The sequence below is a fragment of the Girardinichthys multiradiatus genome, chromosome 7, assembly GCF_021462225.1.
Source record: "Girardinichthys multiradiatus isolate DD_20200921_A chromosome 7, DD_fGirMul_XY1, whole genome shotgun sequence".
In the NCBI taxonomy this organism is placed as follows: Eukaryota; Metazoa; Chordata; class Actinopteri; order Cyprinodontiformes; family Goodeidae; genus Girardinichthys; species Girardinichthys multiradiatus.
Window position 1 is genome coordinate 24171954 of NC_061800.1, and position 144179 is coordinate 24316132.

Here is a 144179-nt window from a genome sequence, read left to right on the forward strand (position 1 = left end):
CCCGAGCCACCTCAACTGGCTCCTCTCGATGTGGAGGAGTAGCGGCTCTACTCTGAGCCCCTCCCGGATGGCCGAGCTCCTCAACCTATCTCTAAGGGAGTGTCCAGCCACCCTACGGAGGAAGCTAATTTCAGCCGCTTGTATCCGGGATCTCGTTCTTTCGGTCATGACCCAAAGTTCATGGCCATAGGTGAGGGTAGGAACGTAGACCGACCGGTAAATCGAGAGCTTCACTTTTCGGCTCAGCTCTCTCTTCACCACAACGGAACGGCACAGCGCCCCCATTACTCTGGCAGCCACAGTGATCCATCTGTCGATCTCCCGCTCCATTTCCCCCTCAGTTTAAGTATCTCGGGGTCTTGTTCACGAGTAAGATTATGAGGATTACATCTAATTCAGGCCATTCATGTTGTCTGCCGTATGTCCAAAGTTCTTGATATTTAGTTGCATCAGATTGAAATGTTTTTCCCTATCAACTTTAAATCTGCACCTCTGTCAGTCACACCTTGGTAAACGTAGTTCCTAATTCTTTTATATATTTTATAACAAATTTTCTCTACTTTAAAATTGTAGATACACTCATTTTAAGATTATTTCAACTAGTCAGACAGAAAAGGATAATACCTTAAATAGATTTTAAAAGGAGGAAAATAATCTCTGTTCTGTGTAGAATTGGCATAGGCCAATTTTTTTTAAAATATTTTCTTAAAATAAGTAATATGGTACCATGGTATTTACATAGAAAATATAAAGGTGAGAATGCACAAGGCTGCCGACTATTATTTGTATATTTTTATTTCCTTTAGCACTTGATGTTAATCCAGTTGTGGTATTATCACTGTTCTTTTATGTTTGTCCCTTTTCCACTAGTCCATACTTAGAGCGGTTCGCTTTGGGTTGATTTGTTTTTTCGGCTTTTCCATTAGTAATGGTTACCTGGAACAGTACCTGTTGGCTTGTGGTTTCAACGGTTCTGAGTCACACGGAGACCGGGTCGTCAGAAGACTGTCAGTCACTCGTCGGGTATGGGGCAGCATCACTAGTCACTGCATACTTTAATAACTAGTATCTTCAACTGGTAAATCCTTTGTAAATCCACAAATGCTAGCACTACAGCTAGCTAGCATTAGGTAGCGTTAGCTTACCCTTACACGTCCTCTAGTCCACATCCTTCCGTTTGATAATACTCCATGGCTTCGCTCTCTCTCCTGTACTTATCCATAGTGCTTTGGGTCTTCCTGCCCAGAACCCTCTCTGTCTGGCAAAAGCCATAAACAGAACAGCAGTCTGGGCTGTTGTCGTGTTTTTGCGTCTCTAAATCACATCATGTCGGACCGTGGGGCTGCCTCGCTATTAACAATCCCGCCCTATTGAGATTGTACTCGGTTGTAATGGAAAATGAATTAAACAGCGTTAAACTGAACTGACCCAGAGTGACCCGAATAGATTAGGTACTAATGGAAAAGGGGCATAAGTAAGCCAACTCAACACTGGCAGCACTACAAGGCGACAACTCAAACTACATCCTTTCTTACTTCAAAAGACAAGAGTTCACCAGATGAAATTGCATGCTAATATGCTAACAGCAGCTAGAGGTTTTTGGTATTTTAATGTAAGATCTCGCTACACATTAGCTGTATATACCCAGTGTTTATGGAAATCTTTTTTTTAGACGAGGACCTTTGCAAGTCTATAGTTTGTGAAAAGTAATAATCTCCCTGACTCTGACTTGACTTATCACTTTAGTGGAGCTAAAGCTGTTGCACTGTTTCAAAGGGTTAACACAGTTGGGTCTGTTTCCTGGCAGGGCCCATTGTTTGGTCAAGGGAGACTTGAATACTGTGGCAGTTGTGTAATGGGTGGTGGCATCATGCATTCATCTGATAGAGGGATTATTGCTGCTGTTCTAAACTGATGGGATCTAAGTCCCTTCAGGCTGCCGGTTAATTACATTTCCAGCTGTATGTTATGTGGCTGCAGCCGTTCTGGGAGTAGCCGCGGCTTAACTTTGATGTGGTCAGCCCTTGCCTAGTCCCATGTGTAAGCTAAGTAACTAAAAAGAAGCTCTCACTGTGATCAGAACAATGACTGACACCCTTTTTTTTTTCATTTTAAGTGTTGGGAAGTGACTAACGTAGCTGTTTCAGTTTTTTAAGCTTTTATTTACTACTGTTGTCTTTCACATGCTTTTCATGGCACAGTCAAGGTTAACTCCATTTGAAAGAACATACCAAGATGAAAGAGTGAATAATTCATTATGTGCAACATGTTCAGACCCTCTGGCTAAATGCCCACTGGTAATTAGGACAACACCGTTCCACGTCTATTTAGCTCGTTCTCTCCTGTTGCTACGCTACCAGAGGAAACCTTGAGTGGGCCTGTATAATGTTTGGAATGACGGCCACAGAGGTTGTGTCAGGTTTCCATACATGACACAACCTCTTTGTATCTCCACACTTCTTATCTGCTCAACAATATTACCTTTTGTTCCAAATGCAACAGGGAAACAGTTTTACACCTGCATGTCTCAGTTCATTCTCCCATCTCCCTTTGTGCTTTTTATTTATGTTTTTTGTAAACCGTTCTCAGCTGTATGTACTGGACATTTGGGTGTTATTTGTGTTTGCAGTTCTCCGTCTGTTGGGAAAAGCCTTGCATTTTATTATCCCGCTTGTGTTATAAGAGCCCCCCCCACTCTGTTTAACTAGGTCAATTTGAAGCAACTTTGAATTTACAGAGATGGCTAAATTAAAGCAGAAAATCTGCTTCAAGACGAGAGCTGAAGGGATCATGAGCTAAAAAAGGCTTGTTGTGTGACTGAGCACGGGTCAGGACAGGCTGATTTGTTCAGAATGTGCATATGTTTTTAATACATTTTCATATTTTATTTGTTAAATGCCAAATAAGACAATATTTAAACACTTCTCTAACTACTATTTGCCCAACCACATATTGAGATATTTAACAGTTTTTTTTTGCTTTATTAAAGGAGTGAGCTCAGCCTTCCAACAACCCCCCCCCCCTCCCCTCTCGCTGGGCTAAGATGAGTATTACCAGTGACGAAGTGAATTTCTTGGTCTACAGATACCTCCAAGAGTCAGGTTCGTCTCACAATCATCTGGCTAACACAGTGGAACTGTTGAAGCTGAAAACTCATTAATGTTTAGTATAATAATAAATTGTCGAGGTAGATAAATGCAATTAAATTGTGCAGTTATTGACACAAAGCGCATAATTTAATTCTGTTTTCTGATGTGCACGCTTAAACAGAGCATACTTACTCTGAGATATTAAATAAGTGATTAAAATCCTTGCTGATGTGTTTTATTAGTGGTTACAGTGACTGAGGATAAGTGCTTGTGTGTAAACACTATCAGATGGGAAAAGAAGCAGGATTTCAACAGACGTTTTCAGGCCTTATTACTTTCCAAAGTTACATAACATGTAAATGCACATTTTTGTTCACTTAAAGTGTTTGTCCCTGAGTCTTTCTCGATCTTGTGCTTGTTTTTTTTGTTGTTGTTTGTTTTTGTAGGTTTTACCCACTCAGCATTCACCTTTGGCATTGAGAGCCACATCAGTCAGTCGAACATCAATGGAACACTAGTGCCCCCTGCAGCCCTCATCTCCATCCTGCAGAAAGGGCTTCAGTATGTTGAGGCAGAAATCAGCATTAATGAGGTGAGAGCAGGGACTTGGGATGTAGTAGTTTGGAATATTTTTTATTTATGATTATGGGGTGCAATTCCAGTACAGGTGTCAATATTATCATGGCTATGTAAAAATGTATGTTAAAAATATAAATAAAAATATTAAATGAGCAAATATGTACCAGCCTAACATCTGCCTGCTGAGAATTACCTATGATGCATCCAGCACTAGGAACATTTCTAGTGTTTTTACAGGTAGTGAATAACAGGTAAACAGAGAAATTACAGCCTACAGCTCGAACACACTGCACCAAATTTGTATACCCAGATGGTATATTATAAGCTGCTGTATTTTGTTTTAAATATGTCAGTCAAATTTTAAGTACATTTTAAGTAAGTATATATGTTCAAGGCTCTTAATGAGAATGATTAGAGGGAAAATTTGTCTCCAAATCTGTTGTATTGAAAATGGACGCATGTTTGGCTTGTTCAGGCTAAAATCAATTGTATTATTACTTCGGCTATCTTTATGAGTACGCAACTAAACATTGTCTTAGTTTAAAATTGGCTGCCAGGCAGATAGTAGCTGCTGGAGACTAAGAACTTCAAATAATGTTTTTCTTCTGCATTTAGAGAAGAAAAATACTTTTAAAAAGCCTTGCTTGCACTGTTATAATTTCCAATAAACACCTACGTTCAGGACTTTTTTTGGTGGTTAAGATATTCTGGCTGTTCTTTGATTGGCTTAGACCCAGAGTTTTTAATAGTGCTGTAAGAGAATGTGGTTTGAATCGTAGTTTCATTTTAAAACCGGAATACTTACCATCGCAAACCTTTATTCTGGTAATTATTAAAACCAGTGGCCACAGATCTCCTCAAATGGATGTTGACACAAAGACAAACATTGATCCCTTACAGTGCTGTTTATTAGAAGATGAAACAAAATACCTCTACTCCTCCAGAGTAAATGAATCTTATTTTGAATGTCCCTTTCTTCCTCACAGGATGGCACAGTCTTCGACGGTCGGCCGATCGAGTCACTGTCGCTTATCGATGCTGTGATGCCCGACGTGGTGCAGACGCGGCAACAGGCCTTCCGTGACAAGCTAGCCCAGCAACACGCCACCTGCGCCGTCTCTGCTTCAACCTCAGGAAACCAGTCTAATGCACCAAAGAATGGAGAAGCCACGGTCAACGGAGAGGAGAACGGCACTCACAACATGAGTAAGTCGAATCATCCCAGTTAGCTCACTGATTAGTGGTGGATGGTTCGGGACAAATGTGTCTTCTGAAAGACAATAAATACATGCAGCTACTAAAAGTGGTTAAAAATTGTATCCTAATTTTATTTATTCATCTGTTGTTTGAGGTACATCTCCAAAATGTTGCACCTTGACTATTTAGGTGTTGTAGAGTTTAAAATGGTGACTGAATAATGCTCTGATCAGTTGTAGCATTTGGCATAAATTGATAAAGCCATTCAGTAACCTGTTGAATGAAAATCTGCCCTCTCTGAGAATATTTCTCGATGTAATAAAAAACGACAAACTTTTAGCTTTTCATAGATCATCACAATGACAGATGGTTGGTGTTTAGTCCTTCTGTGGGTGAAACCAGATAGCTGGAGATTAGGTGGACAAGTGGGATGAGGAGAGAATGTTTGGATCCCCTTGGAGATTCATTCGCAGGTGTTGATGGAAACACAAGTAAGCTGTGATTAAAGTTAGACATGTGGTCAGAAATGAACCGTCATTATAGGCTTCAATGTCATTCAGGGGTTTTACTTAGTTGTTTAAAGGGTGGAATAATTGTACAGCATGCAGTTTGAGATTTTAAAAACAAGAATTGTGTGCACATGGTTTACAAACAGGCTGAAGTATTCTCGTACATCGCACAATTAACATCTGTATGAATGTTCCTCAAACATTTGCAGAGAAACCATGTGGTTTTCTTTATAGCCATCAATAAGCATTTGGCATAATTCTGACTGGATATTACATTACTGTTCTTATTAGATTTAGCTGAGTTTAATATAAATTATTTTCTAGTTTAGTTAGGTCGTTGTTGTGCTCTTGGGTTTAAAGCATAGACTTCAAAATTTCCAGTGGACTTGAGGTTGGAGCTTCAGGAAGGCTGTTCCCGAAGCCTAATTCTGGCTTTCTTAATCCATTTCGAAAAACAGTTTAGTTGTGTGTTTGGAAAACTCAGCTATCCAAACCGTCCGTCATAAGTTGTTTATGATGTTCAAGAGCAACCCATGAACCTCCAAAGCTTAAGCCTGCTGTAAACTTGAAGAAGCTGGAACATCAGCGTCACTGTTCACAGTGAAACCAGTTGTACCTCACCATGGACTGAGAGGCTGCCGCCTGCTCCAAACTGCTCCAAAATCAATACATTTAAGCTCCACTGAATGTGTCAGCTGCTCACATGGATAAGTGCCATCTGGAGAAAGATCTAATGGTCAGATGAGACAAAGATTGAGCTTTTTGCCTACAATGAGAAGAATGTTTGGATGTGTTATGGTGAAGAGTTCGAACCTAGGAAGACTGAATCAGCTTTCAAGCATGGTGGCGGCAGCAGCATACAGTGGGGTTGTTTAAAAACGCCAGAGGCTTGTTGTTCATAGACTAGAACAATATCAAATATTCTCATTAAGGCTGTATTAGTTATTCTGACAGGGTGTCAGAATAACTAATGAGGTTTATAAGTGTGTGCATGCCAGAGTTTGATAAATAATAATCCCTGGTTTGCTGATTAACGGTCTGAATGCAAACGTGGATTTGCTTTGTTTCAGTCAGTGTATGTTTAAGAAGCCATTTAGCTTAGAACATAATTGCACTATATATACTGATAACATAATATATGCTTAAAGTCCCTTGGTGTAGGTATTTTGGTAACTTAGTAACGGGACTTATGGAAACAGCTCTTTTAGCTCAAATTGATCCTTAGTGCCACCTCTTTTTTTAAAACATTTAGTAAAATAGAGACTTTTTCAGGGAGTTTTATTGGTGATTTTATGCAAATTGACTTCTATAGTAATGTCTATTATGTGTGTATCTGACCACCTTTGGTGCTCACCCATTCTTGTCAGATAACCACAGTGAGGCCATGGAGGTGGATGGGGATGTTGAGATACCAGCCAGTAAATCCACGGTGCTCCGAGGTCACGAGTCCGAAGTGTTCATCTGTGCCTGGAACCCTGTCAGCGACCTGCTAGCCTCAGGGTGAGTAAGTCCGTGCTAAGATGGATCCTGAGTGGACCTGGGATGTGTCGGTCCATATTGTATTTGTGAGATGTATGGCTTAGGACAGCGCGCGTTCCACAAACGTTTGAACTGTCTTGGGTGTGTCGGTCTCCTGTTCAGCTCGGGCGACTCCACGGCTCGGATCTGGAACCTGAACGAGAACAACAGCTCCAGCTCCACCCAGCTGGTTCTCCGCCACTGTATCCGAGAAGGTGGCCAGGATGTCCCCAGCAATAAAGACGTCACTTCACTGGACTGGAATGTAGGTTTCAGATCGGTTATCTTCATCGCCTGTCTTGTTTCCCTGCCATATGCTAAACAGGCGAGTAACGGTTGTTTTCTTTCCGTCCAACAGAGCGACGGGACACTCTTGGCGACCGGCTCGTATGATGGATTTGCCAGGATTTGGACAAAGGACGGTACGTCCTCCATCACTGTCACACATTGTGTTTTTCTGAAGCTGCATTGTTTACACAAGTGATATATTAAACCTAAAATCCAGAAATCTTAAAGATACTTTTATTCCACAGGAAATCTGGCCAGTACCTTGGGGCAGCACAAAGGGCCCATATTTGCACTCAAATGGAACAAGAAGGGGAACTGTATTCTCAGTGCTGGCGTAGATAAGGTACTTTTAAAGATCCCAAAGAACTGCTTTGAGCATTTTGGTAACAAGATCCTTCCTAAATCTGCTTTAGAGATAGTCATACAAAGTCAAGTTGCAGACAAGTAAATCTGACACATTTTAGGACTAGACATGTTTTTAGGTTTATAAACAGAAACTGTTAATAATTTAGTTCTACAATCTCCCACAGAATGAAGTTGGGTGATAGGTCACATTTTCTCTCTAATTTTAAAGAATTTGTTGGGGGTAGAAAACAAGTCTGTTTTGCCCACTTTCTAACTTGCATCTTTAATTTTCCAGACGACAATCATTTGGGATGCAAATACAGGAGAAGCCAAGCAGCAGTTTCCTTTTCACTCAGGTCAGTGTGCTCACCGTGAACATTTGTCTGTCTGACTTCAAGTAATTTAATTTTAAAAAGTGAAACCTGTGATTTAGCTTCATCACACTCAGATTGATACATATATATATATATATATATATATAAAGCATTTGTTTTGTTGATTTTGATAATTATGGCTTACAGTTAATGAAAAGTCTGAGTGTTTTATCCAGACACATTACTGGACATTTACCGTATTTTCCGCACTATAGGGCGCACCGGATTATAAGGCGCATAGAATAGAAGCTACTGCAGTCAAACGTTTGACTGGGGTTGCGTTATGCATCCACTAGATGGAGCTGTGCTAAAGAGAATGTCAACAAAACAGTCAGATAAGAAAGTCAGTCAAACTTTATTAATACACTACAAACCAGCGTTCTGATAACTCCATTCACTCTCATGGTAAGGTCTCCTCTACATAGAAATCTATTGAATAGAGCCAACAGCACGTTAGGAATGCATTGGAGTCTATGAAGTTGAAGTTGAAATCAAACGTTAGTTAAAAGGTGAAAGGGAACTTTTCCCTGATTCAGTAAACACGTAAAAGAAACAGTTTGATGCACTAAATCAAACGTTAGTGCTGTTAACCTTTCCTGTTTCTGTCCCCTGACCGTAGTCTGATAACACAGGGGAGACGCTTTCTCCAGGGCCGAAGTTACTAGTTTCCTCGGGGTTAACTCCCTCACTCATACGTTGCTGAGTTGAGCATGAAGAAACAGCATCAAAACACTGAGTTGTTGACGAGATTCGGGGTTCTTTTTAATGACTTTGCAGCACGTAAAAACACAGGGCTTACAGACTCATACACCGCTGCTCCGGTCGCCGTCTCTACCCACCCCACACACACAATAATACCGACGTCACTCCTTCACTCTTGATTCTCAGCTACGGCAGCACACAGCGCCACCTCTGTCCGGAGGAGTAATGTCAACATCTTCCATACACACACACCAAACATACACCCCACACACTGAGCTTCTAATCACATATAGTTCAGGCAATTCCTGCAACACTACATTCAAACGTTATACACACACAAGTGGTGTTGGACTAGGAGTAAGCACAGTACAGGTGTTTACCGCTATTACTTCGGCGACGCCCCTGACTACGGTAGCCGTAATGCTGCAAGTGGTGCGGCTTTGTAGTTTACCAGTCGTACTGAAACATTTTTACAGAGCGCCGTGTACAACCAGTATGGATCAACCAATTAACCAATTGATCCATATATAAGGCGCTCCGGATTACAAGGCGCACTGTCATTTTTTGAAAACATTAAAGGTTTTTAAGTGCTCCTTATAGTGCGGAAGGAAAGTGTGGCTAAAAAAAGAGACAGAAGCAACAACAATAACCACAGGCTTGAGGGGATTGTGAAGTAAGGTTTACTCAAATGTTTGAGGGACATTGGAGTCATTGCTAGTCTTCTTTTCAGATAACAGTACACTTTGTATTAATTAAGAGAAATAAACAAAAGATTAAGAGAAATAAACACTTAAATATAAGACATTCACTTTCTGAATTTAATTATTAAAATGAATCAACTTTTCAATGATTCTCGGGTTTACTGAGATGTGCCTGTGTGCATGATGCAAACTGTTTCATGTCCTGTCATAATGTGAGATCACCAACATGCCAACCTCTAATCATTGTGCTTGCAAATGCTTCACAGCCCCTGCGCTGGACGTCGACTGGCAGAACAACACCACGTTTGCCTCCTGCAGCACAGACATGTGCATCCACGTGTGTCGCCTCGGCAGCGACCGGCCTCTCAAGACCTTCCAGGGTCACTCGGTGAGCAGCTTTACCCGTGTTGCTTTTCTGACCTTATTTACACCTTCGTAATGAGCGTTGTGTTTTCCAGAATGAGGTCAATGCCATTAAGTGGGATCCATCAGGTATGCTGCTTGCCTCCTGCTCGGATGACATGACCTTAAAGGTAAATCCAGTTTTTATTTTTTACATTTAAAGCTGCAGACAACAAGCATGAGACATCATTTGTATTCATATTTTATTGTTGCTGTCGCACACAGATCTGGAGTATGAAACAGGAGTCCTGCGTCCACGACCTTCAAGCTCACAGTAAAGAAATCTATACAATCAAGTGGAGCCCGACCGGGCCAGGCACAAATAACCCTAACTCCAACATCATGCTGGCAAGGTAAGAATTTGTTTTGGGTCTACAGTGTCCTGCCAAAGTATTCACACCCCATTGGACCATTCCACTTCTTGTCAGCTTAAAACGACAAACCTCAATGTATTTTACTGGGATTTTATGTGACAGCGCAACATAAAGTATTGCACAAGTGTAATGTTACATGATCTTAAAATGTTTTCACAAATAAAAATCTGGAAATTGGGAACCCCCTCTCCTCGCCCCACACTCAGTACTGTTTGGAATCACCTTTTACTGCAAACCACTGAAGCTCCTCCAGAGTTACCGTGAGCCTCTCTGCTGTTTCCCTGATTAATGCTCTCCTTGGATTGTCTGTTGAAGGCAATTGGTTGCACTGGGTTTTGTTAAAGGGTATCAGGGTAAATTGGGGTGGAGGTAAATTCATCACCAAATCCCAAAGAGATACATAAATGTTTGTGGTTGTAAGAAGACAAAATGCAAAAGGTTAAAGGGGTAATAATACTTTGGCTAGGCACAGTTGCTCTGCCAAGGGCCTGCTCTGAGCAAACCTCATGTTGATTTATATGTACCTGTAAAGAAGACACAAACATTAAAACGAGAACGTGCTCCATCCATGTTTTCATTGTTGATTGAAACCACTGGCCCACATCCTGACCCAGATGTGCATGCATGTGTAAATGTTTCACTGCTGTGGGAATTCAGTCCAACCTGGCAACCCAGAACAACCTCCTTGTATAAAAGAAAACGGCCCAGAATAAAACTGCTCTTATTGTTGGTGTTTTTTTTCCCTACATTGTGCTTTTTACATTTCCAAACACCCATTTCCAAAGTATATTTCTGCATCCACAGGTTTTTCGTACTACATATGTATATATTCGGGACGAGGAAACTTGATAACTGATTTTTGTTATCCCCAGTTTGTAAAACGCTTGTTGAATCTAACACATTAGCATTGTGAAACTGTTTTAATCAAGATCTGCAGCTTCTGCAACTGCTTTAATAAATTGTGAGGAAAAATAAATTTGAAAGGCCAAAAATCGAGGTGTTGTCACAACAAAAATAAGAGTCTTTGATGCAATTCTTGTACTTTCATGGTTGGTTTTTTTTCCGCATGCAGTGCATCTTTTGACTCAACGGTGCGACTGTGGGACGTTGAGCAAGGGGCTTGTATACACACCCTGACCAAGCACCAGGAGCCTGTCTACAGCGTGGCCTTCAGCCCTGATGGCAAACACCTCGCCAGCGGCTCCTTCGATAAGTGCGTCCACATTTGGAACACCATGGTAAGAGTCAAAATGTGGTTAAACTGCCGCCGAAACATGGTTTATTCAGGTTATAAAATATTATTTTTGACGCCTTTGTTTCAGACTGGAGCCCTGGTTCACAGCTACAGGGGTACTGGTGGCATTTTTGAGGTGTGCTGGAACAGCACGGGAGACAAAGTTGGAGCCAGTGCATCAGACGGCTCGGTAAGCCACGGTTATTGTAGTTTCTGTTTAATTCAAAGGTACAGCCCAACAAATTTCAGTATCATTAAAAAGTGAATTGGTCAGTAATTCAATTCAAAAAGTAAATTGTATTAAAGATTCATTACACACAGAATGTAGTATTACAGAATGTATTTCTTAGTGTCTCAGAAAATCAGAATATTTCATGAAAGCAAGAAAGAACCATTAATAGAGAAATGTTCTGTTACGGTCATGTTATGAACCACACAATCACGTTCAACCTCAACAAGGTAAGGTGACAAAAGGTAAGCGTTAAGGATGCAGGCTGTGTCCCAAGTATAATTAATGGGAAATTAAGTGGAAGGAAAAACTGTGGCAGAAAAAGGGGCTCAAGCGCAAAACAATGTTGCTTGACTTAAAAGTATGTCCACACTTAATACTTGGTCAGAGCTCTCTTTGCATTCAATTAAATTACGGCATCAATGTAGCATTGTAAGATTATTATAAATCCTCACTAACTGTGGAACTACATTCAACCTCAGGCCACTTGTATTGTTTGCCTCTTAGTCTTGTTATAGCCTCTACGAACATTTATTTTCCAAATGAGCACAAATTTTAGCTCTGTTCCTTTTGCACCTTTTCCTACCACACTTTTTTCCTCCAGTCAAGAGTCGTTCCCATGATTGTGTAGACCAAAGCATGGCCTTAACAATATATTTATAATGTACTTTTTTTTTTATGCACCCTTTCAAATATTTTCTGAGCACTTGAAGGGCATTTTGATTTTATTGTACCCAATTCTTTCCCTTCTAGGTTTGTGTTCTCGATCTCCGAAAATAGCCCTCCTGATAGGATGATGAATCCTGACAAATGCAGAGATCAGCCTTCTTCGGACATCAGCAAACGCACTCTCCTCGCTCAAGAAGAGCCGTAAAAGTGGACTGAAATGAAGCCCTTTACAGGACCTTAACCAGATGACAGCAGCAACTCGAACACCAACTAAATTCATTGCACCTTAAAGTTTGTTGATGTGTGTTTTTATGATGAGCCTGAGAGAGGATGGAAACTGGCGTATAAAGCACTCAAAGTGGATCGTACTCCCTCCCGGGTGCATCCATGTATTAAAAGGTTTCTAATGAGGGCGCGCTGGGGTCCCCGCGGGCTGCAGGTCCTGCTGTTATTGAGTTATAGGGGTGGAAACATAAAGATGAGTCAAGTTTTCAGCAGAAAGAAGGGAAAATAAGAGACAGGTGTTTGGGCTTCGAGAAAGCAACAAATTGCAAAGTAAAGGCGTTGGGCTTATATTTCCTCTTAGGAAATGTAGCTTTATGTCCAAATGATCGGACATACAAGAGGATGAAAGTTACCAATTTTCACAGCAACTCTGCCACTGTCAGCTGACGGGGTGCCTAACCTCTCCCCCTGGAGGAGAACGTTTCCACAATACTTGTTGTTTGTTTAATGTTATCCACAGATGGGCTTTTGAGAGTCAGATTGAATGTGCCGCCACGAGGTAGATCCTAGTTCATTTTTAATAGCAGGGCAACAAGAGGAAAACTTGCCAAGTAATCCTCCGAACTGTTGTCTTGAAATGAACAAATTTTCATTTTGTAAAAACAAAAAAGAAAGAAGAAAAGATGTGAAAATTGTGGTTTACAAAGAGAATCTTTCTCCCTTTTTGGATGTAAATTTCAAGAATGTAAAGATGTGTAAATCAGATGAAAACACAGACTTATATACTGTGTATATATGTTTATATACAGTACACTTTATCGCCATCTACAGGGGCTCTTTATTGGCGAGAGCCGCCGCATCTTCGCTCTTAGTTTGTGACAACAAAGTGCATGTCTTATCGGCTTTCTCTTTTATTACAGTCTTTCTAAACACGGTCAGCTACATACAACGTCTTTCCTTTTTTAATGAGGTGAAAAATGATATGGTGAGATGTATTATTACCCAAATCTGTCTTCGGTTGATTGCTGGTTGCCATAAGAGGGTTAACTTGTCCAAAATAAGGGAGGGAATAGTCGTCAGCCTCCTTCTTGGTTTGCTGATTCAGCGTGTTTGACACCTTTATTGCTATTTAATCCAACCTGTGAGAGAATCAACCTGACCTAAATGGGTTATGAGGGTTTGATTAGCATCCCTACGGTTCCTCTGTGGCACTTTAAGTGAAATCTAGCTGCAGAAAATTTGAGATCATGAAAAATTCCTGCTGGAAACAAAAAGAGCCTTTTTTAAATTGGTATTTTACCCCTGGTTAAGTTTGGTCATTTGAAATTTCTGTGACGTGGATGCCGATTCAGTACTGCAGAGTTATTAAACCCATTTAGGCCATCTCGTTATTGATTTCTTTCACATTGTTGGCATTTTTTGCTACAGCGACATGAAGTGCACTTTTTGTGATGGTGGATTCAGCGAGCGTTCGGCTTTGGTTGAAAGTGCTCCAGTGTTTGTTTTTTCTTTCTTTGATTTTAATGTCTTTAATGATTGGATTGTAAAAGGTGTTGCAAAGCTTTCTTAGTTTCTTTTTTATTTTCTGAGAGCCATTATTGTCTGTGTCAGACTGAGAATTGGGCTGTCTCTGGGGGGGAAGTGACCATTATTGGCATGCCAAGAGCCCAAAAAAAAAAAATGAGGTGACAGCTATTTTCTCTCTCTTGTACCTTGATCAAGGGTGCTGTCACCTGTTTCCAAGACAAAACTTTGAAGTCATTCATTGTTTCGAATAAATTACTATATTTTGATATTTGAAAACATACCCGAGTCTGGAGTTTTTCTTCTAACCCATTAATGCTACAGTGCACCAACACCTCAATTTTGACCTTTCACCTACAAGGACTGCTTTTTTTTTTTTTTTTTAGCTACTTTCAAATTTTCATCAGACCTTATGTGTAGTTGGTGTTTCTAGTCTCAAATAGGTTTAAATGTATTTATACATATATATTATACAATTTTCTGAAGACCATATATCCGTCATTCTTGTATTAATAATCTTTTCTCATTAATTCAGAAAGTTTTAATATCCATCTTTAAATCTTATTTGTCTGACAGATTCCAGTTTGTTCATGTAAATGATAAATCATCTTTAAACTCCAGGGTTAATTGTGGAGTACCACAGGGTTCAGTACTTGGGCTAATTCTCTTTACTATATATGCTACCAATAGGTCAAATTATCAGGCAGCATAGGATACATTTGCATTATTTGCTGTTATTTCAGCTTTTAACCTTGTTCTCTCTTTTTTCTCTTCTTAGAAGCTACACCTGGCCTGGCTCTGTGTCTACCTGTGACACCTTTCTGGAGAGTGGCATCGTCCGAGCTTCTGCTGGCAACAACTTAATGCTCACCCTCTACCGATGATCCACATAGCCCTGTCTTTTAGTGTTTAACCCTTTCTCTCTTCTAGACATGGCGATTGACTGAGCTTTTACTGTAACTAATTATATGAGCTCTCTTTCAGACTCTAACCTTGAAAACTGGCTCAGAGTTTATCTGTTCTTTCTTTCTAGGTGAAACAACTAAAGGAGCTACATCCATTAACATTTACTTTTCCTTCACATAGAAAGTACTCCTGGATCAGTGCTTCTGTGTTCTTTTTGTATCTCTGCTCTGTTCTCTCTAACCCCCAGTCGGTCGTGGCAGATGGCCGCTCACACTGAGCCTGGTTCTGCTGGAGGTTTCTTCCTGTTAAAAGGGAGTTTTTCCTCTCCACTGTCGCTACATGCATGCTCAGTATGAGGGATTGCTGCAAAGTCAACGCCAGTGACTGTCCACTGTCTCTACATGCTCATCCAGGAGGAGGGAATGCTGCAAGTCACTGACTGGATGCAATCTGCTGGGTTTCCTTAGATAGAAAAACTTTTTATCCAATTTGAATAAATAACTAACTCCGACTGCACTGTTCAATGGTTAGGACTAATTGGAATGTATGTACCTGACTGTTGTGAAGTGCCTTGAGACAACATGTGTTGTGAATTGGCGCTATATAAATAAAACTGAATTGAATTGAATTAAATGCAAATATTGATTGTTGGTGTCAAACCTTGAATTTGTTTTTATTCAACGGAATGATTAGATCTTTATTTTAATGTGAAAACAGCCTAGCCATGAGATAGTAAAGCAACTAGAGTCATAGATTAGCAGTTTTGGTCTTATGAGTCTAAAAGCCAATACTTCATTCCTTCTGGCCTGGAAATTTCATCCCTCACAAGAACACAAGTGCAGAACTCTTGCAAAGTTCCCATTTTCTAGGCACCAGGGAGTACCCAGCCCTCTGGGCGAGAGGCTGGGTACTCCTGAGGCATCTATCACAGGGTTCTAGGGGGGTTTTGAAAAAATTGTGTGGAAACCTTTCTATTTATGTGATAAAGCTCATTCAATGGAAAGATCTAGAATTCATCCTTCAGATTGATTTTGAAAGACTGGTTTATGAACATAAATATAATTGAATGTTCAAGTCTGCTACAATGCAACCACTCGGCAGCGACAAATCTGCAAGATATTTAATATGACATAATATAGACCTGTGCAAAAATACAGACTGATAGTTTCAAATACAATAACCTTGGTAAAAAAAGAGCACAAAATGATAAGCTTAATGAATTTGTAGTGTCTTGTTAGCTTATGAATGGAATCCATTTCACAAGAATGGTGCGCTAAATTAATAGAATTTGACCGTAGAAACATCTCTTCAAGCACTAAATGGTCAGTCTATGAATAGATAATAAAAAATGTCAGTTTGTTTTGCAAGCTTTACAGCTACAAGAAAAAATAATCCTGGAGCTGTTTAGCTGATCAGTTAAAAACTGAACTATACTGCAGATTTAACAGGTTTGGCGGAAAATAAAGGTTTTACAAAAGAGAGAAGGACTCATTGTGTGAGAACACCTATCTTAAGAGCAGCAGCCATCATAAGACATGACTAAGACTATCAAGATCTAACTTCTGAAAACCAATATGATGTAAAAGGAGAGGGAGTTGGAGTGTTGATGAGGCCAGCTAGTGTCTCACAGAGTTCTCCAAGGATTCTCCGTCAGCGTCTACGTCCCCTCGTAGCTCGCTGGAAATGTGGATTTCAACTGTACTAGACTCTGAACCTAGCAAGACAAAATAGGGGCAGATTACTTGTTACTGCACATGACACTTTAATTAAATTAGTTATGTATTACAAACGTGTCATACAATGTAGTTATAATATAGAAAAAGTATATTAGGTTCAAGAATTGTTTTGTCTTACTGCATTCGGTGAAAGAAAACAAGTTCAGTAAATGAATGAAAACCATAAGTCCTTCAGAAGAATAATTTTATTTTTAAATAGTTGTCAGAGGTGCTAGTGACAAGACATGGTGCACAAACAGAACTGTATTGTTGGAATAAAAATGACATTTTTTTGCAGTAAATGCACACTTGCATACACTATAGTTCAAGTTTGCATGGTACGTCTGGCTAAAACTGATACGGTCTAATACAAAAACAAAATATGCCTGAACAGTTTAGGTTAAGTTTCTCAGATCTTTGAGAAGATGGGTAACAGGCATGCTAGTAAACTTTCTAACAGTTTTGGCTTGAATGGCACTCAGATGTTGCCTGTCTTGAAATCTCAGGGCGTAGCTCTTGCTGACAAACAGGCAAAACAACCAACCCATTTGTTTTTTTTGTTTTTATTACCTCAGTTAAAAGCTTAATAGGAGAGCAGAAAGTCAACAATATAAGCTTGACAAATATTTCTCACAGAATTGTTGTATTAGATCGCTTTAGTTACAAATACTGTATGGGAATTTGTATCTTCTTTATGTGCCTATTTACCATCTATCCCCTCTGCTAATCATCTGATTTTCTGTAAATAATGATGCTTAACGACCCTGAAGGGAAAGTCACAAAGACACCGATTAAATTACACAGTGAACAAACATGTGTCTTAGCTGTGTATTCACATACCAAATGCCACAGCTGCATTATTCAGGTGAGATGGAAATAAAATGTAGCATAAAAGGAGTCACCAACAACATTGATTTAAAAAAATATTTTAAAATGAATGAAAGTATTTTGTGCTCATGAGGATCACTAAAGATTACCTGTTTATATTCTTTTAACAAAGATGTATGTGAGGAAAAGGCACGTTGTAAAGGTAAACCCACTCATGGTTGAATTTCTGTTCATGAGCATCACCAGCCCTGATATACTGGTGAGCTGCTTGCACCACTGGCAAGCCAATTACCTTCAGAGAGGACACTGATGGCATCAGAGTGCTGCTGTCCGTTCCCCATCGTGTCCTTCTGCAATTCCTGAATGTGGCTCTGGTAAAGCAGAGTCGTTCCCACTACTGGGTTTTGTCCCATCGTGTTAGGCACTGAGGTAGAGCCCGAGTCCCAGGCCAGCTCTCTGCTCCGCTGTGGGTTGAGGTCCACATCCAAGCCCGTCCAACCATGAAAGGCCAAAGTATTGAGGAAAGCCTGCATTGGGTTCAGAATGCCCTGAAAGAGTAAGATGCGAAATAAAATAATAATAAAAAAGTAATAATAGGATAAAAAAGGATGATCTATCTGCATCTACCAGCATTGTTCAACCAACCATGATAAACCATGTGGTGAGGGCAGCATTCCTGATATTTCTAAGACTGCTGTCATTGATGTCTGGCTGCATCTCCAGGTAGAAGAGGAGGCACTCATTGATGATATTTGGAGTCCAACTAAAGTAAAAAAAAGTTTAAAAGCAAAAGAAGACCTGTCTTACAAAAAGCCATGAAAGACACATTCAATATAAAACAAACAATGTGCAGCATAGATTACAGAACATTTTAAATGAACTTAATAGTTTTGCATGATTTATCACAAAATACCTCTTCTGGTTTTTTTTTTTGTTTGTTTTTTTTTACAGCTGCACAAAAACCACAATTCAGTTTCCAAAAAGAGACCGTCTGAGATTTTGTGGACCTGAAGCAAACATATGACAGCGGAGGACAATGTTTGAAATAGAGTAGCCTGTGCTGCGTTCAAACTCGACTCAGAAGTCGTAACACAGACCTGGGAATGACTTCACACCAAAGTTGGGTGAGTTTTAGTTGCAGCTTGGCTTTGCTAATAGTGGCGGTTAATGACCAGGCTCATAGTGTGTTTCTTCCTCTTGTATACATTGAAACACTAAAGGAACATGTTTACAAAGTAAGACTATACTATGCTATTTGTGCCTTTGGTCTAATATAATGTAAACTGCCAGCAGGACTAATAAACCGTTTATTCCTTGAATTTTGACTACTTTAAGCACACACAGCCAATTAAAACCCAAACTTTGGATTTGGCTTGACTGACTTTCCAACTTAGAATTCCAAGAGGCATTTTATTTGATGTCTCACTGGAAGCTTTTGAGATTGCTAACATTTCCCCAGGCAAAATAATAAAGCTTGGCTATATAGCAACAGAGACCTGAACTAGCTGCTGATGAAAGACGCTTCCAGATGACTACAAAGGTTTGGAGGCTATTTTTGAAAAAGACTCTGTTTGACAACATCATATGTAATCAAAACGGCTTCTGTGTGCATTATTTCACATTTACATACGTCGTATTTTAGCTTTTTAAGAGCAAGCCATGTATGCTGAGCACATTTTTACAAATTTAAGACCATATGATCAACTGATTTTAATTGTACTATAGTAGACTGAACTATATGAATGGACTGGGTTGAAGTGAACTGAATTAATGTAAGGTAAATTTGTACTGTATATAACTGAGTATGCTTCTGAAGTGTTTTGAAATGATATTGTAATTTGATGCTGTTTGAATAAACTGAGCTAAGTGGAAAAAATAATTCTGAAGATAATTAGACAATGTTCCTTGAAACATAAGGAGGTGAGCAGCTGAGCAGAGCTTTAAAGGTCAGTAACTCACCAAACAAAGAACACCAGCATTATCTTAAAGAAGCGTATTTTTATCTCGTTAGCCAGCCTTCTCTCATTTTCTGTGTAGATTCCTTGTCGTCCTTTTAATAAAGATGTAACTGTGGAGAGAAAAGGAGGTCACTTTTTATTTTCTTCTTATATGTGACGTACAATAATTTTTGCGAGCATTGATCGAAATGAACTGACCTGCGGAGACGGTCCGGCTAAAGAACACAGGGTTGGCTGTGAGGACGAGCAGCATAGGGGCGTAAGTGGTGATGTAGTGAGGAATAGCATGCTGGAGGCCTTGTTCACAGCTGCACAAAGAGAAGGACGATCATTAATTCACTCACAGAAATCAAAACCTTAGATTTGAGAAGTTGCATCTAATCGTACATGCTCTCAGATAAATAAATACCACATTTTAATCAAATGAAACTGAAATGCAATAAGCTGTAGAAATATTAAAGATATGGATCTAACTGAAGACTAGTCTATATAAAAGCACCTTCAGCTACTTTTTAGAGTCATAGTGTCTATGCAGCAAATAGACAGAAGAAGTGCATCCAAAGTCTCGGTTCTACTGACTGGAAAGACGGATACCCTCGAGTTGTACAGTGAGCGCGAGGAAGCACCAGCAACCTTTGGCCTGAGAGAAAGAATAAAGTCTAGTAGGTCTGAGATATATTCTGAACCTTGTTCATCTAAGACCCTAAAAGGTAGAATAACATTTAAAAACGAGTCCTAAACTTAACTGGGTTGGATTTAAAGCCAAAACCAGAGTGACGTCAATCTAAAGTTGAGTTGTTGAAACAGGTAAAAAGGCTACAACAGTAATCCAGGTGAGTTGAAATAAAGCATGAATAATCGTCTCCAGTTTATCCACCACTGATCTGACCCCAGAGATATTACCTAAATGAGAGAAATTCCAAATCAATTATCTGAAATGAAGTTACACTGAAGTGACATCTGTCAAAACCATTACCATGTTTGCCAAGACTCAAATCTAAACAGCTGCCTAAACAACTGAGATGTTGTTTACAGGAATTTACAGGAATCCTCTAATTAGGGTCAATAACTGAGGGCATTTAAACATTACTACAGTTAGGCCCAATTTCATTCAAACCCCTGTAAGATCTGGGTTTAAAAGTATTTTCATTTATCTAGTAACTTCATTTCTCACAGGAAGTGAGACAGGCATGTAAATAGATAATCAGTTCTGCAAAAACCCTGAAGGCAACTGAACCTCTTCTCTTGTTTCACGAAGACGTTACACCTTTCATCCAAAAGGCTTCTTCAAATGTCCTGGATGTGAGATTCTACACAAGTGTAGTTTTGAGGAAAAAAAACATTATCTGTTTATATTTAGATTGTACTGCAAAATAGCATGCCAAAAGTTATTTTTACCTTTCATAATAATCAATGAAAAAATATTTACAGACAGACATTCAACCTTTCTTGTAGTTGGTGACCAGCTTTTTGCATTATTCCACTAGAGTTTTGACTATTTATCTTTTGCGATGAGTAAATCTTTAGCTCCATCTCCAGATTCTCCATTAGATTCAAGTTGGGACTCTGGCTGGCCCACTCCAAAAACATTGATATTAACACTAATCAGAAGAAACAATGTTTGTAAAATTGACAGAAAATTTTAACCCTAAATCTGCCACACTGATTCTGGACTTAGCTGTATAGTTCTATCAAGCAGATACTCCCAGAAAAACACTAAAGCTGCATGTCTTCAGCACAGAAATGATAACACACATTCTCATAGTACCTTATAAACGGTTACAGTGGAGGTACATAAATTAAAGAGCAAAAACGACCTAGAACAGAACCTTGAGGAGCACCACATGACAGAGCTGTAATCTCATACATGATGACAATGACACTGAGAGATCTGTCAGAAAGGTATGAGGTTAATCAATTCAAATCACAGTTGTATTTAAATTTGTTGGTTTGGATTCTGTGATCAACTGAATTGAAAGCACAGGAGAGATCCTATAAAACCAGAACTCTTTCCTGGCTGCTTTCATCTTAATGTCATTGGAGACGTTTTATGTAAAAACGTTATTATGGAAAAAGCAGCCTGAAAACATAACAATAATTGTATTGTTCTCCAGTATAGGACGATCATTTGATGAACTATTCTCATAACGTTTAGCTCTAAAACTGAATGACGCTGTTCGGTTTATCTTTGAGAAAACAGAAAAGTGTCTTACTCAGAAATGGATGGGTAGTAGAGCATGGCCACGCCTTCAACACACAGCAGCACAGCCAGACCCCATGTAATCATGTGGTAGAGGACAATGGTGCTGAGGGGGGGTGAAGAAGAAAGTCATGAGACTTGGACTCGCAGCACATGCTGCAGATCTGTTTCTTCTGAATGGTATGTTTTTGCTCTTCTATTACAGAAAACAAACGAACTGCTCTGACAGCAGGGGAAAGCATTCATGAGAGGAAAATGAACAGCTATTATTGTACCATCAAACTGCTACTCACTAACAGCAAGCAGCGAAACAAAGGGACAGAAAAGGATTTTACACATTCAGCTGAATCTAAATGGCTCCTTGTCAGCTTTGGACAAATATGTTTGCTTCATCCTGTCTTCTATAGGAGGAATGTTTGCGATCATAATGAAATGTGAATGAGACGGGGAGCTCAAAGAACCTGATCCCCGCAGAGGTTTTCACCACCAGGAAGACGTCCACGGCATAGCAAAAGGTCCACCAAAATGAAGCGCTGAAAAACAACTGGATCCACATCTGCAACACATTAAAATGGATGATAATCAGCATAGATCGTGATTTTTAAAACTCTTAGATTTAAAATCTACTGAATTTGGTGGAAACAAGGCATGGGGCAGTTATCTGTGCCACAGTTTAAAAAATGGTTTCATAATTATTAAAACTGTCCCTCATAAGGTTCCTGTGGTGTAGCTTCTTGATGAAAACCTTGAGAATGAGCTTTCTCTAGATATTTGAAACATGCAGTAACACAACACTGCCCCTCCCCTACTTGTTGCTAACACATTTTTCTTTCATTCACAAGAGAGACAAATTTGGTTGTTTTGAAACATTTCCAGTCCCAAAAATATAGACATCAGCAGCGTGGAATCTAAGACAGCATATCAGATATTTAGCTAACAATGCTAGCAGCATGTCTGTTAAGCAGCTGAATGCCAGATGGCTACTAGAGCAGATAGCCCAACTAATTAGCCACCTCATATACACTTGCAATAGTAACTAAGTCTGTCTGAGAATACCAATGAATAACTTATTAAAGACATTGTTATGTAGAGAGGCCTGCCTTTCTGTGATCTGAATTTTCACCTACAAGAACTGTTCTTCTCCAGGTCCTTTCAAAATGTCCTCATCGGACTTTAGATCTAGCTAAAACAATTCCTGCAGGTGGTCCTGATATCTCCAAAACCCGTGTTTTTACAGCGTTAACCCATTGATCATCTTATTTGGATCATTTAGAAATGTAGAAAGCTTTAAATTAACCCACATTTAGCCGTAACCTGGAATATTAAGTGTGACATTGCCTTTTATTCATTGTAAAGTAAAGAGATGCTGATAGTTTTCGAGTTCAGAGAGGTGTCTAAGTCTAGAGAATGTGTTTTAGAAAAATAAAATAATAAATTTTTATAATTGACTGTATGTTAATAAGAGATATTACTCATGATTCTCCAGGTCAGCTTCTGATTGGTTCAGTAGACTTGGCTAGACCCAAATCTTGATAATCTATCAATTTCTTTCCCCTCTCAGATTAAATTGGATATTAGAAATCAAAATTAGGTTGTAAAACCCCTTACTTTAGGTTTTCGATAGTACCTCAAAAGCTCCTGGAAATTCTTAAATATTAATCATTTTAATTAATATTTTTGATTCCTTAGTTGAAATTAGTGTAGCATCTTCATTTTTTAGGATTTATTTGCTCTACTGAGAGTTTTCCTTTGGTAAATTAAACCTTAAAAAGTACAATAATAATTTTTATTTTTTTTTACCATTGATTAGTAGTTGTCATGTTTTTTTAAATTATCGTATCCTTGCTTGTTTTTATAAAAATTGTAATCCTGATAAATATATGGAAATCACCTGATAATGTCTTTTAATATGCAATAGAGGACACTCAACAGGAAGAAAAGAATTAATCCTACGGATTGATTTTAACAGATTATGAGACTGACTGATATGCGAACATGAATATAGTTTAATGTAGATTCACACTGCTACTATTACTTCAATAATCAATATGCTATATTTTTTAGCAGCAGTAGAAATAACTGCTGATGTTCTGTATTTTTTTATGTAGATACCTTGAAACTGTATTTTTACTCAAGGTCATCACACCATAAGAATATCTTAGTAGCTGGAAACTGTTACCAATTACAAACTGAGACAAATACTTTACTCTCAGCTACCTACAGAACAAATGACTTTCAATGGCATCTACATTTTCCACAGACATGCATGATTTTAATCTTTCTAGTGTAAACCCAGGACATGATGTGTAGCTGAAGTGTAACTGAACTGTGAAGCCACATGAAGATCTGCTGAGGAGCATCATTACACTTACTGCGCTGCCAACGCAGAAGGCTTCTGGCAACACGTCTGTGTCGTTGGTCACCGAGACGCGTTCGATGAGGCTCGGCACACCCAGCCACACAGAAGACCTGACAATGATACCTGAAACAGAGAGAGTCGCATGATTTTAACACATGAAATGGAAGAGAAGAGGAGTAAACACAAACATGGGCACAGACAGGGCATGTGGAATTTACCTGGCTTTAATGAGTATAGAAACTTTTCTAAGCTGTTATGGTTTAGTGCTTGAATTAATTACTGTCAGTCAGGGAGTCCTTTTAATGGTAGTTTTACATCATGGAAATATGACCCTCCAGCGGGTGTGTTTTATTGGGGTGTTTCCATTTCCTTCACAAAACTGGAAAAAATAAGGAGGTCTTATGGAACAGACTGCACGCTGTTCCATGTTTCGTCTATGTGCTTCGAGCGGTTCTAGTTCCGGAGCAGTGAATGGATCTCACCGGGCCAAGAAACATGACTTCACCTGCTTATCTTCTCGCCAGGAACAGTGATGAGTGAACAGTGAAAGTGTCAGAGCTGCGCTTCCTCTGCATGCTGAGCAACACCTTGGACTGAAAATATGTGGGTAGGCAAGGGCTGGTATAATATTCTCTTGGTGTGGTATCTTGTGTATAAATACCATTGTTAAGGGATTTACACTGAGATTTTAAATTGAAGTGTACAACATGATCTATTAACTTCTATTTAAAACAGAAAAGCAACAATTATTCCTACTGCTACAAAACTATTAAAATATTTGGATTGGTATTGTAACCTTAACCAGTAATATTTCCAAGCAGTCAAATTAAGCCTTAGTTTTAAGCAAGGGAAAAGCATAGCAGCCTTATTTTAGCCAGTTAACCGGCAATTTGCAGTAACAGGTTGGAGAGGGGTAGCGCCGTGTTACTCTGCTCAGAAAAATCTCTGGACTTGACTCGACACTTTCTATGGCCACTCATTCAATTTATTTTAAGCTGTAGGAATGGAATCGCAGAAAACCGTAGTGTTTTTGAATTAGTAATGTTTTAAATCTTCATATACCTTGATACCAGAAAACGACCCACGTCTACATGCAGTGTGATTCCAGAATAAGGCTGTATTACAAAACTGGCAAAAAAGCAAATTAATCCTAAAAATTAATCATTTTATTGCTCACATGACAGAATCCTGACTTTTGGATGAAAGCATCTGATTGAGGCATCTTCTTTTTTCTCTTGAAAGCCTAAAAATTTATTTTTACGCTCAATGAGCATTTTTTATGATGAAAAGAAAAGTAAAAGTATACAGGAACTGGGCTTTTTTTTTGTCTCCAGGATTGACATTAACAAACAGACAAACCATATGAGCAATTTGGACTAAAAATTACTTTTGAGCCGATCCTATTGTCTACACTCACAAGTCCTGCATTGTCATATTATAGCAGTAAAAACGACTTATTTGAGGCTTCAACCATGATTGTCATGTGACGTGTTCAGCTCATTTTGCTGTCATCCTATACAGTTCCCTCTTTATTCACACATTAAATGGAATCGCCAAAACGTTTTGTCAACACTTCCAAAGGGATTTTGAAAAAACATCTTCATATTAACCGGAACTGTTATTATTATTGTTTTTTTTAATCACCGGTTTCTGCTGGGGTTTGCAATCTGCAGCTTCTCAGCAACCCTGCAGGGACTCTCTCTAAATCTTACCTGATGGAAATCTAATAATGTTTATTAGATTTCCATCAATAGGAAAGCCTAGTTTTACTGCTTTTCCAGCTTCATGCAATGTGTGCATGGAGTTTCCACAACAGGTACCAATAATACAAAAGGAACAGCAGGTGGGTTTGGCTGCCTGTAAAAGAAATTATTAACAGGCGTATACAAACTACTACAAATACATGGAGCAAACACCCTCGCAGCATTTCAGGAGCAGCAATACATGGCTGAATATTTCATTTTCATAACTGAGCTTTTTAATTGGCATTCAGAGATACAGGACCAGAATACACATCTGAGTTAAATAAATAAAACTCTATATCCTATTTTAAGTTGGTAATGTTGCTCAAAGGAACCCATAACCTGCTTTTTTTTCTTTGTTTCCATCTTCCTGGCAGGCAGTGAAATCCAGCAGAGAACTAAACAGCAAATCAGTGGCAACTCATTCAGATGACATTAACAACAAGAAATACTAAAGTCAATAAAATGCAAATGTATTACTTAAAAATCACACAATGTGATTTTCTGGATTTTTGTTTTAGATTCCCGTCACTCACAGTTGAAGAGTACCTATGATAAAAAATTAAACACTTCTACATGCTTTGCAAGTGGGAAAACCTGTAAAACCGGTAGTGTATGAAATATGTGTTCTCCTCATTGTGGAAAAGAATTGTAGTTCACGGCACTTTTGACGTATACAGATGAAACAGCGCCCCCTACAGTCATTAACGATGGATGAAAATGTAGGAGCCTGTTTTAGAATATATGTAATTATGCAAATAAAAATGTCGGTTTAAAAAAGATTACATTTTCGTTTCTCTTTCCCACTGGTTTTTCACATTACTTTTGAAATCATACAACAAATCTTAAAATGTATATTTTTTAAAAGAAATCAAACCACATGAAATTAAAATTACTCAGCAAATTTTGACAACAAAGAACAGCTGTTTGAATTTCAGTTTAATATTTCGTTTAATATTCTGCTTTTGTTGGTTCTGTTTATCATTACTGGTTTATGTCGGGGAAATTTCCCAAAATATCTTTAGACTCCACACAAATCGGGTAATGGATAATGCTGACTATACTGTTTTTTTGACTAATTCATCTACAGTTTAATGGAATTATACGGAAGAGACGCTAAAAGTTAAATAAAAAACTATTTTGTGGTGCAATAAAAGGGTTAAAAGAAACTATTCATGTGCGTAATTAAACCCAGAGCCACGCTGTGAAAGCCAGCTCTTTCACCTCCCCTTCTAACCTCCACGTAGACGAAATAAAAAGCTGCTTTTATTGACTGGTGGTTTGTTTACCTGTGCATCCCAGGATGTCACATATACTGATGATGAACAATATTCTGGAGGAGGAGGCGGGCCTCGGCAGAGGGTACTGTCCCAGTCTCCTGTAACCTCTGCGCTTGGGCAGAACCTGGAGAACAGCGAATACGAGGCTCACAGCGGCGCTGCCCAGACTCAGAGCCCCGAACGGGCCTGGCTGGAAGGAGACCGCGAACTCCGTGGCAGCGTCCCGGTTCGGGCAGCAGAACGTCTCCAGCCGCGGGGAGGCCATCACGGACGGAGCGGCGATGCAGGAGAGAAGGAGGAGGAGAAGGTGGTGTTCAGAGGAGGAAGGAGAAAGGGGAAGGGGTTAGAAAAAGGAAATGACTGAGTCCATGAGGCAGCTCTCGCTGAGAAATCACGGGGTCTGAACCATCATGTGCTTCTGTTTAATCCCTGAAGTTGATGATTAACTCACAAAGCAAGACCCCGACAAAAGGGCTGTTGTATGAAAGAGACTGATTGTTGCAGCGAGCACAAGTAGAGCCTCCTTGGTGTACTCTTAACATCTCCTGGATGGGCTCATTCACACTAATGTTGGCCAAAATCTGAAGGCGAAATCATTTGCCTTACCATCAACCTCATGTGTAAAAATAAGATAAAAACGCTGACCAGAGTGGTTAGAGGAAACTGACTTCATCAATGCATGCATTCAAATCGTAGAGAGAGCAAAGCTCAATTTGTGGCAGTGGTAGGCAGAACCAGTTACTGCCACCCAATGAAGAGGCTGAATACACATTAGATACAGAAAAATCAGACAGCTCATAGGATTTTACCTAATTATCCAACCCCCCCCCCCCCCAAAAAAAAAAAAAAATGTAAGAAAAGAAAGCTATACAATGTCAAAGGAGAAAGATTTGAATTGATTCAACAGAAGCCAAAGACACAGAAAAGGTTAAACATTTTTTCAACAGCAGCCACTTGATGGAACCACCTACTGTTTCTTTAGTAACTCATAGGCATTTGTGTGTACATTGTTTCACTAAAGTTTTGACAGTTATTAAATAGCACAGGTACCCAATAATATGGGATTGATAGAGTTTTGATTATGTAAAGCAGATATGATAGTATAAAAATAAACGCTAATTTGCAATACTGTAACAATATTAACAGGTAACAACATACTCAATACCCTCAACAAACTGTCTTTTTTCGCAGGGAAGCAACATATTGACTGACAGCACAGACTGCAGCTGATTGGTGCCAAAAAATAACATTTCAGGGTAGAGTCACACTTCCAAAAATACTTGACATGGACAACACTGAACAAACTGAAACCCTCAAGGCCATAAAGAACCGGGAAGATGAACAGGATGACCGCGCTCCAGCTGAACTTTTAACTTTTGTATTTCAAAAAAAGGAGGACTATGAAAAATTATGCTCAGAAATGATCAATGTACAAAATCTAAACATTTTTGCCAGGTTTGAGGAAGACTAATTAGTCTTTGTGGACACTAAAGAGTATAGACAAAGTAAATGAACCACCTGTGACCCCCTGGCACCTTCTGACATCCTCTGGCATCCACTGGCACCTTCTGACATCCTCTGGCATCCCCTGGCACCTTGTGACATCCTCTGGCATCCCCTGGCACCTTCTGACATCCTCTGGCATCCCCTGGCACCTTCTGGAAGCCTCTGGCATCCTCCGGCACCCCGTGGCACCCTCTGGTATCCCCTGGCACCTTCTGGCAGCCCCTGGCATTCTCTGGCAACCCATGGCCCCCTCTGGTACCCTCTGGGATCCCTTGGCACCTTTTTGCATCCTCTGGCACCTCGTGGCATCCCTGGCAGCCCTTGGCATCCTCTGGCACCCTCGTGGCAGCCTTATTGCCTGGGACTTCCAGGGTGTTTTTAAGCATTTATTTATAATTTTCTGTGAGTGACAATAAACCGACTGTTTGTGCAATAAATCTTCGTCATCCTTTCAACACGTCACACATACACATAGTGCTATTTATTTTCCATGTCAAGTAAATACAATTACCTTATGTTATGGTTCTAAAGCTGTTCATTAAATAATAATCAATAATGAAATCATTATTTAAAGGTAACAGGCTATAACAACAATGACATCCCATTTGCTGATAATCAGCATTAACTTCCACAAAAACAGCGGCAACCGCATTGGCAAGTTTTACGGCCGGTCTGGCACCTTGTGGCATCCTCGCGGAGTCCCCTGCCACCCTGCGGCAGGCTGTGGCAGGCAGAACTGGCACAACCTGCCACCGGAACTGCCAGTTCTGCCTGCCACAGCCACAAATTGAGCTCGACCCTGCTGTAAAATCGTCAATATGTCGACCAGGGAATGGCTTGTATTTTTCTCTAGACCTGGACTTTGACTGGGCCATTCTAATACATGAATAGTCTTTTGATCTAAACCATCCAGTTGTACCTCTGGCTGTGGTTATGTCCTGTAGAAAGATAAACTCATCTCTTTTGCACCTTTCAGCAGGTTTTCTTCCAGTCCTTCCTTCAACTCTGACCAGCTTTTTTAGTCCCTGTTGAAAGAAGACATCTCCGACAGCATAATGCTGCCACCAGCATAATGCTGCCATCAGCATAATGCTGCCACCAGCATAATGCTGCCATCAGCATGTCTCAATTGAAAAAATGTTCAAAGCTTTTATCCTAACCCTGCTTTGAACTTCTCCACAACCTTATCCCTGACCTGTCTGATGTGTACTTTGGTCTTTGTGATGACATTAAATTACACACAGATGGAATATCTTTACGAGGTATCAGAGTAAGAGGAGTTGACTATAAACACATGCCATTTTTTCCAGATTTCAAGTTGAAAAACCATGTATCGTTTAGTGGGTAAGAATACTTTTGCATATAGACACACATTTTAATTCTGGATGCTTCACTCACTTACACTTAGTGAAGGTTTATGTATTTTATGTCAGTTTATAGTGTTTGGATAAAAAGAGTTAAGCATATACTTGGTAGATATTCTGTGTCTGAAAGCTGTGTATTTCAAGTCCAGACAAGCTTCCATCATTCCTGTTAGGAACTGATTGTTCTTTTGTTAACACACTGTAAAAACTGGGTTAAAACACATATGCACCGGTCCAGGTCTAGGTTGATTTAACACCATAGGGTAGGATTATTGGTTTAACACAATTTACTGAGTTGGGTTTTCAACCCAAGCCATGGGTTAAAGGGACAAACCATGTTTCTGGGCTGTGGGAGGAAGTCAAAGTGCCAGTTTCACATTTCAAGCTTTGAACACTTTTTCACATTTCTGACCCCATGTTTGGTTTAAGATAAAATAAGATATTTTGGTTGACATAATTATTCAGATGAATAACAATGAGATTTATGCAGTTTTGCTCAGTAAAGTACAACAACAAATACAGAATATAATAGCTACTGTCAATATAAAGTAATATAAAAAGATTAAAACAACATATAAAAACATTAATTACTGCACTTGGTTTCCAATATTGCCCATACTGTGTCACATGCCAAGATTGTTCAATGCCATTATTATTTTTGGATCAAAACGGGGTGTGCAGGTTTTGACTGTCCACCATCTCCTTCCTGAGGGTAGCTGGAACAGAGTCTGTCCTGGATGTCTTATCTATTTTAATTTTCAGGGTTTTTGTGATGCAACAGGATCCAAATAGTTCTCCCATGGTAGGCAGGGGGCAGCCGGTTAGTTTTCTCTGCAGAGCCTTCCTCTCCGAGGCCAGGCAGCTGCTGAATGATGCACACAAACAGTAAGTCAGTGCGTCTCAATGGAACAGTGGTAGAAGAATAGCGTTCGTCTGAGATGTTTTTTCTTGAGGACCCCTCAGAAAATAAAATCTTTGCTCCACCCTTTTCTGCAACTGCTTGGTATTTGACCCCAGATCCGATCTTCCTCCAGTTTCACTACCAGAAAAACGAAGAGAGGCTCTGTTTATCACTATTGGATGGATGTCAGTTTTTCTCTTCCTGAAGTCAGTTACCAGCTTCCTTGTTTTGCTCGTGTTTCGAATCAAATTGCTGACTGTGCACCACTCAAAAAGCCACTGGTTAAACTACCTAGCAGCATAAACCCAGCATTTCGGTTAAATAAATAACCCAGCAGTTTTTAGAGTGTGGCGGATCATTAATTCGCCGATCCTGTTGGTATCAGCGTATACATGCACATGGATGGGTTCATCATTTGTGCTGTTTGTAAGGTTTACAATATGTGAATTAAAAATAGCACAAAAGATTTGGTGTGACAGACTGAAACTATCTGCTGTCTTAAACTCGTTATGTGCACACGTTACCCACACACGGAAAAGTACTACTTTGTTTTAAAATAGTTTACAATTGGTGTTGTGATGGTTTGAAGCAATTGGAAACTTCATTTAATGCATTTATACAAAATAGGGGAAATATATGTTGTAGATTCATGCTTAAAACTGGACAAAAACTGGGTAAACACATGTTTACAGGTCCTTCTCAAAATATTAGCATATTGTGATAAAATTCATTATTTTCCATAATGTCATGATGAAAATTTAACATTCATATATTTTAGATTCATTGCACACTAACTGAAATATTTCAGGTCTTTTATTGTCTTAATACGGATGATTTTGGCATACAGCTCATGAAAACCCAAAATTCCTATCTCACAAAATTAGCATATCATTAAAAGGGTCTCTAAACGAGCTATGAACCTAATCATCTGAATCAACGAGTTAACTCTAAACACCTGCAAAAGATTCCTGAGGCCTTTAAAACTCCCAGCCTGGTTCATCACTCAAAACCCCAATCATGGGTAAGACTGCCGACCTGACTGCTGTCCAGAAGGCCACTATTGACACCCTCAAGCAAGAGGGTAAGACACAGAAAGACATTTCTGAACGAATAGGCTGTTCCCAGAGTGCTGTATCAAGGCACCTCAGTGGGAAGTCTGTGGGAAGGAAAAAGTGTGGCAGAAAACGCTGCACAACGAGAAGAGGTGACCGGACCCTGAGGAAGATTGTGGAGAAGGGCTGATTCCAGACCTTGGGGGACCTGCGGAAGCAGTGGACTGAGTCTGGAGTAGAAACATCCAGAGCCACCGTGCACAGGCGTGTGCAGGAAATGGGCTACAGGTGCCGCATTCCCCAGGTCAAGCCACTTTTGAACCAGAAACAGCGGCAGAAGCGCCTGACCTGGGCTACAGAGAAGCAGCACTGGACTGTTGCTCAGTGGTCCAAAGTACTTTTTTCAGATGAAAGCAAATTCTGCATGTCATTCAGAAATCAAGGTGCCAGAGTCTGGAGGAAGACTGGGAGAAGGAAATGCCAAAATGCCAGAAGTCCAGTGTCAAGTACCCACAGTCAGTGATGGTCCGGGGTGCCGTGTCAGCTGCTGGTGTTGGTCCACTGTGTTTTATCAAGGGCAGGGTCAATGCAGCTAGCTATCAGGAGATTTTGGAGCACTTCATGCTTCCATCTGCTGAAAAGCTTTTTGGAGATGAAGATTTCATTTTTCAGCACGACCTGGCACCTGCTCACAGTGCCAAAACCACTGGTAAATGGTTTACTGACCATGGTATCACTGTGCTCAATTGGCCTGCCAACTCTCCTGACCTGAACCCCATAGAGAATCTGTGGGATATTGTGAAGAGAACGTTGAGAGACTCAAGACCCAACACTCTGGATGAGTTAAAGGCCGCTATCGAAGCATCCTGGGCCTCCATAAGACCTCAGCATTGCCACAGGCTGATTGCCTCCATGCCACGCCGCATTGAAGCAGTCATTTCTGCAAAAGGATTCCCAACCAAGTATTGAGTGCATAACTGTACATGATTATTTGAAGGTTGACGTTTTTTGTATTAAAAACACTTTTCTTTTATTGGTCGGATGAAATATGCTAATTTTGTGAGATAGGAATTTTGGGTTTTCATGAGCTGTATGCCAAAATCATCCGTATTAAGATAATAAAAGACCTGAAATATTTCAGTTAGTGTGCAATGAATCTAAAATATATGAATGTTAAATTTTCATCATGACATTATGGAAAATAATGAACTTTATCACAATATGCTAATATTTTGAGAAGGACCTGTACATTGTATGGGAGTTGTGGTCATGTGCATATGTCATATGTGTAGAGAACAGTCTGCTAGTATATTGTCATGTGAACAAGAAGGTCCGTAGCCTTTACCGAAATGCAGCCAATACACTAAGCATACATTCCTCATTCTCAAACTGCACTGTAGTCATAATCAATAGTTCTTCAGACTGATTGGAGGTCTTTCAAAGATTTTCTTTTTACTTTGCATGAGGAAAACTGACAAATTGAAAACAAAGAAGTGTTTGACATAAAAAGGTATTTACAGATAAACAGCAAGAAATAAGAAAACAAATCTATGAACGACCTGACCCAGAACCCGAGATATAAATCATCCTTCAGGAAAAGTCTGTGAAGGTCTGGAATAAACTCCAAAAAGAGCTGAAGCAATGTCCAAGCATGAGTCTGTTTAAAAAAAGACTAAAACTGATGTTTTTCAACATGTACTGTGATGAGGAGGTGAGGTGAATGGTATCTCATCTGAACACTGTGTGTGTGTGTGTGTGTGTGTTTCTGCTGTGTGTCTGCATGGGGTGCATGGGGGGTGCTGGGCCCTCTTCTTCTCTGCTTCTGGTCCTCTGTGGCTGCAGCCTGACGCTGCAGTTGTTGAAGCCTGGCTTCTCTCGCTGCTCCTTGCTCTGTCCCTCGGGGTGGTGGGGGGCGGGTCGGGGTTCAGGGGACTCTTGTGGACGGCTTGGTAGTTTCAGGGGGGTCCCGGGGATCTTGTCCGCCTCTTTGCGCTGTGGGGTGTAGGGCTCTGAGTGCCGATATACATGAGTGTGAATGTGGAGTTAGGCCTGATGTGTGTTGTGTTTCTGTGTGTGTAGGTATGCATGTGTGCAGTTACATGTATATATGTGGATGTACATGTTTGTATGTCTGTATGTGTACATATGTATATGTGTATGTGTATATGTATATAATTGTGTATATATATTTAATTATTATTTTTTGTTTGTGAATTGTGGATCAAAAACATAGATGTTAATTAGGAAGGTTACTTAAAGTTAATTTAAGTGCACTTAGAGGGAGAAGGGGTATGAAAAATAAATTTTACTTCTTCATACCCCTTTTCAGATAATTTATATTAATTAATAATCAATGTCCGATCTCAGGTTACATATACTGACAAGTTTACTTATTGGAAAATGTTTATTTTACTAGTTTCTATTTATGTTCAAGTTAATTCAATTTATTTGGAACTGGAAATTTAATTTAATTTAATGTTTACCAAACACTTCTTTGTATGGTATTTGGATAATTGTTTGTTTGTTTGTTTTAAGCATTTCTGAAATTGATATATTTACTGTTATTTGTCATTGTCTGAAATAAATATTTCGATCTAAAAGTCCAAAGACAAACCTCAGAAATTCTGGAAAACTACAGTTCGAGATTACTTAAAATGATTACAAGGTCCTGGTCCAGTCTGGTCTTCACCAGGAACAGAAAAGAAGAGTAGGGATGACTGTAGACTTTTACACAGTGATGTATGTACTTTGTTTTGGTGAGTGGGTGCTTAAAAACATATAACTTGATGTAAAGTTAGAAGTAAAATACAGTGAAAACTGCAATTCATTCAGCAAGCAATACTTACAAAGTGGACAAGATGTAAAGAATCAAAAGTCTGGAATTAAATTAGTTTTCTCCCCATTCTTTGATTAATGATAAAAGGGTGAACATTATCTGTACCCTGCCAGCTAAGGTCAGCCTACCCCTGTGTGTGTGCATCAGACATCCCAACCCCGTCCTAATCCAACAGAAGTCAGCTACTAGATCCGCTTGCTTGGCCGGAGATCTAAAACAAAGCATGAAGGACCTCCAAAGATTCAGTACAACAGAGAGAGCATTCATACAGTTAGTACAGTTGTATTCTAATCCATACCTTCCCTGCCAAGGCACAAAGTTAATTGTGTGGCCAGTTTGCAGCCTGCTGCCAAGGATTAACAAAGCCTATAGGAATACAGTTATACTTAATCTGAACATCTGCTCTCTGTGGCTGCCCTCTGTGGGCCTGTATACACTGTAATCAGACAGTAGCTCTAAAAAAAACAGGGCAGAACACTTGGGAATGACTTGGAGAATACTTTACTTACAGCTAGAACAAATGAATCAGAGTCTGCAATCTGCCGTATCTTAACCCAGAGGGACACAGGCATTCATGCATCAAAAATCATGCATTTAATAAAACTCAAAAGAGGTTAATGCCCACCAGAATTTTTCAACCCTGATATACTGGCTGTGGCATGGAGTGGGTGTTCACCTGAACAATAAACCGGAGTGGAGCAACAACACTGATGCACTTAACAGCAAGGTTCAGAGCAGACTCTACCTGCTGAGGAGAATGAGGTGTTTTGGAGTACAGAGGGTGCTCCTGATTACCTTTTTGTGTCTGTTGTGGCATTAGCCATCTTCTCTGGTGGAGCAGCAGTTAATCAACAGTTAAGAGAGTGGGCAAGCTCATCAGGAAGGCCAGCCCTGTCCTATAGATCCTATAGACTTTCTATTGAATTTTTATTACTATGTCTTAATTTTATACGTACCTGTGTGTTTCAATTTGCTGCTGATACACCTACAGGGGTTGGACAATGAAACTGAAACACCTGTCATTTTAGTGTGGGAGCTTTCATGGCTAAACTGGACCAGCCTGGTAGCCAGTCTTCATTGATTGCACATTGCACCAGTAAGAGCAGAGTGTGAAGGTTCAATTAGCAGGGTAAGAGCACAGTTTTGCTCAAAATATTGAAATGCACACAACATTATGGGTGACATACCAGAGTTCAAAAGAGGACAAATTGTTGGTGCACGTCTTGCTGGCGCATCTGTGACCAAGACAGCAAGTCTTTGTGATGTATCAAGAGCCACGGTATCCAGGGTAATGTCAGCATACCACCAAGAAGGATGAACCACATCCAACAGGATTAACTGTGGACGCAAGAGGAAGCTGTCTGAAAGGGATGTTCGGGTGTTAACCCGGATTGTATCCAAAAAATATAAAACCACGGCTGCCCAAATCACGGCAGAATTAAATGTGCACCTCAACTCTCCTGTTTCCACCAGAACTGTCCGTCGGGAGCTCCACAGGGTCAATATACACGGACGGGCTACTATAGCCAAACCTTTGGTCATTCATGCCAATGCCAAACGTCGGTTTCAATGGTGCAAGGAGCGCAAATCTTGGGCTGTGGACAATGTGAAACATGTATTGTTCTCTGATGAGTCCACCTTTACTGTTTTCCCCACATCCAGGAGAGTTACGGTGTGGAGAAGCCCCAAAGAAGCGTACCATCCAGACTGTTGCATGCCCAGAGTGAAGCATGGGTGTGGATCAGTGATGGTTTGGGCTGCCATATCATGGCATTCCCTTGGCCCAATACTTGTGCTAGATGGGCGCGTCACTGCCAAGGACTACCGAACCATTCTTGAGGACCATGTGCATCCAATGGTTCAAACATTGTATCCTGAAGGCGGTGCCGTGTATCAGGATGACAATGCACCAATACACACAGCAAGACTGGTGAAAGATTGGTTTGATGAACATGAAAGTGAAGTTGAACATCTCCCATGGCCTGCACAGTCACCAGATCTAAATATTATTGAGCCACTTTGGAGTGTTTTGGAGGAGTGAGTCAGGAAACGTTTTCCTCCACCAGTATCACGTAGTGACCTGGCCACTATCCTGCAAGAAGAATGGCTTAAAATCCCTCTGACCACTGTGCAGGACTTGTATATGTTATTCCCAAGACAAATTGACGCTGTATTGGTCGTAAAAGGAGGCCCTACACCATACTAATAAATTATTGTGGTCTAAAACCAGGTGTTTCAGTTTCATTGTCCAAACCCTGTATATTTGGTGGACAAATAAAATAATATTTTATTCTATTCTATTCTTAATCCACATTTACCTCAATCTTCCATTTTTTTCTTTATTACTGGGTTTTCATCTCTGTTGAGCTTTTGTTTTCTTTTTATTTCACTCTTTATAATTTGTTAGGTTTTGTTGTTTTGTAACCATGTATTGTTTTTTTGTTATTTATACAACTAAAAACAAACCATTATTGAAACAGAGGCAATGCAGGATCATACAATGTTGTTTAATTAACCAAAAATAAACATAGCCGTAACAGTGGGTCCTAATCAGTAATTACATATTTGTAACCTAGCTGTTACTGCTAAGTAGAATCCCTGATTCCTCCTACAAATATAATATATTTTGTGATGTGTCATTTTCAGTCAGAGGTCAATGTGGTTTATTACCAAAATATGTTAGTGTCAGGAGGCTATGGGCAGTTACTTTAAGTAAAAAGGGATAAAAGAGAATTTGAATTCCTGCACAGGAGATGATTCTCTAATTAGAACAAACGTAAAAACTACAGTTTAACATTTTACTCATCTAAACCGGTCCAAATTTAAAATCTCATGTCAGAAACAAGAGAGGAAAATGATCATGTCACTTACCAGAGAGGAGGAGTATGGATGTCCAGTGTCAAGTTTCAACTAAATTTTTCCAACTTGTTTAACTGGCTTCCACTCCACTATCTGCACCCTCATTGGTTGGATCTGTGTCATTACAGTCAGACAGGGAGGTAACACCATAATATCACCAAGAACTGCTCTTCAAACAGGACAAAACATTTTTCAGTTTGACAATTAGGCAACCAGGACATTGAAACAGGGGAAGTATGTCTACTGGAAGCAAAGAGACACAGCGAGACACAGCATGTCCAGGGGCAGCAGCAGTTTATTTCTCCAACCCTATGATGAGTGGTGAGTTTAACATTTTCATCATGGTATTTTTGGGCTCATGTTGATCATTTAAAAGTCTGAGCAACGTTTTACTTTTGACATGAAGATTTTGAATCCGACTGGTCTCCGATTCATGATGCTGCCTTTAATGGAAAAGTTCTCAGCCTGCGGAGACTCATTGCTCAGGTAATGTTTAACTTACGTTCTGAGTAAAAAAAATAAAAAAATATAAAGGTTGGTTTGAAGTAATGCTTTGGAGTGTTTTCACTTGTTTCACGTGTTTTTCACTTCTTACAGTGTCTTGTGAATGTATTCATATCCCCCAAATTTCGTTTTCTAGCTATCCTGACACAAACTAGGAAAAGAAAAAAAGTGTTGTGGCTGCTGAAGATATTTTTTTCATCTGACCTCTCTGAGTCAGTACTTGGCAAACCACGTTTTGCTGCAATGACAGCCGCATGTTGGGGCATTTCTCTATCAGCTTTGCATGTGTACAGAATAAAACTTTGGTCCACACTTGTATGTGAAATAGCTCCGGCTCAGTCAGACTGGATGAAGAATGTCTGTAAACATCAATTTCCAAGTCTTCCACAACTGCCCTGCATCTTGCTCCATCCATCTTTCCAATAACGCTGACCAGATTTTGTGTCCCTGCTAATGAAAAACATTCTCACAGCATGATCAGGTTGAAGTGCACCGTGAGTATTACTACACACAGGAGTTTGCAAATATGTGCGCCTTCCTTTACATGTTTGCTTTCAACCTACATTGCTTGTGGCAAACAGCAAAAGATTTCTTCTGGCTTTCATTTAATAATAGCTTTCTTCCTGCCTCTCTTCCATACATTGTATGTCCTGTCATCAGATTTTGCCAACCTGAGATGTGGATCTTTGATCCTCCCCCAGAGTTAGGATGGCCCTCTTTGCCTACCAAGACATGGTGGACAGCCATGTGTTGGTATGTTTTGGAGTTGCGTGATGTTGTTTCCATTTTCAGTTGACAGATTGACCAGTGCTCTGTAGGATGTTCAAAGCTGGAGATGTTGTTTTAAATACTAACAAAAGTTTGAAATCCCTCCACAAATGTACCCCTGAGCTGTCTGCTGTGCTCCTTGGTCTTCATGATGCTTTTTGTTCACAAATGTTCTCTGACAAACATCTGAGGCCTTTCACAACAGCTGGATTTCTAAAATTGAGGCACTCTGCCCATCTTCCAACAAACCAGTGGCTGAATCAGGTGCTGCACAGCTGAAGGACATCCATCTTGCAAAAGCAGAAAGGACTGGAGGTCAACGATCAGTTTTCAGCTTTATTGTGCCAATTTCACCATAGCTTGCACAATAAAGCCGAAGACTGATCAGTAAGCTCCAGTCCTTTTTGCCTTTACCGGCTGCATTTACACTAAGAACATATTACACACAATCAAATCCAATTTGGTTGCACTGGATTTTAACATATTTGTAGATTTGTATTCGTTTTCTTCCCACTTCACAGTTATGCACTACTTTGTGTTATTCTACCACGTAACATGTCAATAAAATCTAGTGACTTTGGTTGTTGAATTGTGTCAAAATGTAAAAAAGTGGTGTGAATACTTTTGCAATGCAGGTTGTGCAGCCGCTGTTTTTGAGTGAATCCATGTGTCCTGGTGCATTTGCAGGGAATATGTGTCAATCTAAGCACCCTGGACCAAGTCTCACCCCTTCATGGAGCAAGTCTGCAAGGCCACACAAACTGTGCCAAGCTTCTGGTGGAAAACGGAGCAAATGTAGGTGATTTCTACCCAATATAAATCAGAAGGAAGTAAACAGAAGACACTGTGAAATCTTCAGTGAAACTCCTAATTCTTGCATGTGACAGCAATATTTAATGATTGCTAGGTTTAACTTGAAGATGAGAGAAATTAGTGAAAAATTAATCAAATACACATACCACCTCACATGCAAACTCTACCTATTAGTAAGCAAAATGCTTAATGGGAAGCAGAGGCCAGATGTGTCGTATACCCATCTGTTAATGCATAATGACATCAAAAGCTGATGCTTTACTGTTTTTCCAACTGCAGGTTAACAGTGCAACTGTGGATGGACGCACTGCATTAACAGATGCCTGTGCCGGGGGCCATGTGACCTGCGTATCCCTACTTCTCCAGCATGGAGCGACCCCCCAGGGCAACAGCCCGTCTCATTCTCCAGTCCACTGGGCTGCGGCCAAGGGTTAGAGGTCACATTCCACAGCATGTGCATGCATAATCTCTGCTGAGCTTAGTCAGTTTTAACAGAAATCCTAAAAGAGAGAGAAAGAGATGTATTGAAGCAGCTTTTTAGTTGGAAAAGTTAATTAGGGGTGTCAAACATATTTCAAAGCTGATCCTTTCAGCTGCTTAAGTTTTCATTTTTAAGACTCTGATTACTCTCCCCAGGTCACCCTGAATGCATTGAAAAGCTTGTTCAGTACAATGCAGATGTGGATCAACATATTGATACATTAGGATCCCCTCTTCATGTTGCTTGCTCCAATCAGCAGCTGGGCTCTGTGAGGCAACTTCTTCAGCTCGGTAAGAAGGGGTCTGGTTTCACCTTTTATCCACACAAAAATTCATTTGGGTTTTAGGCTGATGATGGACTAAAATAACTTGGAGTTCTTCAAGCATATTGTGATGCTGAAAGTATTTTTTCCATTCAAATTAGACGGTTTAAAAATGTCTCTGAGCTGCCTCTTTCAAAATTATGAAGTAACATGCAGTTAATTTCCACCATACATGTTACATTATTAAAGCATACGCTGTCCTAAACAGAAGAGGAGAATTAAATTGAATTAAACTAAAAGTCTAAAAGGTGTGGTGTGTATTCCTCATAGAGCATGTTCAATTTTCATCATCAGAAACCAGTCCAACAAGACATGGCTGTCCGCCTAAACTGATTGCTCGACCAAGAGGATCATTAGTCATAGAAAAAGCTAAGGGCCTCATGGTAACTCTGAAGGAGCTGCAGATGTGGCTTAATCTGTTGACAGAACAACTGTTAGTCATACACCCCTCAATTCTGACCTTTTTGGAAGAGTGGCAAGAAGGAACCTTTTTTTAAGAAAAGCCACAAGAATTTGCATTGGAGTTTATCCCTGGCCATGTAGAGGAAACAGCAAACCTGTGGAAGAAGGTGCTCTAGTTAGATACAATCAAAATGCTACAGTCGAATGTGGAGAAATATTTCAACCTCCTCCCCACTTCAGGTGCTGATGTTAACAGGAGCGTTTCTGGTGACTCTCCCCTGCACATCGCCGTGCGTCTGTCCAGCCCTGAGATGGTTTCCGACCTGCTCGATCACGGAGCAGACCATCTCCTGGTGAACGCAGAGGGCAAGCGGCCTCTGGACCTGACCCCTCCTGACAGCCGAGTGGGACGACTGCTGAGAGAAGCAGGAGGTATTCAGATCAGAGCTACAGAGTAAGCTAAAAGAAATGGGCTGGCATTCAAGACCCTTTATGCCGTGGTGCTGGTGCTGTAAGCAGATAATCAAACTCTCTCTCTGATGACCCTAGGAATGACTCCTCTGAAGCAGCTGTGCCGGCTACGCATCAGGAAAACTGTGGGGAAGCACAGAATGGGTGAGATTCCTGACCTTCACCTCCCCACAAAGCTGATACAGTATCTTCTCTACCAATCCGAGCAGAGCGACGTTCAAAAGCACTGAAATCACTACTACCCTTCAATCCCAGACTCTGAGTCTTCCACATTTAGGCCAGCAGGGGGAGAACTTGCACAACCTGGCAGGATAATTCCCTTCTGAAAAAAAAACACCAGAGCCTTACAATTATTATAAACTAATTTAGGATTATAAAAAAAACTTTAAAGTCTTGTTGGAAGATGCTGTTATAAAATAATCATAGGCAATAACACATTTCAAGCGAAAAATCAAATCAAAACTAAAGCACAACATAGTTAAACTACTGACAGATTATTTTTAATACAAAGAATGAATTCTCATTTATGTTGTATTTCTTTGAATGTTGTAAATAAAAGCTGGATGTTTCACAAATGTCTGAAGAGACATTAGAGACATTGATTTATTAATTTTTTTGGGATAAAAATCAAACCATTAAACCACAACATATGAAATAATTTAAATAAAGGTTTCTCAGGTGGTTTCCTCTGGGTTGAATAGAAATGTATTCATAAGGTTTAAATTACTGGTTGAAATGACTACTTGAAAGCCATTTGTTCTTTAATGTGAGGTGTTTGTTTTAAATACAATGCTTTTCATTTTAAACCATTAATGACATATCATAAAGAACAAAGGTTTTATCTATTGCTGATAAAAAAAAACAAGAGCATCTTTGACACACTGTGCGACATGGGTGATAAAGAGATAGCATGTACAGAGTGAGAGAAAATAAGGATATGATTTTGTAAACCAGTTACAGGATAAAGATTTTATGGTGCACAAGCTATTTTATGGGATTTAATATAAAATGTTGGCCTCCATATTCTCTTAATTTCCCAAAATGTGTGTGATTTAATACACAAGTATATAACAATAATTTGATTTGATATGATAAAGTCTTCTCTAGCGGCCTCTGAGCTTATAACAAGATCCTTCCTCATCCTCAAAAACACTGACCTCTGATCAGAGTCTCTGTCACAATACCAGAGGGACCGAAAGTAGAAAACATGTTTAGATGCGGCTGCAAGAAAACACCAAGGCTAGCAGTGTAGCAGACACTTAAAAAACTGGTTTTTGTAGCACCGCTTGACCTTTTTCAAATTTTATGTTACAGCCACTAACGTCAGTGCATTTTGTTGGGATTTTATATGATAGACCAACACACAAAAAGAGCAATAATAAAAAAGTACTTGGCCTTTTTAGAGTTTTGTTTTTTGTCACACTTATCAAACATGCAGTTTGCAAATAAGGATTTTAAAAAGAGGAAAAACAGATGAGAAACTGACATCCATCAGTCTGGAAACAGTTAAGCTCCGTGTTAATGATTCAACAATAAGCAAGAGATGGGGTAAAAATGGCACCTATGGGAGAGTTCCAAGCCAAAAAGAACTGCTGACCAAACAGAACAAAAAGGTCAAGCTTCACATTTCTAAAGAACATCTGGGCGATTTTTGGGAAAATGGTCTGTAGATTGATGAGACAAAAGTAGAACATAATGGTTAATTTGGATCCTGTTACATCTGCTAACACATCATTTAAGAAAAGAAAATCTTACTGACAGTCAAACACGGTGGTGGTAGTGTGATGGTCTGGGGCTGTTTGGCAGCTTTAGAACCTGGTTGACTTGCTGTAGTTTGATGGAACCCTAAATTCTGCTCTCAACCAGAAAATTCAGGAGATTGTCAGGCCATAAAATGGGGACCTTAGACTCAAGCATATAAATGAAACCATCAATTAATAACAGTTTTTTCATTTAATGTGGTTTGCTCTCTCTGATATGAAAATGTCTTTGATGATCTGAAACATAAATGTGAAAAAAAAAACTAGTTGCAACACTCATTAAGTTTGTATTGATCTCTTTGTCCCACTTTGCCAACCAAACTAAATCATTGTCTGCTTTTAAATGCTGCACAAGTGCCCAGGAGTCAGAAACAAACCAAGGTATGTTTTGATTTAACTGGTTAATGTAAAAATCAATTTCCTTGGAGAAGCTTCTGACTCCTGCAGCTGCAGGGAATCACATATTGTACACACTGTCCACTAGTTAGTTGGATCTTGACAAATTGGTAATAAGAATCTGTCAGGAAATGGTGGTTACGTGGCCATTTAAAGAACGATCCACCTCAAAGTTGCATTTCCGACGCAGTACAGCCTGACGTTTTCCTACATTTAGCCAGGTACGTCGTGGCACTCAGATGCACTTAAAATCAGCCTCTGTATGTGTGATACCAAAGCTTTTACTAGTATTCTCCAGAGGAACACACTCCATTAACCCCCATCCTTTTCCTTCCTTCCTGTTTCTTTATATACAGTGGTACATTCTACCAAAAAAAGTTCCAGATGGTTGTTTTTGTGAGGAGTTATGGTGAAACTTGCACATGAAAGTGCAAGTTTGCATCTAGTGAAAGCATTTTTATCACACAATCCTGTTTCTTCTTCAAGCAGCTGCAGGAGAACAAGATGGAGATAAGGTGGAAACTACAGTGTTTTGCAAATGTATTCACATCCCTTGAACTATTTTGCATTTTGTGAAATGACAACCACAAACTTGAATCTATTTTATTCAAAATTAGTGTTCTGCCCTCCAGCTGTCATTGCAGTTACAGCTTCAAGTCTTTTGTGGTGTGTCACAACCAGCTTCACTGGATTTTTCTGGCCATTCTGCTTTGTAAAATATCTTAACCTCAGTCAGATTGGACGGAGAGCGTCATTTCTTTGGGGACTTCGCTCCACTTAATATGCTTTCATCTAAACCATTTAATTGTAGCTCTGACTATGTGTTGTGGATGTTGTCCCGCTGGAAAGTGAACCTCCGCACCAGTTTTAGAAGCTGCCTTCCTGTCCCTACTACAAAAAACATTTCCACATCATGATGATGCAGCCACCATGTTTCACAGTGGAGGTCATGCATGCAGTGTGAATTTTCAGCTTCACATAGGGTGTTGGTCATTGGCTAAAATACAAATTGTATCTCTTCTTACCATAGGACCTTCTTCTACATGTTTGCCCCTTCCTCTTCATGGCAAAGTGCAAATGGACGTTCTTGTGGCTTTCCTTCAACCAAAGCTGTGCTATTGCCTCTTTTCCAAGTAGGACAAGTTTTTATGAGCTTTGAATCTTTACAGCTCCTCCAGAGTTACTACTGCCCTCTTGGCTGCTTTTGTAATTAATGCTCCCCTTGCCTTCAGTTAAGCCTATTAGGGGTAGTTGAGTAAAAGGGGCTGAATATAAGTGCACACCACACTTTGCACGTCACAATTTTACACAACTGTTCAATTGCATAAAATCCATAAAATTGATGTTTGTAGTTGTAATGTGACAAACTGGGTAAAAATTCAAGGGATCTGAATACTTTTTCAATGTACTGTAACTGAAATCCTCAAGGATAAAACATTTGGTGGTATCCAAACGAACTCAGTTTTTATAATCAAAGCCAGATTAGTTTTCTCATGTTGCATGAATCGCTCTAAGTGGCAACCAGCCGCTGCAAACAAACAGCAGTTGTTGATTTCAAACATCTCTTGGGTGTGCAAACTTCTCACACCCCGGCTTGTGTCCTGATTGCTCCGAGCTGGATCTTGTTACAGATATCAGCACTTCCCACTGAGATACAAATGGGTTGTGCCACGTCCTTGTGCTCTGCCAGTAATTGCTTTGGTATTTTTAGTTGAGTTTAGTGTTGGGGTAATTAAAACAAAATGAGATGGTGGAGACAGAGTTTTTTCGTGGGCTCCTGGGTCTGAGCGTGGAGAAGTTTAGTAAGGTCATTTGCTGTGATGTTTTCAATTACAAAGCTCGGTGTTAATAGGGGGTTTATTAAAGAGAGGGAATATTATTGCGTAACCGGGCAAGTTTCATAACAAAGACGCATCAAAAACTGCAAAAGCAACACAAGGTTGAATAAAAAGGGTTTATTTTATATTGTGTAGGATTAAATGGATTTGTTTGTAAATTTATACATTACAAAAAATCTACATGATGCTCAATATGACTAATCTTTCCAACAAAGTTTAATAAATTTTATTAATTTAAATTATGTTTTCATGATCAGCCATGAAAGAATCTACAATTGTCTCTGTTACATTAACTGAGAAGACAGTGGAACAATCTCTCCTCATATATTAGCTCCACATTGACTGACGTGTCCCGAATTGTCATCTATGCTCCTCTCCGAGACAGCAGCCAGTTGAAACTGGGCCGGTGGAGCACAGGACCAGCGTCCCATCAGGTGGTCAACTGTAGCCCAGCTGAAATCGTCAGCACCTCCTCTAGGGCTGACAGACGCAGGCGGAGGGTGCTGCGGCAGGTCAGCACGGTCGCTGAGCTGTACCCAGCAGGTAGAGACACTGCAAGTTCAGCACTAGGAGGACCAGCACCAACCCAGTGAGAACCTTCTGCACCCACAGACACGAGTTCATTTTCTGCTCCAGACGAGAGTTGCAGACCATCACTCGCATAAGCTGGTAAAGAAAAAGGAAATAGCTGGAGTTAGGGCAGGACAGTCTATCATGAATTTTTTATCAGCAAAAATATATGCAATGTAATGTATTTGTGCCTTGTATGCCAGTGGTGCTGTTGTTTAAAGAAGTAGAGGAAATTAAAATGTTCTGGTGAAGCCATAGCATAGCAATTTGTTTATTATTGAAAAAAAAGTATTATCAGTACAGCATTTATCAAAATTATGGCAAGTTGCAACTCTTCCTGATTTCATGTAGCCCTAGTTGTACTCCATTCATCATGTCAGGCTGCTACAGATTCAAAGAAAAAAATAATATTGTCTTTATTCAGGCTGGAAGAGAGCAAGACTTTCAGCAGATAACAGGAAGGTTAACATCTTGTTCTGTCATACAACAAGATGTATTCAGAAATCTTGGCAGCCTTTTGGAAATATCACAGCTAAGGTATGAATCGATATTATGGGAAAATTACATATATGGGAATAACCTTTTGCCATACCAATACTAGCCATGCTAATAGCTTATATAAGATGGTAATGACATTGTATAATGTCTATCCAGTGTGTCTGAAAAAAAGCCAGGAAGGCTGAAAAAAATGCTCTGAGTCGGACAACTTTTTCTTATCCTCCCTTCCCAAGGAGTGTGTGCCCTACATTTACCAGACGTCTTTTCATAACATTCAGGGATGCTTCTAGGATGCCACAAACAGGAGGCTGACATCATTAATGACTAACAAAGCTGTAATAAAACTATTTAGCATTGATAAGGATGAGTCCTGTCTGAAGTAAGAGTCTGTAGTATTGTCGGTGGCTTTAGCTTCTGCCAAGTGATGCATGGAGCAGCAATGATGGCAAAGTAGTGACAGAAAATCCTGGTATTAAAACTCACCGCTGTGTTCAACTCCTGCTGCCCACTGGTCGACGTTTCCACCAGGCTGTCTCTCCGAGAGTTGGCTGCTGGTTTAACACTATCCTGAACATGACAATGCAATCTGCAAGAAGGTCAGAGTCCAATGAGCAGATGTGGGAAAACCAGATCCACTTGATCAAGATGGTTGACATGAGAAAATGTTATATGGGTTAGATAACAGCTGCTTTATGCACCTGTTTAGGATCTTTAGGAGGAGCCAGAAATAAGACCACTAAATAAATAAATTTGGGCTCAAATTATCCTTCTTATAAATTAACTTACTACAATTCATTACTCCGGACTCTACCGTGCAAATACACATCTTAATAAATTGAAATATTATCAAAAAACTAATTTATAATCGGAATTCACTTTAAGTCATATAGCTTTAAGACAGAGTGATGGACACAGTCAAGTCAGCACTTTTTCCATAACATAACATGTCTGTATTTTTAATAAAAAGTAATTGTTCTTATGTGATTATGTATCATCCAACAATCAAAAAGGACCAAACTAGATTTGTGTCTGCACTGCATTTCTACCTTTTAAGCAATCTTAAGGCCTCCAAAGAGAAAACTGTTCATTTTCTGATGATTTTATAAAAAGACATCCATGTATTAATTGTTTGAATTTTTATGTGCGGTTGAGCGGTTGGTTTTTCCTTCACTCTGTCTACATCGTATTTTATCAACAGGGATAATGAAAGGGAAGTGGTACACACCGGTGTTCCATGACCTTGTTTTTTGGGACTTCTTTCCAGAACTGAGCGAGTTCCTGCGATCCGGCGTTCTCCATTTCTGCGGCCATGATCAAAAATCTGTCTTGTGGAGAGGCCTGGGAACCTGCAAGTACACTTTCGTGAGAATCCAAAGATAGGAATGAATTGTTCTGTAATAAAAAGTGTGAGAATTACCTATAAAGCAGTATGAATTAGAAGCAATCAAATTGTTTGACTGTTTGGTAAAAGAGGCGTGGCGACGTTTAAAGAACTGTCTGACGTCTTTGTAAGACAGAAAAAACTCAAGACCATAGCATAAAAACCAAGGTAGCAGCAACACGAAAGCTGGCTTTGTTCATTCTCCACAGATTTGCTCAGCACATCAAAACCTCAAACTGACAGGTTGGCGTTTGAAGGTCGGTCACACTGTGGTTCAACTCTGTCAAGCTGACGGTTTTGTTTTGGGAGGAGGCGATTCTTTTATCTCACCTGAAATATGCATGTCAGGCAAAGAAAAAGTGACTGCCTGCACTTTTGGAAGGTAACAGAGTGCAGCGTTTGATTATTCTGAGGCTCAGCTGCTGCGGATAGCGTGCAGAGCGTTAAGTGCTATACCTCCATGTAGGGACACCACTATATCCACCGAGGCCCCTGGTTCACAACTGCTGCTGCTGGGTTTCACTCTGTACTTCTCAGGTGCTGTGGTACGAACCTGCGCACAGAGAGGCCCCTTAATTAGATTAAACATTTTAAATCATTGCCAGGCCTGCTAAGGGATGCGCTCTCCTAAGGCCGGACTGAAACGATTTCCCAATTACCTTAAAGGCCACCTGATTTTTGGTGACGTTGCTCAGAATAATGAGGCATTTCCTCTCATTCTCTCCGGAACCAAAGCTCAGCTCCTCGGCAGGACTGAAGGAGAAAAGAGATGGAGAAAAAAGGAGTGAACTACTGGACAAAAACTCAGTTCTTAGAAAATGCTGTTTTTATTTGTTATTCCATAGGCTTTGTTATTTCTCTTGAAAGCATCTTAATACATTTTTGTTCCGGTGTATTTTTCTGTGAGGTCCAATTATCTGGGGATATGAAGCTTTTCCTGCTAAACACCATGCCTTCCCTAAGGGACAGTTTCTGTAGAAATGTGCTGCAACTCAAGGAATGAAAAGGACAATTTTACAGAAGGGATTTCTTTGTTTATATATTTGCTGCAAACTATTTTTCGCTTCGCTGTGAAGAAAAAAAAACCAACTCATTCTGACTATTCATGTGTCAACAATGAAACAAGGATGACGCAAATAAATCCCTGAATCCTAAACTCAGTTGGGTGAAAGTGGTATTTATAGCGCCCTCCATACTTATTGGCCCCCATGGCTAAAGTGTCCAAAAAGCTTTACAATAAATGCTTCTTTTAGCTTAATCCTGCACTAAAAATCATGTAAAACCTTTCATTTCAGTACATTTATTCACAGGGAAAACATCAAGATACAATGCGTTTTTTTGTTATTTCATTTATTTTATACGCCACAAGTTCTTCGGTTATTGGCACCCCTTCAGTTAGCACTTCTTACAGCCCCCATTAGCCAATAGGACAGCATTTGTCCTCTTTTAAGCCATTTAACAAGGTTGGAGCCTACAGAGGGAGGGATCTTTGACCATTTCCCTTTACACTCAAATTTAGGATGTCCAAAGTGCCACCTTTGGACAACTTCGGTTTAAACTACATCCCTAACTTTTTTAGGGCGAGATTTTGAGAAATTGAAATCATCTTAACATGGAAAAATATATTTATTTATTTTTCTGCTCTTATTTAAAATTCATAGTTAGTAGGACCAAAAACATCCAGCGAGTATTACTCAAAAAAGAAAGACTTGGGCGCAACCCTTTAATAAACTTGACAAAATAAGGCAAGTGTTTTTATCAAAGAGTGATTCATATTCGGCTTCTGTTGCTGAAAAAAAAAAAAAACTTTAACGCCAGCAAATAGAAATCATTTTATCCTCCCCAAAACTATTAAACAGTAGGTCGTTCTTTAAATAAGGCAAACATGCCAGACCTTATTATGTTTAGGATCTACAGTGATTTACAGATCCCTTTACTACAAAAATCAGAGTAATTTCAATAAAATACAGCATTTCTTGTTTATTGTTGAAAATGTAAAAATAAAATAAAATAGTGGTCGACAAGTACTTTCAACTTGCTGATTTTTGAGAGCTGCTGGTTCCTCTCTTGTGCTCCTTTTTCTCTAGCTTAACACACAGGATCATTATCCTGTTGAAAAACCTAAAGCCAACGTTTTTTATTTTATTTAAAATGTCCTGCTAACAATCAACAATGCCATGCACTCCATGGAGGAGAAAACAGGCCCACAGTATGACAGATCCTCCGTCATTCCTAACTCAATATAGTGTTTTTCCAAATATTCATCCTTTTTTCATGCCAGAAACACATGCAATGGTGATTTTGCAAAGAACAAAAAAAGAACGTTTTTAAATGTAGGCCTTTTTTCCATAATGATAAATTTCCTCAAATTAAAAGGATAAATATCTTCAATAAGAGAATAACTTTGTTTTAGTGACATAATAAAAAGATGAAGGTCATTTGAAACCCATGGAGACAGCTTGAGCTGTATTTATTTAATTGGTTGTCTAGACATAATTCACTTTTAAGTAACTGGAAAAAAAACAACCTTAACGTGGGCTATTCAAAGGTCTAACAACAACTATACAATGAACTAAATGAATAAATGATAGAGTTCCAGGAAAAAAACAAAACCAAAAGATTTTTTTCCATTTTAATTTCTGATTTTGTCCCAAAGGAGAGTTAATTTACAGATGGACATTTTTGTGTACTGGAGCAGAAAATCACAATTTGGTATTAGTTGAACTGCAGGCAGGATAGAGCAACACATTTTATAGCCAAGAGGAAAAAAAACAACAACAGTGGCTTAAAATTTAGGCGTGACGTACGCTTGCTTTCCTTGTGATGAGGAGCACCTAATTTGTCCTCCAACCACGTTTACAACAGCCCAATTTGGCTGTGCAGAGCATGTGATTAGACCAACTTGGCTTCAGTGCACACTGAACACTGGGGACCTAAGCTTTGCAAACAAGGAAACCAGCATAGAGTTTAATATTTTATTTAAATGCAGTCTAGTTACGTTTCATGCCCCAATACTGCCAAGAATAAAGCCTTTTTCTCTGTCTAATGTCCTTGTTTATTCCTTTCTCCCTTCAGAAAGCTGTAGAGACAGGCTCACGGGGAGCCTAGGAACCTTTGGTAAACACAAGATCAAAGACCACTACTCTCCTCTGAAGCCACCAGCCTTAAATTAAAAGCAGCTCTTAAGTATAAATGTATTTAAGGCTCAATTTAATCGGTTTATCACTATAATTCAGAGATCAGGGCAGTCAGAAATTCTCACTTCAAAGGCAGAGAAAACAGAAATTGACATTCTTGAAAGTGACATCATATAGTGTGAGGTAAGACAGTTGCAACACTTGAACAAACTGATCTGAATGTCAATGTTTTTGGATTGGGTAAAAGTAACAGGAAAACATAGAATGCGGAAAAGTATTCACACTCCGTTGAACCTTCTCAAATTTTAAAATTCAAGCAGAAGTCGACGCGTTTTATTTCAATATGACATGATAAACCAACACAAGTGGTGCATAATTGTGAAGTGGTAGAAGAAAGAGAGCTGTCGTTAGCACACCAAACCTTTGTGGAGCTATGTTTAGCTGCAGTTACCTGTAAAGCACTTTGTGCAGCATGAGGTGTTGGAAAAGTGCTTTTTAAACAAATCTGACCTTGACCTTTCAACTGAAAGTCTCTTGGGGTATATCTCTACCAACTTTGCCCATCAATACAATACATTTTTCTCCTTTTTCTACACAAAACAGGAACTGCGACTTTCAAGTCTTGCCACAAACATCTTAATGGGAGTTAAAACTAGGCCATTCTAACACTTGAATAAGCATGATACTGCCTCCACCTTGTTTTAACAGTGTGGGTGCTGTGGTCAGGCAGAAGTGCAATGTTAGTGCTTTGCATGTAAGTCAGAAAAAGTTTATATTTTGGTCTCATGTGACCATGGCTTACGGGAAACTATAAACAGAGCTTCTAACGGGTTTCCTCCAACATTGGCTTTCTTCCTGCTACTCTTTCATAATGGCCAGATTTGCAGAGTGCAAGCTGTCCAATAGACAAATTCTCCCATCTGAGCAGTGAATCTCTGCAGCTCCTCCAGAGTTACAAAGGGCCTCTTTGTTGCCTCTGGTTAATGCTCTCCTTGCTCAGTCTGTCAGCTTAGAGCACCTTTCATGTAAAAGGTTCTGAAATAAACGTGCAGCCCCAATCCCCCCTAATGCGAATCATTTTGTTCCTTCACATCATTCAACAAGATCTGCCCAGACCACAGGCCATGTGGGCTTACAGATCGTGTAGCAACAATTAGGAAATCTGGAGGGATTTCCCCAGGGATGAGCTCTTTGTCAATATCCTCATGCGTCCCTTTAGAGTTCACAGTGTATCCTGGTTCATTACTACCTCATGAGGTGGGTAATACCTTTTATACCTTTCAGTAAATCAGCAAGTATAACATACACATGTAGATTACAAAATAAAAATGATGATCTGAAAGGGGCTCATGTAGATGACCATTGTCTTGGTAGGTTTGAACCTGTGCCATACTCTGTCCATTTTTAGACGACGGATGGAATGGTGCTCTGTGAGATGTTTAACCTAACTCTGCCTTAAACCTCTCCGCAACTCTCTGCTGTGTTTCTTAGTCTTGGCTCATTAATGTCCTCCAACAAACCTCGGGGGCATACCTACTGAAATCCAGCTATGGAGACACAGGGGCTCCATTTACTAATTAGGCGACTTCTGAAGGCAACTGGTTCAACTGGATTTTTATTTCAGGTATCGGAGTAAAGGGAGCCAAATACAAACGGATGCCACAATTTTCCACAGTTTTATTCTGAATTGTTTTTGAAACCTGGATACTTTTATTCCATTTGACAATCCCAATAAATTAGGCTGAAGTTTGTGGTTGTACTGCAAAGGTCAAAGGGTAAGACTACTTTTGCAAGTCATTGTATGAAGCATCATATGTTGTGAGGGAAAGGAAGATGGAGCTGCTGTTTAGAGGTAATTAATCGCTTGCCAGAGTTTCTCAGTAGAATGGGCTTCAGTGTTTGATTTACAACGCCAACTCATTTTTAATCGATGGAAAATTGACCTTGAAACGTCCTTGATTCCTCCTGTCTCACCAGATCAATTAGGGCAAAAAGGCAGAAAGAAAACATCAACAATGACCAGAAGCTCCAGGTTGACGTGTGAAAAACGAAACTTTCTGCCACTGTGAAAAGAGTAAACAAGGTTTATTGTGCAGTGTTTTAAATTACAGTTATTTTACTTCATAAGCAAATATTTTAAATGGCACCAATTATACCAATTCTGAGATAAATATTTCCTTCACATAGTTTAATCTGAATAATCTTTGCCTACATTTGGTTTTCTCCTGGATATGTTGTGAACAAAGGATCAATTAGAATGTCGCACTACCAAAATAACTAAACCAATCATTAGGTGAGTAAGCTGGTTTCGGGTCTCACAAATACGACTGAGTTCTAAGTCCAGAAGCACATTATAACACAAGCTGGCTCCAGCTGCAGGACAGCTACTCTGATAAGAGCCAGATAGGTGCTCTCATGCCTGTTAGTGTTGTTGGGTAAAAACAAACCGATCCGTTCGGTCTGGTTTGTCCTGCAGTGAAGCTGCGAAGACAAATTCTGCAGGGGCCAGAACAAACACACTAAAACATGATTAAAACTCACAAAAGGAGTACGGTGTAATCGTGGCGTTTCAGCAACTACAGCTTTAGATTAAATAAAATTTAACAACTAAACTTACATTTGTTTTTTTTTTGTCTTAAACATATTTTTAAGACAACCAACCTCTGGGGTAAGTTCAGGGCTTGCACAAATGAATTTACCATGTTAGACTGTTTAGAGAAAACTGAAGTGATATTTTGAAATAACTAAAACATGCGAACACAACATGGTCAGATGTTACAAACAGAATAGCTCATTTTTACAGCTGACTCACATTGTAAACCAGCCTTGTCAAAGCTATGCAGATGGGTGGACTTCCCCATTCGTTCTGTTTTACTCTGCAGGTCTTTCATGCCTCCTGTTACAAGAACTGTTGTATTCATCAACTATGAACGTAGCCATTTTCATATTTGACCTTCATTCGGATATCGACGGCTGTAAATGTTCATGACACACGTGATATAGTTTTGACACTCAAACAGCGACAGGAAAACTGTATTTTGTGAGACTTCCTGCTTTAGTGGGTGTTACAGGAACAATTTAATGAGATGACAGTTATGCAGACCAGTAAAACAAAACTAGCTTTGCTTGTAGCAGCTATTTTATCCATTCTTTTAAGCACTTTGCAACATATCCAGAGGATATAAAAAGTTTAAACACCCTTGTTAAACGGCCAGGTCTTAGAGACACATAAAAGCCTTCATATCTTTAATGGGACATCATTCCAGTAAAATTCAACTGAAAAATCGATCAAATCGTTTAGAAGCAAAAGTGTGAAGAATAAAATAAGTGCAGTAACGTGGTTGCATAAGTGCTCACATCCACTTACTAATAGTTTGTTTAATTATCTTTTCATTCAGTTTCAGCAATCAGTCTGCCTTGCTACACTAACAATGATTACAGTGAATGTAATTAAACTGAAATAATTATCAGCTTCACATTTAGTCATTTGCATCTTTTAACAAGAGACATACAGTGGCTCTTAGAGAGCTTTTATGCATTAGATGTTCCTCATTGTCGAAAGGTAAAATCCCACAGCATTTAGTTTACCAGGAAACAAAGTCATTAGCATGACTAAGACCGTCATTAATAAGCAGAGAAACTATGGGACAGTGTGAACATTACCAAGAACTGGACATCCCTCCAAATTTAATTAAAGAAAAGAAACAGGGCAAGGTGGCTGCCAAGAGGCAGACAGCAACTCTCAGAGAGCTGCAAGATGTTCTGGTTGTGCTCTACAACCAGAACATCTTTTTCTGGATTCTCCATATGTGTCTGGACTAAAGTGTGGGAACGTATGACAGGAGCCTTTTCTTGCAAACATCTAGAATGGACTAAAAATCTCCTAAAACCGTGTGGAAGAATGTGTTATGGTCCAAGCAACCAAAGTTAAAGTTTTCTTAAAGTCACAATTCCAAAACGTACATTTGGCACACCAGAAGACCACCACGCCCACAGGGAAGCATGGTAGTGGCAGCATAATGATGTGGAGTTGGAACTAGAGTTCTTACCGAGGTGGATGAAATGATTAAAAAGATTTAAAGGTAAGTCAGTTTGGACGCAAACATTTTAAGTGCCCGCTGGACAGTTTTAGACCCCAGACCCCCATACATAGATCCACAGCAACACAATAGAGGCTAGAGTCGAACTGCAGAAGCAACCTAAATCTTATTACAAAAAACAACTTGTGGGGTGCATTAGAGAGGCTAATGTGGAAGAAAAGGCCCCACCTATCTGTACAGGATGCATGCCACATTATAGGTGGGAAGAGTTTGCATATGATTTACCGAAGACAGCCTGCCATTTTAACAGGATATTTTATAATATTGATGCATATGTACAGAACATTGGATTAAAATGCTGCACGACTTGCTGGAAAACTAGCAGAAGCATATTTATATTCCCATGTGGGTCCATATCATGATAGACAGCTACACTCTCTAATCCTAATAGTCTGCATAACCTCAAACTTACTCCTAAGGGACTGTTTGTTCAGAGGAAGGGTAAAGAAAGAAAGGACATTTTGTTTAAAGGTAAAGATCATATAAACTGATCTTTAAATAAACATCTTAAACACAACAGTTTGCAGAACTTTAGACCCTCAGAAGTTGATAATAATATCAATAGAGTAACTTAAAAAATGAATACTATTCCCCAAAAATTAAGTTTAATGCATCTTTAAAGATACCAACTTAAAAACGTAATAAAAGACAAAGCACAATTGCAGTTTGTCCCATTTAGTTCTTTATAAACGTCAACGGCACCAACCACGACACCACTGACGTAATGAAGACTAAGAAACCCAGAACCTGAAATGCAAACCTTGTGATTACAGGTGGAATGTGTCCACTAGGCATCAAGATAACATTATATCCAATCATGTCTATAGTGGTTAAAACAAGAAAGAGGGAAAACAGGTGAACCTTGCAAAAGTATTCATGCCTCTGGATCCAAATTTTTTGTTTTTTTCCATGTTACAACAACAAAGTTCAATGTATTTTATAGGCATTTTAGATTAAACATCAAAGTAGTCCATAGGTGAAAGGACAATAGATATACGTCTTTAAATATTTAAAACAAATCAAAATCAAAAAAATAATGTATGCCATAAAAACCTAATAGAAACACCTTTCCTGCAACTACACTTCCATGTTTTGGGGTTCGTCTCTTTCAGCTTTGCGCGCCTAAAATCTAAATGTTTTTCCCAGTTCTTCTCCACTCAAGCTCAGTCAGATTGGATGGAGAGCGTCTGAACAGCGATATTCAAATCTAGCCACAGGTTCTATGACTGGACCATTCAAACACATGAATTTACTTTGATCTATATTATAACTGGACCTCTGGCTGTATGTTTTGGGTTGCTTTCCTGTCGGAAGTTGGACCTCCACCTTCATCCCAAGTGTTGCAGCCGCCAATAGAATTACCCGCTGTTCAGTTTCATTCATTTCATTCATCTCCCCATCAACTCTGACCAGTCATCATGTCCCTCCTGAGGGAAATCATTGCCACAGCATGATGCTGCTACCACCATGCTTCAAGGTGGAGCTTTGATGTGTTCAGGGTGATGTGCTCTGTTAGTTTTCCAACACACATATTGTCACTTCTACCATGTTTGTTTTTTGCACCCCATGCATGGTTTGTGAGAAACAGCGAACAGGACTTCTTAAAGCTTACTTTCACCAACAGCTTTCCGCGTCGGTTTTTATTTAGGGTTCTTACAATAGTTTTCCTTTAAAATTATGCACCGCTTTGTGTTGGTTTAATCACATAAAGTCATAATAAAATACAGTAAAGTATGTGGTTGCTACATTAAATAATGTTACAATGTTTAAAGTGTTAAGTGTTTAACCCACATGCATAAATAATATTAATGACAATTAATAAATAAATACAAGTAGAGATGAAAATAAACAAATGGTGACAAGATAAAATGGGGCCTACCTAACATCTAGCAGAAGACCTTTGAAAGTGGTCTGTGGATTCCTGACTCTTTTCACCCTCATGTTTGTGTCTCTTTCACCATCCTCTGACCTCAAGCTGTCTTCTAGAAAATTGACCTGAAACAGAAAAGGCCGTGTAATTAGAAAAAAAAAAACCTATACACACACACACACACACACACAAAGAGAGAACAAAACAGACACTGTAGTCATCTAAACCTTCTCTAGCTCTGCCTCTTAAATGAAACGATTGACCTTTGGCCTCCATGTAGAGGCCGCTATCCGTTATTAGAAGATATTACAGTCAACTTTAATTAATAAACTGTTAGAGAAAAACAATGGTCAAATGTCGTCAGAATAAAATCTTTATTGAAGAGACTTATTTTGAAATGTTACAAAGAAACTCTCAAGTTGACTTCTGAACTTTGTTCCTTGCAGCATCCAGAGGGAACAGACAAAACAGGCATGAAAATACAGAACTAGTGTAACCCGAAATCTCATGACATCTGACACAAATAAAAAAAACCTTGAATAAGTAGGCCAAGCAGGACAGAAGTCATGAGATTTCTCACACGGGGGAGCAGCGAAAGGCTGACGAGCTTTGACCCAAATGCTTCCCGGACAAACCACACAAATGCTGACTGGGAGACTTGCTTCATGACGGGCTAAGCCTTTAACGATGAAGTAGGCCAGCTGAAGAAGATGGATGCTTGTACCACAAAGATTGTATAGTGGATGGGTGAGCGAGAACGTCAGGAGAGGGTAAACAGGCAAAGGAAGGGGTCGTCATGGGAACACGTGACAGAAACACTGCTGACTCAACAGTGTGTATTCCCTGTTTATAGGCTAGAAAATGTGAAAGCTCGAAGAAATGTGTCTCTTTGTCATGCAACTGCACCAAAAAAAGGACTTCAAGAGATAATCAGCATCCGGTATAATTATTTATTCAATTTGAAGAGAAAGCTTAACACAATTATGTATGAATAAATGTGATGACAGAAGCATAACAACTTCAAATTAGAGTTAAAAGTTTAAAGTAGGTTGCACTTTATTACTGATGTTGGAATTAAAAGTACATTGCAGAGATGAGAACAATCATTGGCCCCATTTCTGCCACACATAACACAATTAAAGAAAAATCCATTATAGATTAATAGGAGACAAAAAATAGAGGGCAACTTACTATGAAGAACAAATTAAGTGACCATTGTTGAATCAAGAAATGAATGACCATTATAAAAAGACACTTAAGACATAATTTCCACACATTGTGTCAGATATAAAACACAAAGCCAAATAAATTATACTTGAAATGCACATGATAAAATATCCTCCTTTGTGCAATACAAATGAAGGCACATACTTGGTTAAAGATAGTGTTAGATTAGAAGGCACAGAATGCTTACATCAAAAAGCAGCTTCAACTGCAGGTTTGATTGAAGATTAAGTGCTGAGGGTTAATAAGTTGCTCTACTGTAATATAACAGTAATTATTTTAGTAGTTATTAATCGGAGGTTAGATGTGACAAATAATGTGAAATATGTATGGACAGTAGGGAGTGTGCTGGCCTTTTCTAAGGGCTAATTAAACTGTGAAATGTGTGTCATGCATTTCCACGACGTGCAAATAAAAAGCTTGCCTATTAAAAAAAGGCACCATCCGGTAATCACAAAGACGGAAATTTGTTGGGGTCGAATTGGAAACGTGAGGGCCGTGATGGAGGGAGGAATGGGAGGAGTGGTGGTGGCAACATCAGTCGACTGTGGAGGGAGCTGTACTCAACCGTTGGGAGTCACATGAGTACGAGCTGCCTTTCCAGTGTGCAGAGATCGTCCCGACACTGGGCTTCTGGTGTGGTTGTGATCCTAAGCTGCCTTACCACAGCCACCCCTTGTTTACGAAAACATAAAGGGAAAAACAAACACAAAAAAAAGAGACAGGAAATTAGCTTCCAGAAGCCATTAAGCTATCAGCTCAGTGTTTCCTCTATCTCGGAGGATTTTGGGAACGGATGGATGGTGGAGGATTGTCGGAAAGAGACTTTTATTTATTTAGATGAGATGGATCAGAAGGAGAAGGCTTAAATGCACTCAGAAAGGCTCAAAGTTCCCACGGCCTGTTGTAAACAACACAGAGTCACACGTCAAATGTTCTCTTCCATTTACATTTCAGCCCAGTTACAAGTTTCAAGGTGTTCCAATGTTTTAAAAAGTTCCAGTTTTAAAACCGCAAACACAAAATTCAACACCGTTTCTATGGTTTTAGGTCCTTTCAGGGAGATGCCAGTAAAAGTACACAGGGCCTCAACCCCTTGTTGCTACACACTGCTGGTCAGCTGGCTGACAGAGGCTTCAACGCTTCCCACTTGCTTTTCCCGACATGTTTGGAAATATTTCCAGCAGCAAAAGAGCACTTTTACTCTTATTTGAGGTAAAGCCGTTTTAAAGCATATTTGCTCTACTAGAGCAGATAACCTGACTAATTAACCAGCTAAGATTAGCTTGCTTTACTTCTATTACGCTATAAAGAGCAGAAGGGCAAAAAGGTCAATCACTCTGCACAATAAGCACTTAAACTATGACTACATTTACACAATACATTTTAATCAAGTTTATTTATATAACGCCAATTCACAACACAATTCTCCAAAAAATGTTTAGTCTATTCTTTGGCTGAGTCTATGGGTCAAACTGTGGACTACGACAAAATACATAAATGACATTGATATAACTGTAATAGCAGCAGTACAAATAGGTGCTGCTTTTAAATCCAAAACAATTAGATCATGTTTTATTTTTCTGTTTAAACTTTCACTAAATACCTGGATATCCTGGTATTTTCTGCTCAAGGTTTTACCGTGAGAATCTCCTGCCAGTCCATGCCTCTAAGGGCTTGATAGGAACTACTGGATAAGACCAGAGCTGTGACTGAGTATGCTTTTGGCCAACAGGTGGGTTCAGGGTGATAATTTTATTAACTGGGTGGCTGTAATTCATTGATAGGTTACTTAAACTACCACAGTCAAAGGTTCGGGTTTTCTGGGAAGCTGCTTAACTGCTTTTCACCCTGAAAATCCATGAAATGTTTATTAAAATCCATCTGAGTGCTAATAGGCTTATTAATAGACTCCCCTTTGACATGCATCCAGTAACGTTTTCTTTGTCTGTGAGGAGTTACCTCAGAGCGATTGTGTAATTATGTTTTGACAACCTTGTATCCATGTAGTTAACTGTTTCATATCGGTCTAAGTAATTTGACGCATTATGAGGTTAAATAGTCATAAAAAGCTTAAAGTCTCACATGATTTCATTACATTTTGTGCAATCTTTTCTAAAGATTTCTATTGTTGGTCTGATCCCTGTTTGGATCAGTCAACCTATCAAGCATGAAAAGCACAAATCGGGAACAAATGGGTGGACATTGATGCATATTCTATATGAAATGTCTGATGGAAGATGCCGTCTTTTTGTACCATTGAAAGTCAAATGTGAAACAAGCAAAAAGCAACGACCAAAATAAAGAATGTAAGAAATCCTTTTTCCCAGTAAGGGCACAAAATAGGCTTAAACTTCAGCCTGTAGATTACATTCAGGCTGACAAATAATTGTGGTGGCTTGCTTTGGAAGTCTAAATCTCTTGTGAATAATCAGCGTGGTGGCTTTTTTAACAATGGGAGGATTGTGTGTTCAGTAGAGCTTAGCAGCTTTGCGGGGGCAGCTCTGGCTAACGTGGTTTGTTACATGTATACAACAGGTAAACCGTCTGGTGTTCCTCATATTATATGCCAGTCAACCTTATGCCTGGTGCTCCATTTGTAATATGAATCCTCCGTGAAGCTGAAAACGACAGCCAAAGAAATTACACAAGCAGAGAAGAAATGTTCAATTATTTTCAATCAGTATTTTCTATATGAGAAGTTCTAACACAGACTCAACACTCCAGAGTTCTCTGTAATTTTAACCAATTCTTTAAGTACAAATAACCACTTTACATTTATGTCAAATATTTCTTTAGTGCCCAGGCTTTAAATATGGAAGGCCAAAAACAAAAGTGCACTGGAAGGAAGGAGAGAAGGGTGGGTGGATGGATGGATGGATGGATGGAGAGGCAGACAGATTGATAGATATACACATGGATAGATGAACTGACCAATAGATAAACTGATGGACAGATGGAAGGATGGGTAGGCAAACAGATTGACAGATGATAGATAATCAGAAGAATGGATGGACAGAGTGACAGACTGATGGATGGAAAAATACGTGAGTGGATCGGCAAACTGATGGATGACAGAGAGACATACAGACTGATGTATGGATACTATTTTTAGGGAAGAAGAAAAAAGTCCGAAACAAAATATTTTTCTCTCTCCAAAATACTTCCACACAAATCCAGACCTGGACAACTCTTATATTAGATTCGATACTTTTACAGCCCGCATAAAAACGCAATTTGTCTGTCCTAACAGTATCTCTCTCATTACTTTATGGTGCGTGATCATAAAGCATTTTTTTTTCCAGCTGGAAAGGAAGCTTAAATCTATCATGATAGGAGTGCTGGGTAACCCTGATGGGGAGTTAGGAGAAGAATCTGTGACATACATGACATGAGCTGCAGGCTGTCTACATCCAGGGTGCAGCACCGAGAAACCATAGGGAAAGGGAGGCTACAGCAGCTTCAAACTTTCCAGAGCGTAAGCCGTCTCAGTGATAGTGCTACATGCTGCGGGGAGGAGGAATCCAGTGACAGCATGGAAGAGCTTAAGTAACAAACCCTCTGTGGACACCATGAAGAACGGAGGAGCAACGAAGTGCCTGTGAGGGCTTAGCTGGATTTAATGCAAGCCAAAAAAGCCCTGAGGAACAAACTCAACAGACACCATGAAAAACTGCTTATTGATAATGGCTCAACTGGCCTGATTACACTCTGTGGTCCAACCTGAACGAAAAAGGACATGGTGAGTTTTAAATGTGTCAACAGAAAGCCAGGTGCTGCCAACTGTTTTAGAGAAGAAAGAAAACACACTGATTTCTTAATTGTATGAAAAAATAAGACTCTTACTCCCCCATATTTAAAGAAGGGGCTTTCATAATTTCAATGAGGTCAAAGGAAGACTTCTAGAAAGCACATGGTGCTACCGAGTCTTACACACTTGTGTAACTAAATCTTGTAGAGAGCTCAATGAAATTCTTCTTATTATGGGTTTTCATAACAACAAAAAAAGAACGTTATTTTGATTTATTCATGAACCAATTTACCTTTTTGGGCTTTGCCATCTCAGAATTGAAGCTGGACTCGAGGGTATCTCTGCTCTCCATTTCACCCTCTTTGCTCTCCATGTCATCCTCGCTGATGATCGGCCCATTCTCACACAGCGGTGTTTGAAAGTCATCGTCTGGAAGCGGTGGGTAGGTATACGTGAAGGGATCCTGGGGGCGAAAGGGCACATCACCTTGTTTTCTACAAGTCTGGCTTATAAAGTGAACTTGATGGGTCTCAATTTATGATTATAGCAGTTTATCTTTTACTAAATGGACATAAAGCTGTTGGCTTCACACATGGATAAACATGCTGACATTGATTCTGCAGAGGAAGACAGTTAAATGGTACAAATTGTGTTTATAATGGACTGATGAAAAAACAAACTAGGTGATCCTTTTGGGGAAGAACATTTAGGAACGTTAGTGAAACAGCATCACGAAGACCAAGAAATACAGCAGACAAGTCAGGGAGAAAGTTAAGAGGAGGTTTAAAGCAGAGTTAGGTTATAAAACAATACCCCGAGCTCTGAACAGCTCACTGAACTCTGTTCAATCCATCATCCAAAAATAGAAAGCATACGGCGCAGCTGCAACCCCAACAAGACAGAAATCCAGCTAAACTGAAAGGCCAGGCAAGGAGAGTATTAACCATGGAAGCAGCCCAGAACCACCCGAAACATACACAAAGAACTGAAACAGAATGGTCTAATCTTCTTTTGTAAAGAAGAATCGGCAAACATAATGTGTATAAAATGTGAAAAAGTTCCAAGGAGTGAGGCTGACTAAATGCACTTTCTATTAAATATAAGAACTATCAGTCAATTCTAACATTTATTTCCTAAATAAAAGGAATTTGGAGAGTTTCGCACATCAAGGAAGAGAAATAAAAGAGCGTACCGTTCCACCCAAGTGAGGCGGGAGGAATTCTGGACCAATAAATGTCTGGACCTCAGCTTTGGATGCAAACTTCAGCTTGGCGATGGCTTCCGGACCCAACCAGGACTTGACAATCTTCCACGCAGCTGCAAAAAAGAGACAGGTTTAATATATATTGTTAGTAAAGTCAGAGTGGAGCCACTATTATCGATCCCAGTCAAGCTGAATCGTTCTCACCGTTCATGATCCAAGGCATGTCCACTATGATCATTTTGGCTGAAATGATAAAACAAATTTCCTCAGTGAGAATATTTGACAGAAGTACAGAGATTGACTTTGAAGCAGCTGCAAGTAATGAGTGACTGACATAGTATCTGTGGTACATAGTTACAGTATATCTTTAAATGTTATGTTACTTACATAAAAACTTTGGATAGTACACTTTGAAGCAATTGATGACATACTTTACAAAGTCCATGTCCTAAAACAAAAAAAAAAAAAGATAAATTAAGAGATTCATTAAGATAGCAACCTCAAAACTTCAAGTATAAAATATGCTTAAGAAAATGATTTTAACAGGACGATGTTTGTTCTTTTTTGATCGCCTCCAGATATGAAGTTACCCACCAAAGATTAAATGAATATTAATTGTAAGCTTGTTTGAACAACTTCCAACTCAAGTCTTGCAGTCTATTCAGGTAAATTAAGTATGGCTTGAAGAAGACTTAATCGACAGCTTGGTAAAGTTTCATCATCGGTTCAAATGTTGTAAATAATTGATGAGGGGTGGTTCTTCTTCTGCTCTTTATGTTAACCCAATTGATCAGACAGGCTGTCCAAATGGCCAGCAGACAGGAGTTTAAGACATTGGCAAGGCTCCATAAATGGATAGAAACCTCACTCTTTCACTCCTAAGTCCTAATGAGATCACACTGACCGGTTATAGTGTAGCTCTCAATGGGCTTCAAAAGAACCCCACTCGACATCTTTCCAAAATGATCTTCTAAACGAATCAATTTAGATTTGGCCTCTATAGTTCTTTCTGCCTTGATTGTGTTGATTGGTTGCAGATTTAACAGTCATTCCTCTAGCAGAGCATCACCGACTGAGAGCTCCCCTCATGAAGGCAACATCTGTGGCGAAGTGAGTGTAAGGATTAGACGGCCAACTCGACCATCAAGATTTAAAGGTTACTTTAATCTTCAAGGTGTTAAAACCACTGAAGAGCTCGACTCCCTGCAATATCCCGTCTCAAACCCCAGGAAATATGAAGATATAATACGGGGTGTTATTTTCCATAACAGAACTGAATATTTCCTTATGAGTTGAAAAACAATAAAAATGTAGCCTTACAATATTGCTAATGCCAGAATCCGTCATGTCGAACACAACAGTGAGAAGCATCCCAGGTTCCTTCTTTGCATACCGCTCCAGCCAGAAGGCGACATACTTCTTCTTGTCCACGACTGACTTTGCATCCTTGATGTGCAGCTTCACCTTAAACCAGACTTAATGCAAAGGACAGGTTTTGTTTTATTTCCCTAAATAGGTCAGAACAGCTCCCTTATTTCTTTTATGATAATATAATGGCTGAGCTACAAGTGTACTAGGCATGGGTTGGCTAGTAGATCAAAACGATAATATTTTCCACCACAGCACTCCTATGATTTAAATTCCTTTTAATGGGATGCAAGGAGAAAGAAGTGCTAGAGAGACCAAAGTCTGCAAAGCAGAGTTGCCCCCTCCCAACCTGTTGCTGGGCATGCTGGCTAAAAGAAGCCTGCAACACTCCTCCCTTACTTACAATGAAGACAAGTTTGGCTGCTTGAAAATGTTTTCGGTCAAAGTAAAATATCGACAGACATGGGGTTAAAACGAAAGCAGCAACACCTATCACTCTTAATATGGTAACACCGTGTTTTAAGCTATAAGGAGCGCTAAAGCAAAGAGCATTTACTTGACTAAACAATAACTAAATGTTAGTAATTACATTGTTGTAACTATAATATTGTTATATTGTTTCAGCTGCAACAGGGAATAATTGCTTTTAGATGGGGCTGCACGGTGGCGCAGTTGGTAGTACTGTTGCCTTGCAGCAAGAAGGTCCTGGGTTCGATTCCCAGCCTGGGGTCTTTCTGTGTGGAGTTTGCATGTTCTCCCCGTGTCTGTGTGGGTTCTCTCCGGGTACTCCGGCTTCCTCCCACAGTCCAAAGACATGCCTGTTAGGTTAATTGGTCACTCTAAATTGCCCTTAGGTGTATGAATGAGTGTGTGCATAGTTGTTTGTGTGTTGCCCTGCAATGGACTGGCAACCTGTCCAGGGTGTACCCCGCCTCTCGCCCATAGACTGCTGGAGATAGGCACCAGCTTCCCCGCGACCCACTATGGAATAAGCGGTAGAAAATGACTGACTGCTTTTAGATTTTAAATAAAATCACATAGATGATGTTATACATTTTTCATTTACGATTTGCATAAATACCGTAGTACTTTTACACAAAATCACACTGGGAAAATTCCTATCAGCTCATCTGTGAGTGTGTGTGGGTGAAGCTGTATCAGCGTGTTTGCATACAGAGTTTGTTTCCTTCTTTGTCGTAGCCATGGAGGTAGACGGCACCGGTCTCAAACATCCACCTGGGAATGGTGCTCTCGCTAACATCTACAATGACCAAGAAACAATTTACATGACAGTATAATTATCAGACAAAGCTTCAGGCAACATGGCAAGCAGACAGTGGAGGCTATCTGCATGGTTTTAAAAGTCTATATATCAAGGCATACAATGATTTACATTTGGGTTTTTTTTTATTCAGCTATGCAAAATGTAAAGGAAATTTAAACAACAAACTGATGTTGATGATCATAGTTTGTCACAAAAAAGCTAAAGAAGACACAAAACAGCATTCTTGTCACCAGCTCTTTTTAAAAGTTGAAGTCAAGAACTAAGAGCATGTAGACCGAGTCCTGCATCCCCCTCGCAGTGGCCCTAATGACTCAAATAAAAATCACATTGCCTAAAACAACTCGGGGGAAAATAGAATTTGCTGGAATAAAAAGGCCAGCAAACAACAGATCATTCAAATTTCTCAGGAGGAACAGACTACATTGTTCTCCATGGTAACTTATGCATGGAGATATGGCCGTTTAACACACAAAGAGACTGTTTTTCCCAGATAAGCTCAAGGACAACCACAGAAAAGTGCTGGGAGCTTGCAACACACATGCCAATGTCAACATTTCTATTTCGACTAAAGTTGCATATTGAACTTTAGTACTTTTAGGCGCTAGCATGAATGCTGTCAACCACAACCTGTCTTTCTTTTTTTTTTCTTGAATTGGCTGTATATACACATATATGCTGTTCCCCCAATCCTTAATTGTACTTCCTCTAAAGTGTATATATTTATACATCTGTATGCTGTGAGTGCTTGAAATCAGAGATAAATTTCTTGTTCTTGTGCACACAATCTTTGCCAATAAAGCTGATTCTAACAAATCTTCTGAGGATTTCTTTGAGGATTATTAATGACTGATCTATAATTTAATATTTGTCGTCTGCAGATTTGGGTCCAGAAAAACATTTATAGTCCTTGAAAATGGGTTATTTAGGACAACCTTCCATTATTTATTGAAATTAAACCCAATCCTATAAAAGTATCAGACACAAACTTTGTTCTACTTGAAAATGTAAAATTAAGAAGTCTGAAGCTCCTGATTTGTGCTCCAATCCAAAAATGTGAGATTATGCAACTAGTTGTGCTATCCCCTCAAAAACAGATTTTTCTGTTGGGTAATGTTGTCCAGTAACTTCTTCTCAAAAAACAGATCTGATAAATGTGCAGATGTTTTCCTATTTTGAGCACAGTCTGGTGGGTCATCCTAATAATGGAAAGGATTTTTGTCCTAATTGTAGAAATTAACAATAATGCTTCCTTTGAAAAAAAAACAAAACAAGCAGAATGTCTCTTTGTTTCATTGCTGAATGTTCTCTGTTGCCATTCAATTATCGTCAAAATATTATTTTCGGCACTCATAACCATGGCCTTTTTATCTGAACTAAGGATAGTTACAAGTCAGTTAACTGGCAATAGGGGGGGTCATTTCATACCTATGTAATTTTGGGCTTTCATAGCTGACGTTTTGCCGGTACAAGTGGTCAGATACAGATCCGGTCAGTTTGTACCGATCAGGGAGACATTATGTACCTTTGACAACTACCAATTTAAAGTAATTTTCTATGTTCTACTTAGTCTCTTGTGGGTAAACCTGGGCAAAATTGCTGCATATGTCTCTTATGATTAGTGGTCTTTTAAGAAGAAAAACAATGGAAAAGTCAAGACTGACCTTAATGAAAAACGATAATCAAAACTGGCTGGAAAAAGCCTGATTGGAAAAAGCTTTATCTCAAGTTATTTTGGTTTGATCAGGGGTCCTGATGTGTCATATTTCATAAGAATGAGCTCAGAGTAAAACTAACTGCCAACAGAGGTTAAAACCAAGGTTTAAAAAAAACCACACAAATAAATCAGATTTTACATGACATGTATGAGTGTTTTTAAAACGATTTGTTGGCATAATTCATGAAATTATAACATACATGTGTAAGAAATGGTTTGTTTATCGGTACAAATAGGGGTTAAAATTGGCAAAGGGGTGAACTGATCCCATGACTATATCACCAATTCTGAAATCAAGCCAGTTTTTGGCACTTTTTCATTTATAGTATCATTTATAGGCCTGGCTTCTTGCAGACCTCAATGTAAATTCAGGGACCTAATTTACTACTAAAATGTTCAGCTTTTACATTAGAGTAAAAATCTTAAATTCTAACTTACAAATATCATCTTAGTATCATTTGAAAGGCATCTTAATGCTCTTTAATTGAACAACTGAGTTATGAAGATCCTAGCATCTTACCATTTATACCAAACTCTTTTCTCCAGAGTAGACTTTCATCTATCATCTTCAAGGCGTCGTCAACAACATACAGTCTCCATGTGAGGTAGGCTTCCACCAGAGCATCGTCCTGCTGAAACTTCTCCACATCCCTGGAGTCATACTTGTCTGTTGAGTCTACAAGCAGAACACAAAAACTGAGTCACATGATGTTCAAGGAGGTCAAGAACCAGGTTTCACTTTCAAGCACACACGGACTTTAACCGTTTTGAAACTTTAACTTTTCATGGCAGTCAGTAATAAACCAGGGGGGAAAAAAAGCCCAACTGGAGGTCAAAATGTTAGGTTTCTCGGCCGGGTTGTTGTTAAATACTAATTGGAGCAGTTAACGTCCTTGTTGAAGCTGAACTGAGCTCTAAGCACTAACTGCCAAAGCAAATAAACCGAATCTGAATATATGCAAACAATACCGACAGTATAACTGGAAAAAAATTAAAATAAAAATCATCGAAAGGTGAGATAATGTCTACGGAGTATCCACAATAACCGGGTTACCTTGGAGTAACTCATTGTTGAATCTCTGTCTGGTCTCCTCGATTTTCTTTTCAAGGTCCTGTCAAAGCAGAGTTGATTCGGGTTAGATTCGCGTTTGATTTTAGCACAATAAACCGTTCTAACGGTCAACTACCTGCTCCCCCTGCTGCGGTTCATGCTCTGCCATATTCTGCTGTCCTCCCGGCTCTGTCGTAGTTCCGCGTTGTTGTTGTTGTTGTTTTTTTTTGTTTTGTTCAGGCAGCTAAGTTAGCAAACTAGCTGTTCTGAAGAATCACTGCTAAAAGTGTGAAACTGGGATCCTGACAGTGCCATTTTGGCTCCGCTCATGGCCACACCTCCCAGGACTGTTTTATTTATCTGTACGGGAAACGACAGCTAGAATGAAGTATTGTCTTCACGCTCACATGACCCAAGTTGCCGTTGTAGGATAAAATATGGCCACATATTTTATTTTACAGGCGCAAATATTCTTTTTTGTTGTTGACTAAATCTCACCCAGAATGCACTTGGAGTGACAGGAAGGGCTTATTTCAATTGAACGCGGCGACGCTGAAGTTCGCTTTCGACTGATAATTAGATAAAGGGCAATTACAAAGTTTTTTGGCAAAAATCTGATTTATTCGTCATGTTTGTGCACACAAACAGGGAAGCTACCACAATACAAGAACTTATGCGATCGTAAATTATAGACTGAAATAAATTGGCCAAATTATAATTATAGATTGATTTAAACAAAGTCCAGCATTTGTGAAACATGATTCCCACAAAGACTTGAAAATCCTGTTAAAGTTTGAAATCTGCTTTTATCATTTTCCATTTCTGGGTGAGTATGGAAGCAGAGCTGGCACAAGGTTGTACCGGGCCTTAAGCAGAAATTGATTTAGATGCCCACTTTCTTTTAAGCCCATCAATCAGGAGCGTCTTCACAAACGTTTGTAGACTAAACGGTGGTTAGATGGAGGCTGCTAATAATCTAGGGTTTGCACACCAAAACCCAAAATTCTAACAGAAGTTCAGGGGATTTATTCTGGTATGTAACTATGATGGAACTTGAAATTTTTAACACAAATCTTGGTCCTTCTTAGGTTTTGTTTCCTTTGTATTTTCAGATGCCCCAAATAAAAATCTGTTGATTTGATATACTGAAATGTGCTTTTTAGTTGCACAAAAATGTTGCATCCATGATTTAAAAATACTGTAACTTTATAAATGTTGCTATGAGTGTATCTTTTAAAATTGAAGCCCGGAGTGAAGAGCAGATGTTCAAAAAGGAGCACAAATGAAGGAGAAAAAAGAAATCATGTTAGTATAAATAAACACGTTGCAAATTCCTAAAGCGTGTTGTCTCTTTTAAATTCATGCAATTAAAAAATGATACACAGGACTGTTACATGAAAGTAATTTTCCTGGAATTTATTTGGTTTATGCAAAATATGCCCTTTGTCCTGGGGTTCAGATAATTCAATTTTAGACTCATCTTTACATAGAATAGTATTGCAGACGTTCTTGCCTGTGTTTACATTCTCTCTGGCAAACAAAGCCTTCATGTTTCTTGGAGGGTTACCTCCTTGCACACCAAGTTTCACATGCACTTTCATATCAGCAGAGCCCGCTCTAGGTCCAGTAATGACATCTTAGGGTTTATGGAAAATTCTTGTAGCATCTTGTGGTCTGCTCTCAGGGTGAACAGACTGGAGCATGTTGGCAGATGTTTAGGACATCCTTCACTTGTAGACTGTTTTCCAGACAATGAAGGGGCTGATTCCAATTTCTTTTGACACCTCTTTCAGTGTCTTACCAGATTCATCAGTTGCTGCGAACATTTTGTGAAGGCCTCCTACTCTAGAAGACTGAACGTTGGAAACACTGAAATTAAAATATCAAACAAACGTGACAAACTAAAAAGCTTTAACAACACGCATTTCTATTTATGTATGATTAACTTTTTCACTTTTTTCTATATTTTGATTTGACCTCTGGGACCCCTCGTCTACAAGTGACAAGTTGCGTAATATCCCTTTAACAACACAAAAAGCTGACTCTACAACTCGCAAGCCAACTTCAGCGTTAGTATGGCGCGCTATTTTGACTGATATAAGGGTTAGGGCCATACTGCCATACGGCCATAAGCCGCCGTGAAAAGTTAAGTGTGCGTCTCTGTTCTGTGTACAGTGATACATTTAGCGTATAGTTCTCGCTTTATACACAGCCATAGTGTCAAGAAAATAACCGTCTCCAGCCTAAAGTGGGCGAAGCTGACAGCAAGCGTCACATAATGGAGAAGTTGTCCTCGGAAGATTCGCATCGAAAAGCCCACAGCCTCTCACACGGCGGAAAAATGGTCCTATTTACCTGCAAACGAGATCCAGCCGTGGATGGAAGCGAAAGAAGCGGGTTAACATTCCGCAGTTTCTACTTTGAACGTGATGGCAACGCGTTCCTGAAGGCAACAGAGGGAGCAGCTTCCATCAGCAGGAAACTGTCAGTCCATGTGGACATTGTAACGTGTAAATGTGCTGTAGATGTTCAGAAACGGGTTAAAACTCCTTCCATTTTGGTGACAAAGAAGAGTGAGAAGGGGGCCAGCTTTCAGTATAGTCTGCTCACACTTAGCAGCTCACACCAACTAGAGCCCTGCATTGAGTTCAAGCTCCCCTATCAAATGAAGGGTAAAGTGTGCATCCTTCAGGGTCCCACAGTGCTGTGGAGCCATCACAACAGTGTGTTGTATACATCCCCCCTGGCAGAGGGAGTCAGAAAGATACCCATTCAAACCCCACGCTGTGTTTTTGGAGAACTTCCCATCCATAAAGGACAGCTTTTTGCTCTTGGACTTTCAGAACCACTCTCAATTAACCAACCCCCAACACTTGGCTATTTTCTTGAGGATGGCCAAGTGTTTGACGGCTCTTTGATTTTACCTCATCCCTATATTTGCATCACGCAGTGCATGCAGGTTCTCACGGCTGAAAGAGTGGATGATGGGCTGAGATGTGCTGTTATTGCAGCAACTTCAAAGCAGCAGCTTGTGCTTTTTGAAAATGGGATGGTGAAAGACACATGTGAACTGCCCTTTGAGCAGGCTGAAGACATTCAAATGGTTGACACCGGAAGAAACGGATGTCTGTTCGTTGTATTCTTTAAACCAGGGCATGTTTGTGCCGTGTGGAAGGAAACACTTCAGGTATGTATGAACTGGAGTGTGCTGTGTTTCCTAAAATGGTTCACACCCCCTCAGGTTTTTACATTTTTGTCTATGTCTAAAAACAAAGGTTATTCTATTTTATGTAATGGACACAAAATGGTGGATAACTGCAACGTGGAAAGAAAAAATACATAGTTGTCACATTTTTTACAAATAAAAAAAGTGTGGCCTACATATTATATCTTTAGTTCATTTTGATCTGTGACCCCTTAAATAAAATCCAGTACAGCCTCTTCAGAAGTCATTTAATTATTAAAGAGTCCAACTATGTGTAACCTAATCTCAGTATAAGTATTATATAATTGGTGTTACACTCTAAAAATGTGAAAGCCAATGTTGAAAGAAAGTCATAAGAAGAGTTAAAGTTCTCCATGAGCCATATAGGGGAGAACTTTAGGTGCTTTGGTCAGGTGGGACAAAAGTTTTGTAGTGCTGTGGGAATGCTTTTCTTCAGCAACAGGGAAGCTGGTCAGAATGAATCCTAGAAGAAAACCCTATTTAAGGCTGCAAAAGAGACTAGGGGAGGTACACCTTCCAGCAGGATGGCAAAATCATTTAGCCAGCAATTAATGTATCAGAATGGCCCAGTCAAAGTACAGACCTAAATCCAGCTGAGAATATGTTGCAAGACTTGAAAATTGCTGGTCAGAGATGCTGTTCGACTGACCAGAGTGAAGTTGAGATATTTTGCATTGAACAAAATATGGGTAAAAATATATTTCTCCAAATGTGCTAAACAGAAACAGAACATACCCCAAAAGATCTGCAAGTAGATGCTGTGGAAGGTGGTCCTATGAAGTGGCAACTGACTCACTGGGGTTAATGCAAATCCACAAAATGCTTTTAAGATTTATGTTTGTAAAAAAAAAAAAGAAAACCAGGTATAATTTTTCTTACTAACCACAGTTATGCGCAACCGTTTTAGTCTATTACATAAATCTCAATAACATTCATTGAAGTTTGTGGATGCAACAGGACATGGAAACGTTTCACACTTTTGCAAGATGCAGTGATAATATTTGCGTGATGTTTAAATCCGTTTTTTACAACAAATCTTTTCCAGATTGCCTCCTGTTGGTCAGATGTCAGCTCCGCCCACGTGGATGATTTCCTTGGATGTGGAACGGAGCAGATGCTGCTGCTTTTTAGGAATCAAGGGTTAGCCAGGGAGCCACTGGAAAAATTCCTTATCACTGACCTCTGTGGTATTTCTTACTCTGTAAGGCTACTGGAGTTACTTTAAGCTATATTTACAAGATCACTGGTACAGATAGTACTATGCCTAATAAAAATACATTTCTTTTAGTGTGGTCAAGGCTTTGAAGCGCCAAAGACAAGCCCTCCTCAAGAAAACTCACTCCTCACTCTTCAAGCTTTGGAATCCAGATTACAGGTGAACCCCTGAAACACGTCATAAGAAGAAGCCCCAAAATACTACAATTTGTGTTTATAGCTTTACAATATATTTGCATTACTCTGATATTGTTTACATATTAGACTCATCTTTTCCCTGGAAATAACTGAATATACAGTGCCTGGCAAAAGTATTCACACCTCTTGAACTACAATCTGTCATGTTACACCCACAAACGTCGCTTTGTGTTGGTTTATCACTAAAAGTCTTAATAGAGTACACTGACATTTGTTGTTGCTATGCGATAAAATGTGAAAAAGTTCAAGGGGTATGACTACTTTTGGAGGACACTGGACATGCATTTATCATGTTTTTTTTTTAATTCATTTAAAGTCCATTCATATGTTTGGTATATTGAAAGTGTGCTACCTACTCATGTTATGCTATGTGATGATAGTATTTTTGTGAGTTTTGAATATCTTGACATTGACCTCTGTTCATTCATTCAACGGTTCATTATGTATCCTGTCTGTAAAGATTTCTGTCGGTCAAATATTATTTGTAATTTAGAGTGGATTGATCGTCCTTCAAGAGCTTGAAAGAGAGGTGAGAGTGAAGGACAGAGTTCTACAGCAATCAATCCAAATCCTGACTGAGATGCTTTCAGGCAGGGAGACCGTTCTCAGCCAGCCTGAACAGGTACTGTTCATGTACTTCCCTCAGAACTGACTGGTTGTGCTACCTGTAACCTTTCTAACTAGCAGTTACCCAATGGACAGCACAGGAATATTCTCTAACTCTGTAAAATGCTTTTAAGTATGATAACTAAAAAGCTAAGACAGTTTATGCACACTGACCAAAATAAGTAATTTCTTAAGATGATGTCTTCATTATCTAAGCTAAACTGACAACGTGTAAAAGAAAATCACCAACATCAGCATTTTTTGGCACCTCTAGAAATTCCTATAAATGTACCTGAAGGAATCCTGCCATTGATACTTGCCTCTGTTGAGTTGATCGGAGTGTCTAGGAACTTTTATCTTAGAATCCAGGACTTTGTTCCTTGAGGTATAAAAACGATGCAAGACTGAGGGCCATATCTCTGAGGTACTCAGTGAAGTATTCAGTGAGGTGCTCAGTGAGGTACTCAGCTTTAAAATGGGAATAACAAGATAACATGCCATTTACGAGAGGCACATAAGTCTTATGCAGTCCTATGCAGACTGGAAAGGTGTTAAATTTGACATCAGTATTTTACAGGACTGGAAAAGTCTGGAATTTTATTTAAGGCTGCACAGTGTCGTTTCGGCCTACGGGCCGGGCAGTAGTGCGGAGTACTGGGCCTTCTTGACATCCCTGTCGGGGGTGCTGGATAGTGCCACTCCCAGGGACTCCAATATTCTGCTGGGGGACTTCAACGCCCACGTGGGAAACGACATTGACACCTGGAGAGGCGTGATCGGGAGGAATGGCCTCCCTGATCTGAATCCAAGTAGTGTTTCGTTACTGGACTTTTGTGCTAGTCACGGATTGTCCATAATGAACACCATGTTCAAGCATAAGGGTGTCCATCAGAGGACTTTGCACCAGGACACCCTAGGCAGGAGGTCGATGATTGACTTTGTTGTCGTATCGTCAGACCTTCGGCCGCATGTTTTGGACACTCGGGTGAAGAGAGGGGCTGAGCTGTCCACTGATCACCACCGGGTGGTGAGTTGAATCCGCTGGAAGAGGAGAAAGCCGGACAGACTTGTCTTGTTCACGAGTGAGGAAAGAATGGAGCGGGAGGTCGACAGACGGATCGGTGCAGCTGCCGCAGTAATGGGGGCACTGTGCCGGTCTGTTGTGGTGAAGAGAGAGCTGAACCGAAAAGCGAAGCTCTCGATTTACCGGTCGGTCTACGTTCCTATCCTCACCTATGGCCATGAACTTTGGGTCATGACCAAAAGAACGAGATCCCGGATACAAGCGGCTGAAATGAGCTTCCTCCGTAGGGTGGCCGGACACTCCCTTAGAGATAGGGTGAGGAGCTCGGCCATCTGGGAGGGGCTCAGAGTAGAGCCGCTGCTCCTCCACATCGAGAGGAGCCAGTTGAGGTGGCTTGGGCATCTATACCGGATGCCTCCTGGATGCCTTCCTCGGGAGGTGTTCCAGGTACGTCCCACCGGGAGGAGGCCCAGGGGATGACCCAGGACACGCTGGAGGGACTATGTCTCTCGGCTGGCCTGGGAACGCCTTGGGCTCCCCCCGGAGGAGCTGGAGGAGGTGTCTGGAGAGAGGGAAGTCTGGGCGTCTCTGCTGAGTCTGCTGCCCCCGGTCCCAGATAAAGCAGAAGACAACGAGTACAAGCTTCACAGTATTAGGAAAACATGGGATATGTGATAATGTTGGTGAATGACGCATATATATGGTACGATATGGACAACAATGTGAACAGTGATATTGTGATAACAATTCTCGTACTTGTACTTGTACTCGTCGTCTTCCGCTTCATCCGGGACTGGGTCGTGGGGGCAGCAGACTCAGTAGAGACACCCAGACGTCACTCTCACCAGACACCTCCTCCAGCTCCTCAGGGGGGAGCCCAAGGCATTCCCAGGCCAGCCGAGAGACATAGTCCCCCCAGCGTGTCCTGGGCCGTCCCCTGGGCCTCCTCCTGGTGGGACGTGCCTGGAACATCTCCATCACCTTTGTCCGCTGCCTGATCCTCTTTGCACCGGTCCCTCATGGTTCCCCCTGTAGGTGGTGGGCCCACTGGGGGATGGCCTCGCTTCTCTCGTTCGGCCTTGGCCCGGCTGGGTCCTGCGAGGAGCAACCCGGCCACTTGCTGCTCTCCGAAGAGTCCCAACCCCAGGCTTGCCTCCAGGGTGTAACCCGGGCTCCGCCGTATCAGGCGACATCATGTGCCTCGATTGTGTGGTCCTCATAAAGGCATCTTGAACCATTTGTCTGACCCATCACCCAGAGCCTGTTTGCCCCAAACAATATAGCCTCTAGGATCATTCGAGCACTCAAATCCCTCCACCATGTTAAGGTGTTGGTTCAAGGAGGGGTGATAACAGTACATTTCTTTCTTTCTTTCTTTCTTTTTTTCTTTCTACTCATCGAATGCCAATTTTAAGATTAAAATCTGTTTCTAATTGAAGGAGGATGCTTTACATTAGGGGTACAGTGTTGTACAGTTATGAGGACAGTAAACGTTTTCCAGGCAGGAGTGGTTAGAAAATAACTCTTTAAATCCAGCACATTGTTTTTTGACAGTTTCCCATCCCTGTGAAACAAGTATTTCTTCATATGGTGCAATGCCTTGATGAGTAGTTCTTGAACAACCAGTCTATCGTCCCAACCCTTGGGTGGATTTAGGTCTATGTTATAAGCTGACGAAGATGTTAGACGGTCTATTTCTTATTTTACCTTTTTTGTCTTTTGAGATATTTTCTGCCGTCAGTGAATAGGATAGATTCATTCTTAAAAGTTCCTACTCATTATTTTTACCAATTTCCTAACCAGTTTACCCTGATAAACGTTTGTTCTTTACTTTGGAAATGGAAAGTTGAAAGGAACTTAGATCTTGTCTCAACAAGTACTTTTTGCTTCTTGTCTATCCTGTTGAATGAATTAAAAAAACGGTCAAACTGAAACAAAGAGATTAATATAAGCATGGCTGACAATCTCTGTATTGGTTCATTCAGCAACAATGTTACAGTACATTTAGCTCAGCCGACCGAGTTAAAGGTTTGTATATTTTGAACCTAGATTCTGTGGAGTTGTACATATGGAGTAGAAACCGGCGCCGGTCCGACTCTCCAGTGAGAACTAGATCATTCAGAGTGGTATCTATTGCAGATCACTCCTACCCCAGAAAGTTTCCTGGTCAAGACCTAGCCAGGGGTAAGAATGTTGTTATCCAACTAATTGATTTAATTTTTACTATTAATTTTTGAAATAAAACAAAATCATTCAACAGAACTTAAGGTATTTATCAGGCTGCATATTTCACCACCCTTTTTTTATTAGAAATTGTGAAGTTTATTTAAATTGGCTCTTTACCTGGTACAGACCCAATTTAAAGGGATAGTTCATAATTATTTAAATAGAGTTTAGATGAGGGCCATTTCAGAAGCTTAACATCATCCTTTTTGCCAATTCCATCATTGTTCTGTTGTTCTGGGTTCATTGTTCTGTTGGAGCATCCAGTTGTGTCCAGGTTTCAGTCTGTCTGCTTTTTATTTGAGGTGAAGTTGACAGATCTAGAGGTAGTCCTGCTTTATTGTTAAATCTACTTTGTAAAATGAGACGGCAACATACAACTCCCCAGCAAAGATGCACCTTGACTCCCTCAAACATATTTCTCGTTATTGTTGCCCCTTTTCTTAATCATTGTCTCGTCGGACCATTTACCGTTTCTCCAGAAACATTCAGCATGTCCGTATGTGCAGTTTCAGATTTTAGTTGATCTTAAAGGTTTTTTTTTTTTCATGGTAAGTACCGTTTTGCTCCCCTTAATGTTAGACTGCCTTCAGTGTAAAGAGTAGCATTGATGTTCCAGCAGCGTCTGGTTCATGGCAGGCTTTAAACCAGGCTGGCAGTTTGGGTCAGATGGTTGAAGCTTGTACACAATTAATAATCAGGTCTGTGCCAGAAGACCATCCACTTCAAATGAACGCTACCATTTCTGATGAGAAGAGTGAGCAGAAGCCCAGTCAGAGGTTTCTCTTTAACTTGCATTAATCCACATATTAGTGGGAGTGTGTGAATGTTTTCAAGCCTGAATGTTTAATTTTGTCCATGTCTGAATTAGAGAAAATCCACAATCAGTTCACACCTTAACTGGATTATCTGCACTTCCTTAAGGAGAAACGGTTTAAATTAATTAATCAAAAGCCCAAAATAAATATGGCATCCATTGCAAACATCTGAACAGAGCTGTACATAACAAGTACCCTTGTTGTTTGTTTATTTTTTTGTTTCATGTGTTTTTGTTTAGACACACAAAGTTCAATCAAGACTAAGATTTGAAACATGTTATATCAGAATTTTTATCATCATTGCTGAAACAGGAGATCAGGGAGAGCCTGTACAAGATGTAGTGGAATTTTCTTATCAAAGTGGGAGAGAAATGTACTCATTAAAAGAGCAAAACCGGACTTTGTCTTTATAAGTTTTATTCAAAGGCATTCAGCGTTTGAAGACCCCGTCACTGAGGTTAGTCAGTTAAGCAGAGCCCCGATCAACATTTACACACAGTATTTAAAGAGTATGTGGGTGTTACCTCAACTTCAAAGAGTCTGTGTTTTATGGCCCTACACCATCCTCGGGTCAGAGGTAACAAAGTTATCTATGAGCAGACCATCTGCTCTTCCTGAGACATCACCCTAAAGTATGGGTTTTAACCATTAAACTTCTGATAATGGTTTTACACACCAACTCATCTAGGGTAACAAAACACAGAGGTCAAGAGGGGAGAGAGGTAAGGGAAGTTCAGAGCATTAAAAAGAATTTCCATCACACTTCCTTTCTTCTGATTACAAGATAATCACAACTAAAGGAAAATTCTTCAAAACCATCACCCCTCTCAGCTAACAGATAATCCAAAGCCATCCTATTTTGCAAAGTCATCGTTCTAAGAGCTTGCTGCTCCTTGGTCAGATCAATGAAACCTTCCTCTCTAATAATGGGCTGATTGAATTATAAGTTGTGACTGTAGGTAGTAAGTGAGCTAGATAACATACTCCAGACCAATTAGCAGGCAGATACAGATATGATCTATTTCCACACATCCAAACCATGTTCTTTGGACATGAGGACCCATCTCTACTAGGAAAAGTAACAAGAACCCCGATTAATTTACCTCCCTGGTCATACAATTGACTTCCATTCGGTAAGGCTGTAAGATTAAGAGTTAACACAAAGGGATCTGGGACCAAAGATCCTGAAATAGTATAAGCAGCAGTTCTGACAGGACAAGACTCAAATTTATGTCTGTTGATTAAAGCACATGAAACAGATATAATAGTTTTGCAACCTTCTGTCTTTCCAAGGAAATAAGGTGTGTTTTCCTCCTGTGTGATACAAATAAAGAATTCCTGTAGGAGCACATATTAAATTAGTCTCACTAGAAAATCTACTAACATTTCTGCTTTGCCTTACAATATAATTCCTCACCCAAGGAAAAATAACCTCCACCAGCTGGTTATGTCGCCTATCTGGAAAGAAAGTAGTATCAATAGGAACAGGTACTAAAAATGGTTGATCATTAATAGCATGTGAAATCAAACGACAAACATAGCAACTGTCATTTCTTATCTTCCTCACGGTTTGATGCATCAGTTGCCACCAGACATTATCAGCATGATCATAGTAGTCAGAAAAGTGATGAATCTCTCTTCGAATCAGCTGATGAGTATTATTGGCGTAATTACTCAGATTAGCCACAAATTGTCTTTGCTGTACCTTTCCCCAAATGAACACAAGAGTAATAAAATACTTGCAATACCAATCATTAGCATCAGAACAGACCATCTTCCATATAACTGTATCGTGACCTTGAGGTGAAATGTCCTTTCTTCTGGTACTGAAAGCAAACAGTTTTTTTTTCAAAGAAAACAAATCATAAACAAAACTCAAAAATTCTGCTGTCTCTCCTGAGTGGCTTCTGTGCTTCAAGCTGCCCTGTTACCAGTCTGGTACAGGTGGGCGGTCGTAGGAAGCTCCTCTAGAAATATGTTTAGAAACAGGAACTCTAACCTGCTGGAAGTTAGGCTTCCATAGTCCAACTAAACAACGGTGGAAATGAACACATTTCAAATTTGTAATAATACCATAATGATAGATATCAAGCAATAAACATGAAAGTTAGATAAAAGCATCCGAGATTTCCTCCTCAGAGTCAGTTTCGCTGTCAAAGTGGGAGAAAAGAATTTGGCTGACCCTCACTGTCCAGGCAAAGGAGCGCCTAGTAGCCACCAAATGTTAAGAAATTAAGGAGAATAAGCATCATGGTCCATGTTTGACTGTCTCTCTGTTGCAGACGTCGCCAGTCCATCATCCAGAGAAAGGTTATGTGCAAATGTGTAGAGGTCTTCCCTGTATGTTTCCTATGTGTGTCTCACTGTGGTGTGTGTGCAGTGAGGCAAATGACCTTATGATTTCTAACTTTCAGGCAATGCGATGGCCTTAAGTAGATTCTGAAATAACGTTGCACTGCCCAAGAAATTATTGTGCCCTTGTAAAAACAGTGTTCTTCAACCACCTCTTCAATCACTCGCCAGTGATCAGCTTACAGTTCTTTGTCTTGTGGTGGTCCGCTGTCCTCACACCTTTCAGCCGTGGATGATCCAGTTGGAAGATGACTTGTCCTGGAAGCCAGTTGAAGCTGGAGGAGCTGGAGCTTTCCTGCAGCTTTCCTGGGTGTCTAGTAGGATCTGATATGGGCCATTCCAGCCCTGGACTTCCTGTGTTTTCTCCTAGATTCTCTGACCAGAATCCAGTCGCCAGGAATAACGGACTGGAGGGTGGAAGTGGCTGTTTCTGGTAATGCAGCCTTCACCGTCTGTGAAACTTGAGAAAACACAGTGGACAGGTTTTGACAGTAAAACAACATCCTACCTTCACACAAAAATGTGGAAGAAAATGATCTTGGCAATATGCCCATGTCCAAATTAGGAGACCTGCCACACAGCACTTCAAAAGGACTGAGATTTGCCTGTGTCCTTTGTCTCAATCTCATATAAGTGAGAACAGGGCCTTCACAACGCTTGGCTAATTTTCAATTCAAAGTCCCATTCTCAAACCTAGGTGCTTAACTACATGAATTTCATCAAAACATCCAACAAAATCAAAAGAATTGATCTTCTGACTTCACCTGGTATACTAGCAGTGACCATCAGTTAAATATTCTGAATATCAAAAATGTGACATGATGTTTGAGGAAGGTCTGATTACAGGTCAATATTTCATAGTTTCAGAAAACCCAAAAAGAATTTCAAAAATGGTCTAATCTGTGGAGATGTACAATTTCACAAAAGAATCAACACCATAATTTCAGACAGGTTTTCAGAATGTGGTGTTAGGGAGCTATGCACCATTTATATAAACAAAGTACAACGTCTCTCTCGCATTGTCACTAAGTCCTCACTGGAGGTATGAGCTACCCTTTTTCCCATGAGTGCTAAAACTTTTGGAACCCCATGTTGCTTTATTCTGACATTCCCCTCTTCTGGCGCAGGGTCCAACCCATGCGACAATTCAGCAAAAAGTTTGTACAAAAATGTTCTAGTAACCAAGATCACATTACATAGAACCAAAGAAATGAATTCTGACATAACTATGTGTCACTATGAAATTACCAAACGCAACATAAATACAATCCAGTTGTTTTTAACTGCAATTCAGTTCCATTAACAACAAAACACAAACTTCAGTTATTCAGTTCATCAATGTCTCATTCAGAAATAAGTCACATATCATCCTGATTTGTCTTGTATGAAGATGAATATTAGATTAATGGACATCTAATGAAATTTTGATGCATAAACTCTACAAATTGAATCTAATAAATAATTCTCACTAAGTTTGAAGTCATGACTCAGATTCTTTATCAAAAATATATTCCTTACTTTTGCATATCTTGAACTGTCAGCTAGTTTAATGGTACCAGGGAAAACTTTCAATCTAATAAATCACCAATGATTCTGTATGCAAAACTAATTCTTTAAACTAGTTTAAACTATTTCATTAACCTTTTAATAGTAAAACACAGAAATCTAAAAGTCATGCTATATCCTTAATTATTATACAAAAAACATGTTTTTAAGACGACAATCATTACAAGCATTTTGATTCTATTGTCTCTTAAACTGTTAAAACTCAGGAAGGGAGGTGCTGAGCGTTACCATGGCAGCAAAGGCATGAACCAACCTGGTAGGTGGGCGGAGTCAGGCAGAACTAACCTCTGATTGGCAGCCTATGGGCGGACCCACAGTTTCTTCATTCCAACCCATCTTAGTGAACCTTAAACTGCAAAACTGTTAACATGCACCTACCTCAGAAACAAGCTGCTTCTTAACTCTCCTGAAAACTCAAAGTTTTAATCAATCTGGGATTTAGAAACATTATTCTAAACATGGATTATTGTTTCATGCAACATATAAACAAACATTCATTCCAACAAAACAAAGACAAAACATCAAAGACAGACAAATGGCCAAATTTGAAGCTTCAAGAATTCAAAGAAATTTTTAACAATCGCTTTTCAAAATGTTTTCTCAGCCATATCTTTTAATGCTATAATTGATCAATGTTGTTATGACAATCTTCAGGATCCTTTTTAAAATGAGTGCACATAATCCAAAGATATCTCAAACTATTTAGAAGCACAGCAACAGTTTTCATTAACATGAATCCAAATTTACTGATGCTGAAACCTTTTGCCAATTCTTTGTTCTGTAACTCTGTAATAATAACTACAATCCTGAGAGTTATTGTTATAATTCTCTTTTTGTTTGGCTCAATTTGATCGCAGCTGCATTCAAGAATTTCTCTGCTCAAGTTAAAAGCAAATAACTATTTTAAGTCAGCGTTGACATTTTAAGGTATACCCAAACAAAACAAAAACTGCAGTGTTTGACTTAATCAGAAATTAAGATAAGAAGCTTGACTCCAAACTGGACTTTTTCCCCCATAGTGTTTCAAAAGGAGAACAGACATAATTTTCTTTAATTTGGGTTATTTAAATTTTGAGAGTTGGGGAGAAAATTATTACTAGAACCCCTCTTTAATAATCCAAATGCTGATAAATGTTCCAATATTTTATCTCTTAGTAATCTGAAATTACATTGTGTACCTTTGTACTCCTATGTATTCTTTTAATCTTTAAACCTTTAGAAATCAAACAAGGAGACTGGAGTTTGAGCCGACCTTCCTCTTTAGTGTTGAGAGCCTTTATTTCTTTTGTCTTTTTTTTCCTAAAATGAAGGATTTTACTTGTCTTTATTCCATTATAAAAAATCCTAACCTTGGTTCCAAAACAAAACTCTTCAACCCCAATCTGTGTTCCCCAGAGTAGAAATTTTGAGTATTATTGCATTTCAAAGCCACCAAATGACTGGAACCCATCATTGGCTTAGATCTGTTTTAATAGGTAATCGGTCTACCTTTAATTAAGTATTATAATTTTATGGACCCAAAATCTATGGCTTACGGGCTTCAGGAGTCCAGGAACCACAGGTTGAATACTACTGCATTGAACAATGATGCTAACTTTCTGCAGAGATTGAAGAGAGGGTTGACTAAATATCCCCAGACCTATTAGTGTATTATTTCTGCTTGGACAATAATCAGATTTAAAAATCACTTGTTCACAGCTCCTAATTTACCTCAGATCATATTTGCTCCCAACCCAGTTCATAAGAAGCTTCAGACAAACATTATGCTAAAAAAACAAAAACAAAACAAAACAAAAAACACAGATCTGTTTTAAAATAAAGAAAAAGCATGCTTAAAAAACTTGGTACTGTGGTGGAAAATAACTCCACAGTTCTAAAGGCCTTTTCTATGCAGTCTTTTAGGAAACATGAGATTAGTTTCATTTTTGTGTGGTATCACTGTCCAATCAGATTCTTTCTTACCTTCCAAAATAACCCAATTTTTTCCATTCTCATTTTAAAGGTTTGTTTTACGAAGGAAAATGTGTTTAACAAAACCAATCACTCTCAAAAGTTTAAAATGTTTTAGCTGGTGATATCTTAGAAAACAAGTGTTTTAATATTTCTGTGCAGAACAGAACTGATTAGGTTTCCTTTCCTTCTTCAAAGTGAGAAAAAAGGACCTGCAGAACCAAGCCTTTCATAGTTTTTGTCAGGACCTGATATAAGGTACAGTGTAAATCAACACGCTGCATGAATCAGAAGAGGGAAGAAAAAACCTAATATAACCTCTTCCCAGCAGCTGCTGTGAAAAACAATGAATTTGTACTTTCCATAACCGTCAGTTAGCACTTGCGGACAAAACTGCACCAAACTGTAAGTACTGTGTCGGAGACTGTATGAAGACCATCTGCAGTAAAACTAAGCCTGTTTTAATGAGGTCTCTAACCCATTAGATTTATGGAATACAAACTCTGACAACAGAAAATAATACCTGAAGGAGAAACCCATCAGGTTTTACGCATGCGCTGGGTTTTAAAAATGCTCCTTCATGAGATCTGTCCTGAGAATAACATAGAAACACTTGGTTACTGCTGAGTTTTGGAGATGTTGTAACTTCCTCTGCTTTTTAATAACTTTTAATAACTATAATAATTGACCCTGAATATTCCACGACAAAAGAGAACTTGTTTCTCTGAAAGAATTAACTGGAAAGTATCAAATGAGCTAAGTTATCACCCTTTTAAAGATACTTTTCTAACCCTAAAATAATATTTTAACCCGCTATATCTGTCAACGTCAAGCCAGCGTCACATGAGCAGTGGTTAATAAGCGTTCCTCATTGCAGAAAATAAGAAAAGATTTATGCAAATGTGTGTGTGTTTGTACGTCAGTTTCTTAATTGCTCCAGAGTCAGACTGTCATGCACACAGTCCTCTATCAGTCCAAAAACAACCCAGGCCCTTCCCAGCTGTGTTGGTGGGACATTCACTCCTTTGTCCACTTTAACTTCTCCAGGAGGGAGAAAGAACTTTGCTCCGTCCTGTAACTCTTCTGCGATGTGCTTTCAATATAAATCCAGTGTATCGCTCTTCTGGCTCTGCACCATCATGGATCGTTGTCCATCTCAGTGGGTTTGGGGCCAGACTTCCTCTGAGTTTCGTTCTGGTGGAAACTCACACTGTGATTTGCAGCAGGCAGACAGGCAGGCAGGCAGGCCCTCTCTCTCTTTCAGGCCATGATGAAGAAGCGTCTCTGGTGGAGTAGCCATGGAGAAGGGCAGGTTTCTAAAGTCCAGACTCAAAAACGCAGATGTTGCACTCAAATCCTATATATATATGTGTGTTTGTGAGAGAGGCAGAAGAAAAGGTTTAGTATAGGTTCAGATTTTGCAAACAGAAATATTATCAGTCAGTCAGTCAGTCGTCCCCCTGCCTGTCACTTCCTTCCACAACATGAACTATACTCCTTTCTAAAGCAACTTTCATTTCCCATCTCTAATGTCCCTTTTCACTTTTACCTTCTTTTCAACTGATCGCAATATTTAAGACAAACAAAACTTCCTTCAGGAAAGTTTTAACTTTTTAACCCCTTAATTGATGCACTCTGTGCTTTTTAATCTTTTTCTTATGTTTTTTATTTTTCCCATCTCCATCCATCAACTGTTTTACTTTAAACTATTTAACTTATTTACACTCAAACTTCCATGCTGTGAAAACCCAAACATTTAACACAATCATCCCCGATTTTTCCTTTCATTCTTTTATAAATCAGAGAATGAAGAAGGAGACACCCCTGATGCCTCAAGGTTCCGGAACCATTTTTTTTTCCTTTTTACCCGTTCAGCCATCTGGCTTTTCTCCTTTATGAGGTGTAGAAAATTGCTAAAAACCACCCGCAAAACCCTGTGTTTTGCTTTATCTTATTGTTACCAATAAGAACCTCCCTGTATTCCTTTGCAGGGTAACCGGGCCCTCAGCTGATGTCCTCCCTCTCGCAACTCCTGAACCTAATTAATTAGTTAGGAGATGATGGTTAATGTGTAATAAAAAATAATATACATTATATCATACAGAGCAACTTCTCACCCAGATATATTTGAAGACAAATAGTTCGGATCCAATCGGCCAGAAGCCGCAGGCGGGCCCCAGAACTCCCCTCCGTAAAATGGAAGTGGACTGAGAACAACTCTCAGGCTGGCCAGGCGTCCGTGTCCCATCCTGCGGTTTCCTCTCGCACGTTAGATCCTGTTCGTGACGCTAAAATTGTAATGGAATTTTCTTATCAAAGTAGGAGAGAAATTTACTTATATAAAGAGCAAAACCGGGCTTTGTCTTTATAAGTTTTATTCAAAGGCATTTCAGCGTTTGAATGACTCTGTCACTGAGGTTAGTCAGTTAAGCAGAGCCCCGATCAATATTTACACACAGTATTTAAAGAGTATGTGGGTGTTACCTCAACTTCAAAGAGTCTGTGTTTTATGGCCCTAGACCCTCCTCGGGTCAGAGGTAACAAAGTTATCTAGGAACAGACCCATCTGCTCTTCCTGAGTCATCACCCTAAAGCATGAGTTTTAACCATTAAACGTCTGATAATGGTTTTACAGACCAACTCCTTTAGGGTAACAAAACACAAAGATCAGAGGGGAGAGAGGTAAGGGAAGTTCAGAGCATTGAAAATAATTTTCCACAACAATGACTTGTTAGACTGATGCTGAAAGTAGCATGATGTTCCTAAAACTTGCTGGTTGGCTGAATGGATTTTCCCAGATTATAGGGTTTCTTCAGTTTAAACAGGATTTGCTAAAGGATTTTAAAATTTGTTTATTAGCTGGTGTAACTGTCTGTAGAATGTGATAATGAACCGTTTAGCATTTCCAATATGTACTCATCAACTTAAAACATTACACCAAAATGAGCTAATAAAAACCATTTTAGCTAAGCTTTGTTTCAGCCAAAAGTTCTGCAGCAGTACACTTTAATTTTGAAATAGAGTTGAGAAAAGTCTACCGTGATTGTGCCTAAAAAGCAAACTGAAATGCTGCTGCTGCCAGTGGCGACACCCATTTGTCATTGCTGATTATGATCTTTGTGCTGTCCGTCTAGGAAGGCCTTGTTGCCCTGTGGGACGGTGATGAGGAGTTCAGTGATGAGACTCTGGATGACAAGATGTATGAAACGCCAACGCTGTCTTCCAAACCTAAAATTGACAAGCTGTGGCATCGCATCACTAAGGACCAGCTGGTTGTTGGACTGATTCTAACTGCTGAAAGTAGCATGTGAATATGAATTCATTTTTTTTTCATGGTGCACATTGTGTATTTGTCTGTAGCCTGAAGGGCAAACTTGCACAAAGCACTACTCTCTGCTTTGTTGTATGATCATTTCTCTACAAGTGCATATCCGTAAAGTAGAATATTACATATGAAATGTTAATAAATAAAAACTTGCCCACATTTTACTGCCAGACCTGTAGATCCAGCACATTACTAGAACTAAAAGATCTCATAAGGCAACACATAATGTCCCGAATCTAAAGAAATATTCAAGAACAAATAAGAAACAAAATCACTGACATCTATCAGCCTGGGAAGAGTTAAAGAGCCATTTCCAATGTTTCAGGACTGCAGGGAATCATAGTGAGAACTAGTATTTGCAAATAGAAAAAAACATGGAACAGTTATGAACCTTCCAAGAGGGACCAGGCTACCAAAATCACTCCGTGGCATATCGACAATTTATCCAGGAGGTCACAGAAGACCCAGAACAACATCTAAAGAACTGTGGGACTCACTTGGCTCAGTTAAGGTCAGGGTTCATGATTCAACAATAAAGAGACTGGGCATAAAATCTGTCCATGGAGGAGGTCCGAGGCAAAAATTACCATCAAGCATCTGAAAGGATGACACTTAATCACTGAGCAACAGTCCAGTCATTTTTCTCCTCAGACTGGATAAGACACTTCTGACGTTTCTGGTTTAGGAATAGATTAGCACAAGAAATGCAGCAGTTGTAGCCCATTTCCTGTTGGGTGTGTGTAGTGGCTCTAGGGAGTTCTGGTTTTATACCTTGTAAATCTCCCCCAAACTCAGGAATAGGGTGTACCTCACAATCCTCTAAAATCTACAGCTATATCTGTTGGCTATGCACCAATTTGTACTACACTTTTCCTTCCACTCAGCTTTCCATTTATATGCTTTTATGCAGCACTCTGGCCAGCCAGCGTCTTTGGCAATGATGTTTTGTGCCTCATCCTTCTTGTGGTGTCAATGACGGTCTGCTTGGCAACTTTTAAGAAAACAGCCGTGCCTGTCATTGTGCAAGCCGGAACATAACAGTTCTTCAATAAAAATACATTTTTTACTGTTTACGTAATATTCAGATTTTCTGTGAAACCTAATTTTGCGTCTTCATCAGCTGTAAGCTATAATCATTCAAATGAACTAAAATAAACACTTAAACTGTACTGAAAGTACAGTTTATTCTGTGTGTTATCTGGGTTGACCCAACATCCTGTCAGATTCAAGTTGACAGGATGATCATCATCTTATGTGGAAACAAAACTCTCTGATTCCTACATCCACATGCTCCTACGTTACTTTGAGGACATGTGAAGGCAAGTTTCCCCTGACGCCATTGCCTCTGGCGCTCGTTTGGTTTTGTTTTTACTGCTAGTCTTTACAACTGATGTAACCTCACCAGCGTGTTGGTGTTTAATCAGTACACCAGTTGCTCTACATTCACAAACACAGACACATTGACACTAGTTTTCTGTTTAATTTCCAGTTTGATCATGCGCTACCTGTGTGATATCTGATTGTTCACGATGGTTTTATTTTTGCTTCAGACCAGTGAGCGGTGTGAGCTTATCCCTCCTGACAGAGCCTGGCCAGAGCTCGATGCCTGTGGTAATCCAGACCCAGAGCCAAGTGTTCTGGCTGCCTGCGTGCAGCCCCTCGACACCAACCCTCTCTTCCTCATCGCCTGCAGCCAAAAGAAGCAAGCAGCACATCGCCAGCAATGATCTCAAAGCGTGCAGACTGGCTGTGACTGCGGCGACCAAGCTGGCACCTCTGCTGACCTCTGGCTGTGTCAAGTGCCATGCCATGCTTCATTACATGGAGAAAGTAGAAACTCCTTTCCCTGGGAGCACCCCAACAACAGCTGCACTGCATTGTGGGGAAGTTTCTGTAGACATCCGGGATCTTTGCCAGAATCCCCTACTCCAAACCCCTCATATCAAAACAGGTAAAATCAGTTAAACTCACAGCTCAATATTTTACTTGTGGAACATTTCTTGCTTATTCTTTTCTTCTTTTTATTTTCAGATGAGGTTAGAGAAGACCTTCTGAGTCTGTTGACAGTCCTGGATCACTGGGTCTTGCATATAGATTCTCCAGATTATAGTTTGGGTGACATAGATGACTGGATCCAGAGGAGACAGGGTTTTAAAAAGATAGAAGTGAGCCCTGAGTATTTACTTTTATTTTCTCCAGGACCTTCTGCTCCAATGTTGATGCGCTGGCAGCAGATAAATGCTTTCCAGGGGAATTTATCCATCCACTCCAGGTAAAACTTTTCCCCTGATTGATACCATCAAGAAAGTTGTGTTGCTACCGTCAGACTTGCTCACAGTGTTCCTGCCCCTTAAACCTTTTCACATTTTCTGTACCCCCAACTAAAAAGTATTTTATTGGGACTTTATGGGATAGACTTACACAAAGCAAATAACTGTGAAGTATATGAAATGTGAATCTGACTTTCAGATCAACCTTTCACAGCAATTACAGCTGAAGGCATTTAGGGTGTATCTGTACCAGCTTTTCACATCTGGAGAGTATTTTTTCAAATACTTTGCATAATAGCTCAAGATCAATCGGATTGGGGGAAGACTTGTTTATTGGATTTATGTCTATGTTACGGCCCAAAAAAAGGGTCACAACATATTTAATGAGGACATGGAGACAGAATACGGATTCAAACATTCTGTTTATTACTTGATTACTTTGTTTCTTCTTTGATTTTCCTGAAATCACACGAAGACTGGAACTTTTAACTGCGGTTTTCTAAAAAAAAAGAGACAAATTTAGAACCCATACCTCCCCATGTCCACAAACAAACCCAAAAGTACAAACAAAAAAATGGACCCGATGAGCCGGCCAAACAGAATCAACAGGTGGGGCAGCGGGCCAACTCTATACAGGGCCGTCGAAGCCACTACCAACACCGAACTAAGAAAAAAAGAAATCCCAAAAGGAAAAAAAGGCGAAAACAGGACAACCGGTCCCATCAAGCCAAAATCAGAACAAAAGGCTAAAGCTACCAACAAAAGCTACCGCATGGCAAGATGCTGCTGCGGCCTGCAGTACTGACAACCAGCTGGGAGCGCGCACACGCGAGGCGTGCCCCAGCAGCGGAAGAGAGAACGCAAACGAGAGAGCAAGAAAGGGACAGACAGAGCGCTTAAAGTCCAGCCTATTTATAGGCTGGCGAAGACAAACGCCATACTTATAAAGCACGCAAAAAATAATTTAACCAACACTAAACAAGAAACACTAAGACTTAAGCCAAAAATACAAAAGAATTAATAATAATAATAATAATAATGATAATACTAATGATATGCCCAGAGCACATAACATTATAACTTTATACTTTAAAATCAAGGCATTTTCATGAAAATGCTTTGATCTATACCATTCCATTGTAGCGTTGTCCTACTGGAAGGTGAACCTTTCCTCAGTCTCAAGCCTTCAGCAGCTTCTAACGTGTTTTTTTCCAGGACTCCCTCGTATTTAGCTCCATCCATCTTAAAATCAACTCTGACCAGCTTCCCAGTTCCTATTGAAGAAAAGCATCTGCAAAACATGATGCTGCCACCATGTTTCATGCTTGTGATATTCACTGTGATGTGCACTGTTTGTGTTGTTTTTGCCACTCATAGCATTTTGTATGTTGGTGGAATAATTACAATTTTGGTCTCTCGTGACCAGAGAACATTGTTTCATGTTTGCTTTGTCCCTGACGTGGCTTTTGGCAAACATCTTATGGGTTTCTTTTATAATAACTTTCCATTTGCCACTCTTCATAGGCCAGGGTTTTGGAGTGCACAATATTTTTATGCTGATTGATCCTTCCCACCTGATCTGTTGATTTCTGCTGCTCCTCCAGAGTTACCACATACCCATTCAGTCTTTGCCGAGGCTGCCAGTTTAGGTGGATGGACATGTCTTCTTAGGTTTGCCGTGGTCCCACACGGTTTCCATTGTCAGATATTCAAAACTTGGGATATTGTTTTATAACATAAACCTCCTTCAGATGTCTCCACAACTCCTTTCTAGACCTGCCTGGTGTGTTCCTTAGTCTTTGATGATAATTCGTCTTTGAAGATGATTAGTCTTTGTTCACTAATGTTCTCTAACAAACCACTGAGGCCTTCACACAATGGCTGAATTTAAACTGCATGCGGGTGGACTATTTTTACTTTTTAAAAGCAACTAGTTGGATTTTATATAAGATTATTGGGGCCTTTACATTTGCATGCCACGCCTATGAAATTTTTATTTGTAACACATAAATTGAAAATCATGCCTTATTTTCGTTTCCCGTCATAATTGTGAGCTACTTTGTGTTGGTCTATCACATAAAATCCTTTGAGGCTTGTAGTTGTACCATGAATAAGTTGAAGGTGAATGAATGCAAGACATTTTATGTTAATTTCTTAGAGTCTTTGCTTCTGCTGATTAATCTACTTATGAATGGAACTGATGCATCTTTTTTTCTCGATAAAGTATAATGAGAACGTAAAATTAAGCAGAAAACTCTGGCCATAAAGAAAAATTGCACTGTGGGAGGATTCGTATGTTCCATCCTGTGTCTCCATACATTTTAATATTGTCTCCCTTTATGTCCTATAAACTGGATCTATTTTTATGTTTCCTGATTTACCGTGTTCAGAATATTCATTGGTTTGCGTGGTCTAAAATACCAAATCCTGCTAATATAATTCAGAGCCATAAAATATCCAGAATAGAGATTCCTTCTTAAGTTGTCAACAGCAGTATTACTACTCTGAGTATTAAATTATGCAGTCGTAGTGAATGCATACAGAAAGGTAGTTCTGCTGGATTTCCATAAACACATTCCACGTTGACAAGCCTTTGAAGTTGGCTGAGGTGTATGTCTGTGTGATATTCTTCGAATATCAAAGAGATTTTGGTGCTCTGGCAAGCGGAGCTCTTAAAATTACAAATCCTGCTAATAAATACTAAAAAGGTAGGTCTCTGCGAATCAGCTGACAAACGACAAAAACGATCAAAAGGCTGTAGGGAATTCTTTTCTTAATCCATTGCTGTGTGTATTTTAACATGCAAAATCTGGTTCTACCCTTGCTTTGCAGCCAATTACAAATGCTCCAGTTCTTGGACTCCATGCTTACATACCTACCCAATTCTTGCTTCGTCCAACCTGTCAAGTGCACAAGAAGCCAGAGCACATCTCAAGAATTCGCTTCTGCTCTGGAAAAAGAGGTGCTGTCACTACGAGAGGGTTTATCCTCACTTCTGTGTGGCAAAGATGAAGAAGAGAGGAATAAGGGGTGCACTGGACAAGGGGAAGTCCCTAAGCCTGGGTGTACAGAGGAGCTGATTAGGTGTACCAGGGAGGTGTGGCAGCAGAACGTGGAGAGGAGCAGGGCGAGGCTGAGTCCTCTTGTGGATGCCGGGAAGTATCGTGAGATTATCCAAAGCATTTCAAAAGTCAAGATGGATGCAGATTTGGCAGCTGTGCGACAGACACAGATGACTTTGATCAGCTGAGATGTCACAAAGATGGTTTCTGTTACCTGTTTATCCACTATAAACAGATTTAACTCATTTAAATAATTTGTACTTCTGCAAAGCTTCCTAGATTTTTCAAATATAGATTTTACTCTGCCCTGTCATTTTTGTAGTTTTTTTTTTCTCCTTGTTTCCTCTCATCCATTTTCCTTTTTGTGTCCTCCAGCTCACTTTCTCGGTGAGTGAACCACACGTGATCTTCTGTTCCTTTAAATGTTTTGTCAATTATGCAATAGGGAGAATATGTCTTTCCCCCTTCCTTTCCGCTTTGAATGTCTTGTTACTGAAAAGCGTTATATAAATAAACTTACCTTACCTTCCATAGAGCAAATCTTTCCCGATGCTGTAAGGCAACAAGACCCACCATACTGTATGCCAAATTTATCAGCACAGCACCTGTAAAAAACCCCACTATGTTGAGAATTGAATTTGCTCAGCCTCTGTAGGTTTTCAGCTGTCCATTGTGCTTTGGCCGAGCGTTCAGCCCACGTCCGCTGGGTCACCTCCTGGGATTCACTGCCCTAATCGGATACTGTCGTGATTCTGCTCCCTGCTTATTCATTTTACATTCCTTTAGACCCCCTGTGTTAAAAAGCCACTTTAATATATTTGGCTGTTGCTTCTTCTGTGTGCTATTCTGCAGGGAATAAAGACTAAAGTTAAGGACAGGAGGTCGCGGCAGGGCAAATCTATATACATTTTCTGACTGGCTGTAGTTGCCCAAAAGCTTTTAGTGGTACTTTTCCCCCATGGTCAGAGTATTTCACTCTTCACTGATTTAATAAAAAAGCTGTTTCTGTTCTGATGTCGTGCAGACTAGCCTCACTGTAATGATATTTAACTCAATGCACAAGTTAGATACATAAGGTCAGAGGCAGCTTGACCAGTTTGGTTTCAAAGGACAATTTCAATTTGTATTATTCTCCAAATCACCATTTGCATTGTTTTTTTTTATTCGTAATTCCTGTAATTTATTTAATTGATGCTAATGCTGCTGTGAGTTAATGTGGTGCTAAACTCTAGTTTGCAGCATTAAGAGGTAACCAAACCTGGGCCACTCTGCATGCTGAACCACACATGGACATTGTCTTCTGCTCCTTTTATCCCACATATACAGGTCCTTCTCAAAATATTAGCATATTGTGATAAAGTTCATTATTTTCCATAATGTAATGATGAAAATTTTACATTCATATATTTTAGATTCATTGCACACTAACTGAAATATTTCAGGTCTTTTATTGTCTTAATACGGATGATTTTGGCATACAGCTCATGAAAACCCAAAATTCCTATCTCACAAAATTAGCATATTTCATCCGACCAATAAAAGAAAAGTGTTTTTAATACAAAAAACGTCAACCTTCAAATAATCATGTACAGTTATGCACTCAATACTTGGTTGGGAATCCTTTTGCAGAAATGACTGCTTCAATGCGGCGTGGCATGGAGGCAATCAGCCTGTGGCACTGCTGAGGTCTTATGGAGGCCCAGGATGCTTCGATAGCGGCCTTTAGCTCATCCAGAGTGTTGGGTCTTGAGTCTCTCAACGTTCTCTTCACAATATCCCACAGATTCTCTATGGGGTTCAGGTCAGGAGAGTTGGCAGGCCAATTGAACACAGTTATACCATGGTCAGTAAACCATTTACCAGTGGTTTTGGCACTGTGAGCAGGTGCCAGGTCGTGCTGAAAAATGAAATCTTCATCTCCATAAAGCTTTTCAGCAGATGGAATCATGAAGTGCTCCAAAATCTCCTGATAGCTAGCTGCATTGACCCTGCCCTTGATAAAACACAGTGGACCAACACCAGCAGCTGACACGGCACCCCAGACCATCACTGACTGTGGGTACTTGATACTGGACTTCTGGCATTTTGGCATTTCCTTCTCCCCAGTCTTCCTCCAGACTCTGGCACCTTGATTTCCGAATGACATGCAGAATTTGCTTTCATCCGAAAAAAGTACTTTGGACCACTGAGCAACAGTCCAGTGCTGCTTCTCTGCAGCCCAGGTCTGGGGAATGCGGCACCTGTAGCCCATTTCCTGCACACGCCTGTGCACGGTGGCTCTGGATGTTTCTACTCCAGACTCAGTCCACTGCTTCCGCAGGTCCCCCAAGGTCTGGAATCGGCCCTTCTCCACAATCTTCCTCAGGGTCCGGTCACCTCTTCTCGTTGTGCAGCGTTTTCTGCCACACTTTTTCCTTCCCACAGACTTCCCACTGAGGTGCCTTGATACAGCACTCTGGGAACAGCCTATTCGTTCAGAAATTTCTTTCTGTGTCTTACCCTCTTGCTTGAGGGTGTCAATAGTGGCCTTCTGGACAGCAGTCAGGTCGGCAGTCTTACCCATGATTGGGGTTTTGAGTGATGAACCAGGCTGGGAGTTTTAAAGGCCTCAGGAATCTTTTGCAGGTGTTTAGAGTTAACTCGTTGATTCAGATGATTAGGTTCATAGCTCATTTAGAGACCCTTTTAATGATATGCTAATTTTGTGAGATAGGAATTTTGGGTTTTCATGAGCTGTATGCCAAAATCATCCGTATTAAGAGAATAAAAGACCTGAAATATTTCAGTTAGTGTGCAATGAATCTAAAATATATGAATGTAAAATTTTCATCATGACATTATGGAAAATAATGAACTTTATCACAATATGCTAATATTTTGAGAAGGACCTGTACATAAAATGCTTCCAGCTCTTTTTCCATGTGATACAGTCACCTCTGTGACTTCAAACAATGAAGGATAGAGTTTAAATTTTTGCAGTAAACAAAGCTAGAAAATAGCCAGGGGGAAAACAGATCTCATGTGGAGAAGAAAATGTATCTGTATTGGTGTTTCCTTAATGTCCCGACTGCCATCCAAATAAAATATTTGGTTTGTTTTCCGATTATTGTCTGTTAACTTGTATTCACTCTGAATGGTGAGAGGATGCTGCAGGGTCTTCACCTGCTGAAATATCCCACCTTTCAGAGATAATAAAAAAAAGATTCCCAGTGTGACTCTGTGGAGTTGTTACAATCAGTTGGGATCTTATCTGTAATAAATACCATTCTGAATGATCTCTGCTTAAAGAAACAAATTAGATCTGACCGAACGTTAAGCTAGTTAGAGTTGGGCATGTTTTCCGCATGATGCAAGTACTCCCATCTCATAAATTACACAGCAGTTTATGCTGATATTTTTAGATATGTCTGCTTCCTACAGCCTAACATTTGCATTAAAAGGTAGAATATAATTTGTTATTTGTATTTAGCTTTATCCCTCTTCCTGTCAACTCGGACCAGTTTCCCTGTCTCTGCTGAAAAAAAGGCATCTCCACAGCATGACGCTTCCACCACCACATTTAGGGTAATGTGCAGAGTTTGTTTCTGCCCACACGTGAAAAGATACAATTTGGTCTTATTTGACCAAAGCTTCTCCCACATGTTTGATGTGTGCTCTACATTGCTTGTGGTTAACTGCAAACGAAACTTTTTGTGGCTTCTTCCAGCAATTACTTACTTCTTGCCACTCCTCCTTAATGACCATATTTGTGGAGAGCATAGTATCGTTCTTCTGCAGAGAGATTGTCCCAGCTGATTTGTGAATCTTTGCACATCACACAGTTGCCATGGGCCTCTTGGGTGCAGCTTGGTCAGAGTTGTAAAGGTTAATGCTATTTTTATACATTTTATATGGACAATTCTTCATTTAATTGTCATTTTTTGTTTTAAATATTGGAATATATCTTCTGTGTTACATGGAAAGTTATTGGTTGCATTGAAAGCTTTAAGAGTGGAGTTGCTAAATCAGTCAAGATTACAGTAATCTGCTTTGGAAATTACCTTATTCTGACTGAGTTGAAATCTCTAAACTGGCTCTTTTGTCCACCTTATGCAGGCACTGACTGCTCATAAGAGCTCCACAGAACCCTGCTTTGAAAAATCCCACCTTTAAAGTATGTTGGACACAGCGGACCAAAAAAAAGAAAGAATAACCAACCTGTCTATTTGATTTATTTAAAACGTCCTGGGAAATTGATTGATTGATTGATTGGAGATCTAACATAGAATCCTTCTGCCAGCATGTTTACGTCATTTTAAAATTTGATAAAAACCAATTTGCCATTCCATTTTCAGAATTTTGACCAAGACATGTTTGCATCTTACCAAGCTCCATTATTATTTGTCATGACAAAGTTTACCTCCATCATCCTATTGTTTTGATACAAATTGGACAAAAAATGATCTATGTAATTCAAGATGATAATTTTCAGGTTGTTTCCCTCATTTTATTAAACCAATATTAAAAATAATCATATTTTATCTGAATTGTCTGATTTAAAAGCAGAACAGTAACCAAGTAAAGGACACTCTTGCTACAAAGAAGTTAGTTTATGGAGCTAAATGAGAATGAGGACAAAAATAAAACTGATGCATCTGTGCAACAGCATAAAACATCAATGGACATATAGTGCCTAAAGACGATATTATCGTCTCTTTCACTTACCCTTATATTTCTGATAGAATATCACACTTGGAGTTCTGTGTTTTCAAGGAAATTTGAAATTTGTTACTTTGTTCATTCTTGCTCTGGAGAGCATTATCCGCTTTTATCTAATACATAGTGTGTATGGTCTATAAAAACGCATTTTGCACCAGAGATCTTTTATGACGTGAATAACTGAACAGAGCCGTTAGGTCACATCAGTTAAAAAGTGATGCTCCAAAACTGTCAGTTCTTCAGACTGTTCTTTGTTCTTCACCTGCCAGCTGGTATCGATCAAGATCACATGGTTTCCACTCTTGCTGACCCTGGGACTCACCGTGTCAGCCAAACAGAAACGGAAGTCATTAATTATACCTAAAACATATTGCTGATGTTCAGCGCTGCTGTGTAGAGGAGTCTGTGAGCAGAGAACTCCCATGGAACAGAAATTTAATCCATGTTAGGAACAAATTAATGCTTCTATATTTGCAGTATTTCATCCAAAAGCCTTTTCTTTATATTTTTATACATTTATGCCAAGGTTTAGGGTAAAATTATAGATGTATGCATTTATTTTTTGTGACTTTTAGATAAAATAAAATTTGGTACCACTACAGACAACAAACAACACGTAGAAGATGAATAATGCCATTTTAACATGCCAGGTTGTAAGAACTTGATAGCTTTCATACTAAAAAGTTATTCACATCAGTACAAAGGACCATTTACCTTAAGATACATTAGTCTTCCACAGCTGCACAGCTACCATGGATGTGCTTGAACCCATGTTACCAGAAGCTGCTACTCTTATACATATATTAAGTCAGGGTGACGAGGCAGAATTAGAATTTCATTTAGTTCAATATTTATGTTCAAGGATCAGAGCTACTACTGCTGAAACCATACACAAAGTGCTCTTAACAGCATTAATTTCCAGCGTTTCTCTCCTACCGGTCCTATCAGCAAATGTGCAGCTGCCATGGCAACCTTCTTTTCTAGCTTCTCCAAAACCTCAAAATGCACTCTAAAAAAACCTTATAAATGAGGAAAAGTAGGATTCACGTTAAACACAGTTACATGGTGGCGGTCCAAGCTATTTTTTTCTTTGTAAGTTGTTTAACTAGACCACCTGCCAAATGAAGCCTGGCATTTTAAAAGGCCTAATTAACTGGCTGCACGTTGGTGTAGATTCTTAGTAAGGCTCCTATAAGAGACACTACTGCTTCAAGTGATAAGTTTACCCCAAGTAATTGGTTTTAAAAGTCTTGTGTCTTGAGTATTAAAGTAGCAGATAGAAAGGGTAACGAAAGGCATCCCTGCAGCATAATGCTGCCAGTACCTTGATTAGCTGTGGGAATGGTGTGTTCAGGGAGTGTTTCTGCTATAGACAACGTTTTGCATGTAAGCACCTGTAAATTCTCCTTGTTTACTTTATTTTACTACAGTCTGTCTCCTTCTGTCATCTTACTACAGTCTGTCTCCTTCTGTCATCTTACTACAGTCTGTCTTCTTCTCAACTTACAATCATGACACTACATTGCTTGTGGAAAATTTAACTTGTTTTGCTTTTTTTAACCGTAGATTCCTATTTGCAACTTTTCCACCAAGCCAAGATTTGTGGAGATCAGGACTAACAATTTTCTTATTAACAGATTCACATCAGCTTGAAATGAATTCATTACATGTTAACAAACCATTAATTTAAATGCAGGTGCTTGGAAAAAACAAAACATCCAAATTATCCCACACAGTGGGCCCTGAGACCAGGATTAGGAAGCAAAGAACCAGTTTTTACTAGTTTTGTGTCAAGAGCGTTACCTTTCTAAATTAGAAAAAGAGATCAAAGGTTCACATTCACTGCATTTCAACTGGATGTTTACTGGATGTGTGGACGCCTACAAATTGTACTCTGTACAGTTTTTTCTCTGAGGCCTTCACAGAAGAGCTGCCTTTATACTGAGATTAACTATCTCACAGGTTGAAAAGGTTCCTTTTGAAAGTAACTGGTTGCACCACCCTTTATTTTTGTATAGTAGAGTAAAGGGGACTAATACCAATGCAAGCTATGTTTTTTAGATTTTAATTGTTTAAACATTTGGAGAACCATGTATCCTTTTCCTTTCATTTTACAATTATGCACTATTACTTCATTTTAGTGTTTATATCTGCACCACAAATGCAAAGGAAAGTCTCTGATGTCCTTCAATGAGCTTCTGAGTCTTAACCATACAGATTCCTTAGAGGTTTTCGGTTTGGATGCAATTATTTTTTGGGAACAGATGATAGGGACGTCAGTCACAGCTACTGGGTTGTGGTGTTCATGGAAAAAATGAACCAGGTGACATGTATTTAGGTCTGTGGAAATGATACCAGAGAACATGACTGTGGTCAACATTGCTCAATGCTCCAGCTGCTTGTGTATCAGTGTAGCATGCAATACAAAAGCAAGAAAGCTGCTCTTTCTCTGATAACACTGAAGGTCAGTCCAAGAAGTGATCAGTATCTTAGAAATAATTGCACATTGACAGCTGTCGAGCAGGAAATTACCACGATTTGCTGTGCATCCACCTCTAATTACAAAGGTGAGCGCACATTCGAGTGTTTAGCTGAGCAGAATCACCATCACCTGTCTACACAGACAAGAAGGACATCGTCAGAGGAGTCATCCTTTAGCCTGCCACAAGAGCACAGGAATGAACTATATATATACACTTATGGTAAAAGTGTTAGAGAATGTTTTCGTCCTTGTACAGTGTCTTGCAAAATCACACCTTTTGAACTTTTCCACATTTAGTCACATTACAACCACCAACATCAACATATTGTGTTGAGATTTCATGTGAGACACACACTGTTTAGTTAATTTGTCTCTCTAAATTGCCATTAGGAATTAGTGTGTGTGTGTGTGTGTGCACACGGCTGTTTGTCCTGTTGTGTTGCCCTGTGATTGGCAACCTGTCCAGGGTGTACATTGCCTCTTTTATGACTGCTGGATATTGGCACAATTGAATGATTTAGATCAAAGCATATCCATGTGATAGAATGGTCCAGTCAAAGCTCTGGCAAAGTTGTTGAAGACATATTCTAAAACACTTGCTGCTGTAACTGCAGCAAAGGTATTGACTTAGGAGGGCTGAAAACAAATGCACACCAAACTTTTTATATCTTTATGTAAAAAGAAAAGGTGCAAACCCTGCACAATTTGGCACAGACTTCTTTTGCCTTTAGTTGGTCTACCTCATAAAATCCCTAGAAACTTTATTAGGACTCATGGTTGGAACGAGACAGAATGTGAGAGTTTGATAGATGTGATTCCTTTTGCAAGGATCTCTAGGAAAGGGAAATAATCTAGAACACAGTTTCTACTACTGTTTTATCCTTTGTAACACTAAATTCGTATTTTGTTCAGATTTTTGGTTAATATGAATAACTGAGGGTTATTTTTTCTACATTGTTTCCTCATCTCGATTTGCCAGTCAGCCAGTAGTCCAACACAAAGTGACAGAATCTTTGAACTACAGTGTGAAGTCCATTATCGTCACACATTCTTTGGATACTCGCTGTCAGATCATATCTTCGTCACCCCAGGCCACCCAGTGATCCATGGCTCATGTCATCACCCTGACTTATTGGCTTAGAGAGATGAAGAAAGAGTCTTTTCCATATTCCTTCATATGGTTCGCTACCTAGCTCCTCTGACCAAATAATAATAATGATAAAAGCATTACATTTTTCCCTGAAAAGAATAGTTCATAATTTTCAAGGTGAGGTTAACAATTTATTAATAGGAAATATCTTACATTCAGTAGATTATTCTCTCAACATTTTTATTTGGCCCTGGAGGCTTGAGATCACAGTCTAAGATGACCAAGGTCTACCATCTTAAAACAGTTTATGCAAACACTTTTTTTATGAATGTCTGCTGTTGCCGTGTTTGCGCTGGGCAGTTATTTACACAGAGACTTGTAAAGAACTTAAACATTTCGCAGGTATTTAAATACTTATTTCCCCCACTGTATGTAGATGCTCCGAGGATGCAGGATATTTCAGAAACTGATTTTTTGGGTATGAAACAGTGCTGTATACTAATAGACGTTTGATATCAAAACTATATCAATGTAAACCTGCGAGTGGATCATTCTACACACACTTTGCCAACTGAGGATTTTAGGGGTTCTGGTTCTATGTCTCCAATAAACAGCATCTACCAGCAGAAGGTCACCTTGGGTTATCCTGGTTCTAGCAGCGGTTCTGTCCTTTAGACATGTGCTTTGTGTATTTTGGGATATTTTTGTCTGATCTTTTCTTGCTATATGCTGAGGAGAAATTCCCATTTTATGCACATTTGGCTGATAATAAAGCATCTTATCTGAGGGTGCTATGACAGTTATATACTGTAGGTAAGATATAAACTCCTGATAACCATCTAACAAAACCTCACTTTAACTCTAAACTACACCTTTAAATTTTCAGTTATTTGTCTATTAATATGTGTTTGGGTATCCTCTTTTTTACTCAGTACAGAATAGAACAGAAATATCCTTTATTTCTATTACAGGCTGCGTTCATTGCTTGCCTCCTGAAAGATTCTAGGAGATGGTAAAGTAAATATGGTGCAGTCAATTTTATTGATTCACAGGTCAGTGAATAATCTTCCTTCATGAATAGCATTTAAGAAAAGGTTTTTTTTTTCCAGGAGTGCAATTGCCATTAGCTACTCTATACTGTGAATGTTCAATGTAGATCTGTCCTTCATTGCTGATTGCATCCACAAATACTCAAAGTGAAGGAAAATAGTCTGCAATGGAAGCTGAATAAGTTTACACAAAGATTTAATTTTATAAACAGAACCTTCGAGTCATTACAATAAATATTTCATCTAGCTAAATCTACAAAACCGAGTACCAAATATACCTGGAGTAAATCCCTGGTGTATAATAAATATGCATATGACAACACAGAATAATGTACAATCAGAGTTATACAGTTGTTTAAAAATCAGCCCGTGACAGCTTATTTAATAGAGAAATTAAAAACACGTGAACAAAACTCACAATTTTTTGTGACATCAGTTATCTGTGAATACTTGCTAGATAGAGGTGTGAAAAAAATACAAGAGCTAACCACTTCATCCAATCCAAATCTAACATCTAAGGCTTCAGGTTTTTCATTGAAAGGGAATCTCCAGATCCCTATCCTAGATTTCCATCTCCTTTCTTCACAGCCGTACCTGAGACATGTGCCGCTCCTTACATTTCTAATATGCATACATGCTCTGCTTGCTTAGAACTTATTCTGGACAGAGAGAATAAGGTGTCAAAACAATAGTGCACTATGAAACAGTTTGAACATCATTGATAGGAAATTTTGCATCAAAAAAATCTTAGCTATAGTCACAAATCCATGGAATGTTTCCTTGGTTGTAGAGATGCCAGAGCAGGTTTATTTAAGGGGCGTTTTGGTCCGTCTTCTTCAGTGACTTACTCTTAATCAGATACTACACACAACTACATGAACAAACAAAGCATCTGGGTCTCAAGAACCTTCACATGATCAGATAAATGAGCATTTTCTCTTTATAATCCTTGAACATTGTACATTATCCCTGAAAAACCACCACCATTGTTGCCATCGTGCCTCTCAGCACAGTTTCCCGAGCATTTCTCAATCTGAGAAATGGAAAATGCAACGTTATCAGCTGAGGGTTAAGTCGTTACTGTTTGTGGACATCTTCATGTCGGAAGATCTTATATGTGATCCAGTAGAAGACGTTGAAGATCAGAAAAGCCAGGGGAAAGGCCGCCCTGGAGATCGTGTCTATCCTCTTGGCTCTGTCTACAAACGTTTTCCTCATAGCATCTATGTCCTTTGGAGTTGAAGGCTGGGGGTTCGGAGGAGGAACCGCATTCTTAACAGCCGAGCCGTCCTTTGTTGGCATGCACTGATTCATGTTGTACCCAGTGAAATTAAAGCGGCCTTCATCCTCCTGTAAAACAAGTGAATATCGGTATGATATATGTTCTACAACAGCTCAAATGTAATGCTTTGCGTCTCAGTGGCCAGAGGCATGCAGTTCTGTAGTACAGTGATTATACATGAATGTTAATCACAAGATATTACAAACCTTACTAAATTAATTAGAATTCATAGGATAACCACATGCACTTTAATGAAAAAGCAATGTATGACTGCTGCAGGGGTTGAATCTTAATTTCAGTGAAATGAAAAAAGTGCACCACCTCTTCCATTTCCTGTTTACCTGCAACTTTCTGCAGTCGTACTAAAACACAGAACTGAGGCTGAAGGGCATTTCAGTAGCTTTGCAGTAACTGCATACACTCAGAGCTTACTTTCAATGTTTTTCTATAACAAAATCAACCCTCTTTCATAGCCAATTCACAAGTTTTACATTGTCATAGGATTAATTTTCAACAGCTGCGTGAACTGGACACACTCACCATTAAGCCTCACTGATTTTAGATCACTATACAGTATTTTCAAGTTTTGAATTTGGCATTTTAGTTCTAAAGCGTTGAATCCGCATACAACTGATAAGAGCTCAGGTTAACAGTGTAAATCCTTTTTTTTAACTATATGTTGAAAATTATAATGCTCCAATGAAGAAATGTAGGGATTTTAGCCACTGTAACAGTTTCTTAGGGTTAAGGTATGTGTGTTGGTTTATCTAAAAACACATAGTATGTGGGTCTAAACATGAAGAAATTTGCTATGTTTGATTATCAGAACTATTTTAAGGAGGTGAGGTCTACTTCTTTATGTCATCAGGACACTTTTTGAGTTATACGTTTTGGCAAACTCTAATGGGGCTGTCCTGTGCCTTTTAGTACAGTGTCTGTCTACATTTGGTGCAGATCTATAGTGTGGATGTACTCCACGCTTGAACTTGAACATCATTAAGTTGAAATAGTGTAGATATGGTAATTGTAACTTTACAGTAAGGTCTTTGAAACTAAACGCACCATCAGTATGAAGAAAAGCTCAATGCTTAGAAGTTTACTGTTTTCTTGTTATTAGCTCCCCCTAATGTTCAACCTGCACCAAACTTTGTCAATAGCCTTTTATTTACCTAATAAAGAAAGACATACAATTGCAAGCAAAATTTATAAAGAATTAATTAAAAATAAATAAATAAAATATTGAAGATACACTCCTTGTTAAAACATTCTAAAAATATTCTCAGATCTTGAAGAATCAACATGTTTTCATACCCCTAGATGACAGAGTTTTGACAAAGATTTTTTATAAAAGATCATTTTCATCATTTTCATGTGTATTTAATATGGTATTTCACACAAATACATGTGGTAATTCCAACAATATTTGACGATTTTATAGTAATGGCCCAAAAAAGGCCAAAGAATCTCATGGTGATCATACTAACTGAATTAGAGAGTGCTAGTTTTAATGTCCAACTTCAGAAAAGTAGTGACACTTTTTGAGCATTAGTTAGAGTAAATCAAATGTTTAGGCTTATTCAAGGAATATGTCCTGAAAATCACACACAATATCTTTTGTGATTTATTCAAAATATCTGATTAGGGCCTTTGCTCATAAGTCATAGACTGCTGGAGATAGGCACCAGCTCCTCCGTGACCCACAATGGAAGATGCGGTAGAAACTGACTGACTAAAATAAACAAATAAAACGGGCCGGTATTTCTGTTGCAGAATCATTCATGGAGCCTTGTTGAAGCCGCTTTCAAAATACTTTGTTTCTTGCTTTTTGAAGGTTTATTTGGTATGTAGATGGAGGAGAAGACCGAGTCACAAAGTCACACTAGTGTGCTCAAAAAGTGTCCTCCTATCCAAACAGCAACCTTGTGAAAATCTTTGAAACTTTACCTTGTGATTCCTTCTTTGTCTTCGCCTCAGGCGGAGGAACTCTTTCTGTTGCCTGGAGACAAAATTAACCCCTGCATATTCTAGCAATGCAGCAAATACAAAGAGCAGACACACAGCCATCCAGATATCAATGGCTTTCACGTACGAGACCTGAGAGACAAAACAGATTTTCTTTGTTAGACCCAACAAGATGACAGCATCAACTTACATTTCCAATACAGCATGAATTTCTGATTTCCCTTGAAACTCTGACCCAGTTCTGAAATTTAAGCCAGAGTCTTCTTTATTTATTCACTTGATGTGTTTGTTAGTTAAGTGTGACATTCAACTGAAAGGAAATATTACTGTGTGTTTCTCAGTTGCTCAGTTGCTGTTAATGTCAGTGTTAGACTGGCTTTGAACAATAAGGACTAATCAGTTGTACTTTTAGGGATAAATTTGATCTATTATTTTTAAAAAGTCAAGAATTGAAGTTTGCCAACATTTCCTTCCTATCCCTGAGACCTCACCTCTTCATGACATCTGATTAGCATGAGGAGAAAACAACTCAGCTGTCTGAGGCCACATAAAGGCTCATCCAGTTATTCTTTCCATGAGTCAAAGCTCTCAAAAGCGTCTCTTGAAATATTTACCAGTGTGTGTGTGTGGTTTTTATATTTTTCATGACGGCGGCTGCAGCTTTTGATAATGATGAGATTGATTGATTGTTAAGATCCGACTTTATGTGCCTGAAGGACTCTTCACAAGGAGTGTGTGGCTGTTTTCCATAATTGAAAATAAACATTTGCAATCTCATTCTGCTGTTGGTAATGCATGCATGTTCTCTGTGACAAACATGCAAAAGCAATTGTGTTGTTGACTTCAGGGTACATTGGATGAGTAGTTCTACTGTTATGGTCTTGCGTATGATTAACGATATCTATGCTAGTTTGTGGTAGCCTGTCATTTGAATAGACTATATATTTATTTTAATTTTTTTCTATGTGCCATTTAGAGCGGATTTGTGTTTGAGTTATGAATCAGAGCTTTTGAAATATTGCGGTCATAGCTTTGCTTTAGGACTGCCACCTACTTACACTTAATTATGTTGCCAAAACAAAGAGAGAAATGTGGTGAATGCAACTGATCTATGTTGATCAGAGAAGCAGTCAAGAGGCTGACTCTAGAGAAGGCAGACTTTGAAGGAGCTGCAGTTATCCACTGCTCAAAGGAGCAAGAGTGGGGGTTAGACATCTGTTTATAGGACAACCTTTACTTGTAAACTAAATAACAATGGCCTTTATGGAGAAGTGACAAGAAGAAAGCCACAATAAGCCACTTGCCATTTGCCACAGCCATGTAGGGAACACAGCAAACATATGGAAGAAGGTTCTCTAGTAGGATAACACCAAAGCTGAACTTTTCAGCCCTAAATGCAAAACCCTATGTGTGGTGAAAAACTAACATGGACATGAACACACTATCCCTACCATAAAACATGGTTATGGCAGTAACATGCTATGGGGATGCTTCTCCTAAGCTGGTTAGAGTTTATGGGAAGACAAATGGAGCTAAATGCAGAGCACTGACTTCAAGTAGTATGAAAGCAAGACAATGTTCTACTGCAAGATGTTCTACTATGAGATTGTATGTACTTCAGAGTGACTGGTAAAAAGATTTTGCACTAAGCACTAAAGTTTAGGATCTGCCATCCTGTTTTTTTACTTGTGATGGTCAAAGAGAAAAATAATTACCTTTGGAAGAGAAGCTCTAGAGCCAGAGCTTTGAGTGGTCATCGTAAGCACAGTGGTGATTCCCAGTGCCACTCTGGCAGGAGCAGCATCCATATTTATCCAAAAAGACACCCATGAGAGTATAACGATAAGGAGAGAAGGAATGTACATCTGGATCAGGTAGTAGCCCATCTGTCGTTCCAGGTGGAATTTAACTTCGATGCAGGTGAATTTACCTTCATCATGGGAACAAATGCAATTCATATGTAAACCTGGTAGAGAGGTTAGCTTAATTAAACATGGGTAGGGTGTGTCTAATTGTCTGCTGACCAGTGTTGTAATGTTTAGTGCAGTAACCCAATTCCTTCTCCTCCCTCATAATGAACTGAGGCAGGGTGAGTCCCTCTGACACCTGCACTGCGCCGTTCTCCATCCACTCAAAAATCAAATCATTCATGGTGTAGCCAACTGAAGATAAGAAATAAAAGGAGGAGTTTAGATAGAGAACAGATTTTCCACCCAGAAAGTGCAGAAAAAACACCTGAAAAACATCAGTGCTCACAACTTTCCAGCTGCATTGTACAGGTTTGTGCATCCATCGGAAAGTTTTTCAGATCCATTGGACAGGATAGAATGAGAGTCAACCTGTGATACGAGAGAAGGTCATGATATAAGACAAAGGGGGTTCAATAGAATATGTTTATGAAACCTTGAACTACTGACTCATCACATGATTTGACAATAGATTGAAGAATCACATTACTGTCTGTACAGTTTTTGTAATCCCTGTATTGGGTCCAGGGAGAATCTCCAATGTATCTTGTAGGATTCCCTTCAACGGGTTCCCATCTCACTTTCATTACTGCAACATATTGTTTCAGTGATGCATTGTGGTCGGTAGTCTGCCCACCCTGTCATTTCTCCCCTCCGACTGAAGAGTGTGGTTAACCGCCTTTCATTTTTCTCGTTCACACACTCTACCTACACACCTGTGCACCACTCAGCCCGGAGCTGCTCTCCAAATGGACTCAAAATTGATCTGCGGTACGTCGCATCTTTGCAGAAAGAAACTGAATGCTGCATGTTTCAAAGGTTGTATTGAAATGAGAGGTAGCCTGTTTATAAATCTTGTACCTGGACTATGTTTACAGTTACAGCTGCAAGACCCTTTAAATGTCACACATTGTGTAGTCTCTAAGCTAAGCTGTGCTTGGAGGCATAAAAGAAGAATAAAATCTTCTTTCCTTTAGATTTTCATTCAGAGCCCCTGAGATAAGCTTGCCTTTTTTCAATCTGAGTTCCTTTCTATGAAAGAATAATAAGAAAACAATCTGTCTTGCCTTAGAAATCCACTGATGTTCAACATATTAGAGTATTTCAAAGGAGTGAATATGGATAAAATCAATTTAAAATTGCATGCTTTAGATCGAGAGTCTTTGAAGTCTGAGGATGTTCAAGAAAAGCAGTAACTGAATGTATTCTGGTGAAATGTATGTTGTAGAGGTTTTGGTTTATAAAAGATTGGGATCTTTCACTATTTTATTTAGAACTCTAAAACTTTATGTTTTAGAAAGTAAGCATTGAGTGTATGCACCTACAACTTAAAGTAGTTGTAACTACTAACAATTTGTTTAGACATGAGAGGTGAAAATACCCAGAAATCCATTATAATGTCTAATTATGTCTAATGATTTCCCAAAATATCACTCGTATGATTCTGTTCTAAGATGGAGGGCCTTGCATGTGGCTTACAAGTTTTAATACTCCTTCAACCTTTCACATTTTGTCACATTACAACCACAGACTTCAATATATTTTGTTGGAAATGAATGTGATTGGCCAAGATAAAGTAGCTCATAAATGTGAAATGGACAATTTTGTTTTACAAAAACAAATCTGAAAAGCAATTTGTGCATTTGTTATTAGGCTGCTTGTGTCAATACTTTGTAGAACCACCTTTCAGCTCAAGTTTAAATCTCTAACAGTTTTGCACATGTAATTACATTTTTGCCCATTTCTCTTGAGAAATTAGCTCTCGCTCTGTCAAATTGGATCGAAAGAATCTATGAACATTACATGCCACATATTCTCAATTGGATTTAGATTTGGACTTTGACTGGGCTGTTCTGAAACATGAAGGTGAAACTCTAGCCCAGTCTCTAGTCTTTTGTTAATTTTACTCATAAAAGCCCTACAAGATTAATTGAAATCTGTGGTTGCAACATGGCAAAATTTGAAAAAGTTCAAAGGGTATCTATATTTGTGCAAGGCATTGCGCAGTACATTTACATTGCTAATATTTAAACATGCTTAACTTTACCTGATACTGTATAGCACAGTTCCATTATGGAAGATGCGCAGCAGCTTGTTGTCTGTGGTGACATCATGGAAGTTGGCCCCCTTCTCATTGGCAAAGAAAAGATCTGGCTTCCATATGGAGTCCAGCATGGACGGGTCCAGGTCGAGCGAGGAGTCTGGGTATGTACTGTAAGCCAGCCGTGGGTCATTCCACTTCTGCCGCAGAAAGATGTTCACTCTGTAATCCTGCAGAGACCACAAGCGGCTTTACATATTTTGCTGCGCAGCAATTTGGGGCTATAAAAAAATGCATGCTGATGATGGAAATATGAATTGCACATGTCATGTTTCATTATTACTTGTTTTCATCAAGTAAATGATACAATTACAGTGATAACTAGTTAGAGACATGAAAATATGTTTCTATGGGTTAGGGTTGATAAATAAGTCAATTTATTAAGCAAGCAGGTACAGGTATGTACTATCACTTAAACTATAATACTGTATGTAGATTTACACATTCTTACATTTACATAACAACTGTGATTACTTAATGTAAAATGTACACAGACACACAATACAAAATAATATATACAGTTCTGTTCAAAGGTTTACAGCTATCATTGTGATTTATTTGAATATTTTTTGAGTGGAATCATTTCTGAAAACTATATTTGGGTTCATACGTTTGTGGATACAGAGGATTTTTTACAGGCTCAAATATATACATACATTCCCCCAAACAATTATTGGTGTTTAAGGTTTAAAAATGTCTTTTAATTTATCGAGGTCAAAGCCTTTAAACTTCTCGTTACTGGTCATGATTGACTGCCGAAGATATTTTCTCATTACAGGCATGAAAAATATTGGTTTGTCCAATGCACCAAACGAATGGGAAATCTACGGATGTAAGAGAGTAACTATGAAGAACTGAAAATGTATATTATTCGGGAAAGTCTTTTTGGAGCTTTTTGTAAGCTGGAGTTTCCAAGATCATCAGTTCAAACATTTAAAGGTAAGTAGAAGTAATTTGCATGTGTCTTCGCTGTACCAAGTCTGGAAGAAGATCCAAAAATGAAATGAAATTGGTTGAGATGTTCTGGAACAACTCATGAACCAAGAAGGGTCAAAGCTTGTACGAAGAAAAAACTGCTAAAACATCAGTGTCATTGTCCACAGTGAAATGAGCTTAGCATCAACGTGGACTGTGAGAGTGTAATGCTCCGGCAGCGGTCAACATTGACAAACCAAACGCCTTCTGAAGAATGTTTTTGGGTCAGATGAGACAAAGAGTGAGTAGTTTGGCAACAATGTCAACGTCAAAGAATACTGTGGCAGCATCATGCTGTGGAGCTGTTTTGCTGCCAATGCACTTTGCATTGTACAAAGTGAATGGCGTAATAAAGAAGCAGGATTACCTCCTAATTCTTAAGCTACACCTAAAATGAACAGCTAGATGGTTGGAGTTTGGAATCATTTAGATATTCCAACAAGACAATGGTCCAATGGCCAGGACTTCAACCCTTTTGACAATTTGCAGACAATGCCTAAAAGCTCAGCCTGTCCCAGAATATCAGTCAAATTAAAATGGCTCCACCATTTCTGATAGAAAGAGTAATCCACCTGTCTCTAATTTAATCTCTAAGAGTGGTCAAAGATCCAGCCATAAAGGCTTGTTGATGTCTACAAAACCCACGTGGTTAGGGTGCAACATTTACCTAAATATTAATGACAGTATATGTTTATGTTTGAGCCTATACGTTTAGTTTCAACATAGTGTGGATAGGAATAACTTTCAACTTGTACCCAGTTATTATTTTTAAAGATCATTAGGATTATTTGTTAAATAATGATTCCATTCAGGATAAAGAACAGTTCAAACATTTATCTGAAAGTCCAATATTATTATAAGATTCATGCAAATTTGCATGATTTATGTCGATCAAGCAAAAAAAAAAAAAAAAAAGAATCATAAAATAGATAAATTTCATATTAACGTGCACTTAGACTCTACTTTTAATTTGGTGAATTTTTACACTGTATTCCTTTTGTCACAATTTTGCAACATTGCAATTCAACACTGGACAATTTATGAAAAGATGATGAGTGAACATAATTCTGAATACATGTTTTGCAAAAACATCCATCATCTAGGTGTCTATAGACTCAATCATCCATGTCTGCTCATGATTAAATAGTGTAACAATTTGCCTTAAATTGACCCTTTTCATTGGTTTCCTGTCAGAATTAGCCTTTATAGAAGGTAAATAAATGATGGATTAGTGGAGCTGGATGAGTGGAGCTCTGATACTACTGTTAGCAGTATGAACTGTCAGAAAGCTCAGTTGCTCAGAGTAATTGATATGTCATGATGATGAAAAGCCCTTATGTTGTTTGACATTACATATGCATATTGGCGGCTCCAAGTATTTGCCATGCCTGTCTGAGGCTGTGTAATTCCCTGGCAGTCTCACGTCTTTCCGCTCCCTGCACAAATTAACATTTTCCATTTATTATCTAAGTAGTTATTATCTCTTATTATGCACCCTTTAATCTTGATTAGTTTGGATGTTCTCATAGATGCTATGTTTTCTCCCCTTGGACAGATTGATGCCTTAGTACACAGTTTGAAACCACACCCCCTGCCATCATTTATTGGCTACGTTCAAACCAAATCACTTGTTTGGGTTTGTTTGGGTTCAGACCTGAGCAAACATGTTTGCAAAGGGCCACATGGGGGCAGAAATCAATACTTCACCTCCCAATTGAATCAACGGTGCTTATAAAAAATGCATGGATTAAAGTAAAAAAACACAAAACGCTGGGTAAAAACAGAATGATTCAATCTTAACTCCAGAGAAGGGGTCAGGGCTTTGCACAACACTCTACTCACCATTGTAGTTTCTGCTATAGAACCAAAGCTGTTGATAAATATGTTGCAGATAACATTAACTGGTGGACCTGCAGGTTGAGGAATAAATAACACATTGACAAATTGGACAGGTAAGGTATCAATATAAAATCCAGAAGAACTCACCATCGTTGTCTCTGTGACAGAGCCAAAGCTGTTGATAAAAATATTGCATGTAATGTTTACAGGAGGACCTGTGAAATGGAATGACAATGACATGACAGGGGGAAAAAAGCCTTAAACCGCATGTTTCAGCAGGTAGTTTGGGGTGAGAGGGAATTGTGGACTGCTGCTTCGCTGTGTATTCAATCATGCATTAATACAACAAGCAACTGTATGTTATCTGGATGGTGGCATGTTGCAAGTTAAATTATATTTGCTTTTTTGGTTTAATGTTTCAAAAGAGCAATTAAAATCATACTTAACATCACTATGAGCATCAGCTTAATGATGTTTCTAATGATGTCTAATGGAGGTAATCCTTTCAGGGGTAATTTGTTGTTAACACATAGAATAGAGGATTCATGCACACAGCATCAAAGGCATGCAAACACTCAAAGTGGTGTGTCAGCTGAGGAGTGAATTATTTGATCAGCAAAACTTCCATAAACATGAAAAAACAGATGTTCTTATAATACATTGCCTTGCAAAAGTATTCACACCCCCATCACATTTTGTCACATTACAACCGCAGAGGTCAAAGTATTTTATTGGGATTCTCTGTCAAGGACCAATACAAGCACATAACTGTGAAGTAAGAGGAAATTTATACATGGCTTTAAAATTTGTCTTTTTATTCTTTTACAAATCCAAAAAGTGTGGCGTGCCTTTGTTTTCAGCCCTTCTGAGCCAGTGCTTCCTAATTCCTTTCTGCAGCTAAAGCTCAGTCAGATTGGATGAAAAGCATTCATGAACATATATTTTCAAGTCTTGCTCCAGATTCTTAATTGCATTTAGATCTGCACTTTGACTGGGCCCTTCCAACACATGCATTTTATTTTGATCTAAAACATTCTATTGACGTTCTAGGTGGACCTCCAGCCCATTCTCATTTATTTTGTAAGCTCTAACCTGTTTTCTTCCAGGACAGCCCTGTATTTATCCCTCCTTCTTCTCATTAGCTGTCGCTGCTGCAGAAAAAGGATCCCAACATCATGGTTCTGCCACCACCATGTTTCACTGTGGGGATAATGTAGTCTGGGTGGTGTGCAGTTAGTTTTATATCACACATAGCATTTTACATGTAGGCCACAGCGTTCAGTGTTGGTCTCATCTGACCAGAGCTCCACCTTCCAAATGTTTAACATGTCCCCTTCATGGGTTGTAGAAAACTTTAAATGGGACTTCTAATGACTTTCTTTAACAATGACTTTCTTCTTGCCTCTCTTCCATGAGGGCCAGATTTGCAAAGTGCACATTTAACAGTTATCCTGATTTTTCCACCTGAGCTCTGGATCTCTGCAGCTCCTCCAGAGTTACTGTGGACCTCTTAGCTGCTCCTCTGAATTATTCTCTGCTTTTTGGGCCTGTCAGCTTAGCTGAAGATTAAATTACAGACAGGTGGACTCTACTTGCTAATTAGGTGACTTCCAAACGCAATTGGATGTAGAGGATGTTATTTAGGGGTATTGGAGTAAAGGAGGCTGAATAAAAATACACACCATGTATCATTTTCCTTCTGTTTTTCAGAATTATGTACTATTGTACTCTATCACGTTAAATCCCAATAAATAATATTTTGTTGGTGGTTATAACATGAAATAAATGGAAACTGTGAATACTTTTGTAAAGGTGCTGTAAATAAGTTGGAGGTGATGATCAGAAAAAAATAGATCAATATGTCAAATTCAGCATACAATGAAGGAATTAATTTCCTTAACAAGCTCTTTTGTAATCAATTAAGGAAGTCATTACATTTCATAGTAAAATTTCATGCTTCAGTTCTAAACCATCAAATTAGCATTTTCTCTCCAAGAAGTGAGGGAAAGGCATAGGGTAGTATTTTCTCCACAGCAGCCTAAACTAAAATATATTTGCGAGACCTGCATTTAGAGTCACAGCAAACCTTTTTCCCCAGGCTGATAAGCCAAGTTGTAAGCTCTTCCCACTGCCATTCCCCCTGTGTTTTCCTCATCATTATTTCATGGTCCTCTGTATTAATATTTGCCTGTTTGTCAAGTTTCCACATTTTTACAGCAAAAAAATGGTAACTGGCAGCAGCTCCTCACAACAAACTCGGCAAGAAAATCTAGGTCAGCCCTTTCAGAACGCAGTTCCACACTCTTCAAAGTAGATCTACCAGGTTCATGAGCAAAAACTAACTGTATACAGCACAGCTGCTTTAATGTGGATTTGTTTGTTTTCTGCATGTAAGATGTGAAGATGTATGTGTTTAATACAGAGAGATCCCTGCTCTAACTTCCTTTCTGTGTCTTACATCAAACAATCAACAAACAACAAAGTTAAATCAGCAAAATGAATGTCTTATGGCTCATTATTACCTGAAAAAGAAACAATTCTTCTAATCATTTCACATCTATCACAGACATCTTAAAAATCCCCGATTTCCCCAACAGATGAAGCAGAGCATTTTTTTGTCAGCTACAAACTTTCATTCTTTTAATAGGAGTTTATGCAATACCCAAACACAATGTGGTGGATAATTGTCAAGAAGGAAAACATTTTTTTTTTCCCAAATAAAAATCTAAGAACTGCATTGTGCATTAGTATTTAACCATCCCGAGTTACCGCTTTGCAGGACCATCTTTTCTTGCACTTACAGCTGTCTCGGCATGTCTCTACCTGCTTTGCACATCTAAAAGCTGAATGATTTTCATATTGGCACAATAGCTAAAGCTCAGTAAGAATGAATGTTGTTGTCAACCATGTTTACGTCTTGACACAGACTCTTAATTGTTCTTAGGTCTGAACTCTGACTAGGCCATTAAAACATCAGCTTTTTTCTAAACCATTCCAATTTAGCTGTATAAACTCACACTGCAGTAAACCTCTCCACAACTTTATATCTGAGCCGTAGGATGTGTCCCTTGGTCTTCATGATGGTGGTTGATACACAAATGTTTACTAACAAACCTCTGGCCTTAAAAGAACAACTGCGTTCATGCTGGGATTTAATTACACACAGGTGGACTCTTATTTACTATTGGCAGTTGATTGTAACGAATATTACTGAGTGTCATTAGACTGAAAGGAGATGAATAAAAATGAACACCACAGTTTTTAGATTGCATGGTTTAAATTCCACCTCACAGTTATGTGCTACTATGTGTTGGTCTGTGACATAAAAATACCAATAAAAAAGTGCAATGCTCTGTTTGTGTTTCCCCTTCCTGTATTTACAGGCTGATTTACCTACTGGAGACCACAGGCTGTAACAAATTACATCCCACCTGACCCCAGGAGCGTAGACCTGATCTTAGCCCCCACAAGGGAAGCCTTACACTCAAAACCATTCCAGTGACAGAAGCTGTGTGTGTCCTCAGCATCACAGCAACAACAACAACAGAGGAGGTCGGTATAGTCTGCAGCCTAGCCACTGGGGCACCATCAATCTTCTGGCCTGTCATGGTGGCATCCCCGTCGGCTATGAGAACCAGTATCTTATTTCGGTGTTCTTGTGACATTTCTAGCTCCTGATTTTGATCTCACATTTAATAAAGGTGTATATTGAATTTGAGATAGTTTTCAGATAAAAAAAACCACCATTCGGTGGCATAATGGGGACTGTAATTAAATTTAAGCAAAGTCCTCACTGTTACTGTTAATTGGAGTAATTGATCGTTTCCATTGGGTTGCTAGAGGCCCAGTTCCTTGGCAACAGATACCATCCAGCACATAACTGGTTAAAAAGATTAGTTGTGTTTACACTTGCAGTGGCATTTCTGTGGCTATTTATAGTTCTCAAACTGTGGGAAGTGAGACGTGTGAGCATGAAGATTCATATGATTGCGAACAAACCTTTGAAATTGGGTCTAATTCGTGCGTCGTATCCGGACGTGCGACCCATGAGCGAGTCCAGAAAGTCTGATGGAGACATGTTGGAGGAGGACTTGGAATCGTACTCCTTGGCGTCCACAACTCTGGAAAGCACACATGGTAAAGGGGGGGGGGGGGGGGGGGGGGGCTCGATCAGAAATAAGTCACAGCTCAGAAAGCGGGAGTTAAACCTTATCTGTGTAGCCCAGCAGCTGCCTGGGAGTCAGGGGCGCTCACAGAAAACGTGTAAGTGCTCACACACATAGACACACACGCACACGCACGCTTATATTAAGCTATCAGATGTGATTTCCCTTCCAAGACAGGACTAATCTGTTGATAATACGAGATTCCCACTGAGATGCAGCAGCATGCAGGTGGGAGCTGCGAGAATTTTGCAGCGATGGCTCAGCTATTAATACGATTACGTGGGTAAATGTCACTCAGTGGTCATTTTAAACCGAGCACAAACAGGCCTACACGAATTAAAATTTTACTTGTTATTATTCTAAATGTTTCCACAAAACAAGATTAATTAAATAAATTACATCATTTTGTTATTTATTGGTTTATAATTTAGTTAGTTCAACAGTTAGGTTAAATTAGCTTAAAGTAAACAATTTAATTTAAATATTTTAATTAAGTACAGCGTTTTTCCCTTCAAAATAAAAATAATAATAAAACTCAGTCGCAGTGCAATGAACTCAAATAATCTAATTTCTTACCTAAAGTTGTTCATCTCCATGAAGTATGTGAGAAAAGCTGCCAAAACCTTAATGAAGGAGTGTTTCATTCCCGGTGGTTTCCCCATGTGCTTCACTTTTCTATTCTATTTCTTCCATATGGTTTACATCAGTCAAACACATAATCCAGACGGGGACAGCGGCGTTCTCCTCCTGACCAAGTCGTTGGGGTTCGGGCGGTCTCGGATCACGCAGAAACGCGGGAGACATTCCTCAACGCAGCCAGAGATCATAGCTCCGTTTCGCAAAAACTCCGATTCACAAAATCAGCCTGCCTGAATCGAAGGTGTGGAGAAACATCAGTCCTCCCGGCGGTCTGGAAAAAAAACAAAACCCCGTCGATGTTAACTCCAAGACGCGCCGACTTGCAGCTTCTCTTTGGGCGTTCTGATTGAGCTCTAAAAAGCCACGATCTGCTGCAGGCTTGCTGGTATCTATAAAGTAAAACCGTTTTCAGGTGAGAGGGGCTGTCAAGGAATGAGAGAGGAACGCCTTTTTTTTCCTTTTTCTTCTTTCATTTCAGCACTTGGACAGCTCCCGGGCTCCTTACGCGCAGGCGCAAGGCTTTTAAAAGTGACGAACGTGAGTTGAGTTTTAATAAATATAACAAAAGAGCGAGCTAATTACCAGAAATCTATATTTAGATTTTGCCTTCAGTTTATTCTTCATGGTGATCGATGTTTGCAGTTTTAATTGTTGGATTTCGTTCCTCCCTCATGTGATTACCTCGAAAGGGAAACTCTCAGTGCGCGCAGTCGCGTATTGGGGCTGAGCGTCTTTCTGCGGGGATATTTCGCGTTTTCAGGTCTAAGAAAGAACCAGAATTTTGGTAAATTGTTAGTAGGGATTCCATCGACTTCACTTACAGTCCTTATATTTAAAGGGTGAATTATGCATTGAATGGTGAATAATTGCTTCCAGGGTCTTCACAATAACACAAGATTGACTAGCTGCTCTGACTCCGCCCTTGGCTGTGTTTTTTACACACCGTGCATTTTTCCACTCCCCCATTCAAGTGTGCAGAGCCGGTCCAAGATTGTATAAGGCTTTTGGGGCCTACTCCCACCTCTCTCACCACCCCAAACTCTAACATTAAAAGAGGTGCATCTCATTATATAGGAAAATTATTTAGATTTAACATTATTTCCATAATTCATTTCAACAAGTAGAACTAAGATTATATGGATTCAATCCACACAGAATAATATATTTCAAACATTTATTTCCTATAATTTAGATTGTTATAGTTTACAGCCATAAAACGAAAAATTCAGGTTCTCAGAAAATTTGAAGGTTAAATAAGCTCAATATAGAAATGATTTCAATATACAAAATCTTGATCTACTGAAAAGTATGTTCTTGTACCTTGTACTATACAATATTTACACTCATTACTTGGTCTTGGATCACACTTTTTCTTTCTACTCATTTTCACTTAATATGCTTGGATACAGTAATCAGCTCCAAAAGGTCATGGAGCAATGACCTTCTGTGCCTTGACATCTTTGTGGAGGATATCATTGTGTTCTGACTGACAGTCCAGAGTGAAAGCCTTACACTGGAGCTCAATTAATTTGGACTGTTTACCTCTCGGGCTGCACGGTGGCGCAGTTGGTAGCACTGTTGCCTTGCAGCAAGAAGGTCCGACTCTTGGCTGGGGGTCTTTCTGCATGGAGTTTGCATGTTCTCCCCGTGCATGCGTGGGTTCTCACCGGGTACTCCGGCTTCCTCTCACAGTCCAAAAACATTACTGTTAGGTTAACTGGTCTCTCTAAATTGCCCTTAGGTGTGAATGAGTGTGTGTATGGTTGTTTGTATTGTATGTCTCTGTGTTGCCCTGTGATGGATTGCCAACCTGTTCAGGTTGTACCCTGCCTCTCGCCCGTAGACTGCTGGAGATAGGCACCGGCTTCCCTGTGACCCACTATGGAATAAGCGGTATAGAAGATGAATGAATGAATGTTTACCTCTCCACTCTTCCAGGAGAATGTTCCAGATGCTGGGACCTTGAACATCAAGTCAATACTTTTCACATGTAGCCCAAGTGAGACATTTCTGGCATTGTTCTGGTTCAGGAAGAGTTTAGCACATTGCTTCACAATGAAATCACAATGGCCATGACTTTGTGTTTGAAAGTAGGGAGGGCAAAACATGCCACAATTCAATAAAAAAAATAATTAAGCTGTGAAAAAGTATTTATAGTACTGTAAAAAAGCAAAATTATTACCTTTAAGACTTCTTTTGTTTTTGATTATTCATGACATGTTTCTCATCATTAAACAAAAATTTCCTATCAGCCAAAGATAACCATAAAGAAACCACAATTCAGTTTTCAAATTTTGATTATATTGATTAAGGGAAAAGAGTTATCTAATCCAACTTGGCCCTATGTGAAAAAGTATTTGCCCGAGTAACCTAATGCCTGGTTGTGGCAACCTTGGCAGCAACAGCATGTCATTGAGCATTTGTGATAACTGGCCCTTGAGAAATTTTGTCCCACTCTTCTTTGTAGAATTATTTTTATTCAGCCACATTAGAGGGTTTTCGAGCATGAAGATTCTACCATTGAGTCTCAATAGAATTTAAGTCCAGACTTTGAATAGGCACTAAAAACCTTTTTTTTTCGTTTTGACCTATTCAGATGTGGACTTGATGATGTTCTTTTAATCATCTTCCTGCTGATAACCCTAGTATACTTGAGCTTAAACCAGTGAACTGATGGCTGGACATCCTCTGTGTTTGAGGCAAACTGTCAGGAGAAAATGATTAAAGCTAAACTGGTTTATTGAAATACAAGGGAATTGAGATGTCCCGTCCGGGGGATGGAGAAAACAGGCGAGAGATATGCTGAATGAATAAAGGGGTGAATATTGAGATGTGTGAATCAGAGAGTTGATCTAACTAGTCTGAAGTAGATCAATTCGAGCCAGGGAGAAGTGAGTCCTGAAGTGTTGGTCCATGTGATGAATTGGGTTTCGGTATGGAGTAGAAGGTGGAGCACTTGAGGGCGGACAGGTTTAGGCTTGGAGGCTCCAACAGACAGGAGTTTGATGTTGCCTATTGTGGAAGGAAGTTGTATGTGAGGTAGTGACTCAAGGATGTTTGAATAGTGAACCCAGGAAGATTCACTGAGAAGAGATTACAATGGAGAACTAGGGAGGTAACCTTAGGAAAATTAGGAAAATCTGAAGTTAATGAGGTTAGCACAAACCAGGCAATCACATGATCAATACAAGACATTTCACATAGGGGTAGAGGTACCACATAGGTTGACACTCAGGTGTTGAATGACTGGCAGCCAGCTCTTCTTAAGCTCCAGCTGACGAGCTTGATATGCAGGAGCACACCCTCAGCTCCGCCCTCCGGTTAAACCTGCACCTCAGTGGGAGAAAAACACGACACATTCACACCACCCAGAACTTTGATACCTTCACATTTTTCTGACAGAGAGAAGAGATCATGGTTCCATCAAATATGGAATATATCAAGCAGTCACAGGCAGCAAAGGACCAAAAGAGTCTCAGACGATCACACCTCCACTGCCACGTTTGACAGTCACTGTGATGTTATTATTCTTAAATTTATTAAATAAAGTTTTCTGCCAGATGTAATGGGAAAGACACCTTCCAAAGAGGTTTACTTTTGTCTTTTTGGTCCACAGAATATTTTCACAAAAATTCTGGGGATTATTAAAATGTTTTTTGGTTAAATGTGAGGTAGACATTTGTGGGCATTTTTGGTCAGCATGGGTAATTGCATTGGAAATCTTATTGGTAAACACTGACTGATAGATTGATAGATGTAAATGATCTTGTTTTTGATTCTTGAATTTCCTAAGATTGGGCCATGCTGTGTTGCTTTATTAGATTTTTTTAGTCTACTTCATGTTGACTTACAGTTTCTATTTAAATCATTTCTTGATTCAACAGGTCTGGCAGTAATTAGGGTTGTGTTTGGCTAATGATACTGAGCTCGCATTTCCAAAAAAAATCAATCAATTATAGTTACTTTAATTCATGATTTATCAACAGTGGCAACAACTCTTATACACAGGGCTAGGTTCTTTTGAAAAGCTTTTTACCCTCAAAAAATGCAATCAATGCAGTTTCTTTTTGTATTTACTCAGGTTGTCTTTTCCTTGTGTGATTGTAAAATTTGTTTGATGATCTAAAACATTTCAGTATAGCAAAACAACAACAGAAGAAATCTGTAGTTCAAATACGTACACATCTCACACATAAGCGAGTTAGGGTCAAAATTATTCATACTCCTGACAGATTTAAGTATAACATAATCTACTTATTTTAGATTTATTTCACATTGTCTCCTGAGGAAAAACAATATTAATTAAAAAATTATATTAATTCTAAAGTTGTAGTGAGTGGTCCAACTTGAGTCCAGACTTAAATCTGATAAATAATTTGTGGAGGGACTTAAAGATTAGGGTGATGGCAAGGAGGTCTTTCAATTTCTAAGACATGGTCTTAGATCATCAAAAACAAATAATCAAAATTCCATTGGGAACATTCAAAAAGCTGCTCAGCAAGGGTTTGATTGCTGCTATGCCAATAAATTTGAAATAAAAACAAAGAAATATATATTTTACAGTTAAATAACTAAATAAATACCCTATGTACATTGTGTCTTTATTTTTTTGGGAGTTTGATGTGTCATTTCAAATCAGAAACAAAGTTATTGAGTGAAAGAAAATAACTGTAAATCTAATTCTGCCAGGGTTGTGAATAGTTTTTGGCTTAAATACAAGAAAATGTAAAGAACATATATAAAATTGATACCTTTATAAATGGTTTAATGTATTTATAAAAGCTTTATTAAAACTATGCATAAGCAAATATCTATTTTTTAGATTATATATGTCTTGGATTGTGGCACTTTTGCCCCTCGATACAGGACATCCTCACAGATATATGGTATAAACAAAGAACGCACCAGCAAGAAGCCGCTGTCAGAGTATTTGCTACTTCAGTTGCCCTGGAAACAGATTTCCAAGGCACATCACTGGAAATGCTAAAAGGTTGGCCTCCCAGAGTGAGACGGAGAAGAGCCGACTGGCTGTCACTGATGCAGACGACAGGAAATATGCAAAAGCCTCAGACTGGAGGAGCTCAGGTTTAGTAGGCTACCGTCACACGGGCTGAGTAATTTTAGTTCTAGTTTATATGCATGCAAACCTGATGTATTGATACAGAGGTTGGAAGGGAGAGCTGACAGTTTTCAGAATATGAGTGTGTTTCAGAGGCTTCTTGGGCCACAGGCATGAATGAGTCATTACACAAAAACACACATATGTGCTGTGGAGGAAGCAGCTAAACTTACACACACAATAACTGCTTGGTTATTTCTATACCCCAAAAACTGGGTTCATGACGGTCCGTGGTGGAACAGGTGTTGAGTAGATTAGACCAAATATTGAGTCTCATCATTTTTCACAGAGGACCATTTTGAACAGGCTGTACAATGTCCAGATGAGACTTCACTGAACCTCTTCTACAGGATAAAGTAATAAATGGTCTTTTGCCTCCTAAGTGACTAGTGTGAACTATGGTCAACATTCACACTTTGACAAAAGAATGGGTTATAAAATCAATATAGACAGGTCATTTTTGTCTTTTTCAATTTAATAATTGGGTAGTCAGCCCACAGTTGGCTGCTTAACAGGAATGCCACTTGTAGCTTGTTGTTCGCTATTTTAAATATTTATTATTGGCTCCATTTGTCTTTCTTGTAAGTAAGATAATGTTTTTGAGGTCTTATTTCAGCCAGCTGTCCAGCAATTTGCAGCAGCATGTGGGTAAAAGGCAGAATACTCTATGTTTCAGAGGGAGTAAACTCCAGCACGCTGTATGGCCGCTGATTAAAAAAGACTTTCAAGCTTTGGAAGGGCATGAGGTAAAATTACTGGCTGCCTCTCGCCCACTGACTGCTGGAGATGGAAAAAAACTGAAAGGAGAAAGCTGGTTGCAGAAAATAGATACTTTGATGAACTTCATAGGTTTTAACCATAATGTTACTTGTTTGTTAATCAGGATATGGAATATTGTTCATAAAGTTCTATTTGGTAGCCTTAAATTGTAAAGGTTTGTAACTTTAATGCATTTTTATAGGTTTAAATCCTAACCCGGGATAATCTTCCTTCTTTTACTTTCAGCTTTTCCCTTTCAGGGTCCCCACAGCGAGTCAGCTGTCTCCATCTAAACCTATCTTCTGCATCTTCTTCTCTAACACCCACTACCTCCATGTCCTCTTTCACTCCATCCATAAAACACTTCTGGTCTTCCTGTAGGCCTCCTGCCTGGTAGTTCCAGTCTTAGCATCCTTCTACTGATGTACTCACTATGGCTACTCTTTACATGTCCAAACCATCTGTCTGACATCTCTGGCTTTATCTCCAACACATCTAACATGATGTGTCCCTCTTATGTATTCAGTCCTAATCCTATCCATCCTTGTGACTCCCAAAGAGAACCTCAACACTTTAATTTCTGCAACCTCCAGCTCTGCTTTCTGTCTCTTCCTCAGTGTCATTGTCTCGAAACCATACAACATGCTAGTCTCGCAACCATCTATAAAAACACAATGCAGCTCCTCAAGGTCTGACCTTCTCTGTAGTCCTCTATCAGCATCCTCGGAGCAAATATTGCATCTGTAGTAATTTCTTCGTGGTGTGAAACCATACTGCAGCTCACAGCTAACTTGTGATCACTATCTAGCTTCCATAACTTCATTGTATGACTCATGAACTTTTTTCCGCTGTAGTTGTCACACATGTATGCATTTAGTAGTGAGTTTGTTATCCAAATACATGAAATCATACAATAAATCAGGTTGTGTGTTATTCTTTTCATACCACTTTTTGGGTGCTTCATTGTCAGTGTTAGTATCTACAACCCATTTTTAGGAATAAATGGCAAATGGCCTGTACTTGTTATCTAGTCCAAGGATCCCAAAGCGCTTTACACTACAATCAGTCATCCACCCATTCACACACTGACTGTGGTAGACTACATTGTAGCCACAGCTGCCCTGGGGAAGACTGACAGAAACGAGGCTGCCATACAATTGGCACCACCGGTGACCTGTGACCACCATCAGCATGCAAGGCGGGTGAAGTGTCTTGCCCAAGGACACAACGACTGAGACAGATGGAGCAGGGGGTCGAACCAGCAACCCACCAGTTACAGGACGGACTCCTACCACCTGAGCCACATTCGTTAAAAATCTAAACCAGAAATATGGCTTCAATCAGTGTTAAATCAACCCAGGACTGGACTGGTCTATATTTGACCCGGTACTGAGTAAACAAAACAACCCAGATTGAACTGTTTTTAACCCAGCAGTTTATAGAATGTACTGAGAAAAAAATGTTTCATTCATACCAATCCAAGCACAAACATTGCTCTGTGAGGTTCCTCTCGACACTTCTCATGCTTCATCGCTGCAACAAGCTCGGGCAGCATTAAGTTTCAGCCTGATTCTTAGTTATTGTCCAGTTAGCAGATCATCCCTTCCTTAGGTGAAATAATTTTCCTCTCACGCACGGAATTACAAGTGTCAGAATTGCTTTCATGCTCGAAATTGTAGGGATTTTTTCACTTCATCGGAGGATACAACATCTGTATGTTAACAGAAGCTGTGTGTATTGCCTCTTCTAAGGCATGTTCCCAAACATAAATGCTTAATATCCAAGTCAATTATTCAACAAAGGCAACAATTTATGTGGAGCAGCACCACCAGGTCTTTTTGTGTGGATGGCTCAAATGTCACAGTGTCAGGACGGTGGCAAAAATAACACATTTAAAACCAGAAATCTTCTCTAATGAATACATTTCTAGCTGATAAGAGACAAAGTCATCTTTGCACCTGAGTGCCTTATTCTCCTCTCTGAGACAGCAGCAGTTGGCACGTCTGTATGTTATGACAGCCCACCGGAGCTTCAATTGGCCATTAGTTTCCGCGAGGAAAGACTTCAGGCCAGGTGGATCACATAATTAAAGAAGAACAAGTTGAATCTATGTGTTAATGAGGGGAGAGATGGATGCTTGCCTTCCTATTTCTTTGTGAAATGGCAGAATTAAAGCACAGCTATTCTTAACCTGAAAGTGCTTGTCTGTTTTCACAAAGCTATAAAAATCTTAGTATGTTATAGAGCTGCTAGGTGGCTATATACAAATGCACACTATGCATTTCAGATTTTTATTTGTAATACATTTATAACACAATTGATCAATTTTAAGTACATTTAACAGTCATGCACAAAATTCTGAAGTTTGCTCTCAGAAAGGACTGTTTCAAATGCAATATTTTGCTGGTCTTGTTCCAAGTGTTCAGAATTCACAATTTGATCGGCAATGATGTGTTTCACTTGTTGCATGGAGTCTGACTGCAGCAGATGCTCAGATCTGACAGAGAATAGAGCCAAGATACTAAAGGTGACACAGGGTGTTACAATGGTAACATTGTAATGACAAAAGGAAATGTGGATTTCTCACAACTGAATCATCATCCCAATACTGAAAAATACTATTGAAGTTGCATGATATTTTGATGCTATACAGCCCCAGTTTAAAGAAAATTCATTATGTGCTGATGTATGAAACAGCTGAACAGTCATTGATCCCTGCTCAAGTACTGGGAGGTTGTTGACTGACCGGAGAGCTCACCTGGAAACAATAAGCAGGCTTTAACACACTGATGCTCCTGTGTACTGGACTGGAGACAATTGAAAGCTGCAGAGAATCCATTGCTCCATCGATTTCTTGTATCTTTATCCCACTTAATGACTTTTTTGCTCCATAATTCAACATGGAACTAGTCCCAGGCCTAGCAGGGATACAGAGTAGTAACATGTAGTGGAGGCGTAGCAGTCGAGGATGAAGGTGCAGGATTTAATGAAGGAATTCTTAAAGAGAAGGGTGGGATTTGAGAATCCTCCAGCGCCAAGACACCCACTACAATTATCATAAGCTCTCTGTCAAGGCAAAATGAAGCTATTTGCAGGCTTCTGTGGCACACAAGAGAATGATAAACTTGGTTAGATTCAGCTCTCACATCATAGCTGCAACAGAGACGTATGTTCAGATATTTTACATTGTTTGCTAGACACAGCGCTGAAGCAATAAATTCATGTGAATCACAGGTGAATGCACACCCTATAGGCTCATGCTGGTCCTTGTTGACCATGTTCTCCCCGGAGGCTAAATAAGTGGACGGGAGCAGCGGTGTTCTTCACTGTGGCTCATCTGCCAATCACAGCTCTCCGTTATCAGTGGGAGCGCTCTGACAGCCACTGAGCCTTTCACCATCACCGAGCACTGAAAAAACACTGATCCTCCGTCTAGACCTCCCATACATCCTGCACACCCACCCAGTCTCTGCACATTTATTCCATAAAAAAAATTAAGTAATGCCACCGCAAATGCATGGCAGTCATAAATGATCTTAAACACTAAACATTTTTGTCCAGCTCGTTAAGGATTTACTATTCAAGCAGCAGCAAATTTGTCATGTTTCTGCTCATGTCGGGATGTCTCCCCTGAGCTCCGGTTTCTGTGCAGTCACCCAAACCCAAAAGAAGCACAAATGCACATCTTTCTTTTTTCTGATCCAGCCAGGGTCTGCTTCCATGTTGACACTGGCTAACAGTTTATCTATTTGTAGCTCACAGGCTTGTCTCGCTGTGCAGCTGTCAAAGTGATGCAAGAATACATTAAATACAATTTAATTGCTTAACTGGTTTCCATCATTTTTTTTTTCTTTTTTTTTTTACCCCTTTCAGCGGAGCTTAGATGTGTGTTTTGGGACCAATTACCAGCAAGACGGACACTGGCAGTGCGGCATTTTTTAAGAAAAGATATTAATGAGAAAAATAATCTCTAGAATGCAGAGTGCTGTGGTAAATATTTACAATTGTTTAATTTACACATCTATATTGCTGTGGTGAGGAAAATCTTCTTGTGAGTAATATTTTGATGTGTTAATGTTTCTTTAACCCACCAGAAATGTCCAAAGAAGCTGATGAACATTAATATTCAAATCATATAGAGAAGTATATGCAGGAACACTGTCAAAAGCTTGCAGGTAGAAAATATGACTTGGTGCGCTTGCATGACGTTGTCAGGGGCGCTGCTTGTCTAATGAAGGAACAAATTAAAGTTGACTGTAGTAATTAAATGAAGCTGTTTTAATTTAAGAAAGTAGCTGATGAAGTGGTTTGGTATTTATCTCAGAGATGTATGAAAAGTTACAAAAGCAATCGTCAGCTTGCCAGCTGAGCTGTGGTAAATATCCGCATCTCATGACAAAATATGTGGCATGTGTCACCTCTAAAACAGCTTATACACTGCTATGTCACAGTTGCATTTACCTACTAAATATATTTAGGATGGTATTGCCTTTGCTTTTCATAAGGTGACTTTTAAGGAAAGAAAAGAAACACTGACTTTTAAAAATCTTATGCTATTATGCAGCGTATATCATGGAGGCAGCTCTCAGTTTCTCAAATTCTACTTTTTCATGAGCATATATAATTTCACACACCTAAAACCAAATCTCTGTTGATTTTTTCTGTTTGCATACAGGCTAGCATTAGCACTGCAGCACAGTAACCAACGTCTAGTAAGGAAATTAGAAAAGTAGCATGGACATTACTTCTAAAGTTCGTTCGTTCGTCGTCTTCCGCTTATCCAGGACTGGGTCGCGGGGGCAGCAGACTCAGCAGAGACGCCCAGACGTCCCTCTCTCCAGACACCTCCTCCAGTTCCTCCAGGGGGAACCCAAGGCGTTCCCAGGCCAGCCGAGAGACATAGTCCCTCCAGCGTGTCCTGGGCCGTCCCCTGGGCCTCCTCCCGGTGGGAGGTGCCTGGAACACCTCCCGAGGAAGGCGTCCAGGAGGCATCCGGTATAGATGCCCGAGCCACCTCAACTGGCTCCTCTCGATGTGGAGGAGCAGCGGCTCTACTCTGAGCCCCTCCCGGATGGCCGAGCTCCTCACCCTATCTCTAAGGGAGTGCCCGGCCACCCTACGGAGGAAGCTCATTTCAGCCGCTTGTATCCGTGATCTCGTTCTTTCGGTCATGACCCAAAGTTCATGGCCATAGGTGAGGGTAGGAACGTAGACCGACCAGTAAATTGAGAGCTTTGCTTTTCGGCTCAGCTCTCTCTTCACCACAATGGACCGGCACAGCGCCCCCATTACTGTGGCAGCCGCACCGATCCGTCTGTCGATCTCCCGCTCCATTCTTCCCTCACTCGTAAACAAGACCCCGAGATACTTAAACTCCTCCACTTGAGGCAGGAACTCCCCTCCAACCTGAAGAGGACAAGACACCCTTTTCCGGTCGAGTACCATGGCCTCGGACTTGGAGGAGCTGATCCTCATCCCAGCCGCTTCACACTCGGCTGCGAACCGCCACAGCGCATGCTGTAGGTCTTGGCTAGAGAGGGCCAGCAGGACCACGTCATCCGCAAAAAGAAGAGACGGAATCCACTGGTCCCCAAACCAGACCCCCTCCGGCCCTTGGCTGCGTCTAGAAATCCTGTCCATAAAAGTTATGAACAGGACCGGCGACAAAGGGCAGCCCTGCCGGAGTCCAACATGCACTGGGAACAGGTCCGACTTAGTGCCGGCAATGCGGACCAAACTCCTGCTCCGCTCGTACAGGGACCGGATGGCCCCTAATAAAGGGCCCCCGATTCCATACTCCTGGAGCACCCCCCACAGGGCATCACGAGGGACACAGTCGAATGCCTTCTCCAGGTCCACAAAACACATGTGAACCGGTTGGGCAAACTCCCATGCACCCTCGAGCACCCTGTAGAGGGTATAGAGCTGGTCCAGTGTTCCACGGCTGGGACGAAAACAACACTGTTCCTCCCGAAGCCGAGGTTCGACTATCGGTCGGCCTCTCCTCTCCAATACCCTGGCGTAGGCCTTACCAGGGAGGCTGAGGAGTGTGATCCCCCTGTAGTTGGAACACACCCTCCGGTCCCCCTTCTTATAAAGGGGGATCCCACCCCAGTCTGCTAGTCCAGAGGCACTGTCCCCGACCGCCACGCAATGTTGAAGAGGCGTGTCAACCATGACAGCCCTACAACATCCAGACACTTGAGGTACTCAGGGCGGATCTCATCCACCCCCGAAGCCCTGCCACCGTGGATCTTTTTAACCACCTCGGTGACTTCAGCCTGGGTGATGAAAGAGTCCAACCCCGAGTCCCCAGCCTCTGTTTCCACCACGGAATGCGTGATGGCAGGATTGAGGAGATCCTCGAAGTACTCCTTCCACCGCCCGATAATGTCCTCAGTCGAGGTCAGCAGTCTCCTGCCCCCACTATAAACAGTGTTGGCGAAGCACTGCTTCCCCCTCCTGAGGCGCCAGACGGTTTGCCAGAATCACATCGAGGCCAACCGGTAGTCCTTCTCCATGGCCTCACCGAACTCTTCCCAGGCCCGAGTTTTTGCCTCCGCCACAGCCCGGGCCGCAGCACGCTTGGCCTCACGGTACCCGTCAGCCACCTCAGGAGTCCCACAAGCCAACCACAGCCGATAGGACTCCTTCTTCAGCTTAACAGCATCCCTTACTGCCAGTGTCCACCACCGGGTTCTGGGATTGCCGCCACAGGCACCGCAGACCTTACGGCTGCAGCTATGATCAGTGGACAGCTCAGCCCCTCTCTTCACCCGTGTGTCCAAAACATGCGGCCGAAGGTCTGATGATACGACAACAAAGTCGATCATCGACCTCCTGCCTAGGGTATCCTGGTGCCAAGTGCACTGATGGACACCCTTATGTTTGAACATGGTGTTCGTTATGGACAATCCGTGACTAGCACAGAAGTCCAATAACAAAACACCGCTTGGATTCAGATCGGGGAGGCCATTCCTCCCAATCACGCCTCTCCAGGTTTCACTGTCGTTTCCCACGTGGGCGTTGAAGTCCCCCAGCAGAATAATGGAGTCCCCAGGGGGGGCACTATCCAGCACCCCCGACAGGGACGCCAAGAAGGCCGGGTGCTCCGCACTACCACTCTCGAGGAGATGGGTTCCAGAGCCCACGCTGTGCGTGGAGGCGAGCCCGACTATTTCTAGTCGATATCTCTCGACCTCCCGCACAAGCTCAGGCTCCTTCCCCCCCAGCGAGGTGACATTCCACGTCCCTAGAGCCAGCCTAAGCATCCGGGGATCGGGCCGCTGAGGTCTCCACCTTCGTCCGCTACCCAATCCTCTTTGCACCGGTCCCTCATGGTTCCCCCTGCAGGTGGTGGGCCCACTGGGGGATGGCCTCGCGTCTCTCATTCGGGCTTGGCCCGGCCGGGTCCCGCGAGGAGCAACCCGGCCACCAGGCGCTCTCCGACGAGTCCCGACCCCAGGCCTGGCTCCAGGGTGGGACCCCGGCTCCGCCGTACCGGGCGACGTCACGTGCCTCAATATTTTGTTCTTCATGAGGGGTTCTTGAACCATTCTTTGTCTGACCCATCACCTAGAGCCTGTTTGCCATGGGAGACCCTACCAGGGGCATTTAGGCCCCAGACAACATAGCCTCTAGGATCATTTGAGCACTCAAACCCCTCCACCACGTTAAGGTGACGGTTCAAGGAGGGATACTTCTAAAGTTGTAGAATAAAATGGAGCCATCCAGCTTGGGACCTTTGAATTAACCAGTGTGTACCCAGGGGGCTGTTCAAAGCTACATTTAGGAACTGACTATTCAAAGTTGTTTTCCATATTCTATTGATAGTTTGATGGAAAGAAGACTGCTTATATGACTCAGACAAATTATTTTCATCAGCAGGATGGAAGCAAGTGCAATATTGCATACATTGATTATTGCTATTTGTCACATTGTTCAACTGTATTTAAAAGGTTCAAGTAAACAGCAAAAATCAAGGATCTGGCTGTTGATGGTTGAGTCCGCTGCTTACATATACTTCAAAAAGGAAACAAGGTCTTTCAAGGATGGGAAGCTCAATTTCAAGATCGCTGATTCGCTCATTTCGCTGTCAATCAAAAAGGCAGACAGATCATCCAATCATCGTGCAGAAACTGAGCGTCCGGGCCAGCCAAGGCCAGCCCACTGCCCCATAGACCCCCAGAGATGCTGAGTGTCCGATGGGTGGGACAAAGCCCAGCATTTTTTTATCCGCTATTGAACTCACTGTTTAAAGCACTGTGAATCTGCGGGAATGAGTGAGAGGAAAGCCGCGTCGTTACCAATGATAAGAACCTGATTCTGAACAAAAGTTGAGCGCGTTGTAGCGCATATTTAGTCAATGACATGTACACACAACAGTATATGTTTGATCACTTATTTTTTTTTGTGACATTTTAGGGGAAGCTTAGCTTCCCTTGCAGTCTTAGAGCAATCGCCACTGGAAACAAGGTACCCAAAACATCTTCAGAATAAATCTACAGGAACATCTACTCAACTCAGTTCAACATCACTCTCTTCTTCTTTATGATTCTGTGCTTTATTTGAAAAATACCCATTACAGAGTAATATGTGTCCTAGAACTGGATAAAATTTTAGCGTATGTCTTTTACAAAGTCTTGTCTTAGTTTTCTTCGAGAAAATGGCTCTGATCTTATGTGTTAAATTAGTTATATGAAACAAAACATACATATAAATCAAAACTGTTGTTTATAAAAAGTTTGAGATGTGCAAAACGTTTTTTAGCTAATCATTTAATCATTTATAAACATAAGTTGCAGTGGTTTGCAAATGTATTGATGGCTCTTGAACCTTTTACACTCTGTCACATTTGAAATGCAATTTTCACTGCATTTTATTGGGATTTTTTTTTTTTATATAGACCAACACAATGTAGTGCATAACTGTAAAGTGGATGTAAAATTATACATAAAACATTTATACAAAAAAAGCATTTGTATTAAGCCCTGTGAGTAAATATTTTTATATCCACCTTTGACCTGCAAGTCTTATCATTCATATCTCTACCAGTTTTGCTTATCTAGAGACTGACCCCCCCCCCCACAATTCTTCTTTGTAAAATTGGTTAAGTTTCATTAGATCACATGGAAAGCTTTAGTGAACTTTATAAGTCTTGCAACAGATTCTCTTATGGAATCAGAAATGGCCTATGAATGGGCTATTCTAACAGATGATCTAGACTATTTTAGTGTGCTTCTGGCTGTATGTTTGGGCTTGTCGTAAGGTCTGCGGTGCCTGTCGCGGCGGCAATCCCGGAACCCAGTGGTGGACACGGCAGTAAGGGACGCTGTTAAGCTGAAGAAGGAGTCCTATCGGCTGTGGTTGGCTTGTGGGACTCCTGAGGCGGCTGACGGGTACCGTGAGACCAAGCGTGCCGCGGCCCGGGCTGTGGCAGAGGCAAAAACTCGGGCCTGGGAGGAGTTCGGTGAGGCCATGGAGAAGGACTACCGGTTGGCCTCGAAGCGATTCTGACAAACCGTCCATCGCCTCAGGAGGGGGAAGCAGTGCTTCGCCAACCCTGTTTACTGTGGAGGTGGGAGGCTGCTGATCTCAACTGGGGACATTATCGGGCGGTTGAAGGAGTACTTCGAGGATCTACTCAATCCTGCCATCACACATTCCCTGGTGGAAACAGAGGCTGGGGACTCGGGGTTGGACTCTTTCATCACCCAGGCTGAAGTCACCAAGGCGGTTAAAAATCTCTGCGGTGGCAGGGCTTCAGTGTTGGATGAGATCCGCCCTGAGTACCTCAAGTCTCTGGATATAGTGGGGCTGTCATGGTCGACACACCTCTTCAACATTGCGTGGCGATCGGGGACATGGTCCTGCTAGCCCCTTCCCGCCAAGACCTACAGCACATGCTGGGGCGGTTCGCTGTGCAATCTCCATATCGAGAGGAGCCAGTTGAGGTGGCTCGGGCATCTATACCGGATCCCTCCTGGATGCCTTCCTCGGAAGGTGTTCCAGGCACGACCTATCGGGAGGACCCAGACCTGGGACACGCTGGAGGGACTATGTTTCTCGGCTGGACTGGGAATGCCTTGGGCTCCCCCCGGAGGAGCTGGAGGAGGTGTCTGGGGAGAGGGAAATCTGGATGTCTCTGCTGAGTCTGCTGCCCGGCCCGACCCGGTCCTGGATAAAGTGGAAGACGACGAGTACGAGTACATGTTGTGACTAATAAATGCTCTAGGAATAACAAAATTCATAACTCTAAAATATAATTCTTACCAAATACATATCAGAGCTTTTTTGAAATCCAGCTTTTTGAATAAGGTTTTCTATGATATTACTCGGTGAATTTAGTCCCAAGGCCATTGCCATGGGAACACGGTGGAAACTGTCTCCTCTGTGAGTTGATTATTGTATTTTCTAGAGATATTTTACTGAAAGGAAACAAGAACATTGCATGGATATTGTTAGCATAATATATGTATGCATATATTTTTGTGTTGCTGAAAAAGCAGATATCCTTCATATTCCTCCCTTAATTGTAAATAATCCTTTGGTAAAGATAATTACTGGACCAAAAAAGGAAACACATAAACAAAACATTTTCTGGTTCAAACAAAACAAAAAATGTTAGAGAAAGATATTAGTTGACTTTTTTATTCCACTACTCAGACTTCATACTGAGCATTGACTGCCACGAGGTCTATCTCATTTTCGATTTGCAATTTGTAGCTATAGCTTGTGCTCATCAGCAAACAAAGCCTATTGAGCAGTGTTGCCACTGAGGTTTATACAGTGGAGTGGGAAAGGGTGAAAGAATATATTTCTAGTAGACTAATTTCTTAAACCTCCTACAAAATTAGCTGGACTGCAATCAGAAAATAACTTATAAGTCAGAACTCTTGTTTTACAAAGAGCATATGCAGTGGTTTAGAGCTGTCAACGTGTCAGTCATTGTCACTGTTCATCACATCTCTATGCTCCTGTCTCTTCACTAGCGCTCTTATCATTTTTTGGAACCATTTTTAGAACAGTGTGGGGCAGTAAACACAGTTTCCATGGGAACATCACAGAGACATGCATTGATAAGCGGATTGGAGCAGCTGTATTTCTCTGATGACGAATGAAACCTCAAAAACTGAGAGCGTTTCAGCTGGCGAACACAATTAAACTGGCTATATACTGAGGAAAGAGGGTGCCACATAAGCAGGGGAATCTGTTTGATTTCTCTTTATGACTTAGATAACAAATGACTTATCTGGTTTTGCCACAGGCACTCTCTGGCTCCGCCACTTTGGTCGCTGGGTCTGCTCCTGTGTCTGAGTTCAGATACAAATGACAACAATTTCTAATTACAATGTACCTTACAAATGGACGTATTGATTTGCTGGAGCTCCTCTCACAACGCTGCAGAGTAGCAATCAGGAGCCTTTACCTTAAATCAATGATCTAAGGCCATTTTTGTTAAGAGTGTATATATATATATATATATATATATATATATATATATATACACATACTCGTACTCGTACTCGTTGTCTTCCGCTTTATCCGAGACTGGGTCGCGGGGGCAGCAGACTCAACAGAGACGCCCAGACGTCCCTCTCCCCAGACACCTCTTCCAGCTCCTCCGGGGGGAGCCCAAGGTGTTCCCAGGCCAGCCGAGAGACATAGTCCCTCCAGCGTGTCCTGGGCCGTCCCCTGGGCCTCCTCCCAGTGGGACGTGCCTGGAACACCTCCCGAGGAAGCATCCGGTATAGATGCCCAAGCCACCTCAACTGGCTCCTCTCGATGTGGAGGAGCAGTGGCTCTACTCCGAGCCCCTCCCGGATGGCCGAGCTCCTCACCCTATCTCTAAGGGAGTGCCCGGCCACCCTACGGAGGAAGCTCATTTCAGCCGCTTGTATCCGGGATCTCGTTCTTTCGGTCATGACCCAAAGTTCATGGCCATAGGTGAGGGTAGGAATGTAGACCGACCGGTAAATCGAGAGCTTCGTTTTTCGGCTCAGCCCTCTCTCCACCACAACAGACCGGCACAGTGCCCCCATTACTGTGGCAGCCGCACCGATCCGTCTGTCGATCTCCCGCTCCATTCTTCCCTCACTCGTGAACAAGACCCCGAGATACTTAAACTCCTCCACTTGAGGCAGGAACTCCCCTCCAACCTGAAGAGGACAATCCACCCTTTTCCGGTCGAGAACCATGGCCTCGGACTTGGAGGAGCTGATCTTCATCCCAGCCGCTTCACACTCGGCTGCGAACCGCCACAGCGCATGCTGTAGGTCTTGACTAGATGGGGCCAGCAGGACCACGTCATCTGCAAAAAGAAGAGACAAAATCCGCTGGTCCCCAAACCAGACCCCCTCCGGCCCTTGGCTGCGCCTAGAAATCCTGTCCATAAAAGTTATGAACAGGACCGGTGACAAAGGGCAGCCCTGCCGGAGTCCAACATGCACCGGGAACAGGTCCGACTTAGTGCCGGCAATGCGGATCAAACTCCTGCTCCGCTTGTACAGAGACCGGATGGCCCCTAATAAAGGGCCCCCGATTCCATACTCCTGGAGCAACCCCCCCAGGGCATCATGAGGGACACAGTCGAATGCCTTCTCCAGGTCCACAAAACACATGTGGACCGGTTGGGCAAACTCCCATGAACCCTCAAGTACCCTGTAGAGGGTATAGAGCTGGTCCAGTGTCCCACGGCCGGGACGAAAACCACACTGCTCCTCCTGAAGCCGAGGTTCGACTATCGGCCGGACTCTCCTCTCCAATACCCTGGCGTAGGCCTTACCAGGGAGGCTGAGGAGTGTGATCCCCTGTAGTTGGAACACACCCTCCAATCACCATTCTTATGTAGGGGGACCACCACCCCAGTCTGCCAATCCAAAGGCACTGTCCCCGTCCGCCACGCAATGTTGAAGAGGCGTGTCAACCATGACAGCCCCACAACATCCAAAGACTTGAGGTACTCAGGGCGGATCTCATCCACCCCCGAAGCCTTGCCATCACGGAGCTTTTCAACCACCTCGGTGACTTCAGCCTGGGTGATGAAAGAGTCCAACCCCGAGTCCCCAGCCTCTGTTTCCACCAGGGAATGTGTGATGGCAGGATTGAGGAGATCCTCAAAGTACTCCTTCCACCGCCCGATAATGTCCCCAGTCGGGGTCAGCAGCTCCCCACCCCAACTGTAAACAGTGTTGGCGAAGCACTGCTTCCCCCTCCTGAGGCGCCGGACGGTTTGCCAGAATCGCTTCGGGGCCAACCGGTAGTCCTTCTCCATGGCCTCACCAAACTCCTCCCAGGTCCGAGTTTTTGCCTCTGCCACCGCCCGGGCCACTGCACGCTTGGCCCCACGGTACCCGTCAGCCGCCTCAGGAGTCCCACAAGCCAACCACAGCCGATAGGACTCCTTCTTCAGCTTGACAGCGTCCCTTGCTGCCGGTGTCCACCACCGGGTTCGGGGATTGCCGCCGCGACAGGCACCGCAGACCTTACGGCCGCAGCTACGGGCAGCTGCATCGACAATAGATGTGGAGAACATTGTCCATTCGTACTCTATGTCTCCAACATCCCTCAGAATCTGGTCAAAGCTCTCCCTGAGGTGAGAGTTGAATACATCCCTTGCCAAGGGTTCCACCAGACGCTCCCAGCAGACCCTCACTATGCGCTTGGGCCTGCCAAGTCTGTGCGGCTTTCTCCTCCTCCAGCGGACCCAACTCACCACCAGGTGGTGATCAGTGGACAGCTCAGCCCCTCTCTTCACCCGAGTGTCCAAAACATGCGGCCGAAGGTCTGATGATACGACAACTAAGTCAATCATTGACCTCCTGCCTAGGGTATCCTGGTGCCAAGTGCACTGATGGACACCCTTATGTTTGAACATGGTGTTCATTATGGACAATCCGTGACTAGCACAGAAGTCCAATAACAAAACACCGCTTGGATTCAGATCGGGGAGGCCATTCCTCCCAATCACGCCTCTCCAGGTTTCACTGTCGTTTCCCACGTGGGCGTTGAAGTCCCCCAGCAGAATAATGGAGTCCCCAGGAGGGGCACTATCCAGCACCCCCGACAGGGACGCCAAGAAGGCCGGGTGCTCCGCACTATCACTCGGCCCGTAGGCCGAAATGATAGTCAGAGACCTCTCCCCAACCCGAAGGCGCAGGGATGCGACCCTCTCATCCACTGGGGTAAACCCCAACACGAGACGGCTGAGCTGGGGGGCAACAAGCAAACCCACCCCAGCCCGCCGCCTCTCCCCGCGGGCCACTCCAGAGTAGAAGAAAGTTCAGCGCCTCTCGAGGAGATGGGTTCCAGAGCCCACGCTGTGCGTGGAGGCAAGCCCGACTATTTCTAGTCGATATCTCTCGACCTCCCGCACCAGCTCAGGCTCCTTACCCCCCAGCGAGGTGACATTCCACGTCCCTAAAGCCAGCCTAAGCCGGGATCGGGCCGCCGAGGTCTGCACCTTCGTCCGCTGCCCAATCCTCTTTGCACCGGTCCCTCACGGTTCCCCCTGCAGGTGGTGGGCCCACTGGGGGATATATATATATATATATGTACATATATACTATGTCTACATGCCTAAATGCATTGAGTTGCTGCCATGTGATTGGAAATTTGTGTTAACGAGCAGTTGGACAGGTATACCTAATAAAGTGGCCGTGGAGTGTATATAGTCGGACAGGTATACCTAATAAAGTATATATATATATTTATATATATATATATATATATAGGGCTGGTACACATGAGACAATACTTGGCAGACTGAAAGTTGTTTGATTTAATACTATATAACCAAACTTAAATATATTATTGCACAACAAACACAGCATGGTGCAACAGACAGAACTATTTTATTCCCCAAAGAAGTCAGGTATGAACTGCAAAGGTTCATTATATCGAAAGGGCAAAATGACCAGCATCTGACCGAAAAAAAAAAAAAAAAAGTACCAATACAAAACAATACGTCTAAGCTGGCTCTCCATAAATTTACCCATCTATGCAGTCATTTCTTTCGTTTTGCTATTTTGTACCATAAATAATCAATTTCATAGACATGTACTTTAATCCAAGTGTATCAGTTTATTTTTCTCTGTAGTTCATTATTTTTAATAAATGAACTACAGAGATCCATAATCATAAAAATCTTGGTCATAAAAATCTTGGGGACATTTTGTACCCACTTTAGCAACTGATTATTAAAAGTATGATAATTATACAATTTGCTCATAGTTTGCTTTAAGGACATGAGGTTGTGTCCCTCCAATAAATACTATGGGCAAGCAAGTCATGATTCATAATTACTCTGGTTTGATCAGGGGTCATGAGGTCAACAAAAGCACAAGCAGTGGAAATAGGGTTTAATATAACATCTTTAAAATAAACCTATAACAAAGTTAAATGTGAAAACCTTTTTTAATATGTTTTTCTCTGTATTTTATCTACATACTCAACTGTTAAGAGTAATTAACTGATATTCATTTGTTAAGCACACAGATACTAAGTTGTTTGTTTACGGTCTTGAAATTGTCATAGGTAGGGACAAACTAAAAATGCCTGGGGCCAAAATGAGGGAAATTTTGGCCAAGTGGCAAACTGACCTCGAGTTGAAAAAGTTCAGTCTCATTTTAAATGTTTTTTTAGTCTGTTTCATATTTTCCAAAATCTGAGTTACAATAACTGTATTAATTTTTTTTTCTCACATGTTTTTTTAATAAGACAATTGTGATTAAAAGTCTAATTTACAGGAGCTCCCTGGGCAGGATGACGATGCGTAAAACAGCACTATTGTATTGTATTTTATACAACATATAAAAACACTCATTACAAATCAAAGGTCACTGAAAATGTAAACAATAAACAGTTTGATGGTATGTGTCCAGTCCAGTCATTAGAAACCTCATCAATCAAAGCCTTTACATCCAGATGTTGGTGCATTGGCGATTAATAACTTCTTTTAAACTCATTCACTGTGAAAAGTGAGGGGCAGAATAAAGGACTATTTCCAGAGCTGGCCTTGGGTCTAGGTGAACTGTACAACTGTCAATGAGGATCGTCAAGAGAACAAAAATTTACACAGAAGAGGTTTAAAAATAAAATAAAGATGCACCGATCAACCGGTGGAAGATCAGAGTTGGACAGTTATCTTCTGATCAGTGCTGGTCAGTCATTTGCAGCTCTGACACAGACAAATTTGAATTTCTTTTTTTTATTCATAAAATGCATCAAACTAAGACATTTCAACATTTTCTGTCAGTAAACACTTCGACCAACAGTACGTACTTTGAAGCGCGTTTTTATTTTTTATAAATATCCAGCGAAAGACAACAATATTTGCTGTGATGCATAAATTCTTGCAAAATTCTTACACTTTCTGTTGGATTCAAAATTACGGACTCTGTCAAAGACCCTGCAGTGCAGTTTTTTAAAAATTATTATTCTGTTATTGTCCTTAAGGGCCAAACAACAAAGAAATAGGTGTCAATTGGAAAAAAACTTCACTCTCTAATGCAAATCTTTAGAATTAAAAATTTAATAATCAGAGTCACATTTTAATGCTTATAATGATTTCTGCTGCTTGTGTCTGAGCTGGGGTCACCTTTCATGCATTGTGCAACAGATCAATGAATAAAACCGTCTTGTGATTGTACACAAAGCTAACTTTGTGTAAATCTCTCCAACTGTCCTGAGTAGATAATAATTGTGATGGGCTTAGCTGTAACTGGACCATAAACTGAAATTCTGCTTAGATGATTATACAATCTCAGACCTGCCCTGCTTATTTCCTTTAGTATGAGCTTTTGGTGCAGCTGATAAAAAATTGGGTTATTTGAGAGAAATTTGTTATCTTCCTGTACTAATGCAACACATAATTATCTAGTATTTTATAGCATTTCATGTTTTGCAGAACTGCAGGCAAATTTGGACAGCTCTTCAAGAGAAGGCAGTGTGTAGATTTGACCTGAACAATAAAAAAGTCAAATCAATTATTACCGTGTTTATGTGACTGCAATGTAGGGACTACAATACAATGGATATAAGCTCATTTAGAAGATAGTACAGCTCTAGTTTTCCACATAACTGCACATTCTACAAACATGCTGGCATGGAAGACAACATGCAACTGAGAAGCATAAGATCTGACAAGGAGATCAAGCAAAGACTGAACTCTAAACTACTGGGATGGTGGATCAGTGATTAACCAGCAGAATGCAGTGCAGCTGGGGAGGAACCTGAGCAGGGAAACTGAAGGAAGGTGACTAATGAACATATAAATGAACACAGAGAGAATAAAACAGGTTCTTTCCAACCAACAGCAGAGCACAGCTGGAAATAAACTGCTATGGAACATGCTTAGTAAGAATTAAGAACCAAAAACAATCCAGATACAAAACCACGTAAGAACCAAACACATCAAGACTGATCATGAAAAATCTACCATCCTGCCAATTTTACTTCTACCTTTATTTGCTAATAATACTCACGGAAAATCAAAGGTCTGTCATATACCTTCCAATAATAAATACCTGTGAACTTCATCTAAAGGTCAAAAACATTTCTCTGTGGTTTGATTTTAAAAGCATCCAAACTCCCAGCTGCTTTCATGTCTTCATGAAGACTGTTGCACTGCTGAGGACCAGGATAAGAGAGTCCTCACCCTGTGTTTTAGTTCTCACTTTAGGAATCAATAGATAATCCTTTCCAGAAGACCTTATGGGAGAGTCAGGCCTCAGCTATATTTTCTTTTTTCACTTTCAACTATAACTGTACTCCTGGCAGAACAAAATAACTTACATCTCTGCTTCTGAACAAATATCTTCAAATGTCTCGCTTCTGCTATTTTCCTTTATATTCAAGTTTTTAGTCTGTGACCCCAAATCACCTTGAGGGTGTGTTACATCCTCAACATGCTGTCAGGGTGTGTGTGTGTGTGTGTGTTCACTTTGTTTTTAGCTTTCAGATGGTTCCAGAGTTTCTCAGGTGCATGGGGTGACAGGTGCGACTGATCTGCTGATTAACTTGAGGAGTATTTAAGCAGGAGGCTGCCAGCACTTCAATGCCAGAGTGTTTGCCTTCAGTGGCTGAAATCTGAACCTTGTTTATCTTCGTTGACCTTCGTCTTTAGCTCCAGTGATTTCCTGGACGCTTAAGTTTACCTACGTTTTGTGGATTACGTTCTGGATTTTGTGTTTTGGATTAAGCTGGCAGCTTAATTCCCGACTCCTGAACCAAGGCAGAGGCGTACCCTGTCCACCCTCCAACGCAAGTACCTGAACATTGAACTCTCTCATGAACTCACCAGTATTCGCTTCCCAGCTCGTATTGAAGCATCTGGACAACCTAGCTTCGCACATCCAGGTTCTGACTCCCTCTACCCTTGGCGACCTGACGGCATTTACTTAGTAAGACACTTTCTTGTTTACAAGTATCGTTTTTCGTTAACACCGTTCCCTGTTTCACCAGTTCTCTTCCCCTCTCTTTCAGTTGGCGAATTTACCCATTCATGTCCCTGTGTTCACGTACTGTAAATAAACACCATTACACTTTCAGCTTGTTTCCTCTGAGTGTTCTCTGTATGTGGGTCAGTGCTGTATCAAAAATGACACATACAGAAAAAAACTATATAAACCTAATTTAACCCTTTCATTTATACTTGTACTCTTGAGTTTTGTTTGACTATGAAAAGTTACACATTTTGTCTCAATTTAGTCACAGCTTCAAATGCGTTTAAAAGTCTGAAATAGGATTTTCCCTGAGCCTATGTTTGCACTGCAGGGTTACGACCAAAGTCTCAGCTGTTAAAGGAGGAAACAAGTTGATTGGAGTGCCACTGATGGCGTCCTGAGAGCTGCTTTGACAGTGGAACATCTCCCCTCTGTGGTTTGTGTGGTCCTAGAAGAGCTGTGCAGAAAGTACAAGAGCACTGACCTGAAAACAAACCATTCCCCATCAAACTGTAAAAATACGAACATGTAACATCATGCCTAATAGAGAAGTACAAAAGAGATGGTGAAGGTAAATTGTTGAGTTTTCAGTAATGATAGGTTGCTGCAAAAAACAAATGAATTGTGTTTGTGCTTAACACTTTATCTAAGAGCCTCTGACATGCCTGCGAATTCAACATTTGTCACTGTGTTGCTGTATTGAGCGTGGATCAATAAGGGTGAGTCTCAGTGATGAACTCATTGCATTGAACTCGGGTGGGTCTGTTTTCTAATGAAACCGAGCCTCCTGGGTGTTTGTCAGCAGGCTGAGGGCCTGTCTTTTTAATATAGTGGAGCTGCGCATGTGACCAGCGACTCCAAACAACCAGGACAACCTTGCTGTACAGAAATAAAATGTGATAATTTACATATTGGGAAATACGTTTTCGTTGTGAACTTTCATTGGGGTGAAGGTAAACATCAACCCCAGTTTCAAGCTTCTAATAGGTTTTCTTCCAGGATTGTTATGTATTTGGCTCTCTCTATCTTCCACTTTACTCTGATGTGTACTGTGGAATGATGTGTTTAGGGTGATGTGCATTGTTAGTTTTCCATCCAGGGTATGTAAGTTACACTTTGGTCTCATCTGACCAGAGCATTGTTTTATATGATTACAATTACAGGGGTTGGACAATGAAACTGAAACACCTGGTTTTAGACCACAATAATTTATTAGTATGGTGTAGGGACTCCTTTTGCGGCCAATACAGCGTCAATTCGTCTAGGGAATGACATATACAAGTCCTGCACAGTGGTCAGAGGGATTTTAAGCCATTCTTCTTGCAGGATAGTGGCCAGGTCACTACGTGATACTGGTGGAGGAAAACGTTTCCTGACTCGCTCCTCCAAAACACCCCAAAGTGGCTCAATAATATTTAGATCTGGTGACTGTGCAGGCCATGGGAGATGTTCAACTTCACTTTCATGTTCATCAAACCAATCTTTCACCAGTCTTGCTGTGTGTATTGGTGCAGTGTCATCCTGATACACGGCACCGCCTTCAGGATACAATGTTTTAACCATTGGATGCACATGGTCCTCAAGAATGGTTTGGTAGTCCTTGGCAGTGACGCGCCCTTCTAGTACAAGTATTGGGCCAAGGGAATGCCATGATATGGCAGCCCAAACCATCACTGATCCACCCCCATGCTTCACTCTGGGCATGCAACAGTCTGGGTGGTACACTTCTTTGGGGCTTCTCCACACCGTAACTCTCCTGGATGTGGGGAAAACAGTAAAGGTGGACTCATCAGAGAACAATACATGTTTCACATTGTCCACAGCCCAAGATTTGCGCTCCTTGCACCATTGAAACCAACGTTTGGCATTGCCATGAGTGACCAAAGGTTTGGCTATAGCAGCCTGGTCGTGTATATTGACCCTGTGGAGCTCCCGACGGACAGTTCTGGTGGAAACAGGAGAGTTGAGGTGCACATTTAATTCTGATTTGGGCAGCCGTGGTTTTATGTTTTTTGGATACAATCCAGGTTAGCACCCGAACATCCCTTTCAGACAGCTTCCTCTTGCGTCCACAGTTAATCCTGTTGGATGTGGTTCGTCCTTCTTGGTGGTATGCTGACATTACCCTGGATACCGTGGCTCTTGATACATCACAAAGACTTGCTGTCTTGGTCACAGATGCGCCAGCAAGACGTGCACCAACAATTTGTCCTCTTTTGAACTCTGGTATGTCACCCATAATGTTGTGTGCATTTCAATATTTTGAGCAAAACTGTGCTCTTACCCTGCTAATTGAACCTTCACACTCTGCTCTTACTGGTGCAATGTGCAATCAATGAAGACTGGCTACCAGGCTGGTCCAATTTAGCCATGAAACCTCCCACACTAAAATGACAGGTGTTTCAGTTTCATTGTCCTACCATGTATGTTCTTATTTGTGTTTATGGTCAACCACAGAACATAACAAAAAACACTGAAGTTAAGTCATACATGAAAGAAATCAGCATAATAACTTTGTAAATAAATGCATACATTAGGGGAAAGAATCATTTCTAACCGACATTGGCTGAGCAGCAACAATTATGTCAAAGGCTGTTGGGAACTAATCAGTTTAAATGGATGATATGATTTAGTATTTATGAAACATGAATGGTGCTACAACTCACTTTGACATCTTTGTCTTTAAATATAACAAATGTTTCTTGTTAAAACATATTTATGGTTTGCTGTTCAATATATTGATTTGTCCAGTGCACAGCTACACGGTGAGAGTGTGGCACTCTTCGAAACGAGGAGGAAATTAGATTCTGGCAGTTTCACTTCCAGAGGGAAAAATAATCTGCAGTGATAATGAAAGATACAAAAGTAATGAATTATTGAAAAAATCTAATTGGTTTGCCAGCAGGTGGCTGTAATAAGCAGCTATTAACTTTTTATTTTAGTTATCGAAATGCTGCAAAAAACCTCATTTACTACACCAAGATATTGATACTTACATTTTCTTATATTCTGAAACTTTAACAGTATTTTATTTAATTTTTTGTATTATTCTGTTTAATATTCTAGCCTATTCTAATATTTTTTGTTTTTTTCATTTCGATAATGCTCTTCAAACATTTTGTTTTGGATGTTTAAAGGGAGTAGAAATAAGATGTTTTAGAAAGCAAATTAAAGACCAGGTGGTAATTCTTTTAAGGAGCTCGGTTTTTGTATATTTTATAGTTTTTTAGTGGATTCTTGCATTGGCTTTTCATCTGTTTGTAATTTTTTTTTATCATACATGAATTGTATTCTATTCTATTGGTACAATCAGTTGTTGGCTGAATATAAACTGTTTGATCCACCAGCTATGGAGTGGCTCCCAGAGCTTCAGCACCATCCTCCAGAATCTCTTTACAAT

The 144179-nt window shown here is 40.2% G+C and overlaps 6 protein-coding genes across 9 annotated transcripts; 3 read left to right on the forward strand and 3 right to left on the reverse strand.

The window, feature by feature from the left end:
• Nucleotides 1–2995: 2995 nt before the first annotated feature.
• On the forward strand, nt 2996–14240 carry tbl1x (transducin beta like 1 X-linked). Its single transcript, XM_047371000.1, has 14 exons — nt 2996–3101; nt 3536–3681; nt 4655–4874; nt 6742–6874; nt 7016–7157; nt 7251–7314; nt 7426–7523; nt 7821–7881; nt 9569–9690; nt 9761–9835; nt 9930–10057; nt 11151–11316; nt 11401–11502; nt 12295–14240. The coding sequence occupies exons 1-14, from the start codon at nt 3044–3046 to the stop codon at nt 12319–12321; spliced, it is 1542 nt and encodes a 513-aa protein (XP_047226956.1). The 5' UTR covers nt 2996–3043; the 3' UTR covers nt 12322–14240.
• Nucleotides 14241–15967: 1727 nt separating this feature from the next.
• gpr143 (G protein-coupled receptor 143) lies at nt 15968–27674 on the reverse strand. 2 transcript variants are annotated; one of them, XM_047369567.1, is made up of 9 exons: nt 26957–27674; nt 23939–24048; nt 22028–22122; nt 21580–21672; nt 19565–19674; nt 19368–19476; nt 18054–18171; nt 17701–17935; nt 15968–16579 (listed from the first exon to the last, which is right to left on the reverse strand). In XM_047369567.1, exons 1-9 carry the CDS (start codon nt 27210–27212, stop codon nt 16482–16484), a joined length of 1224 nt encoding a protein of 407 aa, XP_047225523.1. In that variant the 5' UTR covers nt 27213–27674; the 3' UTR covers nt 15968–16481. The 2 variants fall into 2 exon arrangements, with proteins under 2 accessions (XP_047225523.1, XP_047225522.1); XM_047369566.1 differs by having other exon boundaries at nt 17701–17956; nt 26957–27489.
• Nucleotides 27675–37628: 9954 nt separating this feature from the next.
• On the forward strand, nt 37629–42625 carry LOC124871686 (ankyrin repeat and SOCS box protein 9-like). 2 transcript variants are annotated; one of them, XM_047371157.1, is made up of 7 exons: nt 37629–37786; nt 37872–37951; nt 39425–39532; nt 39830–39980; nt 40187–40321; nt 40996–41209; nt 41305–42625. In XM_047371157.1, exons 1-7 carry the CDS (start codon nt 37702–37704, stop codon nt 41372–41374), a joined length of 843 nt encoding a protein of 280 aa, XP_047227113.1. In that variant the 5' UTR covers nt 37629–37701; the 3' UTR covers nt 41375–42625. The 2 variants fall into 2 exon arrangements, with proteins under 2 accessions (XP_047227113.1, XP_047227112.1); XM_047371156.1 differs by having other exon boundaries at nt 40996–41187.
• Nucleotides 42626–45322: 2697 nt separating this feature from the next.
• Nucleotides 45323–68844, reverse strand: mospd2 (motile sperm domain containing 2). 2 transcript variants are annotated; one of them, XM_047370500.1, is made up of 15 exons: nt 68510–68838; nt 68377–68434; nt 67843–67998; nt 65498–65584; nt 64276–64430; nt 63343–63403; nt 63160–63198; nt 62944–63068; nt 62044–62214; nt 56786–56901; nt 48329–48422; nt 48126–48222; nt 47514–47634; nt 46772–46874; nt 45323–45886 (listed from the first exon to the last, which is right to left on the reverse strand). In XM_047370500.1, the coding sequence occupies exons 1-15, from the start codon at nt 68540–68542 to the stop codon at nt 45734–45736; spliced, it is 1569 nt and encodes a 522-aa protein (XP_047226456.1). In that variant the 5' UTR covers nt 68543–68838; the 3' UTR covers nt 45323–45733. The 2 variants fall into 2 exon arrangements, 1 of the variants encoding a protein (XP_047226456.1); XR_007038993.1 differs by lacking the exons at nt 45323–45886; nt 46772–46874 and adding an exon at nt 47706–47999 and having other exon boundaries at nt 68510–68844.
• Nucleotides 68845–70460: 1616 nt separating this feature from the next.
• fancb (FA complementation group B) lies at nt 70461–92521 on the forward strand. Its single transcript, XM_047369972.1, has 8 exons — nt 70461–71560; nt 72645–72800; nt 72888–72974; nt 73506–73634; nt 86686–86858; nt 88427–88827; nt 88908–89148; nt 91979–92521. Exons 1-8 carry the CDS (start codon nt 70652–70654, stop codon nt 92394–92396), a joined length of 2514 nt encoding a protein of 837 aa, XP_047225928.1. The 5' UTR covers nt 70461–70651; the 3' UTR covers nt 92397–92521.
• Nucleotides 92522–101706: 9185 nt separating this feature from the next.
• glra2 (glycine receptor, alpha 2) lies at nt 101707–117125 on the reverse strand. The gene is made up of 9 exons (XM_047371557.1): nt 116396–117125; nt 115653–115774; nt 111657–111724; nt 108786–109009; nt 107028–107110; nt 106796–106933; nt 106487–106701; nt 104754–104903; nt 101707–102877 (listed from the first exon to the last, which is right to left on the reverse strand). Exons 1-9 carry the CDS (start codon nt 116479–116481, stop codon nt 102605–102607), a joined length of 1359 nt encoding a protein of 452 aa, XP_047227513.1. The 5' UTR covers nt 116482–117125; the 3' UTR covers nt 101707–102604.
• Between the last annotated feature and the right edge of the window lie 27054 nt (nt 117126–144179).

What these genes read in the sequence shown, in the direction of transcription:
- gpr143 (XM_047369566.1), bottom strand. Translation starts at nt 27,212, where the DNA reads ATGGCCTCCCCGCGGCTGGAGACGTTCTGCTGCCCGAACCGGGACGCT. An exon ending in TACTACCCATCCATTTCTGA is followed by an intron (nt 19,675 to 21,579) that starts GTAAGACACTTT and finishes CTCTTTGTGCAG; the next exon opens with CTGTGAACAAGGCCTCCAGC. An exon ending in TAGCCGGACCGTCTCCGCAG is followed by an intron (nt 19,477 to 19,564) that starts GTCAGTTCATTT and finishes TTCTCTCCACAG; the next exon opens with TTACATCTTTATTAAAAGGA.
- tbl1x (XM_047371000.1), top strand. Translation starts at nt 3,044, where the DNA reads ATGAGTATTACCAGTGACGAAGTGAATTTCTTGGTCTACAGATACCTC. An exon ending in CAGGATTTGGACAAAGGACG is followed by an intron (nt 7,315 to 7,425) that starts GTACGTCCTCCA and finishes TTTATTCCACAG; the next exon opens with GAAATCTGGCCAGTACCTTG. An exon ending in TCCACATTTGGAACACCATG is followed by an intron (nt 11,317 to 11,400) that starts GTAAGAGTCAAA and finishes CCTTTGTTTCAG; the next exon opens with ACTGGAGCCCTGGTTCACAG.
- glra2 (XM_047371557.1), bottom strand. Translation starts at nt 116,481, where the DNA reads ATGGGGAAACCACCGGGAATGAAACACTCCTTCATTAAGGTTTTGGCA. An exon ending in CACTAAACATTACAACACTG is followed by an intron (nt 106,702 to 106,795) that starts GTCAGCAGACAA and finishes CCCATGATGAAG; the next exon opens with GTAAATTCACCTGCATCGAA. An exon ending in CTAGAGCTTCTCTTCCAAAG is followed by an intron (nt 104,904 to 106,486) that starts GTAATTATTTTT and finishes TTTGTCTCTCAG; the next exon opens with GTCTCGTACGTGAAAGCCAT.
- fancb (XM_047369972.1), top strand. Translation starts at nt 70,652, where the DNA reads ATGGAGAAGTTGTCCTCGGAAGATTCGCATCGAAAAGCCCACAGCCTC. An exon ending in TGTGGAAGGAAACACTTCAG is followed by an intron (nt 71,561 to 72,644) that starts GTATGTATGAAC and finishes AATCTTTTCCAG; the next exon opens with ATTGCCTCCTGTTGGTCAGA. An exon ending in CTAACTGCTGAAAGTAGCAT is followed by an intron (nt 86,859 to 88,426) that starts GTGAATATGAAT and finishes TTTTTGCTTCAG; the next exon opens with ACCAGTGAGCGGTGTGAGCT.
- LOC124871686 (XM_047371156.1), top strand. Translation starts at nt 37,702, where the DNA reads ATGTCTACTGGAAGCAAAGAGACACAGCGAGACACAGCATGTCCAGGG. An exon ending in CCACTGGGCTGCGGCCAAGG is followed by an intron (nt 39,981 to 40,186) that starts GTTAGAGGTCAC and finishes TACTCTCCCCAG; the next exon opens with GTCACCCTGAATGCATTGAA. An exon ending in ACTGCTGAGAGAAGCAGGAG is followed by an intron (nt 41,188 to 41,304) that starts GTATTCAGATCA and finishes TGATGACCCTAG; the next exon opens with GAATGACTCCTCTGAAGCAG.
- mospd2 (XM_047370500.1), bottom strand. Translation starts at nt 68,542, where the DNA reads ATGGCAGAGCATGAACCGCAGCAGGGGGAGCAG. An exon ending in CAACAATGAGTTACTCCAAG is followed by an intron (nt 67,999 to 68,376) that starts GTAACCCGGTTA and finishes TTCTGCTTGTAG; the next exon opens with ACTCAACAGACAAGTATGAC. An exon ending in AAAATCAGGTGGCCTTTAAG is followed by an intron (nt 48,223 to 48,328) that starts GTAATTGGGAAA and finishes CTCTGTGCGCAG; the next exon opens with GTTCGTACCACAGCACCTGA.